At 42.2% G+C, this 143,295-nt stretch overlaps 8 protein-coding genes and 1 long non-coding RNA gene across 17 annotated transcripts; 7 read left to right on the top strand and 2 right to left on the bottom strand.

Annotated features, from left to right (window-relative positions):
- Positions 1-6,623: 6,623 nt before the first annotated feature.
- LOC311599119 (ashwin-like) lies at positions 6,624-7,160 on the bottom strand (the record flags this gene model as incomplete). The annotated part of the gene is made up of 1 exon (XM_084784757.1): positions 6,624-7,160. One exon carries the CDS (start codon positions 7,158-7,160, stop codon positions 6,624-6,626), a length of 537 nt encoding a protein of 178 aa, XP_084640883.1.
- Positions 7,161-9,650: 2,490 nt separating this feature from the next.
- Positions 9,651-10,610, top strand: TAS2R39 (taste 2 receptor member 39; the record flags this gene model as incomplete). The annotated part of the gene is made up of 1 exon (XM_084785009.1): positions 9,651-10,610. One exon carries the CDS (start codon positions 9,651-9,653, stop codon positions 10,608-10,610), a length of 960 nt encoding a protein of 319 aa, XP_084641135.1.
- A 22,057-nt stretch (positions 10,611-32,667) lies between these two features.
- On the top strand, positions 32,668-35,989 carry LOC311599655 (igE-binding protein-like; the record flags this gene model as incomplete). The annotated part of the gene is made up of 3 exons (XM_084785674.1): positions 32,668-32,676; positions 33,727-33,900; positions 34,241-35,989. The coding sequence occupies 3 exons, from the start codon at positions 32,668-32,670 to the stop codon at positions 35,987-35,989; spliced, it is 1,932 nt and encodes a 643-aa protein (XP_084641800.1).
- Positions 35,990-59,917: 23,928 nt separating this feature from the next.
- LOC311599262 lies at positions 59,918-123,759 on the bottom strand. Of its 4 annotated transcripts, none has more exons than XR_014779838.1 (5): positions 105,662-105,723; positions 96,764-96,787; positions 90,931-91,048; positions 89,511-89,656; positions 59,918-60,591 (listed from the first exon to the last, which is right to left on the bottom strand). It is a non-coding gene; the product is annotated as an uncharacterized lncRNA (long non-coding RNA). The 4 variants fall into 4 exon arrangements; XR_014779839.1 differs by lacking the exon at positions 59,918-60,591 and adding an exon at positions 84,320-87,904; XR_014779836.1 differs by lacking the exons at positions 59,918-60,591; positions 96,764-96,787; positions 105,662-105,723 and adding exons at positions 84,320-87,904; positions 123,639-123,759.
- TAS2R40 (taste 2 receptor member 40) lies at positions 64,275-65,240 on the top strand (the record flags this gene model as incomplete). The annotated part of the gene is made up of 1 exon (XM_084784728.1): positions 64,275-65,240. The coding sequence occupies one exon, from the start codon at positions 64,275-64,277 to the stop codon at positions 65,238-65,240; it is 966 nt and encodes a 321-aa protein (XP_084640854.1).
- Positions 96,877-101,881, top strand: LOC311599258 (glutathione S-transferase kappa 1-like). The gene is made up of 8 exons (XM_084785012.1): positions 96,877-97,058; positions 97,550-97,631; positions 97,822-97,950; positions 98,412-98,512; positions 98,660-98,695; positions 100,211-100,327; positions 100,688-100,781; positions 101,061-101,881. Exons 1-8 carry the CDS (start codon positions 96,987-96,989, stop codon positions 101,108-101,110), a joined length of 681 nt encoding a protein of 226 aa, XP_084641138.1. The 5' UTR covers positions 96,877-96,986; the 3' UTR covers positions 101,111-101,881.
- On the top strand, positions 105,781-110,940 carry GSTK1 (glutathione S-transferase kappa 1). 2 transcript variants are annotated; one of them, XM_084785010.1, is made up of 8 exons: positions 105,783-105,958; positions 106,423-106,504; positions 106,698-106,826; positions 107,452-107,552; positions 107,700-107,735; positions 109,252-109,368; positions 109,729-109,822; positions 110,120-110,940. In XM_084785010.1, the coding sequence occupies exons 1-8, from the start codon at positions 105,887-105,889 to the stop codon at positions 110,167-110,169; spliced, it is 681 nt and encodes a 226-aa protein (XP_084641136.1). In that variant the 5' UTR covers positions 105,783-105,886; the 3' UTR covers positions 110,170-110,940. The 2 variants fall into 2 exon arrangements, with proteins under 2 accessions (XP_084641137.1, XP_084641136.1); XM_084785011.1 differs by lacking the exon at positions 107,700-107,735 and having other exon boundaries at positions 105,781-105,958.
- Positions 123,174-125,141, top strand: TMEM139 (transmembrane protein 139). Its single transcript, XM_084785013.1, has 4 exons — positions 123,174-123,300; positions 123,690-123,733; positions 124,236-124,497; positions 124,727-125,141. Exons 3-4 carry the CDS (start codon positions 124,253-124,255, stop codon positions 125,124-125,126), a joined length of 645 nt encoding a protein of 214 aa, XP_084641139.1. The 5' UTR covers positions 123,174-123,300; positions 123,690-123,733; positions 124,236-124,252; the 3' UTR covers positions 125,127-125,141.
- Positions 125,142-126,085: 944 nt separating this feature from the next.
- On the top strand, positions 126,086-142,478 carry CASP2 (caspase 2). 5 transcript variants are annotated; one of them, XM_084785008.1, is made up of 12 exons: positions 126,086-126,247; positions 128,422-128,572; positions 128,838-129,005; positions 129,098-129,179; positions 129,715-129,809; positions 130,119-130,295; positions 134,636-134,764; positions 136,716-136,806; positions 136,891-136,951; positions 139,936-140,096; positions 140,246-140,355; positions 140,510-142,478. In XM_084785008.1, exons 1-12 carry the CDS (start codon positions 126,174-126,176, stop codon positions 140,639-140,641), a joined length of 1,431 nt encoding a protein of 476 aa, XP_084641134.1. In that variant the 5' UTR covers positions 126,086-126,173; the 3' UTR covers positions 140,642-142,478. The 5 variants fall into 5 exon arrangements, 4 of the variants coding, with proteins under 4 accessions (XP_084641134.1, XP_084641133.1, XP_084641132.1 ...); XM_084785006.1 differs by lacking the exon at positions 136,891-136,951 and having other exon boundaries at positions 126,087-126,247; positions 129,736-129,809; positions 139,947-140,096; XM_084785005.1 differs by lacking the exon at positions 136,891-136,951 and having other exon boundaries at positions 126,087-126,247; positions 139,947-140,096.
- Positions 142,479-143,295: the final 817 nt, after the last annotated feature.

Here is a 143,295-nt window from a genome sequence, read left to right as displayed (position 1 = left end):
GATAAATAAAATTTGGTACAGATAATGGAAAGTCATAAAAACTTGACAAAGGTCTAATTAGAAAACAATGGGAAAAGACACAAATAATAAACAATGTCCAAAAATAAAAGATCACATTAGCTATAGTTCTGTTGGTGACTTATTCCAAACTCATGTGAGTAATTTTATTCTAAATAAATCCAAAACACTATAATTTTTTTCTGGGAAATATAAATTACGTAATAGTTGCTCAAGAAAATGGGAAACTAATATAGCAAATAACTACTAAAATTAAATGTATATAAGTATCTCCTGTCTTTTACCAACTATTGCTTATAAAAGGAAAGAACACAAAATTATTTGTGTGAGGTTTACAAAATCTTTAAAAATAATTTTAATTGAGCAATTTTTGAGACTAGCACAAGAAAGGGTGGGCATGGTGGTACACAACTTTACCCTAGCACTCAGGAGACAGAGGTAGGCAGATTATTATGATTTCAAAGTCAGCCTGATCTATATAGTGAGTTCCAGGACTGGCAGGCATATGTAGAGAGTCTGACTCAAAAAATATATAAAGAGAGGTTTATATATTACTTAACTCATCTAAAGCAATCGTGCTAAAAAGCCTTCATTAATTTTTGTAATAGAAGGGCATAGAGAGAAGAAAGAGGGAGGGTAGAACTGGGAGGAGATGAGAGAGGGGGCTACAACTGGGATGTAAAGTGAATAATTTTACATTTTAATTGAAATAAATTGAAATTAAATTTTTAAATAAAAATAAAATTTAAAAAACCTAATCATCAAAAGAAAAAAAAGCTGAGTGGTGGTGGCACATGCCTTTAATCTCAGCACTCAGGAGGCAGAGGCTGGTGGATCACTGTGAGTCCGAGGCCAGCCTGGTCTACAAAGTGAGTCCAGGACAACCAAGGCTACACAGAGAGACCCTGTCTCAAAGAGAGAGAGAGACAGAGACAGAGACAGAGAGAAAGAAAGAAAAAACCACAAAGCCTGAGTAATAAAAAAAAAACAAAGCTAACAATGACTTCTGTCGGCCTATCACCCAGTCAGTAACTTCTCATTTAATTATTTTCTTATCGCTGTTTAGGGTTACATACATTAACACAAAATGAACTCATTTTGAACACAGAATTTGTCAATCACTGTGTGTCTTGTGCTTACATATTAGAATCAAGTACAACTTTTCTGAATTAAAAGCGATTCATTTCTTTTCCATCCATTTTCATTTTAATATCCCAATTTTCTTTTAATTTTTATTCAGTTTATTTAAATAAAGGTACTTAAATGCACATTGCAACGTCAACCTTTTCTATACTGAATTACAAAACTTTACACAAGAATTTCATAAAAGCACACTTGAAAACATGTTGACCAATTAGAATCCTCTCAACAATGCTCACATTGCACAGTAGTAAAGAGAGGAAGCTCTTCCAACCGGGGATGAATGAATCTACTGGCAGTTTTACTTGATGTAAGTTTTTAAAAGGTCATCGCGGTTGAATGAGTCTCTACATCAGTTTTCGAACTTTCTCTCAAATTTAAGTCAACCAAAGCAGAATTTCAAATAGAAACTTCAGTTCTGAAGAATTTTAATGCCAGCAGATACAGCCTTATGGTAGTGGTGATTCACTCTTGCCAGTGTCTGGCCGCTGTCTAGACTAGTAAGGTTACGCTGGAAAATAGGCTGCTGTAACAGCCTTTGGGAAGCCATTTAGTGTCCTGGTGCTGCAGGATCCCAGACTGTAGGATCCACACAGTGGTCTACGATTCCTCAGAAGGAAGCAGATTAGAGTCAGACTATCTTCACCCCTTAGTGAATGGAGTAAGGTCACAGACACAATACAACTTGCTAATCTAAATGTGAAACTTAGACCTAGAGAAAAGAGAAAGGAGAAGGGCAAAGAGAGTAGAACATACAAACAAGGGAAAAAAAACGGTGCTGACTTGTGGATGGTAGATGTGGGGCGTCATGTACCTTACAAGCTACCCAACTGCCTGTAACGCCATCCGCTTGCCCGGCCCAGTGAGGCGAATGGCCGGCCTCATTGGGACGCAGAATCAAAGCAACAGTACTAACGCTGTTTTAGTGAGCAAACTGACTCCAGCACTGTTCACCACTCTCACCGCATCCTTCTAGCCCGAACCACGTCAGAACAAGATGCCAGTGCTGCTGCTCCAGATTCCCAGGGCTCATGGCGCTTCATCACACGGAGGAAGCCAGTTCCACGATCCCTTTAGGAGACACAGTGCTCTGTGACAGAGAGAGTACGTAGTGCACAGTGCACGGATCAATGCTCCGCCACCTCTCAAACTCAAAACAGCTCCGTAATATGGTGCTATGTGAGTGTAGATGCTGAATGTTCATAGCATCCACTTCGCTTTGAAGCAACAATGTCACAGTTCAGCTGTTATTACCAACCTACTCTGTAAGTTATATACAAATTAAAATTTAATTTCACTGCATAACTAAAAATAAATTCTCACTGACTTAAAATTGTCAAATGGTTAACTCTCTCTTCAAAGAGAAATGCCAGTGGAAACAGAAGGGTCAACCGAATAGAAATTATAATGTGTCATCCTACTCTAAAAGCTGCACTTTTAAATTCTCCCTTGACAACTATATATAGGAGCACAGTTCCCTTCAGCAATATTATCAGCCCTGCAGATAACAGTATATGTAAAATGTTACTGTAGCATCGGCAAATCATGCAACACTTAATATGCATCAGTTTTGGTTATGCGTACAAATTTAGTCTGGGAAAAAAATCAAAACACTTAAAAACTACAGGGTTGATGTATAAGAACAGTTTTTACCTGCAAGGATGAGGGTTTTTTTTTTCTGTAAGGCCATTTGATAACTGAACTAAAATGCTTATTTTAACAGATCAAAGAAAGGAGATGACCCTAGGGCATATCAACAAAGCAAACCACTAATTGGAAGATTATATATGGAAAATGAGATGAAGTATCTTTTGCTCTTACTTAGAAATATAAAGGAGGGAGCAGATACCAGAAGTCAAGGACATAAGGGAGACAGAATTTTTTTTTCGTATTATACAAGTTAATAATGCTACTTGCACAAAAATAAAAAGACCAGTAGTTAACGCTGCATGGGACAGCTCTGCAGGAAACAGTATGGCAGCTCAGGAACCGCGTTGAACGAGAAGTCCATTTCTCCTCTGAGGCACTCTACAGTGACTTCCAACCCCAGCAGCTGACGATGACCACTGTTGACGCCCCAGCACACTGGCAAGCACCCCCACCCCCACTGCCACATGTTCTGGACTTTCCTAATGTCTAGGACTCCAGCTCCCATCACTCCTAAACTTCTGCCATCAAGTACTGCCTCTAACATGATCAGCCCGCCCGAAGGCTTTGAAATATGTCCGTTTAAAAAGGATGGAGCTCACAGAAGAAAAAGCTGAACTCATAGTGAGACCTCAAGGCACACAAATAAAAATTAGGCAGGAACCCTGCAAGACAGGAACATTCTAAAGACACAGTAGCAGCTTTTGGCACTGAGAGCGGAGAGAGGCAAGGCCGGACTTCCCTTTTGCTTTCCGTGGGATAAAGTGGCACATGCAGCTGAACAACAGAAAGCTTCATCAACCTTAAAAATGCTCAACTTCTAAAAAACCCACAAACAGTGAAAAGACAGTCTGTTAAGTCCAAGATTTGTAAAAAAAACTATACACAAAACCCACAGTATCTGGGGGAAAGTAAAGATTTATACAAGTAGCAGTTTAAAAATGTAACTGCCCTACTTCCAATTCCACATTAACACACACACACACTGGCTATGTCTATAAAGCAGGCTAGCCTTTCTACCAGGCTGATGAAATGAATGTTACTTCTAAGCACTCACTCCCTTTTATCAGAAGCTAACTTTAACCTCAGTCCACTGTGCTGCATTAACTTGCCTCTTTGTAATAATGTGTAGTCTGTATGACAACTAGCTGTCCAACAGATTGTTCTAGAAAGGTACAAATTTGTTAACTTTTGAAAGTAATTTAGTTTTAGGGCTGGGATTCCAGTGGCATCAGAACTGAAAGAGAACAGGAAGTCCATCTATAGTCCTTTACAGCTGCTAATCACGCCCTAAAGCTAGTTTGTCTTTAATTTTTTATTCATTAAGAAGGTCACACTTGTTAAGCTGTGTGTTTTCTTTTTTAAATTGGAATCAATCCATAAAGGAAACTATCCTAGTTGAAAACAAGGCCATATTAGAATGAGATATGTACTTAGTTTCTGTATCATACATACCACACCATTACAAAAATAAGGTAGAAACATCAGTTGCTGTAGTCCATACACACACACAAGCGTGGATTATCTGTTAAATGAAGGCATGCCATTTCAGAGGTATCTGAGTAATCAGGTCAGTTGTTGGTTTTCATTAGGTAGAAGAGTTCACCCTTATGCTTTGAAATTTAATGGGAAACTACCAGTGTTTGTATGTGATGTGATTAAATATGTCCTTGACTTCTCCTTGACTTCACATGTAAACATTTTTTAATTACTTCAATAATTGGACTTTTGCTTCTGAGAGCTCTTACAATTGAACTACTGTTTTGAGTGAACGCTGTACATTACATACACACCAGTCTTCTGTTTTGTCCTTAGTACACTTTTAGCTTGGACAAAAATTTACTCTAGTTAAGCCATAAGTGTCAATGTGTAAACTTATTTTAATTAAACTTTTTTTCTACCAAAAAAAAAAAAGAACAGAAAGCTTTTCCATCAACATCATCAACACACTTTTCTTGGGGAGCCCTTCAAAAGGGCCTCTACAAAGGTACTATCTGTCCCAAATCAGCCTGAAGAAACCTTAAGAGAACGATACCCTATTTCCTTTAAGGGTATCGAGTAGGCTTTTAGTTGCTTTCTTGAGCAACCAAGAGGGTTATTTTCAGTGAGAGTTGGTTATAAGTTATTATTGGTCTTATTTACAGAGAAAGCAAGGTTGGACTCAGGGATGTCTCTCTTTTCCTTTATCTTCCATTCTTAGGTTTGGAGATAGAGGTTAAAAAAAAGAAAGGGGAATATAGGAATATATAGGGAAGATAGAACAAAAAGTAGATTAGTGAATCTACTCCTCGACTTAATGCTTCAATTGTCACTCACAAGGTTATTTTTAAATCACTGGTATAGAATTTTGTGTATAGATGCAAAATAAGTTTCATTTTAGATACAATGGTATAGAATTCAAATTCAAGATGATTCTTCACACATTATATATATGCATGTATATATATATATACTCTAATATGCAATATTGTACCCATATAACTTAATTATAATACAAGGTTTAGTCCCAATACTTTGAAAGTGTTATTGCAGGCTGTTGAGGATAAATAAGTTATACAAGTTAATGGTTAGTTGATGAAATCATGGTCATATCAATTACTAGTCTATTTTTATTACAAGAATATATATCTCAAGTGTAACAGATAGATATGATCCTATAGAAAGATAAGGTAAAATAGTTAGAGAAGGTATTCAAAAACCTCAGAGACATACAGAATATGGCATTTAAAGGTGTTTTTATTCTTTTACATATTCATTGACAATGAGACAGGTTAACTCCTGGCAACACCCAGCCTACCTCAAAGAGGATGATGAGCATCAAGAACCTCCTTATGGAGATGGCTTCAAATATGGCAAACAAGCCACTGGGTAAAATGTCCTCATTTTTACCACAGACAGACTTCTGCCTAAGAATGGGCAAGCTTGGATGCAGGCAGAGTCGATGGCCAAACTCTGCCAAGACAGAGTAAGCAAGTCCTCAATAGTCCTCGCCTCACAAATATGTCTGTCAGATATACTGAGCCAGAAGGCTGAAAATGATGCTCCAACTTTATAGAGAGTTTTGGGTGACTATTCAAGCAATAAACTGTCTCTGTCATCTTCTCATTAGGGAAGCTGCTAACCTGTACCCGCTGTATACTCACACAATTAATTTTATTCCCTCTCAAGTCTCTGATGGGGTTGAAGACCAGATAGTTTAGTTTTACAATTAAGCTTAGTTGTTTAGGGGCTAAAATGTTTTTAGCTCTAGACAGATGTTTTAAGTTGATAATGATGAAATATGATAGATATTGATTTACATTCAGAATCTTAGACTCACCAAGATAGGAAAGATATTTTTTTCAAGGCTGTCAAATACAAATAACCAAAACACTAAGAATGTAACATTAATATAATTCCTGATTGTTTCATGTTTCTTCTTGCTGTAGGCAGTTTATTGTGTACATGTGAATATATATATATATTGCATACATATAATATATATTTAATAATATAAATGTATATGTCAAATTTTAAAAAATTAATAAGAAAGAAAAGAAAAATTCTTCCCTAATTGGGACATGAAAGTCAAGGCATCGTAAGGAAGAGAGAAAGAAATAGAGGGAGGGAGGGAAGGGAAGGACTTTTATTTTTCCAAAACTATTTTAAACCTCATGAAAATCCACAGTAGTCAGGACCTCTGTGAAAGTTGTGGACTCCTCTGAGAACCACAGCTGCAGTTCTATTCACATTTTGGAAGCTTCCTCTCACGGGCATGTAACTGCTGCATCTTCCTTTTAGCTTCTGGAAGCTTCAGGTGATCTGTGGCCTCTTCCTCCCTATGTTAACTCATGGTTCTGTTTAGTGCCATTACTATTGTGTTCCATTTTATTGCTCATAGGCAGATTGGAAGACAAAATTAGGAGTGAAATCCTCGAAGAGGAACTTGGTAATTTCCATATGGCATCACTGCTGGAGGCTGTCTGGGTGGGAGGCTTGAGTTGGTCATCTGCCCAGTTCTCTGTCTTTTTCACTTCCATGCTTGTGCTTGCTGAGCTCCCATCGAACACAGTGAGGGGTCTTTTCCTTAATCCATCTACAGCACTACTCCTTTTCATCTCATTCTTTACTTCATGATGTTCTACCATCTTTTCCACCATCTTTCCCCATCTATTCTCTGGCAAATCCCTCTGAGGCAATGGTATGGCATGCTGGACATAAAGGTCAGTAAAGTTGTCTTTGTTTGCTCTGGTGTCATTTTCAGCAGCTCTGTTCTTCTGCTCCAGGGTGAGGAGGAGAAGCTCCTGGGACAACAGCTCAGGGAGCAGCAGTAGCTCCGCATGTGTGCAGCTGCGACCACGCACATCCCCTGCCATGGTCTTCACCCAACACCCCAAATTTCAGTGAATATGACTATTCTTTTACACTAAGTTTGTTATCATGCCTGGTAAAGTGGCTGTGGAACTTTCACCTCAAGCCTTGTTTCGCTACTATTTTTTTTTTTTTTTTTGGTTTTTTGAGACAGGGTTTCTCTGTGTTAGCCTTGGCTGTCCTGGACTCACTTTGTAGACCAGGCTGGCCTCGAACTCAGCGATCCACCTGCCTCTGCCTCCCGAGTGCTGGGATTAAAGGCGTGCGCCACCACGCCCAGCTCGCTACTATTTTTTAATGGGAGGTGTGTGTATGTGTGTGATCACCTATGCACAACTGAAGATAAGTTACCACAAGTAATTTATTCCATAAAGAGGCTTCTGCCTTGAGCCTGGAGGGATGGCTCTAAGGTTAAGAGTTATGCTGCTCTCCCAGTGGACTCATTTTTGGCTCCAAGGACACATGTCAAATGGCTCACAACCATCTATTACTATAGTACCAGGACATCTGACCCCTTCTTCTGGCCTCCATGGGCTCTTGCACACATACGGACACACATAGAGAGAAATAAATAGTTTTAAAGTATTGGCTCATTTAGACAGTAGTGTCTTCCTTAAAAAAATGAGAGAAAGTGTTAACCTTAACTCTATAGGAGCAAACTAGTAGCTCTCAAAACTCAAATTTTAATGTACTCCTGCACTCAAATGTGTCTTCTAATTATTCCTTTTATGTGGTTAGAATATCATAAAAGGCTACCAGGAAAATGCCATGGTTGAATCAAATATCTGCTCAACCTCTGACCCACAGAGAAGAATCCACACAGGGAGCAAGAATAGGTTCTGATAGGTGTCAGCCCCAACTGATACATCTACAGCATGGTCTCTATAACTATAGCTCAGGGATCATCTGGGAATATGAGAGACTAAGTCAGAGGTCTCAGATGCTTACTTGCTGTGAGATAGTGTCTTACAAGAAAGTTGCATCCATTAAATCTCAGTATGGCCGCCAGGAGAAGAACAGCATAATGAAGCCGAGTGTGAAGATGCCTTTACTTCTCATACTGGGGATGCAGAGACAAGCTGATCTCTGAGTTCAAGGACAGCCTGGTCTACAGAATCAGTTCCTGGACAGCCCAAGCTACACAGAGAAATCCTGTATCAAAACTCCAAGAAGAAAGAAGAAAATGAATAAGAAAGAGGAGGAGAACAAAGATTAAGAAGAGGAGTAGAAGGAAGAAGAGGAAAGAAAAGGATGGGGAAAGGAGGAGAAGGAAAAGGAGGGAGAGAGGGAGAAAGAAGAAGGAGGAGGAAAGGGAGGAAGGGGAAAAGGAATAGGAAGAAGGGGAAGAAGAAAAAAGTTGAAGGAAGAGGAAGAAGGGGAGGAGGAAGAGGAAGAAAAAGGAGGTGGAGAAAGAAGAAAGGAAGAGGAAGAATGACATCAGCTGACATAGTAGCATGGAAGGTGAAACTTCACAGGTTCCCATCTTTTAAAAAAGAGCTACAGGCAATCAATGGCTTCTTGGAGAATTGGTTTTCTGTAGGCATGAGCCCCTGATGTGTTATCCAGGTTATACACTCTCAACTGGTCAACCATATGCTCAGAAACATAAGAATAACAGTAAATGGGCTCAGTGTGTGTGTGTGTGTGTGTGTGTGTGTGTGTGTGTGTGTGTGTGTTCTCTAATAAAGAAAAGGTCACAAATTTAAGAGGGCGTAGAACACACAGGAGAAGGAATGGGAAATTATGTAAATATTGTAGTCATGTATAAAATTATACACGCTTTTTAAATACAGAATGAGCTGTGGAATCAAGTGACTTGGATTTGAATAACAGATCTCTCAGTCTTAAGCTGTGTGCTTTAAACAGGTTTTTAAATCTCTATACAACTTAATTTCCGTATCCACAAAATAGACATTAGAAGTGTGTGTGTGTGTGTGTGTGTGTGTGTGTGTGTGTGTGTGTGTGTGTGTGTGTGTGTTTTGGACATTACCTAGCACAAAATTAAAATAGTGTATTCAAAATAGTATGACCATATATACATATATCTTGAATTTTAAAATTCAATCAATTCAAACTGCTCTCTGTATATTCACATAGAGATCTTTAATTTATGTCAACTCCATGATTTTGTTAGTAAAAAGCTCACTAAATAATGTTAGGGTTTACTATATTAAATACTTAAACTTATGCTACCAAAAGCATGGTTCTGAATGCCATGTTAGTGGTTTAAATGTGGACTCCATAAAGTGCTTCCATGGGAGTCTTGAGCAAACTAACATAAACATGTCCAACTCTAGGGAGAGGACTTGAAACCAAATAATTCCATCATTTGCATCTCCACAAGATGCAAATATAGAGATAAGAATTCTGGGATAAACAAATTGGTATGTTTGGGAATAGTATATGAACTTCTTCCTCCCATGACGTAAGTTTATAGGAATTGTCAGGGACCTGCTTGTTGAATGTCTCTAGGCTCCAAAAAGGAACCACCCAGGATGGCTCAACCCAGAAACTACTGGAAACAAGATGCACTACCACTCTCCATCTTAATATTTACAGTTGTGGCCACTGAATGCACTGTCGGTATCATTGCAAACGGGATCATCATGACTGTGAATGCAGTCTCATGGGTTCAGAAAAAGGCGGTTTCCATAAATGCTAGGATCCTGCTTCTTCTGAGCGTAACCAGAATAGGTCTCCAAAGCATCGCCTTGATAGAAATGACCTTCTACATATTCAGCGTTTCTTTTTACAACAGTGTTTTATATGGTATCTCCAAAGTAATTTTTGTATTCTTAAATTATTGTACCCTCTGGTTTGCTGCTTTGCTTAGTTTCTTCCACCTTGTGAAGATTGCCAATTTCTCTTACCCCCTGTTCCTCAAGCTAAAGTGGAGAATTTCTGGACTGATGCCCTGGCTTCTGCGGCTGTCGGTGTTTATTTCTTTCACTTTCAGCATGTTCTTCTGCAAGGACACCTACACTGTCTATTCCAACCGTTCCCAAAGCTTCACCATCTACAATTTCACAATGAAATTCTACTACGTTGAGACCAGTGTGGTCAGCATGGCTTTTTTATTCAGTTTGGGAATCCTCCCTCCTCTGATCCTGTTCACTACAGCGGCCACTCTGCTGATTGTCTCCCTCAAGAGACACACCCTGCACATGAGAAACTGTGCCACTGGCTCTGGAAGCCCCAGCAGAGAGGCTCACATGCAGGCCATCAGAGAAACCAGCTGCTTTCTCTTTCTCTATATTTCAAATGCAGCTGCTCTGTTTCTGTCCATATCCAACATAATCAATGTTAGTCTCCTCTGGAGTATTGTGATCAGAATTGTCCTGCCTGCCTACCCAGCTGGCCATTCGGTTTTACTGATTCTTAACAACCCTGGATTAAGAAGAACACGGAAGCAGTTTCAGTCCCAAATCCATCGGTACTTACAAAGTAGATTCTGATATCAGCATCCAACATGGGGGACAAAAGAACATGAGAAGTCAGCCCCACGTTGCTTTTACCTAGGTCTCTCTTTTCTGCCCACCTTTCTCTACAAAACCCAACCTGATCCCTTCAGTGCATGCAAACTATCTGTAAAGGATTAACCTTCATTAGTGCTTTGTGGTCACGATTTTAGTGATATTTAACATATTCTTGTCCTTAGCACTCTGTTTACCTCCCCTACCTCTGCCTTAAGCAGAGACTTGACCCAAACTACACACAGGTTATACCTAGGGATAACCTGAAACCACCATCTAGCCCAGCTTTTCACTTCACAATAATCAAGTTAGAATTCCTGGTGTTCTAACGTAGAAGCTTTTCTTGGAACTCTAGGTGGTTCTGATGTACAGTCGGGGTTGGTATAGACACCCAAGCAGAGGCTTCTAAAACTTAAGTTCCTATTAACTCCTCTCTTTCTCTCTTCAAGTGCCTTTTAACCATGTGGGACTTTTCTAAGCAATATTTGGAAATGCATTTGTGCCCACCCTCAAAGATACAAGCTAAATAATCTGGAAAGAGCTTTCAAGGTTAACAATACAAAAAGCATCCTTCAAACTAAAATCTGTCCTATAACTTTTCTCTAGATGTGTGGTTTTATGAATTTATAGAAATGAAGATGTGCATGCAAGAAGAATCCCACTGTGATGTTGCTTTTAATAAAATAAAACCTACATATCCAAACTACAATATTATTGTGGCATTTAAATTTCGTATTTATTTATTGCCTGTGGGTGGGTGCATGCCCACGTACCAGAACATGCATGTGGAAGTCAGAGGACGGCTTGCAGGAATCATGCATCCCCTTCTACCAAGTGGATCCTGGAGATCAAATTCAAGTCATCAGGCCAAGCGGCAGGTGGTGAGCCATGCCAACAGCCCTACGTTTACATTTTTAAAGGGAGATAGGTGCATGTATATAAATTATAAGATTTCTATAAGAAGTACACATAGATAATGTTTTTGTTACTCCATTTATAGTTCTGCTTCCACAGAATAGATATTTGGTGTTTATTTACATTCCTATGGAAAATTCTAAGAATTGCGACAAAAATTATTAGCAAATGACTTCTGTATCAGATTGGGTATCTGAAATGCATGGAACAGTTATACTCTGCTTTATGCCTTTCCGCCATTATTTGACCTTCAACCCATTTTAGAAACCAGGACCACAAAGATGGTTTTCATATCTACTCAGAAATTAGTATAAGATATTCAGCAGTGCTTCTCTGTGTGCTCCCATGTGCTAACTTGAATTATGTGAATTGTGTCTCTTCAGTGAACACGACACAGGCTGTTAAGGCCCAGTACCATAGTCCTTCTGACTGTGAGGGTTATGATGAAGAGAAACATTTGACTCAGGGTCTCCAGCTTAGAAATTTCAAAGAGATAATGTGACATTACAGTTGTGTGTTGTCACACTCATCTTTTTACATAGGCACTAAGGATCCAAACCCCAGGGCCTCACACTTATACAATATATACTGAGCCACCACTTCAGCCCCCTGTTGCAGTGAGGAAGCCATTTTCAACATATGAAGTTTGGGGTCCACAGTCAAAACAGCACCCAGTAATACATTTCTTATTAACCTGTCTGTAGAACCTTTACTTTGCCAATCCATAGACATTCTTGGAAGTTGTAAAATTAATTCCTACTTTTCACTTTTACTACAATAGTGTACTCTGGACTATACAGGTGGGACACAGTTTGCAGTGACTCCCATAACATTTCTTCGGCTTTCCGACAGTTCACAAGGATATGAGATGCATTTTGAGCTTCCAATACCTTGCCTTATAATGAATTCACCAGTGTGTAACATCAATGCAGGCAGAAAAGCACTTCCATCAGGTGTTTTGTTTTGTTTTGTTTTGTTTTGTTTTGTTTTGTTTTGTTTTGTTTTTTACCAAACAATCCTCTATGTTTCTGTTTCTGTTTGGTTTTCATTATTTAATAGTTTAATATGTGTACAGAGTGAGTTATAGTCACGTTCACCCCCATTAACCTTTTACTCCTCCTCTTTGCTTGCTGAAACTTTCCCAATAAGGCACCCCAGTCCTACTTTGATGAGACTTGTGTGTGTGCGTGTGCATGTGTGTGTGCATGTGCGTGTGTGTGTGCGTGTGCGTGTGTGTGTGCATGTGCGTGTGTGTGTGCGTGTGCGTGTGTGTGTGTGTGTGTGTGTGTGTGTGTGTGTGTGTGTGTGTGTGACCTTCATGAGAGTTTCATGCTTGAGGGCAAATGGTCATATGGTCAAACTGTCTTCTAAACACTCATGTGTATCATGATCAATAATATTTCCAGCCTTCTCCACGAAGTTTCTTACCACATTGTGTGACAACGCAGAGCTGCCCCTTTTCCTTTGAACTTTCTGGTCCCCCACTTCCATGTACTTGCTTTTGTAAATTGGCTTAAGCTTTCTTTGAGGGTTTGTTTTGTTGTTGTTATCCTGTCTTTCTAAACTTGTGGCACTTCTGAAGAGTGCGCACTGAAGTTTCTGACAAGAACAAATCTGTTTACAGCTACTTGCATGTAAATCTAAATGCCAAGGACTATCTCTCAGGTTGAGTCCTTTGCCTTCTGCATACTAATGATATTCCTAACTTACGTTCGCCATCAGTGTGTCTTAGCAATCAGTTTCTTTCACTTCTACCATGTGAAAAATAAAATGATATCCCTATACATAAGCAGGTCAGTAGCTAAAAGAAATCTGTTACTTTGTTTTAAAGCAAAAGCTGTGTGGCATTTTGAAAGTCACACTGAAAGACAATACAGTGGGACATCCTCAACCCTCCCCAGGCTATGTGCAGCAGGAATAAGCAAGTAGGTGGTAGAGATGGAAGGGGAGGAAAAGCTGAGCCGTTTGTGTGCTTTGAAGAGAGGTGGGAATGGAGGTGCAAAGGCCATTGCTGTTCTTGTTCTTTTGGAAGTGGCGTATTACACTGTCCATCAGTAGAGCTAGTAACAAACACAATTGTCAGTGAGCCTATGTTTTTTTTGGCGGAGGGGGGGGGGAACCAACCACTGTGTGAGGTGATGTGACTCCTACAGCTGCATCCCAGCCCAGGAAGATGAGCAGTGCCTACAGAATAGAGACCCACAACTGACTCAACATATACTGCTGTTTACTTATCCTTGGCCTATTTGCTAATCTCTCTAGTTGGTTGTGGTACTGATTCAAGCACGAGAATGACAACTTTATGTTGAATTATAGTTTTTCTGTGTGGTTCTCTACTTTGGCCAAGTATTTAGTTCCTTTGGAATCTTAGCGTTGGACAAACATTTAGTCATCCTACCTTTCAAAAGAAGATATCATTGCTGATGCAGCACACGCGGGCACCACTACAGTAAGCAAGCACGTGATGGAGAGATGGGAGCGAAAGAGAAGTAGAACAGTTTGTGTCCTATAAATAAAGGCAGAATTGTAGATGTGAGGGTGGTGAGGAACAACCTGATGTGAGCAACCTGGACTGCCACCTAAGGCCATGGTGAATTCCTGCTCCTTCTGTCACTGGGGCCATGTCTAGGTCTATGGCACTACAACAGCAGGAGAGCTGGCCCTGATGACATGGGTGTGGGAGAGCCAATCTGGTCCCTTGACAGCTGCCATGGCCTGGAGAGCTATCCTCACCAGTCTCCTGGGCAGAGCAAGAGAGCTTGCCCTGTTGGCAAAAGTGCAGGAGTGCTGGCAGGCTGACAAACCCAGCTACCACCAAGTCCCAGATCTAGGACCTTGAATTAGCTCACTCCAACATTTACCTCATCTATGAACTTCTGGAGTACCTGTAGGGGCCAGTCCTGCAGATCCAAAGCTGAAGGATCTCCATGAGACAGGGCAACAACAGGATATCCCCAATATGAGTACCAGTGAGAGACCTGTATTGAAAATGTGGCAAAAGCCAGAGGCCTCAAACCAGAGCAATTACTCATTGCAATGAGCATTTACAAGTGAAGCTCTTTGAACAAGGATATACTGTGAGAAGTACCTCAACAAACTGCAGTAAGATGGACTTTTTTGTTGCTGTTATTGGTCATTTGGTTTGGGTTGGTTTGGTTTGGTTTGGTTTGGTTTGGTATGGTTTGGTTTGGTTTGGTATGGTTTGGTTTGGTTTGGTTTGGTTTGGTTTGGTTTGGTTTGGTATGGTTTGGTTTGGTTTGGTATGGTTTAGTTTGGTTTGGTTTGGTTTGGTTTGGTATGGTATGGTTTGGTTTGGTTTGGTTTGGTTTGGTTTGGTTTGGTTTGGTTTGGTTTGGTTTGGTTTGGTTTAGTATGGTATGGTTTGGTTTGGCTTGGTTTGGTTTGGTTTGGTTTGGTTTGGTATGGTTTGGTATGACTTGGTTTGGTTTGGTATGGTCTAGTTTGGTTTGGTTTGGTATGGTTTAGTTTGGTTTAGTTTGGTTTGGTTTGGTTTGGTTTGGTTTGCTTTGCTTTGCTTTGCTTTGGTATGGTATGGTATGGTTTGGTATGACTTGGTTTGGTTTAGTTTGGTTTGGTTTGGTTTGGTATGGTTTGGTTTGGTTTGGTATGGTTTGGTTTGGTTTGGTATGATTTGGTTTGGTTTGGTTTGGTTTGGTTTGGTTTGGTATGATTTGGTTTGGTTTGGTTTGGTTTGGTATGGTTTGGTTTGGTGGTTTTTCTGTTTGAAGTACATAACAAGAGTGGAGGGTGGACATGGAGGGATGCGGAGATGATTGGCGTTGAGGCACATGATGTGAAATTCACAAGGAATCAATTTTTTTAAGTTTTTAAAAAGTCACATGGAGATGAGTGTGAGAAGAAACTGGATTGACTGTTAAAGAAATCAAATAATAAAATACAACAGGAAAATAACAATAGAAGTAAAGAATACACAGCTTGTGGGGGAAGTAATAATAATATTGATAAAGTAGTCAAGTTCAAGTCAAAAGCCTTGTGTATCTTTTTTTTTTTTTTTTTTTTTTTTTTTTAGTTTTTCGAGACAATGTTTCTCTGTGTAGCCTTGGCTGTACTGGACTCACTTTGTAGACCAGGCTGGCCTCGAACTCACAGCGATCCACCTGCCTCTGCCTCCCAAGTGCTGGGATTAAAGGCGTGCACCACCACGCCCGGCAAGCCTTGTGTTTCTATGTGCTCACTTCAGCAAATGCTAACTGTCCCCTCTTAAAATTTAGTTCCCTTGACTATAACATAACAGGGTTAATATACAAATCTCACAGAAAAGGCTATAATAGTAACTGAGATAATATGTACATGGCAAGTGGTTGGCACAAGGTAACCATATTGATCGTTATGTATCAGGAGCAGCAAATGATACTGAGTAACAATCTCCAGACCCTGACCCAAAACAAGTTCTGCAGACAAAAACTGCGGCAGTGTCTATTTGTCCCTGCAAAGAGCTTCAGAAAACTCCGGCTGAAATGAAGACACCACTGCTTTCTCCTTTCGGTGCAGTGCCATGGGTCTTCCTATAACCCTCATTTTATGAACTTCAGTGTTTCTGGGCTTCTAAATGCAGACTAAACAAAAGAAAAGAGGGACCCAGGGACTCTTCAGTAAGCACAGATGCTACAGATGACTTTTTTCAAGACAGGTCCTAGAGGCCAGGCTCATGACTTGGAGTAGAAAACACTGTAGGAAATCAGTCACTCAAGAAGGAAAAATGTGAAGTGCTTTGTCTGTCTCCTATATCAATCTATAGGATAATTAATAACCACAAACACTACTAAATGAGAGATCCCCAAGCTGTGTCAGCCAGTGTTCCTGACAGGCACCATTCTTAACAGCTATCAAGAAATAATGGGACTTTTTCATTCACTCTTTGAGATTTCCAGGAAGGAAGTGAGCTTTCTAAGAAAATGTTGATAGAAACTGTTGTGGGTCATTTGATTCCCACTGGGGATTTCTTTTTTTTTTTTTTTTTAATATTTATTTATTTATTTTTTAATACATTTTTATTAATTTATACATATTACATCCCAGTTGTTAGCCCATCCCATGTATCCTCCCATTCCTCCCTTCCTCCCACTTCCCCCCTACTCCCCTCCCTTCCCCTAAGTCTGTGTCTGAGGGGGACCTCCTCCCCCTGAATATGCTCATACGGTATCAAGTCTCTCCTTGGTGACCTATTATCTTTCCTTTGAGTGCCACCAGGCATCTCCGTCCAAGGGACATGTTCAAATATGGGGCACCAGAGTTTGTGTGAAAGTTAGATCTCCTTCTCCACTCAACAGTGGAGAATGTCCATCGGCTAGTCCGGGTAGGGGTTCAAGGTTTTTACTGCCTATTTTTTCCTTGGCTGTTGCCACAGTTTGCGGAGGACCCCAGGGCCCAGACTCGCCTGTAGTTTTCCAGGACCCACTGGATCCTTCCATTTACTCTTTCTCCCAGGCTTCTCACACCTAAAGTTTCAATAGGATGTCCTCCCCTCTTACCCACTATTCTGGTAGGTACAGTTTTTCATGGGGACGTACACCTTGGACTAGTGTCTCGATATAAGTGAGTATATACCATTTAGCTCTTTTTGCTTCTGTGTGAACTCACTCATTATGACAATTTCTAGTTCAATCCATTTGTCCACAAATTTTGGAAATTCCTTGTTTTTAATAGCTGAGTAGTATTCCATAGTGTAAATGTACCACAGTTTCTTTATCCATTCTTCTATAGAGGGACACGTAGGTTGTTTCCAAGTTCTGGCTATTATGAATAAGGCAGCTATGAACATGGTTGAGCATATGTCCCTGTTGTGTAGTAGTACATCTTCTGGGTATATTCCAAGGAGTGGAATAGCTGGGTCTTGAGGAAGCCCTATTCCCATTTTTCTGAGAAAGCACCAGATAGCTTTCCAAAGTGGTTGTACTAGTTTGCATTCCCACCAGCAATGCAGGAGTGTTCCTCTTTCTCCACACCCTCGCCAGCATGAGGTGTCAGTTGAGTTATTGATCTTAGCCATTCTGATGGGTGTAAGATGGAATCTCAGTGTCGTTTTGATTTGCATTTCTCTGATGACTAAGGAGGTCGAGCATTTCTTTAAGTGTTTCTCAGCCATTTGATATTCCTCTGTTGAGAATTCTCTGTTTAGCTCTGCGCCCCATTTCTCTATTGGGTTATTTGGTTTGGTGGTGTTTAATTTCTTAAGTTCTTTATATATTTTGGATATTAGACCTTTGTCAGATGAAGAGTCGGTGAAGATCTTTTCCCAGTCTGTAGGCTGTCGCTTTGTTCTCTTGACAGTGTCACCTGCCTTACAGAAGCTTCTCAGCCTCATGAGGTCCCATTTATTAATTGTTGATGTTAAGGCCTAGTATTTGTTTTTCAAAATGAGTATATGCAGGCTGGAGAGATGGATCAGTGGTTTAGAGCACAGCCTGCTCTTCCAGAGGTCCTGAGTTCAATTCCCAGCAACCACATGGTGGCTCACAACCATCTATAATGCAATCTGATGCCCTCTTCTGCAGATAAAGTGCTCATATACAATAAATAATAAATAAATGATTACATGCTTCCTTATATCTTTTTTTTATTTTCTTTTTTTTCTTTATTAATTTATTCTTGTTACATCTCAATGGTTATCCCATCCCTTGTATCCTCCCATTCTTCCCTCCCTCCTCTTTTCCCCTTATTCCCCTCCCCTATGACTGTTCCTGAGGGGGATTACCTCCCTCTGTATATGCTCATAGGGTATCAATAAAACAGATTTTGAATAGTTAGTCTGCTGGATGTTGAGAAAGTTTGCAGATGTTCTTCCCAGCGCCTTTTCTGAGGCCATCATTCTCAGACAGACATCAGCAGCACCTAACACAGACATGGGAAGCTGATCACAGAGCAATAAACCCAAACAAAGATGCCTGAGACTCATCGCTCATCTGTCACATATGACAATGTGTGTTATCTCAGAAAACTGTCTCTGAGATAAAAAATCAAATGCATTTTCATAGTTTCGGTATACAAAATTTCCAGCTCATTGGTCAAATTTATCCTGAAGTATTTCATTATGTTTGATCCAATTGTGGATATATCTATTTTTTTTTAATTTTCTTTTCAGGTTATTTATTGATTGTGTAAATAGACACTATTGATTCTTGTATGTTGGACTTGCTTATTAGTTCTGACACATGTCATAGCATCTTCTGGGCTTCTGCCAGGCCATTCACAAGTAGAGATAATTTTGCTTCATCCTTATATGGGGAATTCCCCTTCTTCACTTTTGGTGCGAGCTTGTTTATATTTGTTTAAAGATATTTTTGATTTCTCTTTTGATTTTTTTCTTTGGAACTCTGATGAAATAATTTTTTTAAAGATACAAACAAGGAAAAAGACACTTGTGCTTTTGTATTGAAAGAAATAATTCTTTCCAGATGCCCACACTACTCAAAGTAAACCATAGATTCAATAGCATTTATATCAAAATCCAAATAGCAATTTTTTTTACAGAAATAGAAAGGAAAGCTGGAAATGGTGGTACACTCCTGTAATCTTAGCATTTAGAAGCTAAAACAGATGGTTTATGAGTTCCCAGCCAGCCTGGACTACAGAATAAGATCTGCCCAAAAAAGGGGGCAGAGAGAAAAAGAAATAAAAGAAAAGAATCCTAAACTTATATGGTACCATGAGAGATCTGCAAGGTTCAAAACAATATTAACAACAACAAAATAGAAAATAGCATATTTCATCATGTCAAGAAATTATTGCAAAGTCACAGCAAGCAAAAGAGAATTATATTAAGATCACAACAAACAATGAAAAATAAAATGAGCTGGAAATCCCTGAAGTCTACCCACTATTTAGAGTAAACTGACCTTTGACTACAAGGACAAAAATATACAACAAACAAAGGATATTCTCTTCAGTAAATGGTGTTCAGACTCTAAATGGCCCCTGGGAATTAATGAAACTTGACCTTTATTTTACAGCATTCAAAAAAATTAGCTCAGAATTGATTGAAGACAAACGTGAAAAATTAAAGCCTCACACATTCTACAATGCAACATGGAAAAATCTTAATAGCGGTAATGTCAATGGTTTCTGAAATGTCACATCAAAACTACAGCCAACAAAAATGAAAAAGGCAAATGGTACTACACCAACTAGAACCTTCACCAACTAGGGGGAAAAAATCGAAGAAAAAAAACACCCGTGTAAACAGGGGAAAATATTTACCAACCATATGTCTGATAAGTAATTTACATCTAAAACATACAAAGAATTTGTGCAACTCAGTAGCAAAAACAAAACATAAAATAAAAAATATTTAAATACAGATTTTTCCAAAGAAGACACACAGGCAGCATCAGGCATATGAGAAAGTGTTCATGGCTACAGATTATTATGAAATATTAATAAAAATTTTAGTAAGATTTTAGTTCTTTTTTATTACTTTTGTTTCTCATTTCTTTTTTTTTTTAATTTATACATTAACTTTGCATCCTAATCCTGGCCTCCTCCCTCCTCCTTCTGGCCTCTCCTTCCCACCCTCTTCCCCCTACACCCCTCTCCATGTACTCAGAAAAATGGAAGCCCCCCCTTCCAACCCACCCCAGCTCATCAACTTGCTTTAGGACTAAGATACTCCTCATCCATGGAAGCCACGCAAGGCAGCCCTGTTTGCACAGTTATCAAAAGCAGGCAATAATGTCCATGTCATAGACAGCATCTATTCAACTTGCTTGGGACCCACATGAACATCATACTTCTCATTGGTTACACATGTGTAGGGGGCCTAGGTCCAGTCCACACACACTCTCTGGTTTGTGTTTCTGTCTCTGTAAGCCCCTATGGGTCTGTGTTACTTGACTCTGTTGGCCTTCTGGAGCATTCTTGTCCCCTCTGGGTTCTTCTATTCTTCCTTCTCACTCTTCCACGGGACTCCCTGAGCCCCATCTAATGCTTAGCTGTGAGTCTCAGCATATGATTGGTTGGTCAGTCCCTCAGTCTCTATCTTTATCTCTGCACAACTGTAGGTAGAGTGCATTTTGGTTTGAAGGATTTGTAGGTGGACTGACACTCCCTTCTGCCTGGCTAGAAGGTGGTCTCCTCGGGTTCATGTGCCCTACTGCTGGGAGGCCCACCTACAGATGTTCCCATACCCTCCCTGTAGCCTACTGTGTTGCAGATGTTCAGCTTATCTCAGTGATGCCCTTGCCTTCAGCTTCCATTTTCTCTCCAGGCCCTCAAACTTCTCCTCCCTGCTCTCCTCACATCTGATCCCCCTCCTCGTTTCCCTCCACACACCCTTTCCTATCCAGTACCCTCTCTACTTCCATGTCCGCTGTCTATTCCATTTCCCCATCAGAGTGAGATTCCAGGAGGGTCTCCCTTGGGCCCTCCCTGTTACTTAACATCTTTGGGTCCATGATTTGTAGTATAGTCATCCTGTAATAATTGGCTAATATCCACTTATAAGTGAACACATATCATCGGTGAATTTCTTGGTCTAGGTTATCTAGCTCAGGATGATCCTTTCTAGTTCCATCCATTTGCCAGCAAATTTCATGATGTCATTTTTTTAATGCTCAATAGTATTCCATTGTGTATATGTACCATATTTCCTTTATACATTCTTTGGTTAAGGGACATCTAAGCTGATTCCAGTTTCTGGCTATTATGAATAAAGCTCCTATGAACATAGTTGAGCAAGTGTCCATCTGGTATGCTGAAGCATTTTTTTTTATATATTCCCAGGAGCAGTATCACTGGGTATTGAGGTACTACTATTCCCAGTTTTTTGTTGTTGTTTTTTTTTTTTTGAGAAAGCAGCAGATTGATATCCAAGGTAGTTGTACAAGATTGCACTCCCACAAGCAATGGAAGAATGTTCCCCCTTACCTCATACCCTCTCCAGCATATGCTGTCATTTGAGGGTTTGCCCCTAGCCATTCTGTCAAGTGTGAAATGCAATCTCAGAGTCATTTTGGTTTGCATTTCCATGATGACTAATGTTGTTGAGCATTTCTTTTTTTGACATAAACATTTATATTATTACACATATATACAATAAACTACCTAAAGCAAGAGGAACCCTGAAACAATCAATAGTTAGGTAAATGTTACATTCATAGTGTTTTGTCTATTTGTATTGGGCAGCCTTGAAGAAAACATCTTTCCTATCTTAGTGTGTCTAAAATTCTGAATGTAAATCAATATCTATCATTTTGTCATCATTTTTAATGATTTATTAAGCTGAGCATGGTGGCTTAATTCGAACAATCAGAAGACAGAGCCGGGTGGATCTCTGTGAGTTTGAGGCTAGCCTGGTCTACAAAGAGAGTTCCAGGACAGCCAGAGATATTACATAGAGAAAACCCATATATAATACCAAAAAGGGGAAAAAAAGATTTATTTATTATGTATACAGTGTTGTACCTGCATGTATGCCTAAACACCAGAAGAGGACACCAGAAGAAGCACCAGATCTCATCACAGATTTTTGTGAACCACATGTGGTTGGTGGGAATTGAATTCAGACATTTGAAAGAGCAGCCAGGGCTCTTAACCTCTAAGTCACCTCTCCAGCCTCAATACTGAGCATTTCTTTATGCGCTTCTCAGCCACTCACAATTCCTCTGTTGAGAATTCTCTGTATAGCTCTATATCTCATTTTTATTTGGATTATTTGGTTTGTTTGTATTTAATTTCTTGAGTTATATGTTTTGGATATGAGACCTTTGTCACTTATATGTTTGTGTAGATGCTTCCCCAATCTGTAGGCTGGCATTTTGTTCTGTTAACAGTATCCTTTGCCTTTCATGAGGAGTCCCATTCATTAACTGTTGATCTTAGAGCCAAAGATGGTGGTGTTCCAGTTAGGGAGCTGTCTCCAGTGTACTCAAGGCCGGTTCTCACTTTCCCTTCTAATAGTTGCAGTGTTTCTGGTTGTAAATGGAAGTCTTTGAGCACTGGCTGCTGTTTCAAAGGTCCCAACGCATTTCCCACCAACCACACGGTGGCTCACAAGCATCTGTAGAGAGATCTGGTGCCCTCTTCCGGTGTGCGGGCGCACATGCTTCCCTCTGTTCTAGAACTTTTGGGTGTGCTTTTAAATTGCTAGTATGAGAACTCTCCAATTTCTTTGCGAAGGTGCTTAGTGCTACAAACTTTCCCGTTAGCACTGTTTTCATTGTATTCCATAAGTTTGAGTATGTTGTACCTTCATTTCCATTGAACTTGAAAGTCTTTAATTTTCGTCTTTATTTCTTCCCTGACTCAGCAGTCATTGAGTAGAGAGTTATCCAGTTTCCATGAATTTGTAGGATTTCTCTTGTTTCTCTTGTTGTTGTTGTTGTTGCTGCTGCTATTGTTGTTGTTGTTGAAATCTATCTTTAATCCATGATAGCCTGAAAAGATACAAGAGGTTATCTGAATTTTCTTGTAACTGTTGAGGGTGGCTTTGTGACCAAGTATGCAGTCAATTTTGGAGCAGGTTTTGAGAAAAATGTATATTCCTTCATGTTTGGGTGAAGGATATCTGCAGGCGCATTTGATTCATGTCATCTGTTAGTATAATTATTTATTTGTTCAGTCTCTATCTTGATGACTTGTCCTTTGGTGACAGTGGGGTATTGAAGTCTCCCACTATTAAGGTGTGATTTAAGCTTTAGTAATGTTTCTGTTACACATGTGGGTTCCCTTGTGTTTGGGGCATAGATGTTCAGAATTTAGATGTCATCTTGCTGGATTTTCCCTTCAATAAGTTTGAATTGTCTCTCCTTATTTCTTTTGATTAATTTTGGTTTAAAGTCTATTTTATTAGATATTAGAATGGCTACTTCAGCTTGTTTCATGGCTACATTAACTTGAAACACCCTTTTCCAGCCCTTTACTCTGAGGTAAGGTTTATCTTTGTAGCTGAGGTGTGTTTCTTTATGCAGCAGAATGATAGGTCATGTTTATGAATCTATTCTATTAGCCTGTGCCTTTATTGGGGAGTTAAGTCCATTGATGTTGAGAGATATTCATAAACAAAGATTGCTAGCTACTGTTATTTTGGTGTTGGTGGTTGTAGTGTGTTTGTGTATTTCTCTTCTTTTGGTTTTGCTGCAGTGGAGTTACTTATTTTCTCTGTTTTCTTGGGTGTAGTTTACTTCCATCAGGTGTAGTTTTCCTTGGAGGATCTTCTGTAGGTCTGAGTTTGTGTGTATATACTGTTTAAATTTGGTTTTGTCATGGAATATCTTATTTTCTCCCTTTATGGTGATTGAAAGTTTTTCTGGGTATAGAAATCTAGGCTTACATCTGTGGTCTGTTAGCATCTGCAATACATATATCTAGGACCTTCCTGCATTTAGAGTCTCTATTGGAAAGTCAGAGGTGAATCTGATAGGTTTGCTTTTATATGGTTTTGTAGCTTTTAATCTTTTTTGACTATTATGTGGCTGGAAGATTTTCTTTTCTGATCTAGTCTATTTTGTGTTCCATGAGCCTCTTGTATGTTTATAAACATTTCTTTCTTTAGGTTGAGGAAACTTTTATATGATTTTGTTGAAAATATTTTCTAGTTCTTGGAGCTGGGAACCTTCTCTTTCATCTATTCCTATTATTCTCAGGTTTCATCTTTTCATAATCTCCTTGACTTCATGAATGTTTAGTGTCAGGAATTTTTATATTTAACATTTTCTTTGACAAATGTATTGATTTCTTTGATTGTGTCTTCTACACCTGAGATTCTTTCCTTCATCTCTTGTATTCTGTTGATGATGCTTACTTCTGTAGTTCCTGCTTTCTTCCCTAGGTTTTCTATCTCCAGGATTTCCTCAGTTTGTGTTTTCTTTGTTATTTATATTTCCACTTTCAGGTCTTGAACAGTTTTACTCATTTCCTTTACTTGTTTTTATTTTCCTATATTTCTTTAGGTGATTTATTCCTTTCCTCTTTATGGGCCTCTATCTGTTTAATTATATTTTCCTGTATTTCTTTAAGAGATTTATTTGTTTCTTCTTTAAAAGTCTCTATCATCTTTAGAAGCATAGATTTAAAGTTATTTTCTTGTTTTTCAGTTGTATTGGTATATCTAAGGCTGCTTGTAGTGGGATAATTAGGTTCTAAATGTGTCATATTGCCCTGAGTTTTGTTGAATGTGTTCTTATGCTGGCCTTTAGCCATCTGGTTGTCCCTGACACTGGCTGATTGGTCCTAGTTCCCACTGGATCTCTTGAGTGTGTAGTAATAGTTCTGGGCAGGAGGCTTGATGATTCTGGAGCATCCCTTCTCAGAATGGTGGGTATGGTTGGGGACTGGCTGTTGGATCTTAGGATATAGCCTCCCTTTATTCTCAGGTGGCTGTGTCCCAGATAGACTCACATGCAGGGGATTGGAGTGTGGGTGTCTAACCTATATGATCCTGACAACAAAAGGTCTCCTCAAGTATCTAGGAGCCCTCCTCTCTCTGGGAGAACTCCTGGAGTTATTAGCCATGCTACTCAGTCATGCAGTCACTAGTCTCTGAGCTCAAGCTGCCCAGACACCATATTACCATCTTGGTGTGAGATGCTGTATGTGCGTAAGGTCTAGTCAGTCTCCTCAGGAGAGATGTATGGAGTTATGGACCAGAGGCTGGGATTTTTTTTTTTATCCCAGGGGTCAGGTAGCCAGAAGCTAGATCCATGCACCCTGGAACTTGGGAGCCTTTTCTGGCATGGTAGGAATATCCGATGGCAGAAGTTGGCTATGTTTTTTAAGAAAATAAATGTTAGTAGGGTATATAAAAACTATTACTATATAATTCTTATAAAATGTACATGGCCTGAGGAGACACTGTCAACAGAATGAAGCAACAGCCTACAGACTGGGAAAAGACCTTCACCAACCCTACATCTGACAAAGGTCTAATATCCAAAATATATAAAGAACTCAAGAAATTAAACACCACCAAACCAAATAACCCAATTGAGAAATGGGGCTCAGAACTAAACAGAGAATTCTCAACAGAGGAATATATAATGGCTGAGATACACTTAAAGAAATGTTAAACATCTTTAGTCATCAGAAAAATGCAAATCAAAATGACTCTGAGATTCCATCTTACACCAATCAGTGTGGCTAAGATCAAAAACTCAAGTGATACCACATGCTGGGGAGGATGTGCAGAAAGAGAAACACTCCTTCATTGCTGGTGGGAGTGCAAACTTGTACAATCATTTTGGAAATCTAGCTGTCACTATGTCAGAAAAGTGGGTATAGGGCTTCCTCAAGACCCAGCTATTCCACTCCTTGGAATATACCCACAACAAGGACATATGCTCAACCATGATCATAGCAGCTTTATTTATGATAGCTGGAATGTGAAAACAGTCTAAATGTCCCTCAGTTAAAGAATGGATAAAAAAAACTGTGGTACATATTTACTATGGAATACTAGTCAGCCATTAAAAACAAGGAAATCCAGCGGGAAGGGACCTCCCTCAGTCACAGTCATAGGGGAGGGGAATAGGATGAAAGTGGGAGGGAGGGAGGAATGGGAGGATACAAGGGATGGGATAACAATTGAGATGTAATATGAATGAATTAATAAGCAAATAAACTTTTTAAAAAATAAGGAAATCCCAAAATTTGTGGACAAATGGATGGAACTAGAAACGACCATACTGAGTGAGCTAACCCAGAAGCAGGACTCAAATGGTATATACTCACTTATATCTGGACACTGGCCCAAGAGGCATGTCCCATGAAAATCTTCCCCTACCAGGAGATTGATATAGATGTGAATATATCCTATTGGGACTCTAGATGAGAGAAGTACAGGAGAATGGAGAAATAGAAGGATCCAGGGGGTCCTAGAAACCTACAGGAAGAAAATCAGGACAGGCAGAATTGGACCCCAGGATTCTGCTCAAACTACTGCACCAACCATGGACAATACATGCAATAAACAGCAAACACCTACTCAGATCTAGCCTATGGACAAGACATTCTCCACACTTGAGTGGAGAGCAGGAACTTTCTATGACACAAACTCTCATGCCCCATATTTGCCCACTTTCCCTTGATGGGGAGGCCTGGTGTCATTCAGAGAAAGGATAGACATGCTGCCAAGATGAGACTTAATAGCCTTATGATCATATATAATGGGGGAGGAGGCCCCCCCTAGGTCACTGACATAGGGGAGGGGAATAGGGTGAAAGCAGGAGGGAGGGAAAAATGGATGAATACAAGGGATGGGAAAAAGCTCCAGCACACAACAGGGACATATGCTCAACCACGTTCATAGCAGCCTTATTCATAATAGCCAGAATATGGAAACAGCCTAAATGTCTTTCAGTAGAAGAGTGGATAAAGAAACTGTGGTACATTTACTCTATGGAATACTACTCAGCTATTAAAAACAAGGAATTCCAAAAATTTGTGGACAAATGGGTTGAACTACAAATGATTATAATGAGTGAGTTAACCCAGAAGCAGAAAGAATCAAATGGTATATACTCACTTATATCTGGACACTAGCCCAATAGGCATGTCCCATGAAAGTCTTCTCCTACCAGGAGATTGGTATAGATGTGAGTACATCCTATTGGGATTCTAGATGAGAGAATTACAGGAGAATGGGGCCAATGTCCCAGTCTTATTCCCACATCTGTAATAGACTGCTTACTTGAGACTCTATTCTCTATCCCAATTTTCAGGGGGCTAAGTAGTTCCTAGTGGGACACCCTGCTTTCCTTCCTTATGTGGATCTCCTCAGTACTCCCCAGTCCATCCCCAAGTATCAGCCCCCATACCTAGACACACATTTTACTTGGAACTCCTAGTAGCCACACATATCAGGATTCCAGAAGAATTTCCTACCAGACAACACATAGTCACCACACTATCCTGAGAACCAGAGAGAGCAACAGAAACCAAGAAACAAAACAAAGACAAGCCGAGAGATATCAGCACCTAGAATTACAATCTTCCCAAACCCAAATGCTTAGACTTTCAAATAAAAAACATAATAACATCCAGGACAATATGTCTCCACTAGATCCCAGCAATCCCATAATAGCAAGCTCTGAAAGATGAAAGATATATAAAGCACAAGAAAAAGATCTGACAATGTCCTTTATGAATATGATAAAGGTCCTTAAAGAGAAAATAAATAAATCCCTTAAAGAAATCTATGAAAGCCAAATGGAAGAAGATGAATGAAACTGTTCAAGAGATGAAAGTGAAAGTAAAATCAATAAAATCCAAGCTGAGGGGAAACCTGGAAATGAAAATTTTAAGAACTCAAACAAGAACCTTGGAAGCAAGCCTCTCCAACAGATTCAATAAATGGAATTTTAAAAATCTCAGCTTTTAAGATATGATTTAGAAAATGGATACTTTGGATAAGGAAATTTTTTCTAAGAAATCTCTCTCTCTCTCTCTCTCTCTCTCTCTCTCTCTCTCTCTCTCTCTCTCTCTCTCTCTCTCACACACACACACACACACACACACACACACACACACACACACACAATGGGGACACATACTACTCTATGAAAACACCAAATCTAAGAATAATGGAAAGAGAGGAAAGAGAAGAAACCCAAGTAAAAGGAACAAAAAATATTTTAAGCAAATTCATAGATGAAAATTTCCCTAATCTAAAGAAAGAGATGACAATGAAGGTACAAGAAGAATACCAAATAGCAAATAGACTGGACCTGAACATGTATCCTCAACACATAATAAAACACTAACATAGAGAGCAAAGAAAGAATATTAAAAGCTACAAGGGAAAATATCAGGTATAAAGTAAAAGACAAACATGTCAGAATAAAACCTGACTTCACAGTGGAGACTATAAAAGCCAAAAGTGCCTAGAGACTCTAAGAAACCACAGATGCCAACCCAGATTACTATACCCAACAAAATGTTCAATAACTATAGATGAAGAAAATAAGACATTCCATAACAAACCTAAATTTAAGCAACATCTATCCACAAATCTAGCCTAGAGAAGGTAATAAAAAGAAAGTTTCAACCTAAATAGGTTAATCACACCTAAGAAAACACAAGCAATAAAATAACCCAAGACCAGCAAATCAGAGAGAGAGAGAGAGAGAGAGAGAGAGAGAGAGAGAGAGAGAGAGAGAGAGAGCCATCACCACAACCACAAAAATAACAACAAAAGCAAAGTAACAAGAAGCAACAAGCGCTGGTCAATGATATCTTTCAACATCAACGGTCTCAATTTCCCAATAGAAAGACAAAAATGAACACAACGGATATGAAAACAAGATTTATCCTTCTGCTGCATCCAGAAACACACCTTAATATCAAGTACAGAAATCACCTCAGGATAAAAGGATGGAAAAATATTTTGAGCAAATGGGCATAGGGAGCAAGCTAGTGTAGCCATTTTAATATCTTATAAAACTGGCTTCAAACTGTAACTGATCAGAAGAGATGAAGAAGAATATTACAGACTCATCATGCATCATAATGGTGTGTGCTGCTTTGCTGTATGCTTAAAATTTTGTTAAACTGATTAATATTATATAAGTGCTCTTATTACTAAAACAGAAGGAACTGAAAAATGTACAGAGAAAATGGTTCTGATTACGGCAAAGTATATGTTGATCATTTTGCAGATATATATTTATCTTTAAAATGATCAAGATTTGGACATTAAATATATAAAATAAATTTTTTTAATTATGCAATAAAAAAAGAATCAAATCCAATTATTTTCTTACAGTCTTATCACTTATTTACTACTAGTATTTGGGAGTATATTTTCAACTTTTCTCAAATTCAGTTAACAGGTGGATACAATTTATTTTTCCTCTCCAACCAGCAACTTTCTCAGAGCCTTCCATTTTATCATTCCTTTGCCAAAAAGTGAGTCCTAACTGTAGTGAATGTAAACATGTTTTTGTTTTGATCCCAAGTATGGGATGGGGAACAGTCTTTTGAGAGAACAGGTGATGTTTATCCACTTAGAAGTCAAACCTCCTCATTGCAGTGGGGGCAGGGGGAGGTTTTGCCAGCTGAAACACAACCTAGTACAGACTCAGAGAGAAGATATATCTAAAACAGGAGGCTGGGTCTTTTTGGGTCTTGGTATTGTTTGGCTGTTTATTGCTCCACTTTGAGATGCTCCTAAAGAGAACCACTCCAGGAAAGGCTTCGAGGCTCCGGGCTCCGGCTGTTCCAGATTCCAGCAGCAACTTTGGTAGAATTGTCGGTCTGCTGAAATCCAGGCAACTACATCACACCCAGGAGAGTCACTCCCAGGAACTGAATTCAGCAATGTCCACTTCCCGTTAACCTCTTTTCTCTCCCATCTAGGGAAAGTGGGTTGGAAGGGAGGTATACACATTAAACCCCCCCCCCCCAAAAAAAATAGGTTTGGAAAAGGTGAAACCTACACATAACCCTCATTCACATTTATTGTTCCTGGACATTCCTGAACTGAATGTCTTATTTATATTTTAGCTTTTTCCTAGATATCATGTTTTGCTGATATTTTCATGTAATATTCAATTAAAAGGCTGTAGAAAGTACTCCAGAAAGTCATTTGGGACTAAGCAATCTTTTGATGTCCTGCCCTGTGCATAATTCTAAACACACACACACACACACTGGTATTCCAGAAAAAACTGGGCCACATGGACATTTTTTTAAAGCCTACAAGATTTGAAGCCTGAAAAAGAAGAGTGTGTCTTGTTCACTAGAATAAATACCCCACTCTAAAATTCATGAGACCAGTTTCAAAGATTTTACTTTTCCTCAGCACTGAATATTTTCTTCTGCTTTCACAAAATAATTCCTCTTTCTCTTCTTCATCTAGTGTTACCATTTGAACTTCTTTTCCTCTGATTTTTGTCTTTCATCTTTTATCTTAACCTTTTCATCATTAACTTTGCTCTGTATAAAAATTAATCATCTCACTGGGCATGGTAGCACACGCCTTTAATTCCAGCACTTGGAGGCAGAGGCAGGCAGATCGCTGTGAGTTCGAGGCCAGCCTGTTCTACAAAGCGAGTCTGGGACAGCCAAGGCTAACACAGAGAGACCCTATTTCAAAAAAAAATTTTTTTCATTTCAAATTCCTTACACACTTATTGTCAGCACACACGAATTTAATGTAATTTTAGATAGTGTTTTTACATTTATTTATTTCTTCTTTACTTTAAATAATTTTTCTAAAATATTATGTACTTCTATAATCAGTTCAAATAATATTTTTCTCTTAATTTTTTATTTCTATTATAATTTATTTAGATTACATCCCAATTGTTATCCTCTCCCTTGTATCTTCCTGTTCCCACGCTCCCTCCCTCTTTCGCCCTGTTCCCCTCCCCTAGACCTCTGACAGAAGGGAACCTCCTCCCCCACTACATGACCACAACATCTCAGGTCTCATCTAGATAGCTTCCCCTTCAGCTGGGCCTCTCCAGCAACAGGAAGTGATCAAACTGGGGGCACCAGAGTTCATTTCAGAGACAATCCCTGCTCAAATCACAACCATGGAGAATGAGCTGTCCATTAGCTAGATCTGAACAGGGGGTCTAAGGTTACTGCATGCATTGTCCTTGCTTAGTACAAGAGTTTGTGCATGCTCCCCTGGGACCAGATCTGCCAGCCTTGATAGTCTCTTTGTGGGGCTACTGAACCCTCTGAGACCTTCTACACCTCCATTCTTCCATACCACTCTCACCCAGAGACCAACATCAAATCCCAGCATCTATCTGTCTCAAACTCCCACTGAGTGGAGACTCTCAAAGGATGTCTATGTTGGGCTAATATCCACTTATAAGTGAGTACATACAATGTTTGTCTATCTGGGTCTTGGTTACCTCACTCAGGATGATCATTTCTAGTTCCATCCATTTGCCTGCAAATTCCAGGATTTCCTTGTTTTTAATAGCTGAGTAGTATTCCATTCTGTAAATGTACCACAGTTATTTTATCCATTCTTCTGCTGAGGAATATCTATGTTGTTTCCAGATTCTAGCTCTTATGAATAAGGCTGCTATGAACACAGTTGAGCAAATGTCCTTGTGTGGTAGCGCATCTTTCCTCTATGTGGCGCGGTACCGAGTCGAGGGCAAGGGGCTGCGGATTTAACTCATGCACACACACATGCACACACAATAACACAGTGGGTCCTTCGTGCTAAGAGAGCAGCAGCCACAGCAGCAGCCGTGGCAGTGGTTTATTATCCTCCAGAATTCCAAAGAGCCTTCTTATAGGCAGCCAAAGAGGAATCCTCCTCCCAGGTGAAATCCCTCAAGAGGTAATCGCACACAGGAGGAAAAGTCTCGAGGAAGGGAGGGGCACGTTCTCAGAGCAGTAAACATGACTAGCTAACCAAGATAAACACAGATGTGGAAGCTGCTAGAAACAGGACATGAAACAGCAAGACAGGCAGGCAGCCCAGTCGGGCCTGGTTCCTACACCTCTATATGCTAAGGAATGGAATAGCTGGGTCTTGAGGTAGCCCTATTCTCAATTGTCTGAGAAAGCATCAGATTGACTTCCAAAGTGGTTGTACAATTTTGCATTCCCACCAGCAATGGAGAAGAGTTCCCCTTTCTTCACATCCATTACCCAACAAAACAGTAAATCAACAAATGTGACTTACAACCGCAGCTGCTGGAACCCGGAGCAGGAGCTGGAACCCAGAACCTTGAGGCGTTTGCTGGAGCAGTTCTCTCCAGGAGAGTCTCAAAGTGGAGTGATGAACAGCCAAGACCAAAAAAAGCCTCACCTCTTGTTGGGGTGGTAGTTTCTTGTGTCCTTCACTGGTCGTTGAGAGCAGCTCGCAGGTGAGTGGCTATAAGTTGAGACTCCTCCTCTGTCGACATCAGGGAACCCTTCTGTGGTGCAGGCGGGTGACCTGGGTTCAGATCCAGAAACCTTCCATGGATTCGCCGGGTGGCCTGAGGTCAGATCCACTTGTGCTATACACCATGGGGTCTCCTCTGGGACCAGACACTGTCACTTTGTGGCCCGCAGTTTGAAACACAGGGCACGGGTGCTGCTCACTAGCTTGTGGCTAGCTAAGCTTTGAAGCTTGTGCCTGCGTTTGTGCTTGCTTGGACACATCAACTCTCTGTGGACTATATCAGGGAACTCTTCCATGGATCAGGTAAGTGACCTGGGTTCAGATCCACGAACTTTCCATGGATTGGGCCGGTGGCCTAAGATAAGATCCACCCCATGCTCCACACCATGGGGCCTCCTCTGGGCTAGAAGCCCAAGATCTTGATATGCTGCAGTGCACACTTCAGCCTGAGACAGAGTGATGGTGCTGCTGGGCTCTGGGGACTTCTGTGGATTGGCAGGGTGGAGCTGAAGAAAGATCTACCCACGCTCCACACCCTGGGGTCTCCCCTGGGCTGGCAGACCCAGATGCTAGTGCTCTGCAGCCCACAGTTCAGTCGAAGATGTAGAGCACACCAGACTTACCCCTTATATATCCACTGCTATTTTCTCAGCCTCTGATTATTGTGTTTTAGTCCAATTAATCCCCAGAATCTATTACCAATCCTCCCCAACATTTGAAACCAGTTATGAAACAAACTCAGTACCGCAGAGAACCCATCTCCCTAACTCTTGCAGTCTTATTAGGATTAGGGGTTGCCGGAGCAGGAACCGGGACTGCAGCTCTTATATATGGGACCCAGCAGTTTGGACAGCTTAGAGATGCCATAAATGATGACCTTCGGGCCATAGAACAGTCCATCTCTCAGCTAGAAGAATCTCTTACCTCATTATCGGAAGTAGTGCTCCAAAATAGACAAGGGCTTGACTTACTATTTCTAAAAGAAGGAGGGCTATGTGCTGCTCTTAAAGAACAATGTTGCTTTTATGTTGATCACTCAGGAGTCATCAAAGATTCAAGGATACAACTCAGAGAGCACTTAGACAAGAGACGAAGGGACCGAGATGTGGAGAGCCGCGCTCTGAGTTGGCGCCAATTTCCTATCTCCTTTGTCTGGGATGAGCCTAATAAAAGAGTCAATGCGCATGCGACAGCTGTACAGCCAGGCTTGATCACCGCCCAGCCCGGGGCGTCATAGTTGGTGAAGACCTAATAGCCAATCCGTTTCGCACACGCTGCCCCGTGGCCGCGGGACCTACTTAAGCAGGGCACCCTTTGTGCTCTGCGTCTTCCTCCTTCATTGTTCAATAAAAGTTGTCTGCAGAAGGATCCTGGCTCCCGCGTCTTTCTTGCTGGCAAGGAGGCTGCGCGGGACATTTGGTGCCGAAACCCGGGACGCCGGGAGAGCCTTGTTATCGCTGGCACCGAGGAGACCCTCCAGTAACGGAGCAGGATTCAGAACTGCAGATCCACGGAAGGTTCCGAGAGGTATGTTCTATCATCTCTTTGGGGTTGATATTTCAAAGCTGTCTCCATCTACAGTCGGGGCTATAGAGGCTTTTGGTTTCTTTTTTGTGGCAATTGTGCTATTTTTCCTCCTTATGTGCTGCTGCCCATCCCTTCGGCGGGGGTTTTGGTTTTATGAAGCCGTAATTAGCTGGGGTCGTAAATAAGCCCTGGCCAGCTCCCTCCTCCCTAGCTAGTCCTGTGAAGCCATAATCAACCTAATATGGGTGCATCACACTCGGTGGCACTGTCGTTACAGACACTCCTGAGAGAGCGAGATTTAAAACTCTCTACGCGCGTATTATGAAACTTCTGTAAGGAGGTAGATCGCATCGCTCCTTGGTACTCTATATCAGGCTCCCTGACGGTCCCATCATGGGAAAAGTTGGGGAAAGAGATTGAAGCAGCTGCCAGGGAGGGCCGAGTAGCCGGCCCCACAGAAAGTGTCTGGCAACTTATCCATTCTTGCCTAACGGACAAGCCTCATACTCGACTGGTAAAAGCTAGTCAACATGCCCTCAGGGAGTTACAGGATAGTCTATCAGAAACGGAACCAGAGAGGCGCCAGGATGAAAAAGGTAAAAAAGACATGTCAAAAAAGAAGGTCTCCTTGAGATTTCAAAAATCTCAAGAAGACTTAGGAGAGGGAAAGAACGCCCTGGGTGAGATGGGAGCAGGACAGTCATCTAGCAAATCTAAGCCTCTGTATCCTCCCTTAAAGGAGTTAGAGGCTCTTGAGCTGGATAGTTCCAGTTCAGACGAACACCTCAGCTCATCAGAAGAGGTGGGCTTAGAGGAAGAGGCAGCTCGGTACGAAAGTGAACGGTACCGCCCTGACGACACGCCTACCGTTAAGTCTGTGGGCGTCGCAAGTAGGAAGCGCAATCTTACATTTTCTGGGGTGGGGACTCGCCCTAGTGCCCCAACACATCTCGGGGACCATAATGCACCACCGCCCTATGCGGCCCCCCCTCATAGATCCTTCTTTTCAAAACAGGATCAAAAGTTGCTGGCACAAGCCTTCCCTGTTTTTCAACAAGAAGGGGAAGGTGGCGGCCGAATTCACGCACCTGTCGAATTTAAAGATATTAAAGAGCTTGCAGAATCGGTGAATAAATATGGGGTTGATGCTAATTTTACAATTATGCAACTTGAGAGGCTTGCCACCTCTCACATGACTCCTGCTGATTGGGAGAATGTTGTAAAATCTGTACTCCCCTCAATGGGACAATATATGGAATGGAAAGCCTTATGGCATGATGCTTCCATGGTTCAGGCCAGGGCCAATGCGAATGCACAAGGCAATCAAAGGGAATGGAACTTTAATCTGTTGACTGGTCAAGGTCCTTATGCAGATGATCAAATAAATTTCGATTGGGGAGTTTACGATCAAATATCGAGGGCGGCTATCCGTGCATGGAAGTTGCTATCCAAAAAGGGGGAAGCAGGAGGAAATCTTACAAAGGTTATACAAGGTCCTCAGGAAACATTTTCAGACTTTGTTGCCAGAATGACAGAAGTCGCCAGCAGAATTTTTGGAGACCCTGAAAGGGTTAAGCCACTGATTGAGCAGTTAGTCTTTGAGAATGCTAGCCCCGAATGTAAAGCAATTATAACGCCCAGAAGAAATAAGGGATTGACTGATTGGATCAAAATTTGTAGAGGAACCGGAGGCCCACTTACAAACGCCGGTCTTGCTGCTGCCATCCTACAAGGGCAGGGCCGTCCCCGTATGGGCTCACGGCCTACATGCTTTAATTGTGGAAAGCCCGGCCATTTAAAAAAAGACTGCCGAGTTACTTCTGAAAAAAGAATTCCAGGCCTCTGTACAAAATGCAAAAAAGGGTATCATTGGGCTAATGAGTGTCGCTCTGTTAGAGACATTCAGGGCAGACTCATTCAGCATGATAGGACTACTGATAAAGCGGAGGTCAATTCAAAAAACGGCTATCAGGGCCCCAGATCCCAGGGCCCCAAGAAGTATGGGACACAACGCAACACGGAAATGCTCGCCGAGCAACGCGAGGCTCCGCAGGATTGGACCTCTGTGCCACCTCCTCATTCTTACTAATACCATCTATGGGCATCCAGCCGGTCCCAGTGAACTTCCGGGGTCCATTGCCACCTAATAGTGTAGGACTCATTCTGGGCCACCCCTCACTTGCCTTAAAAGGGCTGATTGTCCATCCAGGAGTGGTGAACCAAAATAGCTCAACAGAACTTCAAGTTCTTTGCTCTAGTCCCCTAGGTGTTTTTTCCATCTCCCCAGGGGATCGCATAGCACAACTATTATTACTACCAAGTCTTCATGACACCCTCCCCTCTACCGGATCGCCTGGAGGAGAAGGTTCCTTTGGCACTTCAGGTACTGACTCAGCCTATCTGGTCATGAACCTGAAGAGTAGACCTACCCTGCAGTTGCAGGTTGAAGGCAAGCAATTTACAGGAATCCTGGATACTGGGGCAGATAGGAGTATTATCTCTTCAGAATGGTGGCCCACAGCATGGCCCACCACAAAGTCTAGTCACTCATTACAGGGCCTTGGATATGAATCCTGCCCTGCCATTAGCTCCAAATCTCTGTCTTGGCAATCAGAGGAGGGAATAAAAGGCAGTTTTATTCCCTACGTCCTCCCTCTGCCAGTTAACTTATGGGGGAGAGACATCCTACAGGATCTAGGCCTAACCCTTACAAATGAATATTCAACACAAGCTATTGACATGATGCACAGAATGGGCTACATGGAGGGTAAAGGACTAGGGAAGCAAGAGCAAGGGAGATTGAGCCCTATCCCACAAAAAGGGAAGATTAACAGACAAGGCCTGGGTTTTCCCTAGCCGCCATTGAGGGTTCCATACCCATACCCTGGCTTACGGAGGAAAGCATATGGGTTCCTCAATGGCCTTTATCCTCCGAAAAACTTAGGGCAGCTAATGTATTAATCAAAGAACAAATAGATTTGGGTCATTTAGAATCTTCCACCTCGCCATGGAACACTCCAATTTTTGTCATTAGGAAAAAATCAGGCAAATGGCGACTGCTTCATGACCTGCGTGCCATTAATGCTCAGATGCGCCTCTTTGGATCAGTGCAGAGGGGCCTCCCTTTACTTTCGGCCTTGCCAAAAGACTGGAAAATGATTATTATAGATATTAAGGATTGTTTTTTCTCTATTCCCTTGTGCCCTCAAGATAGACAAAGATTCGCTTTCACCCTTCCCGCTGTTAACCACTCAGAACCAGACAGGCGATACCAATGGAAGGTGCTACCCCAAGGCATGGCCAACAGCCCCACTATGTGTCAACTTTTTGTACAACAAGCGCTAGAGCCTGTTAAAAGTCTCTTTCCATCCTTACTCCTGTTACATTATATGGATGACATTCTCATGTGCCATCAAACCCTGACCGTTTTACAGGCTTCCTACCCTGTGTTGGTCCGGACTCTAAGACAGTATGGACTGTTTCTAGCCTCTGAAAAGGTGCAAATCTCAGAGATAGGGTCATTCTTGGGGTCTACTATCCACCCTGACAAGATTGTACCACAGAAGTTAGAAATACGCAAAAACCATTTACATACCTTGCATGATTTTCAGAAACTCATAGGAGACATTAACTGGCTTCGACCATTTCTAAAAATTCCGTCCATAGATTTAAAACCTCTATTTGATATCTTGGAAGGTGACCCACACATCTCCTCTCCCAGAAGTTTGACAGCAACAGCCAATAAGGCTCTCACCCTGGTGGAAAAGGCACTGCAAGATGCACAACTGCAACGTATAGATGTCACTAAGACATTTGACCTGTGCATATTTAAAACTCAACAACTTCCTACTGCAGTTCTATGGCAGGAGGGACCACTTTTATGGATCCACCCTGGTATTTCTCCTGCAAAGATCATTGATTGGTATCCTGATGCTATAGCGCAGCTTGCTCTCAGGGGATTAAAAGCTGCTCTAACACATTTTGGCAGGGAGCCTTCCACATTAGTTGTGCCCTACACAGCTCAGCAAGTCCAGGTTTTGGCTGGTACTTCAGACTCCTGGGCAATCCTTCTTACTTCCTTTCATGGGTCCATAGACAATCACTATCCGAAGCACCCAATCTTACAGTTTCTCTCGAACCAAGCCATAATCTTTCCAAAAGTTACCTCCGTATCACCCTTACCTAATGGAATTGACGTCTATACAGATGGCTCCAAAACAGGCATAGGAGCCTATGTGGTACAGGGCAAGGTTACCACCATTCATTACCCTGAGACATCACCTCAAATTGTGGAATGTCTGATTGTTGTGAAGGTATTAGAAACCTTTCACCAACCATTAAATATAATTTCAGATTCAGCCTATGTGGTTAATGCTGTTAAAATTCTAGAAACGGCTGGAATGATTAGACAAACCAGTCGGTTAGCTCAACTTTTTGCCAGAATAGAGCGACTCCTTGTTTCCAGGCACAATCCCATTTATATCACTCATATCAGGGCACACTCGGCCTTACCAGGACCGATGTCTCATTTTAATGATTTGGCGGATCGAGCGACAAAGCTAATAGCAGCTGCACTACGCCCTCCGGTGGAAGCAGCAAGAGACTTCCACAGAACCTTTCATGTGACAGCTGAAACCTTACGACAACGGTTTGGCATCACGAGGAAGGAAGCCAGAGAGATTGTCACCCAATGCCAGAACTGCTATCAATTCCTACCTGTGCCTCATGTGGGCATAAATCCTCGTGGGATAAGACCCTTACAAATCTGGCAAATGGACGTTACTCACGTCCATTCCTTTGGCAGGCAACAGTTTCTACACGTCTCTGTAGACACATGTTCAGGTATATTAGTTGCTACCCCATTAACTGGTGAGAAGGCCACACACGTGATCCAACACTGCTTAGAGGCATGGAGTTCCTGGGGTAAGCCAAAAATTCTAAAAACAGACAATGGGCCTGCATATACTTCTCAAAAATTTGGCCAATTCTGCCGCCAAATGGAAATTACACATTTGACTGGCCTGCCTTACAATCCACAAGGCCAAGGCATTATAGAACGTGCCCACCGCACACTCAAGTCTTATCTTCTTAAACAGAAAGGGGGTATAGAGGAAGCTCTGCCCTCAGTGCCACGCGTGGTAGTATCCATGGCACTCTTTACTTTAAACTTCCTGAATATGGACGATCATGGGCTCACAGCAGCCGAACGTCACTATGAGGAACCAACTAGGCCAAAAGAGCTTGTTAAATGGAAGGACGTCCTGACAGGACAATGGAAAGGCCCGGATCCTATTTTAATAAGATCCAGGGGAGCTGTTTGTGTTTTCCCGCAGGAAGAAAGCGCCCCATTCTGGCTGCCGGAGAGATTGACGAGGAAGATCCTGTTGGATGACTCGACCCATCACCATGAGGAAGCTCCAGATGGCTCGCTGGGTTCCCCTCCTGACCCTGATGATGGTGACGGGGGAGCCTCGCTGGGGAATCATGACCACATTCCCGCTGCCCATGCCTGTGATGCATGATGCAAAAGTTTTCCCCCGGTTTTTCACCACAAATAAAACCTTGGGATTAGCATTCCTGCCCATGGATGACCAGATTCATCATGTAAATAACAACAGGACTTTTTCCCTACTGGGAAGTCTGTGCTTTGTCATTGTTCAATCCCTCAATGACAGTACTAGCTGCATCCCACTTTACAATCAGTCTGCAGCCTGGCTCCAGGCACCCTCTTGGGGAGATAAACATGATATAGTGAGTAATGCCACAGTTCTATCCGGATGGTGGCCGGCTGGGACAAAACGGACTGTACCCCTCTCTCAGCCAAAATTGGCCCCCTTTTGCAGAGGAACAATGACAGATGACCTTCTTTTGCCCTGGACAGGCTGCCAGGCTCGGGAAGCCTCATGGACCGTCACAAATTACTTTTCCTTTTCCCCTAACATCAATACGTATTTTAACAGCACCTTTGCAGGATATAATTTTACATATATGGATCCTGCACGAAGCAATATTAACCCCTTTGATCAATGGCTCCTCTGTGGAGTAAATGGGAGCTGCACTGACTTATCTCCTGTAGTCATGTCAAAAGGAGGTTTTGCAGCCAAGGGCCAATTGCAGTTTGATTGGACAGGGAAAGTCTCTGGCGCAGGTAGGTTCTTCTGGACCTCCAGTGTAAAATCCTATAAGGACTTTAAAAGGACAAATTTTGTGCCTACCCCAATATGTGTGTGGCCCCCATTTGTTTGGATTATAAGTAACAGTAGTACTATTCATTCAAACACCCTGAGTTGTACCCCCTCTACTTGCTTTTATGCCTTATGTTGGAATGCCTCTGCTCATTCCTTTGCTATGGTAGCTCGTTTACCCAGATTTGTTCCAGTACCTGTGGAGGCACCCAACAGTCTCAGCTTGTTTAGAGTAAAGAGAGATTTTGGAATTTCAGCAGTTATTGTGGGCATTATTGCAGCCTCAGCAGTGGCCGCCTCTGTCACTGCTTCTGCTCTTGCGTTGTCTACTTCTGTACAGACAGCAGAAACCATTAATGATTTGTCTGCCGCAGTAACCTCAGCTCTTGACGAGCAGGTCTCAGCCAATTCACAGATTTTGGGAGGCCTAATGTTGGTTAACCAACGTATTGATCTAGTCCAAGAACAACTAGATATTTTATGGCAAATGGCCCAACTGGGTTGTGAACAAAAGTTGTCTGGCCTCTGCATTACTTCCATACAGTATGAAAATTTTACTCGAGCAGCTAACCTCTCGAAGGCCCTTTCTCAATTCCTGTTGCAGAATTGGACAGCCGAATTTGAGGAGACCCTCCGGAAGCTAAGATTCGCCATTGTCCAAGTGAACTCGACCCGCCTGGACCTATCCCTCACGGAGGGGCTCTCTTCCTGGATTTCCTCTGCTTTCTCTTACTTCAAAGAGTGGGCGGGGGTGGCTTTTTGGGGTTTTGCCCTTACTGTGGGAGCGGTGCTCTTATTTTGGATGGTCTACAAGGTCAAAGCCCAACAAAACCGTGACAAGATGGTGATTGCACAGGCACTCATGGCATTGGATCAGGGGTCCCCCCCAGACTTTTGGCTCGCCTTGCTCAAAAAATAAACCTCTGGTACGACCACTTAACAGCCCATGCACCCTTAGGACTATGTCCATTGCACAAGGTTGGGTGTTTCCTGGTCCTGCTTGCCAGATTTGGATTTGGGGTTTACCCCTGTGATGATGGCCCTTCCCCATCAGTTTAGCCATGGGATCAGCTCTTGCACCCCAACGGGTTTTCACCCATTGCACTTGGGAGAGTGATCAATTTGGCTGACCTCAGCTCTTGCACCTCAGCGGGGCTCGTTCCCCATTGCACCTGAGAGAGTGGTGGTCATATTTGGCTCGGGAATATGTGCCTTGATCAGCAAACTCAGAATAATGAGCTTGCCTTGATTGGACATCTTAGCCCCAGTCTTTTTTGGGAGGCCTCATCCTAGGGTGGCCCATTTCTCTGAATCTGCCTTCTTCATTTAGTAATTAAGAGGGGGAGATGTGGAGAGCCGCGCTCTGAGTTGGCGCCAATTTCCTATCTCCTTTGTCTGGGATGAGCCTAATAAAAGAGTCAATGCGCATGCGACAGCTGTACAGCCAGGCTTGATCACCGCCCAGCCCGGGGCGTCATAGTTGGTGAAGACCTAATAGCCAATCCGTTTCGCACACGCTGCCCCGTGGCCGCGGGACCTACTTAAGCAGGGCACCCTTTGTGCTCTGCGTCTTCCTCCTTCATTGTTCAATAAAAGTTGTCTGCAGAAGGATCCTGGCTCCCGCGTCTTTCTTGCTGGCAAGGAGGCTGCGCGGGACACCGAGAGGCCCAACAGGGATGGTTCGAGGGATGGTTTAATACCTCCCCCTGGTTGACCACCCTCATATCCACCCTCCTTGGCCCCCTTCTGATCCTTTTCTTACTTTTAACTTTTGGGTCCTGTATCCTTAACCGACTTCTTGCCTTTATTCGAGATCGTCTCAATATAACTCAGGCCCTGATCCTAACCCAACAGTACCAAGCCCTCAAAAATGGGGACACGCCTTAAGATTAAGGCCAGTTAAAAACTCAAGGGGGGATTGTCTGTCTATCTGCTGCCATGCTTCCCACCATGATGATAGTGGACTAGACCTCTGAAACTGTAAGCCAGCTCCAATGAAATGTTTTCCTTTATACGAGTTGCTGTGGTCATGGTGTGTCTCTTCACAGCAATGGAAACCCTAAGATAGAACCCTACATCCAAGATGCTCCATGCATCCGCAGGCAGGTGCAGGCCTCCACAACCCAGACTCTCTTCTCTATTCTGTTCACACAAGGCGTTCTCTGGTAATCCACAGTCAAGGCACGGAATTCACTTTGTAGTCCATTTTTTTGCTATCGCCACTCCCTTCTTTTCATGATTGTGAAACATTTTTTTTTTTTTGTCTCCAGTAGAATTTCAGAGGAAATGTCAAGAAAAACGTTACAGATTTCTGTTAAGAATATAACTTCTTAGTTCTTTTCAGAGTCATTCTCTTTGCTCTATGAAATGTTTCATTGTGCGTAATCTTATATTACACAAATCTTCATTTTGTGTCAGCTAAGCTGGTGTTCTTGAGAGGATCTGTGAACTATAATATAAAGCCCATGGGTAACAAGCTATTTTGCTTTCATTTGATGTGCTTTCTCGCCTGTTAAGAAAACTGCTGGTTCCATTATGTTTCCCTTTGGAAAAGGTTATCAACTTTTCAAGTTGGTTATTCACTGATAGCTCCCAATTTCCCATGCTCATAGGCAAAATTCTTTTCACAGAAAATTTCCAGAAAGCTGAAGATGGTGGGAGCGGATTGTTGGTCTGGAAATGCGAGATTCTCGTGATTCCAGATTTTAATCTGCGACTTCATTAGATTGTCAAATGCCTTCCCGCTGCACAGGGACCAATTATGAAAAGTGGGCTAGGATTTCGGATAAAATTGCCTGAAGTGAAGAGCCGGAGAACAAATAAGTGATGAGAAAGATGAGATACTAGATACCGACCCAATGATACTAGATTTGAGGAAGACTTAAAATGAAATAGTTTGGGACAGATTTGCAAGATGATGAACATGCATCATGTAAGGCCATGAGCCCTTTTCCGTTCTCTGACACCTCCCCCCTCCTCTCTTTCTCCCCTCCCTCCCTCTGAGGAATCTTTTCCATTCTAAATGCTCATGAGCTCTCAAGCCAGTGCCTTCCAAATGTGTGTCTACCATACCTTACTCCTGATCTTTAATCACTCCCTACTTCCCAGACACCCTCTTACTATGAGCCTTTTATTTTGAACCAAAAAAAAATGGTAAATTAATTATTGCATCTCTAATTGTTCTCTGCTTTGAAAGTATAAGCTCTTTGAGTTCTAAAAAAGCTATTATGGGTTGGCATCTATGGTTGAGATGAAAAATGGTCCCATTAAGCTTCCTATAAACTGTATTTTCCTAAGGACATGCAGACTTCAAGAATGCAAACCAGAAACTGATCCAACTGCTACCAGCACAGCAGAGGAAAATGCCATTTGCATCTGCACTTCAGATCCCAAATATCTGCAAATAAATCAGTGTCTCATCGAAACCAGAAGCCAGGAACAAGCAGGGAGTGTAAATGGAGGAAGATCTGGAAAGGGAGATAGAGAGAACACAGCTCTGAAAATTGGAGTAAATGAATCTACATCACCATTCAAACAGAAAGTTGGGCGATGTGTTCACGCATGCCTATCCCACACTGGTTCCTAAGTTTATCAGTAGCAACTTTTTAATTTTAATCAAAAGTTAAAAATTCAGAGAACTGCACAACCAGATTTCTGGAATATCCTTGCCTCTGACTAATATTTCCTCAAGTTCTCATTTCTGCTAAAGTAAAAATTCTTTCCTTCAAATGGGTAGAGAAGAAGAGAGACTTGTGCTTGCTTTGTCCTATTTCTTCAGACCAGATACCCAGCTCTCCTACAGGATAGGGAGTTTTGGTTGACTGTTCAGGCAGTACACCATCTCTGTCATTTTTTCATTTTGGAAGCTGCTGATCTGCACTTCTGATTCACTCAAATAATTAAGTTTTGTTCCTTCTCAAGTATCTGATGCAGTTAAAGACCAGATAGTTTAATCTTACAACTAAGCTTAGTTGGTTAGCGCTTAAGAAGTTTTTAGATCTAGACAGATGTTTTAAGGTAATTGAGACGAGATATGATAGGTATTGATTTTCATTCTGAATTTTAGACTCAACAAGATAGGAAAGGTGTTTACTTCAAGTTTGACAAATACGGATAGCCTAATCACTATGAATGTAACATATATGATACCTGATTGTTTTGTGGTTCTTCTTGCTGTATGTAGTTTCTTTTATGTGTAATAATATAATTTATATGTTAAAAAAGAAACATAATTTAAAACGAGAAAACTCAAGTTCACCTTAATTAGAGGTAAATGTAATCATGTCCAGCACTAGAATATTTTATTCTGATTTTGGCTGCATGTTTGGAAGGAATGATGTGGTTAAAAACTGTTTCTTTACAAACTCTGAGTTTTATTTACTATTTATTTCTTTTAAGGTTGACACAAGTGATTCCATTTTGGTTCTGACAATTTTCATATTTTATAAATGAAAATCAAATCATTAAAATATTTTTAAATATTTTAAATCCATAAATATTTGTATAACACAAGTGACAGGAGATAGATAGATAGATAGATAGATAGATAGATAGATAGATAGATGATAAATAGATGACAGACTCTTTGCATTTTAGTGTGTATGACAGTTGTTCATGTTAAAGTGCCTTATTTATGAAGGACATGTTTACAGTATCATGCGAGTCATTTATAGAGAACAAAAACAGTCACTTCTAAGAATCACACATCAGAAACCACATCATTCCTTCCAAACATGCAATTAGGAGCAAAAAGTTAAAGCATCAAACATGAGCTGAGAAGGAGACCTCACCTCTCAAAGAGAGATAGGAAAAGAGGTCTCAGGGCAGAAAGGACATAGAAAAGACAACACACAGGGAAAACATACTGGTAGATTTGGGGGTGGGGAGAATCTACATTACAGGGGTCTTGAACTGAATAGTGGTCAAGAGTACTGGTACCTCCACTTGTTGGGCTCCGGCACCACAACCCTGAAAGGTACCTAGCCCCAAAGGAGCTTCTCTGCTTTCTCAGTCACAAACCAGAGCTTGAGAGTCTTCTCATGGACGCAACCTCCCTCTTCACTTCCTCTCTTCTCTCTCTCTTAACTTGCCTTCTTCGTCCCTCACACTCTTTTCTCTTTCCCTCCTTCACTCATTTCATTAAATACCGGTAATTACATCTTAATTTTAAAAAACAAAATGATCTTAAAGTGGAAGTAGGGGTCCACGAGATGGCTCTAGTGGGTAAATGTAAATACATTCACACTGTATTAAGGTGCGTCTCTATATATTCCATTGTTAAATGTTGAACCAGCAGTGAGCTAAATGCTAACAGGTTCTGGTATTGCCACTGCTATTGAGGAATCACCTGTCTCACTGTTGTGTGAAAATTACTCCCAAATTATCTCTGATTGGTTAATAAAGAAACTAAATATCCTATGACCGGACAGAGAAGACAGTAGATGGAACTTCCCCAGTCTGGGGGTCACAGATGGAGAGGGGCAGGGGGAGCGGAGGGGAAGACGGTGGCCAGGCCATGAGGAGTCACCATGAGGACAAAGGTGGAGCAGAGGCAGCCAGGGTGAGACTAGAGGACAGGTTACAGGGCACGAGGCTGACAAGTAGGCCAGGCTAGCATAGACAAGTCAGAATAGATGAGAACCTGCCCAGCTGAGTGCTTTAAGGCTTATTTGTATTATTACAAATGTAACAGGTCTCCATCTCATTATGTGGGAACCGGAGTGGGCATAGGAAAGAAAACCACTAATTCAACAGGTAAATGTGCTGAGGTCGGTCACTAGAAACCTCACAGTGGGAATCAAACCCTACAAATTGCCTTCTCACCTTCACATACTATGGCACATGGAAGCTCACACCTCACGTTCATCTGGATAAATACATTCAATTAATGTTTAAAGTAAAAGTAACTCTTCCAAAGTAGTGATGAATAAGTGCACTAAGCAAGGCCGACTGTAACTTCAGCGAGTACTTCTGTGCACCTGAACAAGCTATTTCTACCCATGCCCTTTCCTTGAACAAATAATCGGTGTAAGACTTGGAAATAAATTCAGCATGTGGCCACAGAGGTAAGCACAGAAACACAGCCATAATTCCAACAGCCTCAGTGCACCTGCGTTGGTACTTTAAAGGTCTGTTGCTATTTCTGAACTAGAATCAGGTTAATCCTATTTAACTCTCTTTGCTCTGCCGAAAAACCTTGTCTCACTATATTTTTCAGGTAAGAACTGTTAATAGAGTACTGCTAATAACAATAATCACTGTTTGATCATGTCATTTTGACATTCCTAAAATCATACCCAGATATGTCACATATAATAAGAACCACAGGGAAGTTGGTTTTAGTCTGATGATTGCCATACTTCAGCTATTGTAGGTAAAATCCCCTACTGTGTCCCTGGGTCCCAAAATGGAGGCTCATTTACCAATGAGGAGACAATATTAGGATTGTATATGATTGGTGTCCTCGGGAAACCCACAAAAGTTTTCTATTTATAGTCTGAGAGTCTAAGCAAGCCATCTCTTTATGCACTGGGAGGCATTTGGAAGCTCGGTCCTAAGCTGCAGGGATGCAGGCTGTACAGAGCCCCGAACCCCCAGTTGCCATATGCCCCGGCGTTTGCTGCCAGCAAAGATTTAAATATCGTCTCCTTGTTCTTCCTTCTTGAGCAGCTGGTGTCGTTAGTCCAGGCTTCCCATCCTTCTCCCACTTTCACTTCTTTCCTCTTCCCTCGTTTCTCAAATATCCAAACTGTAGAAACATACCCAGTATTTCTGGGAAAATCAGGAAGGCCAGGAGCCTCCAAGATTCCCCGGCAATCTCCTTCTCTGTAGGAGGAAACACTTTCCAGTCTGTTCAATAGAACATAGAAATCTCCTTTGTCTCCTCTAATTGCACCATGGCTACTCAGTATGACTGTGATAAGCACAATAATTCTCCCAAAGATGACAACCTTCTAGTTTGTGATACATGTAACTGTGTCCCCAGATATAGTGAAAAGGGATTTGAAGATGTGGCTAAGTGTGGAACTGCACAATAGAAAAATGATTTGGGATCTTGGACAGGAGCCTAATATTACCCAAAGTATTTTTTAAACTGAGGAGAGTCAGAAGGGTCAGCATCTAAGAGGAAATAGGACAATATAATCAAAGGTTAGAGTAATGTCATTGCTGGCTGGAAGCTAATCTAAGGAGTGAGAGCAGTCTGGGGATGTCACAAAGGGCAAGCAATCAGTCTCTAGACAGACTTCCAAGGGAGAGCAGCCCTACCAGCAACCTGACTTCCAAAATGATATGAAGTAATACATTAGAAATGCTTAATGCTGCCAAAATCTCTGTTAGTTTATTATAAGTGCTGAAGCAAACTAATGCACTTATTCCCTTGTGGGATACCTGATGGATTTTTCCAGACCCCCATAGCAAGACTTTCTTGCTTTCTTAAAAGCAGCTTCTCAAGTGTAGGCACTGTTTGTCCTCAATACAGCATTTCTAATGTCTGAAGACATTCAAAGTAAGCATGATTAGGGGAAGCATCTAGCATCGATTGGATGCATTCCAAGCTTCTGCTGAACTCGCTGCAGTGCTTAGGAAGCCCCAGAGCAAGGAACTATCTGCTCCAAGACTGCAAGGTGGCCAACATTGAAATACCTTAACTGGAGCAAGAAATAAACCCTTTGCCTTCTTATAAATCTCCCTTTCTTTTCATCATGAAGTTCCATTAAAGTCTGTCACAACATAACCTGAACCTATTTTAGGATGTAGCTGTTGGTAGAGTGCTTGTCTATATGAGTGAAGAAGCTCTGGATTCAACCCCCAGCACTATGTAAAACTGGGCTTGATGAAACATGTATAATTGTAGAATTAGGACATAAAGGCATCAAGAAGGTCAGAAATTCAAAATAAGCTGGATATGGTTAACATCTACAGTGGGTCCCCGGAGGAGAAAGCATTACCCATACCTTCCAGAACAGTAGAAGTTCAGGAAGTGCTGTTTCCCCCTCCCCCCTCTCTCTGTTTATATGGAAATTAGATTCTCACAGGTGCTGGAGAGACTGTTCAGTGGTTAAGAACACTTAATGCACTTACAGAGGGCCAGAATTCAGTGTCCAGCAGCCATGTCATCAGATGGCTCCCAACTGCCTGTAACTCCAACTCAAGGAGATCTAACACTCTCTTCCATAGGCACTTGATTGCACACACACACACATACACACACACAAAAATAAAAAATAAAAAATAAAATGAATATTTCTTAAGACTTTGATTCTCTATTTCAAAATTTGGAGTTCTGGATATTATTGTGTTGTTGTATTTTGGGAACACTCTATGGTGTGAACTCCTTGCAATTTACAAAGCACTGCTTATCACAAGAAATGATGAGTATTGAAAAGGAAATTCTCACAGCTGATTGATATGTATATCACCACGTGCACATGTGTCGGGATGCCACACTTGATTCTGTTATCATTACAGGCAGCTGAGGACCATCTCCCTTCAAGATTCACCAGACTACTAAGGCATCAGTGAATATACGGATATCACTCTCCAAAAACCAAGGTGCTTGGCTCTCCAATAGATATCTGGCACTCTCTGAAAACATTTTGGCTTTTTATAATTTTCCCAGGAAAAGTTATCTCGATGAGATCTGGTGAAGACGAAACTCTGAATTTAAAAAAAAATAGATTCATATTTTTCTGATGAAGGAAGAAGGAGAGTTTCAGAAAGTCACAAAGCTATGAAAGGATAGCTTTAAAGTGTGCAGGAGAAAGGATAGGTAACATACCTATAAGAAGTAAGTCGAACACAGTTCTGGGCATGAGGCTCTTTGGTTGGGATGGAGCTGAATCCAAAAGGTGAGTGGGAAAGAGAAAACAAACCCTCATAAGCTTCAAGTCCAGTGTCTGGGTGTGATGAGAGAAAGCACTTCCTTCAGTACATGGATGGGATTTGTCATCTCCACTATCCCAAGGGTAGCAGCACCATCTTAAGAGAGAGCCTATTAGCTAGGTGTGGCATCACATACCAATAACCACGGCACGCTTGTGAGGTAGAGATAGGAGAAGTGAGAGTTCAAGGTTGTCCTTGGTTCCATAGTGAATTTGAGGCTATGTAAGTAAGACACTCAAGAGGGAGAGAGGGTGTCCTGTTGCCTGGGACATTAAGACAAAGAACAACCACAGATCAGGGTACCTCAGTTTAGCTCACCACAGCCCCCAAGGAAGCAAAGGCCTACGAAAGCAGCTGTGGAGAACAGGAGGACCATAGACTAATAAGCCAAACTACAGGTGGCAGGAAGCTTGGCTCCGGCAAGGATCTGCATAGAGACAAATAGGTCCATAACCCGTGGCCAGGAGCAGTTCTCATTATCTGAGAATGGCCTGGAGTTTGATAGCTCTGAGGCTGAGGAAAGGGTGTGGATTTATCCTTGGAGCCACCTGTCTGTCCTTCACAGCTACAAATCCAGAGAACACATAAATAACAATAGTGTACTTGATATTCATGGCTGCAACATGATTAAATGCTCAGGAGGTCTTGAAAAGTGAAGACATGTCCTCCGCCTCTACAGATTTCATTTCACACATGCCCAGCATCCTTTGGGAGATACTCTAAGCTAGAATGGAAGGCCACTCAGGGAAGACGAGAGAAGTGCCCAGTGCACTAACTGCAATGCCAAGTGTGGCCAGCAGAGGCTCCCAGTGCACAAGGAAGGAACGTTACAACAGGGAGATAACTGACCGCATCAGACATGTGTACCAACCTTGGTCCTGAGAAAGACAAGAGTCTGTGAGCTTGGCTCATCAGTCGTCACATATAAATTGATACTATCTCTTCTCCAAGGACCAAGGAAGGAAGCACTCTGACATATCATCTCATGCTTTCTGACCTCTGAGCTTCCTTTTCTCCTTTTTACTGTACTTTAGCAACATTCTTACTGTATTGTATTTGGGGAAATGCTGTGCTTCCACTTTCTCATTTACTATTCAGTGCCCTGATAGTGTTTATATATGTATTTTCACTGTTCTTCTCATGAAGTTTTTTTCTTCTTTCTTGCTTTAGCACTGTGTGTGTGTGTGTGTGTGTGTGTGTGTGTGTGTGTGTGTGTGTGTTTCTTTTGGTTTTTAGAGACAGGGTTACTCTGTGTGGCCTTGGCTGTCCTGGACTCACTTTGTAGACCAGGCTGGACTTTAACTCACAGAGATCTGTCTGCCTCTGCCTCTCTGAGTGCTGGGATTACAGGTGTGTGCTACAGTGCCCAGATCTTCTCTATATATTTTAAATGCACCTATATAATACTTTTATTTCCTTTACTGTAACTATCTAAAACTGTTTTTGAACTTGTTCATTTTTTGGAAGTTTTTCTACTGTCTTGCTTTTTGCTCTCCACTACCATAACAATTCATTTCCACTCCTCTTCTGTTTACTTTCTTTTCTTTAACCTTGCTCTCTTTCTCCCTCTCCTTTTTTTTATTCATCTCTTTCATAAATCATTTATTTATAAATAATTTATAACGTAGAGCACATTCTGCAGCAGTGTTTTCATTTTCTGTTTTTGTAATTAGTGATGGTAGGGGATGTTTATGATCAGCATACCCTATGGCCTTATTAATCAGCAGCAATTCTCCATCCACAAACCTGGCTGACCCCAACTGCCAGGCACACTTTCAAGGTTAGCTAGAACTTATTGTTAGCAAAATAATTCGCGTCAAAACTGACCACCCTGATCCACCATCCACCTCCTTGTATGAGCTAATTGCAGTTTTCACCTTTAAATATGCTATACGACTTCCCTCAGGGACGCAGTTCAGATCCCAAACTGACCGCATGCCTGAGGTCAGAAAGTAAGACTTTCCTTTTAATCTTCTCCATCTGAAGTGAATATCTTGACTTCCACCCCAAACCCAACAGTACATTTACACAACGGAATACTACTCAGTTATTTTAAATAAATAAATAAATAAATAAAATAAAAAAATAAAAAAAAAAGGAAATCATGAAAGTTGCAGGCAAATGAATAGAACTAGAAGGAACATCATCATGAATGAGGTAACCCAGACGCAGAAAGACACACATGACAGGAGCCTAGCATACCTTTCCCCTGAGAGGCTCCACCCAGCAACACAGCCATCAAAACAGATGCTGAGACTCACAGCCAAAGATTGAGCGGATTGTGGAATAGTGACGGGGAAGGATAGAAAGAGGGTGTGGGAACAGGAACTCCACAAAAAGGCCAACAGAGCCAACTAATCTGGGCCCAGAGGGGATGATGGAGACTGAAGCACCAACCAAGGACCATGCATGGACTGGGCATAGGCCTGGCCCCCTACAGAGATGTAGCCAGTGAGCAGCTTGATCTTCATGTGGGTCCCCTAGTAAAGAGAGCAGGGGCTGCCTCTGACATAGAATCTTTTGCATGCTTTTTGATCTCTTCCCCCTGTTGGGCTGCCTTGCCAGGGTACCTCAGGCCTGGTGCAACTTGAGCTGCTGGGGTGGATTGGGGGGCTCCCTTTTTCTCATGGGTAAGGTAGGGGTGATAGGGGTAAGAGGGAGGGAGGATGGGACCATAGAAAAGAAAGGAAGGGCTATGATTGGAATGTAAAATGAATAACTAAATATATTTTTTAATTAAAAAAAATTAAAAAGAAAAGGAAAATCCCTGGCAGGTATACCCAGCTGCTGAGTTTGAGCTAATTGCGGGAGTAGTCAAGTTGACATACAGGAATAGTGGCCACAGTGATCTACCAGGGTCCAATGGAGGGTTGCCATCCAATACTCACACAGATAGATGATCACAAAAGAAACCAGAAGTTGTGACTCTGGAAAGGGACAGGTAGGGAGAAAGAAGAAAATGATAGGGGTGGGAAGAGATAAGTGAGGGTGGGAGATAGAGTAATCAGAAGGTACTATAGAGACATGGGAAATTATAAAATAGTAAAATTTAAAACAACAGAAATAAATACAAAGCAAGTAAGAATATGTGATGTCAGGAGAAAATGCCAACTCACCTACAAAGGCAGGCACAAAGACTAACAGTAGAATTCATGCCAGTAATAATAAAAGCAAGGGGGAAAAGAAAGGACATGTTTATTTCAAACCCAGAAAGTAAATAATCTAGATCTATATCTCTCCTCCTGAACAAAACTCAATTTAAAATGACCTTAATGGAAGACCTCGAGTTTTGAGACTTCTCAAGGAAAAGACAGGGAAAATATCTCAATATAGGTTAGGTGTGAATAATGACCTTTTGGAAATAGCTCCAATATCTCAAGAAACAATTCCCAAAATTGACAAATGAAATTAAAAGATTCATAGACAGCAAAGGATATTATCAAGATACATCGGCTATATCTGTGAAATTTTCAAAGAATACATCTAAAATATCATTTAAATGAAATTATGTTTCTGCTGTTTATGTGTGTATATACATCTGTGTTTCTGTGAACATCATGAAATCGGAAATAAGGTTATGAGAGAGGGTGAAGATGTCTTAATAAGAGGAAGAAGGGTAAATCATGTCATATGAAAGCAGAATGAGAGAGTGACTATATTACTGAAGGAAAGGAACCAACAACAGCAGCACAGGGAAATACGATTGGGAAAGGGGGACAAATTAGAACAGAGTGAGATAGCATGTGTCTGTAGTTGCAACGAAATCCTTTACTCTATGTGCTAACTTAAAAATCAGTAACAGCAAATAACAGCAATACTGAAGACTTTGGCTACCAACACTTAAAACATAGTGGCTCTACTTAAAGGAAGGGTACATAAAAAGCCCTATGAAAGTCTACGAAAGTATGACCCAACTTAAAAATATATAAGTAAAAGCATGGTAGAACGCATGTAATGAAAAAAGAGGGAGGATGCTGATGGGTAAGAGATCAACTGGGGGTGAGGACAGTGGGGAGGAGTAGTGGGGGGCAGTTACCCAAAACTAAGGATGTATGAAAAACGCCTAGGGAAGTCCCACTGATTGGCATGTTGCTCTCCTCTTATTGCAAAATGCCCTTGAAAAGTCTTCTCAGTTTGGAGGTGAGAGACAACTGCAGGACCATCTCTTTTGTTATCTGTTCACATGTCATCATTGGTTCCCACCTGGAGACCTCAGAAGACGTTCAGAACGCCCTAATTCACAAACTGTTGCATACCTTCCCTGTTGAGTATTGAAGATTTCCCTATTAACTTTCAGGAAAACAGTGATAGCCAAAGTTTTCCATTTAATGCATCTTTCACAGAAATATGCAATACTAGAGTAGGAAGGACACACTCTGGTGCATACACCAGACCAAGGACAAGAATGGAATGTGAGAAAGCAGAAAATATACCAGGACACTAAGTACCAAGTGTTGCCTTCTTGCCAAAACTTTTCTTCACTACAAGATTTTAAAGAATGCCACCACCAGAAACCATTTTGAAGTGTTCATACAGTCTAGCAAAAGGACCCAGTATCTGTTTCCTCCCTCTTACCCTTTACCTTCTTTTTCTTTTCTTTTCTTTTTTCAGAAACTACTAAGTTCTTTCACAAAGTGGGTGCATCACTCACTTCTACCAGCAGTGGACACGGGTTTCCATTTCTAAACATTGCTGCCAACACTTGAAATCGTCTTTTTATTTTACCACCCTAAGAGGTGTGGGGTAATAGCTGTGTGTGTTTTAATGTACATTTCCCAATGGTTAGTAAGACCAGCTGGGTTTTTTTTTTTTTTATTCACATGATTTTTAACTATTTTTCTGTCTTTGGGGGAAAATATCTAAATCCTTTGCTCATTTTTAATTGAGTTTTTCTTATATTAGTAAGAGCTTGGATATAGTATCTTTATATAATAACCACTTATATAAAGATAATACATGGTTTGCAAATATTTTCTTTCATTCTATGGAGTATACTTTGTTTTCACTAACCTTTGAAGCATAAAAGTAATTTTTAAACAAAATTTATTTTTTGTTGATTATTTGTGTTTTGGGTCTCTCTTCTTCAAGAAGCCATTGTCATTAGCAAAACTCAAAGTCAAGACAATTTATATCTGTGTCTCTTGTATTTAATTCTTCAATCCATTTCTGTTAATTTTTCATGAAAAAGACTTGACACGGATATTTGGTTGTTCCGTCCACATTAATGGACACTATTCTTTCTCCTGTTACATAACTGTCACACAATTGCAGAAAAAATCAATATTTTGATTGACACGAATTGCCAACTGAAATTATATCACTTATTTACCTATCATGTGTCCTTTCCAAACTCCCTTATTCTTCTCCCTCTCACCCTGTTCCCACCCACACACAAAATGAATGGTTTTCTTTTTAACATAGTTACATCTCACTTACTATTCATCTCCAATGAAATGGTGGATATTCCCCTCATGCCAGAAATGAGAAAGAGAGATTGCTCACCAGTAGGTGAGCTAAGGAAGTGTTCCACTTAGAGCTTCATTCACCAGCTCCATCTCGTGGTGAAAGATGCTGAGTGTTACATAACTCCGTGAAGGTGCCAGACTTGCAGTGATGAGGTCGCTGAAGACTTCGGAATCTGCAGAAACCAAAGACATAAAGATCTATGGCTGATGCAAGAATATTCAAACTAGCAACCTGGAAAATGACCAGCTCATCTTACCAAACTCTGTATAAATGTGCACATACAATGCTTGTCGTAAGTTCAGTGCTAACAGAAAGCTAAAAGTAGAAACATTTATTTTTAACATTTCTCGCACAATTCATTACCTTTTATTTTGGACATTTTTTTTAACTTTCCTCTGATGCCAAATGTGTAATATGTGTCACATTGCAACATAAAAACAGAAATCAGCTTTGGTTAGAAAATATTTACCAGGGCCAATATTTAGCTCTAGGTAGTTTAATGATGGAAAAGAAGTATTCACAAAGCCAGCTATTGGACCTTAATTTTAAGGATATGTTTTGAAAAGCTGCCTGTCCTCACTCTTAGGTGAGGGGTGATTGACAGTTGACTGGAGAGAGAGAGAGTCATTTTTCCTTTAGATTCCAGCCATTGATATATTGCCCATGCTCCACTGGATGGTCCTCACATGCATGCACATATGAGCAGCACTAACTAGACTCCGTGGGGAAAAATGAATAAATCTGAACTTGCAAGGCAAAGGTCATGCATGGGACTAAGGGAGTCAGAGAATAGAAGTTGGATGCAATCAGCATATGTCGTACACATGTATGAAAGTTTCAAAGAATACATAAACCATTATTCAAAAAGATAATTTTTACCAAGTTAAGTATTTTCATATTAGTTATTTTTCTCACTGCTATAACAAACTACCTGACAAGACCAGCCTAAGGTAGGTAAGTTTTATTTCAGCTTTGATGTGAAGGAAATACAATCCACTGAAGCAAGAAAGTCAGGGCAGTGAGGACATGAGGTGACTGGTCACGTTGGGTCCACAGTCAGGAAGCAGAGAGAGTGAATGCTGGTACTCAGCTCTTTTTCTCTTCTTTCTTCATTCCAGAACCTCCTCACACAGGTAAAGTGAGGCTTCCCACCTCAAGTAATCCAATCTAGAACCCCCTTACAGACAAGCGAAGAAGTTTGCTTCCTAGAAAATTCCCAGTCGTGTCAAGTTGACAATCATCAATTAACCATTACAGCTTTCTAAAGTGAGCCTTTCCACAAGAGGAAGGATAGCAGGCTACCAAGAAGAGACTTGATACCCTATGAGCATATACAGGGGAAGGAGGTCCCCCTCAGTCACAGTCATAGGGGAGGAGAGTAAGGAGAAAAAGGGAGGGAGGGAGGAATGGGAGGATACAAGGGATGGGATAACCATTGAGATGTAATATGAATAAATTAATAAAATATATTTTTAAAAGAAAATAAAGTTAAACAAAAACCAACAACAACAACAACAATGTTTGTACAAGCCTAGCCTACAATCAACACTGCACTAAGTTTTCCTTCAACTATCCCACCAGGGGTGCGCCTTCACTGTACAAGCGAGACTCTGTTGCTCGCTGGACCACAGGGGAATGCCTCCACGCATCAGAGACATTCATTGTCAGAACGTCATGGTTTCCTGGTGCCCTCGACAACATTTCTGAGAACTCACACAGAAAAAAAAAAAAACTAAGAAATGAACTGTGAGATTCCTCACCACATAGTATCTCATAACCACTGTTAGTTGCCTTTCAGGAGAACATTCCCAAGGCCGGTCCACTCAAAAGACCAATTGTATGTTGACTGCTAAGCATAAGCACATTTCCCCCCTCAGATGATGCAAGTTTATTTCTTTCAACAGACCAACAACACTCCTTTTGTTCTGCTGTGAGCGAGCCTCCTGCCTGATGTGAAGTGAGCGATCCATGAGCTATGTATCTGATTGCCAGCTAGCTCTCTGTGTCTTGAGCTTGGACAGGAGAGCAAGTGCAGGCAGCGAGCAGTGTCTGTGGCATCTTCCATTTTTAACTTCTAGAAAAAAATCAAAGCCCACTGAATAATGTAAATGAGCACATGCAAAGCCTGTGGCCTCACATAGCTTGCCATATAAAACTCAAGTTTCATTGCAGGTCCAGTATTAACTCCATACATTCCAGAAATGGCATCTCAGAGATACACAAATCTATATTGAACTGTTCAACACTTCCCCTTTTCACAAAAGCTAATTTCTGAATTACTTTCCAGTGGCATGTCTGTGATGAGCACACTCCTCAAAATATTTCCAATCCTAAAAATTTGCAACCCATCGTCAAAAAATAAAGCTAATTATTACATTATCAAATTTGAAATATGCAGGTGGATAATACGCAAAAGGAACCTTTTTTACATAATTTATCTTGCAATTTCTTAGTCCTGGCTCTGTGGCTACAGCAACATCATTCCGCATGTTAGCAACAGTGCTTTTGGTCATTTGCACATGTTAATAAAACTACAATTTCCACTATATCCAATAGACACTTCCACATCATGCTATCTATAATGCACGTCATGCTCTGGTCAGATATTTTACTTAAATATATAACTGCTTAGTCTATAAACAACCAAGATAAAATCTTGTTGACATTTCAATTGTCTTCTCACATCCTTAGATTTGGATTGCACATTTTTTATATGTCTTTGGTCTTTGTGCCTGTAGTAGCTTCTTTCATAATGGCTTCCAGACTATCTTCTTTCCTTATAGACTTCGCCAAACATGCACATAAAATAGTGGTTGATGAACAAAGTGGAGCATATGCCCGCCTAGGGTCTACTTTTCTTTCCCTGCTTTTATGTGCCCAAGAATTATGCTGCTTTCTAAGTCTGTATTGTGGATGTGACCCCACAAACCAAATATTTTGTTTTGGAAAACATTATAATTATTCCCTATACCTCAGCTGCTCATTTGTATGTCTTTATACCTGATAGAAGAATATATATATATATATATATATATATATATATATATATATATATATATATATATATTTGTCTTCTGCAAAAAATTCGCTGAGCTATTTCTGGGTGACATTGTTACATTCTCTCAGAACTGACCCTAGAACCCATACAGCAAAATGAAGGGTAAGACCTCTTAATGGATGATGGATCTTAACATATTCCCATCCCTCAGACGCCCTACTAAAACAAAAATAGAGAGATTTACAATGCTATTTTCAGTTATTCTCCAGAATAAATATCCAGAGTTCCATTAAAGTAGGATGAGGACATGGATGGGAGGTTTTTTTTTCATTCTTTTGCGAAATTCAGGTAATGTCAACATACAAACAGACCTGAGGAACATAGCCAATGACTAAAGCCAAATGCCAGTTATGAAGCTTATTAAGAGGCTGCAGTACCAGCTGTTCTGCAACCAGCCCAGATCCCAGTAACAGAAAAGAAAGAAAGGAAAAGAAAAGGAAAGGAAAAAAGCAGTAAGGTAAATCTATTTACATAAAAGGGAAGGTTATAGTCAGCAGACTGGAATCTGCTGCAAACCCGCATTAAGAAGTCCACACACACTATTACATGACAGCCAACACATGGATGCCTGACATTCAGAAGGCTTAGATGGCCAGATGGTGATAGCCAAGGAAGCAACAATCCCAGGAAATTTAAAGGATAAGAGCAGCCAATGAAATAAAGAGACACTGTTTCCTGTCTCTCACACCAGCTGGAAGTTGAAGAGGAAAAGATGGATGTCTCAGAGCTCACCCCATGCCTAGCCAATCTAGCCTGCCAGTGTCTTAGCTACAACTCGATAAAAGGAAGGAAAAAAAGGTAAGATTTAAACAAACATGAAAATAAACTGAACCATTAGTGTTTAATTTTAAAATGTAAAAACTGATCAATATATCACTGTGGATGACAAAGGAGGATTAAAAGGAAATTATATTTTAACGTCCTCATGGTTGTACCAGCCTTATTATACATGTCCTTGCTGAATTTCCTCAGGATTTATCCTTCCTGTTCTCTCTAAAATGAAACCCACGTTCCTTAGGTGTCATACTCACATGGCATGGTAGAGAGGAATGGAGTCCATCCCATGGCTTTACATTGACCTTAACTGAATGGTTGACATTTTATCAGAACCATTTATTATGTGTCTCAGGTATGGCCACTTGCTCTCTTTGGGATTCACCAATTTCTTCAATAGGTTTCCAACTCTTTCTGTGGGTATTATGAAGGTTTAGCAGCTTTTCTAAGGGGTGGACTCAAGGACTGTTTTGCAGCCCTGCCTGCCCTTGATGCTCCATGAGGAGTTGAAGGGGAGGACCAGGACAGGGCTCTCCATCACAGAGCCCATCCATCCTCTTTCTCCTCCTTTGTTCTTTCCTTTCCAACTTGGAAAGATGTTTTCTATCTATGAATTGATGGAAAGAGGAATATTTCCCCAATTAAATACTATTCCAAATATAAAAAAAATGTTTCAACTTAATGGCCATGGTTCATTATAGAATCTTCTCTGAAGTACAGATGCTTCCTATCTTGGCCTATTACATGCTGTCATAATATAATGCCACAAACAGGGCAATTTATTAAAGTTAGAAATGTATTTCTTAAAGCTCTGGAATCTGAGAATTACAAGACCAGCATGCTGTACCCTTCCATGGAAGAAGGCATAAAAAAATAAAATAAATAAATAAATGCCTGAGCAGAACATGGCTGAACATACTTCTATATAAACTGAAGAGATAATATTTATGAGGGCAGACTTCTATGCCTTATTCACTTCTTAAGTGTCCCTCTGAAGTATTCAGGCTTAGATGTGATGACTGTATCACACTTAAGCCCCACAGGCTCAGGGAACATCTTGGAAGAGGAGGTAGAAAGATGGTAAGAGTCAGCAGTTAAAGAGAAGTGCTGGGAAACAGTGTCTTCTAGTCAAGTTAGCACCATGGCACTCAGATTCCCACAGCATCTGTGGTAGATGCACGAGCCTCGGTCGCACAAAATTCCAGCAGGTGTGAGAGGGGATATCACAAGGCCCCACCCCAACTGAGGAAATACTGATTGCTGGGAAAGGGAACGTCAGTTTTCTTTGTCTGTGTGGGCCCTGATAGGTTGGTTGTCCACATTCCAGAAAATGACCCTAAACCCAAGCGCATAATTTCACACAGCACTGGCTGAACTCTGTGAATCACTTTAAAAGGACATGAAGTTGGGTTAGAAATCTGTTGGAGGGATCTGGAGGGAGTTGGAAAGTATGGACATTGATTGAAGAAGGTCTCTAAGCATAAATAAAAACGTGTTTTTAAAAATCTAGCCTTTCAATTCTGCTGCATTTGGAGATCCAGTTTGCAACACATGGACTTTAGGGGTCCACACTGAAGCCATTCCATCCCCATTCTGGCTTTCCAGACTAAAATAAAATAAAATAAAATAAATGAGTTGGCAATACTACTATTTCCTGTTCCTGCTTCCAATGACAGCTATGAGTTGTCTTGCGTAAGTCTCTGTATTGACATTAGCGTTTCTTTTTCTCTGTAGAATATTTTAGTCATTTTGTAATATCGACTCTTATCTAGTAACACAATACAGTTTGGCTGATTTTCATTTTGCTTGTTTAAGACATGATCTTGCTCAATGTAACTCTTAAGATGTCCTCAGACTTACTGTCTTCTTGCCTCCACATCTTCAATGCTGAAATAATAGACAAAGTCCACCATGCCCAGCTATACAACTGAGTTTTGTAGTGATAAATTTGTAACTTCTTTATTTTGCATCCAATTAATTTGGGGTTGTGAAATCCATGATAAGTCATCTTTTTCATATAATAGGACAAATTTATAAGCAAATGGTAGCTGATAGAAAATCTCAATATCAAAAGTTGTAGCGAGGCAGGAACTATTGAGGACTTGCTTACTCTGTCTTGGCAGAGTTTGGCCATCAACTCTGCTGGCATCCAAGTTTGCCCTTATTTAGGCAGAATTCTGTCTGAGGTAGAAACAAGGACATTTTGCCCATTGGCTTGTTTGCCACATTTGAAGCCATCTTCATAAGGAGGTTCTTCAATGCCCATCATCCTTTTTGTGGTAGGCTGAGTGTTGCCGGGAGTTAACCATCTCATTGTCAGTGAACCTTTAAAATAATAAAAAAAAATTTTTAAATGCTATATTCTGTATGTCTCTGAGGTTTTTAGAAGACCTTATCTAACTATTTTACATTATCTTCCTATAGAATCATATCTGTCTTTTGCACCTAAGATGAATATTCTTGTAATAAAAATAGACTAGTAACTGATATGACCATGATTTTATTAACTTGTATAACTTATTTATCCTAGACAGCCTACAATAGCACTTTTAAAGTACTGAAGTAAACCTTGTACTATAATTGAGTTATATGGGAACAATACCTCATATTAAGGTAGAAATATATATAATGTGTGAAGAATAACCTTAAATTTGAATTCTATACCACTGTATCTGAAATGAAACTTATTTTGCATCTATACAAAAAATTATATAGAAGTGAATTAAAAATAACCTTGAGAGTGACAACTGAGGTGTTCACTTGAGGAATAGATTCATTAATCTACTTTTTGTTCTATCTTCCCTATATATTTCTATATTCCCCCTTCTTTCTTTTTAACCCCTATATCCAAACCTAAGAATAGAAGATAAAGGAAAAAAGAGACATCCCTGAGTCCAACCTTGTTTTCTCTCTAAATAAGACCAGTAATAACTTATAACAACTCCCATTGAAAATACTCCTTTATAGCCCAAGAAAGCAACCGAAAACCTACCCAACCCCACTTACAGGAAATGGGAAATGGGTATCATCCTCTTAAGGTTTCTTCAGGCTGATTTGGCCCTTTGTAGGGCCCAAGTAAAATTGGGGAAATGGTTAAACAAGCTAGGAATAGCATTTGTGGTCCAGTTTCTTGGAGAAATTCCAGGTTTAATTAAAGTCCTGTGTGAGGCAGACTGAAATGCTGGACCAATTGGGATTGGAAGCTTTCTTCAAAGGTGTCCTAGGAGCTGTCCTGTTCTGATGAGGAACAGCAACTGAAATACTTGGTGATGGAACATGAAGGATGCAGGATGTCAGTGTCCAGCATGCTGAGAAGAATGAATCCTGTCAGGTCTGACCCAATGTCAGTGTCCAGTTCTTTTGTTCTGAAAACATATAATTTCTCACAAGCATTATACGGTCCTAACATTATAAATGTATAAGGTGTGCGTGATGCACAGAACAATTAAGCCTGGTTTTCTGCTCTTTGGATGAGCAGAAAAAAAAAGGACATCTGCAAAATTTCCTTCATGCCATATGAAGAATGGCAATTAATAGTAATTCATAGGGGTTCTGTTGCCAACAAGAAGCATTGTCTATGCCTAGACATTCAGGTCTTAGCCAGTCTCAGAGCTATTGCCATGCAGTGGGATTAGCAGTATAAGTTACCTGCTTGTTTTGCAGTTTAAATTCTTCACATTCTGATTGCATCCTCCTCCCTCATCCCCTCTCCATCCCTCCCCTAGTCCTCAGAAAGGGGAGCCCTCTTCCCATAACATCTTATCTCAGCCTATCAAGTCTCATCTGTACTACCTGTAACCTCTTCCTCTCTAGCCTGGCAAGGCCGTCCTGCCAGGGGGAAGTGATCAAAGTTTGGTGGCTAGAGTGCATGTCCAAAGTAGTCCCTATTGTCCACATTGTGGGACCCACAAGGAGACTGTGTTACTACATCTAAGCAGAGGGTCTAGGTCCACATCATACATGGTCCTTGGTTGATGTATCAGTCCCCTTTTTGTAGTGTAGTTATCCTGTATTATGTGGCTAATATATACTTATGAGTACCCATGCATGAGTACCATATTCGCATGAGTATATACCATGCCTGTCTTTCTGTATCTGGGTTACCTCACTCAGCATGATCTTTCCTACTTCCACTCATTTGCATGCAAATTTCAAGATTTCCTTGTTTTTAATAGCTGAGCAGTATTCCATTGTGTAATTAGACCAGAAGTCTGAAGATGATGCTTCAACATTATAGAGAGTTTTGGGTGACTGTCCAGGTAGCAAACTGTCTCTGTCATCTTCTTATTTGGAAAGCTACTAAACTGCATTTGTGGTATACTCCAGGAATCAATTTTATTCCTTTTCAAATCTCTGATGGGGCTGAAGACCAGATAGTTTAGTTTTATAATTAAGCTTAGTTGTTTAGGGGTTAAGCTGTTTTTAGGTCTAGATAGGTGTTTTAGGTTGATATTGACGAGATATGGTAGATATTAATTTGCATTCATAATTTTAGATGCACCAAGATAGGAAAGATGATTTCTTCAAGGCTGCCAAATACAAATAGACAAAATACTAAGAATGTAACATTTTTATAATTCCTGATTGTGCCATGGTTCTTCTTGCTGTAGATAGTTTATAGTATATATGTGTAATAATATAAGTATATATGTAAAAAATAAAAAATACTTAAAATATATCTATAATAGAGTTACACAAATATGCAAAACACCTGCTTATGTCACCACAGAGTTGCATAATATATTCAGTTATACTTCCCCAAATCATTTCAAGAACTAAGATTAAACCGTTAATTTTTAAAACACACACACACAAAAAGGTTGCTATGAACTGGACTATATACTGTTCAAATGAAAGGTATATTCCTTGTTTAAGACAAGCAAGCTGTCCTAAGATTACTCTTGCTATGCTGAAGCACCATGACCAATAGCAACATGAGGAGGAAAGGGTTCATTTTGGTTGCAGTTCCATATAACTGTGATCTTCAAAAGCAGTGAAGACAGGAATACAAGCAGGGCTGGAACCTGGAGGCAGGAGCTTATGGAGAGGCCATGGAGGAGGTGTGCTGCTTACTAGCTTGCTCCTCATGGCTTGCTTGGGCTATGCCCTCCCCTATCAATCACTAATTAAGAAAATGCTCTACCAGCTTGACTACAATGTGAGACACACACACACACACACACACACACACACACACACACACACACATTCTGGCTGCATGGGAGATGTTGGTGCTGCTAGGAGGACCAGGAGACCAAAAACATAGACCTACACCATGCAGCTCTCTTGTCTCCACAGGACAGCCTGGATCATCCATGCTCATACATCTGTATAGTGCCCAGAGGTAGAAAAGGCTATCCTCTTGGAGGAGGACTGTGCCATCATCCCACTTTGTCTTTTCTGTGCACTGTTTAATTGAAATATGTTCATATAAGAGCTAAAATGAATTTGTAATTGGCTTACATGGTAACCGTAAAACTAAATCTTAGAAAATAAGGTCAATAAAAAAGAAAGCAAGAAGACTGAGCACAATGGTGCATGCCTATAATCCCTTCTATTTAGGTAGCAATGGTAAGAGAACCATAAGCTAGCCTAAGCAACATAAAAGGAAACATGAACAGGCAGTAGTGGGCTTTTATAAGTAGTAGCCAGTAGCGTAAGCTTGATATAAGCTTTTTTAAAAAATCATGGGACACTGAGAGTCCTAACTTGGGATTCTCCTCCTATCAGTGAATATGAGCTGAAATAATAACATGAGAAGATTCTGTACTGTACATTCATTGCAAATTCTGCCCATCATGTTTTTGAAAGCCCTCAAACAAATGCGTGTTTATGGAAAATGGAGTCAGAACCAGTAACCAAATCCCTTCATAATTTGCATGGCAAGCCTCTTACTTGTGGTCATGTGACAAGCAAATAAAAAATAATAGGAAATAACTTTCAACTAAGAGAGGAAGTATTGCAGGAACACTGACTGGTGAGGAACCCGAGGGTCACAGTCAAACAGAATGAAGACAACAACAACAGCAGATGCTACTGACAATTATGCTTCCAGGTACAAAATCGTCATCATTTTTGTGGTCTTTGCAATATACTGTACCGTTGGCGTCATTGGCAATGGCTTCATCACAGTCATCTATGGGACTGAGTGGATCAGGAGCAAAAGGCTTCCCACTGGTGACCACCTTATGCTGATGCTGAGTGTTTCTAGGTTCTCACTACAGATCTGGATAATGGGAGAGGTTACTTGTAGTTTATTCTTCCGGATCATTTATAACCAAAATACCGTGTATAAACTCTTCAAATCCACCACTGTGTTTCTGAGCTACTGTAACCTCTGGTTTGCCGCCTGGCTCAATGTCTTCTATTGCCTTAAAATTGCGAACTTCGCTCACCCTTTCTTCCTTAAGATAAAGCGGAAAATCATAGTGCGGATGCCTCGGCTCATGAGTCTGTCAGTATCGGCTTCCTTCATCTTGAGCTGCTTCTTCGCTAAAGACATCTTCAACGTGTACGTGAACACTTCCGTTCCCATCCCTTTCTCCAACTCGACAGAGAGGAAGTACTTCTCCGAGATCAATGTGCTCAGCCTGGCCTTTTTATATTACACGGGGATCCTGGTTCCTTTGCTCATGTTCATTATGGCCGCCACTCTGCTGATCGCCTCACTCAAGAGGCACACTTTGCACATGGAGAATAGTGCCACGGGCTCCAGGGACTCCAGCATGGAGGCTCACTTGGGCGCCATCAAATCAACCAACTACTCCCTCCTTCTTTACGTTATCAATGCACTGGCTCTATTTCTTTCCATGGCAGGCATCTTTTCTTCCTACAGTGTCTGGAATAGTGTGTGCAATTTTATCATGCTTGCCTACCCAGCTGGCCAGTCAGTGCATCTGATCTTGAGAAACCCAGGGCTGAGAAGAGCCTGGAGGCGGTTTCAGCACCACATCCACCTTTGCTTTAAAAGGTAGATCCAGTGCCTGGAACCAGAGACTATTATAAGACCAGGTCCAACCAGGTCTGCCGTTTCCTCACAGATCTGTTCATTCACTTTCCCCACAAACACACACACACACACACACACACACACACACACACACACACACACACACACACACACACACACACACACCCTGCTCCAATACTAACTGTTTTTAGGGTAACTGGATTCTTACATGAATGTGAAGTTGGATTAGCTTGAGAATCTAAGCAGAAGTAGTGAAGCAACTTCAAGATAGACTCAAAAAGAAGTCTTTTGTCACAGATTTTTCATATCTGGCCCCATACACTTCTCTGCCCTTGACAACCTCCCCCCGAGGCTTAGGAGATCTCAGTCCAGGTAGGAGAAGCTCCGATAGCTGCCTGTTACTACTGAATAGCCTTTGATTCTTGAAGATTTCTTAGACTAGACAGAAAATCATCTGGCCAGTCTACTGTTGGCACCCTGATAACCCCAGAGAGTGAAAAAGGCCTGCTATCAGGCACAGCATTCAGAGTGATAGGAGAAGCCAGAATTCCTACAGAGAAAGGGATAGGGGGTGCGGGGAGAAGCTGACATGGCTATTAAGATGCATGGTATTAGGTCTTCCTAAAAAGGTGAAATATGAAGAAAGAGGCTTTGAATTTGACTGACGCAGAGGCTGTATTTACTACTAATGAAGTGAGAGGGTGGCATCCAGCTTCCAGATGTCTCCAGAGAGGGCGATGCAAAGGTGAGAGAGTGTGTAAAGAGAAAGTCTGTAAAGACAAATAAGTAACCCAAGGAGTTTCTCTGGAATAAATGATGAAATAGAAGGCAGAAGAAGGAAACGTTTGTGGTCAATTGAATTCTTTATTTTTCCAAATTTGGTAGGGAAGGAATGAAGCAAGAAGAGCGAAAAATAAAAATGGAAGGGAAAGTGTCCAGTAAACAGAGTGGTCAGACAAAATGTCTATTTTGCTACAAACCAACTCATGGCAACGTGGGGTCACCCACTGGCTTTATCTGTTCCAGCATATGCTGAAGAGACTAATGGGACAAGGGTTACATGGGAGAGCTTGTGAAGAAAGAAAACATTCTCCGCTTCGGTTGGCATTGGAAACATTGTTTCAAAGGATTGTTTACAAAATGGGAACTTGAATATTGCTTCTGTTGTGTACTTTGTAAATTAAAATTTCTGAAGAAAACAGAAAAACAATGCTTCTGCTCATAGGAAGCTTGAGAGGCTCCAAAATAAAACCTGGGGTTGACAGCAAAGAAAAGGAGTAATTCTGTGCCCCTTGCCTCGCAGATTCATGCAATTGAGTCCATTATCCCTACAAACTGCAAATGAGGAAAATAAGTTACACACACGCAAACGTATGCCCACAGACACTCAGATACGTTACCTTGGAATTGTAAAAACATATTCTTTTAAGTAACACCATATTTATTCGAGTGACTATTACCTTCTTGTAGTTGTTACAGTAAAGATAAATTAGATTGCAAGTCCCGTTCCAGTGCCTATGAAATAGAGGAGAAAACCCATTTCCAAGTAACAGAAGCCAGTAAAGCATCCATGCCCACTGTAGATAGGCTAATACATCACAGGAAAAAAAAAACAGGAAGTTGATTTGGAGTTCAAATCCCATTAACATGGATCCTGAGAAGATACCAATGTAGATAATCCCTCTCTAGGCTTGTCCTAAAGAAATGGCATCTCCCTGTTCTCAGGCAGGAAACTGAGTAGCTTCTTGATGCTATTTGCTGTCCTGCCTTCAACCAGATGAGACTCATTCCAGCTCACTATCTTCCTTTATGTAGAGCTTACTGCACATCCATAAAAAACCAGAAGGTTTGGTCTTCAAGTAGATTTGTATTAGACAGAAATCAGAAGTCCTAAATAAAGACAAAACTTGACTCTGCTGATGAAGGACATAACTAATTTTTCAAAGCCTAGCTTGCTATTGTCCTGGGATCCTTACTGGAAGCACTAGAAACTTTGTGGGTCTCCTTTTTATCACCCTCAGGGACATGCAGGATACTTTTTCCTGCTCTGGATATTTGTAAACTGTGTGGGAAAGGTAAAGGGCTTTTGGTGACTGAAAGACTTTAGTCTGGAAGGTTTAGTACTAAGACAGAGGGTCTAGGGTTTTCCCTTAGATCTGGCTGAGTTCCCATAAATGAAGGGTACATGGCAGCCAAGGTCAATCTAAACTCTGAGACTTGAGGAATGCTGGGCTACGCCATAAGCATCTCTCTGGGTGTCTGCTAAACCTCCACTGTGGTTTCTGTGTGCTTTGGGCTTGTGGGTAACTTTGTTTTCATCCCCTCCTGTGTCCCTTGGTTTGGGCTACTGTACAAGAGGTTCTCTGTCTCTTCTTCTAAATAGGCCAGGAGCTGCCTGCTGAAAGAGAGGCACCGGATTCAAGGAAATGCTCATCTTGTGTGTCATCTGGGAAGAGGTAACAGAAGTCTCTATTGATTAAAAAAAAAGAAGAAGATGGAAATATTCAGGAACCTGTGGCTGAGAGTTGGCAGGTCTAGGCAGGAATGATATGGGAAGAGGAGCTGGAGGAGGAGGAAACTGTGAAATGGAGGGTGAGAGGCTCCAAGAGCTGATGTTGGCCTTGGACAGCCTCAGTTTGAGAGATGCTTTCTTCTGACATTGCTGGCTCAGTACTCCACTCCCAGTCAAACAAAAGCTCTTCCATGAGTACTCAGAAGCAATGTTTCTAAGTAGGATGCTTCCTGGTTAAGAGTGGGTGTCATCTACCAACAACTTTTATTGAGAAAATGCAATATTCTGGTTCATCTTTCCTATATACAGATGTCGTGTATATGTATGCGTGTATACTTGTGTTTATATATGATGTATGTATATACTATATACATACATACACAATGTTTTATGAATGTTCACTCTCTCAAGTTGCAATGGGAGAAAATAGTGGGGTTTTCTTCAATTAATTTATTTATTTAGTCACTTTACATCCTGATTGCAGACCCCCTCCTCTTCTCTCCTCTCAATCTTTTCCTTATTCAACCCTCTCACCTATTCTCCCCTCTCTTTCTACACAATCCTCTAGGCCAGTCTCCCCTCTCCTTCTCTTCAGAGAAGGGCAAAGTCACCCATGAGTACCAACCCACACCGGCTCATCAAGTCACTGCAGGACTAGGCACATTCTCTCCCACTGAAGCCAGACAAAGCAGCCCACTTAGGGGAACAGGATCCAAAGGCAGGCAGCAGAGTCAAGGAGGACCGTCACTCCTCCTTGTTTGGAGACCCACATGAAGATCAAGCTGAGCATCTGCTACATATGTGCAGGGAGCCTCGAACCAGTCAATGCATGTTCTTTGGTTGGTGGTTCAGTCTCTGTGAGGCCCCATGGGCCCAGGTGAGTTGACTCTGTAGGTCTTCTTGTGGAGTCCTTGACCTATCCAGCTCACTCAATCATTTCCCCAAACTCTTCCATAGGCCTCCCTGTGCTCTACCTAGTGTTTGTCTGTGGGTCTCTGCATATGTTTCCATCAGCTGCTGGGTGAAGCCTATCAGTGGAGTTATACTAGGCTCCTGTCTGCTAGCATAGCAGAGTCACATTAATAGTGTCAGGGATTGGGTCTCTCCCATGGGATGGGTCTCAAGAAGGGCCAGTCTGGGGTGGATCAATCCCACAATGTTTGCTTCCTCTTTGCCTCTGCACATCTTCTAGGCAGGACAAATTTTGGGCTGAAGGTTTTATGGGCAAGTTGGTGTCCCTCCACTGGAAGTTCTGCCTGGCTACAGGAGGTGGTCGCTCCAGGCTCCATATCCCCTGAAGCTAGGAGTCTCAGCTAGGGTAACTCCCTTAGATTTCCTGGGGCCTCCCCTATCCTAAGTCTTGGGCAAGTCCCAGAGATGCCCCTGACCTCTGATTTCCATTGTCCCCTGCTTTCTCTACCCCTAATCCCCACCCTTTTCCCCCTCCCAATCCTCTCTTCTGCCCAGTTCCTCCCTTCCATCCACCTCCAATGCCTGTTTTATTTCCCTTCTATATGAGATTCAATCATCCTCCTTTGTGTTTTCCTTGTGCTTTAGCTTCTTTGGGTGTGTGCACTGTATCATGATTAACTTTTCCTGTATGGCTGACATCCACTTATAAGATAGTACATACCATAGGTGTCTTTCTGGGTCTGGGTTACCTCGCTTAGGATGGTATTTTTGAGTTTCATCCATTTTCCTACAAATTTCAAGGTGTCCTTGTTTTTAATAGCTGAGTAGTATTCCATTGTATAATTGTACCACAGCTTCCTTATCCATTTTTCAGTTGAAGAACATCTAAGATGTTCCTAGTTTCTGAGGGTTTTACAGTGATACAAGGGAGAGGGCTGGAGAGAGGTGGTCCAGTAGTAAAGAGCACTTACTGCTCATGCAGAGTACCCAAGCTCAGTTCTCAGAACCCACATGGTGTCTCCCAACCCTCCACAACTATAGTCCCAGGGGATCTGAAACCCTCTTCTGGCTTTTGTGGACATACAGTACCCATACATTCATGCAAGCAAACATTCAAACATGTAAAAATAATAAATCTTTGCCTAAAAAGTGATATAAAGAGAAAGGAATCTGTGTTCCCACGGGCTTTGGTATGACTCAGCAGTAAACAAGGATGCAGAGAAGAACCCCAAATTGGAAAGTTAATAGGAAAGCCTGCTATGCATCTTAGACAATAACACCTCAACTCCATGAATTCCCTATGGGCTGGAAACTATACCTGAGTCCTGGATGTGCTCTTGACTTGTGTGCTTGAGACTGCATCTCTGAGCCTCTGCTTCTACATCTGTAGATCATAACATCTACTTCTAGACTCAAAGTGGCCAGAGCCTACTCAGACCCAGCTGGGTACATAGAGCATTGAGACTTTCCAGTACTTAGACTTGAGGTAGCGTGAGACCATGAGATCAGTAGCATTTTGTTCTACTTGAGAAGAAGGTGAAAAATGAAAGGCAGATGCCCTGAAGTCTTCAGCCCCTGCATCTCCATTGGGCAAGAAGAGAAGTGGTTGCCAGGCAGCAAGCATTCCAGTTTTAGCTGCCAGGGAACTGTTCCAGTGGATTTGAGCAAAATAGGGCACTAGGTCAAGGGTCAGCAAGTTTTTCTGCCAAAAGCCAGATGGTAGACACTTTAGGTTTTGCGAGGCACAAAAAGGTCTCTGTCCCAGGGACTTGTCTCTTGTGTGACAGCACAAAACTGCCAGAGACATTTAAATGAATGGATGTGGCTATGCTCCAAAACACTTTTCTTTATGGACACTAAAATTTGAATTTTATAACCTTTTCAAATGTCATGAAATACTATCCTGCTCTTAAGTTTGTTTAACCATTAAGAATATAAAAAATTTTAAATGAATGGATAAATAAATGCATAAATAAATAAATAAAAAGTGTAATGGCATATACCTTTAAACCCAGTGCTGGGGAGGCAGAGACAGGCAAATCTCTGACTATGAGTCTAGCCTGGTCTACTCTAGGACAGCTAGGGCTACACAAAGAAATACTGGTTCTGGGTGGGGGAAAAATGTTAAAAAAAAAAAAAGGGAGAGAAGGAGGTGGGGAAGAGGAGGTTTAAATGTCCCTCAAGCCACAGTTGTAGACCCTGGGTGGCACTTATGTTTCACCGTAAATCACCAACGCACAAACAACCTTTGTCATTCAGCTTTTACAATCTTTTATCACTTGATATTTCTCCAGCTGTTTTATACTCCCTTGCAAACTTTTCTAACACAGCTCCGCAGAGAGAACCAACTCCCACAGATTGTCCTCTGACCTCCACACATGCCCTATACTTACATTTGAGAACACGTTTATGCATGGAAGCGCACACACAAATACACACTAGATGATGGATGGGTAGATGGGTGGGTGGAAGAACTAAAAATAGGGCCAGGGAGACAGTTCAGCAGGTAAAGAATGAACTAAACTCAATTCCTGGGACCCACATGGTCCCAGCAAGTCATCCCAATACTCTAGCATGCATAAACCAGGCATATGCCCCTGCTTATAGCCTCATCACATGAGAGGGACAGTTAGGAGGACCAGAAGTCCAAGGTCATCCTCAGCTACATAGCAAATATGAAGCCTAAAGAGCACACATAAGAGTGTATTTTTAAAGCAGCATAACTCTTCTATTCCTTGTTAAAATAAATAAATAAAACATCTAGGTTCATAGTTTCCCCTGTGAAGGGCATTAAGAGAGTACATAGGACCTAGTGCTTTGAAAGATGCTCTGAAGCCAGTCACTCACTGGGAAAAAGTAAAGAGGTTCCGAGCTTCAGTCTTTCTGAGAGTGCTCAAAGGCATCATCTGCAGCTTTCAAATAGACGCGTCCTTCGCAAGCATCTCTGCTGGGCTGAACCTCAGACCAGACCATTTCCCTTCCTGTGTTTGACTCTGCACGACAAAGCTGTTGTTTTGTGTTCTTTTCATGAATAACAAACAGGCTGGCTTATTATGATGATGATGTCCTTGTGGTCTGTGAGAAAAACATACTCTTTGAGGCCAAAAGTCTAGATTTGGATGTCTGCCATGATGATCATGGATGCCACCCTGAGTCTATCTCCCAACCTGGAAAACAGAGATAATCGTAACCTCCATTTCCAAGGCTGCTGTGAGGCTCAAAGGTAATGCTATGTGTGCAAAACACTAGAAAGCACTGTGTGAAGAGTGATGCCTGTATTCATTCAAATGAATATATATTCGGCAATTCAAAGATTAAGCTCACCAAGTTTTCTCCCTAGAAGAGTAAACTGTCTGAGAAGGAATGACTAACTAAACTGTATTTGGGAAACATGCTGTGTGCAGGGTGGGGGAGGGGCCTGTGTACTATAATTGGAATCGGGGACATAAGTCAGTCCTCAAATGGGCACACTCAAAACATCTAGTCTACAAAATAAATGTTTTCTAAATCCTGGCCTTCCTACCCTTTGCTTTTTTGCCGGGGGAAGTGGAGACCTCGGAGAAAATCTCTTGATGTCAGTAAGCCATTTAGAAGAGATTAGGACAGAAGGAAATGGGACTTTTCCACTGACTGTCTTCAGAGAGACACATCAGACCAGGCTGCAAATCAGAACAGGGGTTCTATTACACCACACCCTCCCTAGGGAAAGTTGCTGTTTGCATCTCCTGTGGAGAGCCTAAAGACTGCAAATGAATCTTTGGTTTATTCAAACTGTTTAGTGGATGATGCATTGACATCCAGGTTGCAGCTGGGATATGAGTGACAGAAGTATTCATCAGGAACAAGGGGACAATATGACTCTTTGGAAAGATCATGCACCACACAAGGCCCTCCCTCCCTCACCATGCTCCACACTGCAGTGTCACCACACTCGCCATACTCAAACATACAGTGAACAAAGAAGTGACCTTGGCAATCAACAAGTAAGACAGTGTCCAAGGTAAGCGCGGACTAAAAAGTGTTGAGGCACAGGAAAGGACAAGTCAGATGATGTTTCAGGTCTCTGAAGTGTCTGTAAGAAAACAGGGCAACACTCTAGAGTCTAGAGACAATCAGTCCCCATATCACAATAAATAAGCATCAATGTCCAAGCTGAAAACATGGGGGAGATTAGAGTCTAGATCTGCTTTCTATGCCACTTCATGCAGCCTCTGACCAACGGAAACTACTGACTTTCCTCTTGGACGACTAACTCATCATGCATTCACTCAGCATTAACCCAGGCCTCACTTCTGTCCTAGCCAAATCAAGTAAGCTGGTCACCCTAGCGCCACACAATCCACTGAAGTACAGCTTTCAATAATGACCTTCCAACTCCAGCTTTGTTACCTCTAACACCCCTCCTTTATGAGCAGGAGACACACATACCCGTAACAGGTGCACTTGCACGCACACAGCTTATGTACACTCACACCACTTACCTGAAAGTCTCCTGAGACTTCTGATTGCCATAGGTGTGTCCACAGGCACATCTATGCTTGGGGGGAAAAAAGCCCTCTGCAACATCTCAGATCAATCTTTTCTTGACATCTCCTGAAGTTTCTTCTTCATACACCCCAACAAATATAATCGCTTAAAGAGCTTGATAGAGGGGCTGGAGTGATGGCTCAGTGGTTAAGAATTGGCCGCTCTTCCAGAGGACCCAGGTTCAATTCCCAGCACCTACATGGCAGCTCACACCTGTCTGTAACTCCAGCTCTGGGAGATTCAACACCCGCACACAGACGTACATGCAGAAAACCACAAATTCACATAAAATAAGAATAAATATTTTTTTTAAAAGTGCTTGATGGATTGGCTTTTTTGTGAAATTTTCAGTCATGAATAAAAGTAGAAGGGGTGCCACGCTCGCCCCATGCATCTACTACTCAGCCTTGGTAAGTGTCTTTTTGGGGGGTCGGAACTGAAGTGTACCCTAAAAGGCTTAGGTGTTAACTAGCCACTTTATTCCAGGGTGGCACCAATACAGAGGGGTTATTGTATCACAGGGGCTTAATCAATGGATGAATACACTGCTGAGTTCATAGGTGAACAGATCAGAAGGGTTCTGGTTGGAAAAAGTATATCCCTAGGTGGAGGAGTTGTTTCCTTGAAAGGTGTTTGGAACCCTGGCCTTTTCACACTTTATCCACCCTCTAACTCTTCATTCCTTCTAAGCACACTGAAATGAGTGCTGCACATGTCCTTCTCGACCATGACACTCTGCCACACCACAGGCCTACAGTGATAGGGTCAAGTGACCTCTGACACAAGCTTCTGAAATTGTACACCAAAAATAATTCCCCTTCCTTCAAGTCGTTAGTCTTGGGTATTTTGTTATAGCTCCCAGTAACCTTTTACTAGAACTGATCAGTGAAGGCTTTGCGGGAGGTTACAAATAGATTTCAAGTATTTCTTTTCAGGTAGGTTATTACACTCTTCAAATATTTCAACATTTCTTGCATATGTCAAGTTAAAGCTATATTTCTACTTCCTATAAAATAACCTGGGCCTGAAAATTAGTCTTTGAAGTGTAGGCTGAAATGCACTGAAATGTGTATCCACTCCTTTGAAAACATCTGAACATTTCCTCTAATACAACCTTGGTTATTCTTTGGGGTGGGTGGGTTGCAAGAAGACAGGCCCTCGCTACATAGTCGAGGCTGGACTAGAGCTTGCTGTGACACCAGACTGGCTTCAGCTTCGCAGGGATCCTCCTGTCTCTGTGTTCTGTGTGCTGGGATTGAATATCTGATCACCAGGCAGGCGTGATGGCTCATGCCTTTAATCTCAGCACTCCGGAGGCAGAGGCAGGTGGATCACTGTGAGTTCAAGGCCAGCCCGATCTACAAAGCAAGTCCCAGGACAGTCGAGGCTACACAGAGAAACACTGTCTCAGAAAAAAAAAAAAAGTGTGTGCTACCATGCTGTGCCATGAAACACGGTTCCAGTATTTGCAGGAAGCATGACTAAGCATCATGAAAACTAAGCTGTGAGGAATCCCTTTCTTCCCTAACAGCAGCCTCCTAGCTTCTCCATGCCCGTCTCCATAAACTGTCTGGATGAACAACTCCTTCTCCTAACCATTTCTGTACACATCAGGTCCTTGCCCCAAAGCACATTACACATTAAAATGATGCCCATTAGTCTGGGATCCTCTTGTGGGTTAAGCTTTGACTTTAGACAGTGACCACTGCACAGTTTTATGATTGTGTAAAGACTCTCACCATGGCAAGATTCAAATGAACAGCAGGATGGTATTCATTGGGTTTTGGAGCTAGCTCCACTCCAAACATAGCAAGAGAAAGCCGTTCTGGAGATAGTTTTCTTCAGTACAGCATTATATCTGTGGTGCTAGCAAGCCACTCAGCTACTCCAAGACTTGATTACCTCATCTTTACACAGTGATAATTGTTTCTAAACATTTTTACACAGATCCTAACATGGTAACTTTTAGATGTACGGCCACTAGAGGGCAACCAAGTCATTTCCTTAGCACAAAACTTTTCTGTAACTGTTTCCAATTTGACATTGAGCAAACCACCATCTGAATTAAATTGATGAAGTTTATTTCCCTCTCTGTAAACGTTTTGTTATGAAAATTCTCATGTTTTCCTTTGAAATTATCCGGGAAACACCAGATTTCAGCCCTTGTGTACAGTCAGCTCTCAAAGCCTTGTGTAGAAGTTGTTCTCCACTGGGAATAATTAGACCCCAGTGAACTGTGGAAAGAGCTATATCCAAAGTCACACCTGTCCCTGAAGGGATTACCTTCATGGCCTTTGCTGGTCTCCCTTGAGAGAAGACAGGGTGGCTTTAATTCTGACCTCTGTTATCACATTTCCCAACTAATCAGGGAAAGGTGGACATGAATCGATTCAAATCATTGTATGGACACTGATCGAGCAATGCTGTGAACCAGATCCAGTATCAAACATAGTCCAGTCATCCCGCAGAAAGAGGAGGCAAGAGCAAGCAGTGTTCACATCAGGAAGTTCACATCAACGAACCCTCCCTCAGTGCTCAGAGGGGATGTGGATGTGAGCTTCCACTCCTAACCAAGAGGCTATCCCCAAACGACAACCTTTTACAGAGGAAGTTACTTTTCCCAAAGCAGTCTCACTGGGAATACAAACTACACAAGAACAGACCTATGTTCATCAATAATTGACCATTACAAAATGAATGCAATTTTTGTAGATTTTATTTGGTCTCATATTTCTTTGTTTAGGCTTTTTTTTTGTCTTACTGGCCTTTTGCTTATGTATTATTATATATTATGGTTTCTTATTCTGTGTTCTTATGGATTATTTTTTCCCATTGTTTTAAGTAGGATTTATTTGTTTTGTTTGTTTCTTTGTGTGCTGTCTAAAGAGAAAGAGTGTGGAGTTGGATGAGTGGGGAGGATCTGAGAGCCGTCGCCAGAGGGGAATTGATCAGAATATAGGATATGAAAAATGCATTTCAATTTTTTAACAAACAAAGTATTTGAGACCAGTCTTGTCTACAATGCAAACTCAGGACAGTGAAGGCTACACAGAGAAACCCTGTCTCAATAAACAAACAAGCAAGCAAGCAAGCCAGCAATCCAAATTAAAACTAAAAATTGAGGTAAAGGAAGAAAGAAAGGAATAGCTATATCAGACACTGAAGCAAACTGAGCTGCACATTGAGCATAAGAAATCACGAAGGCTCAGCTAGAGGCATCCCAGCATCCTCCCGTAGCCTACTCTGTCCCAGGTCTCCAGCCTGGCTCATTGATGCTTTTTCCCTTTTGTCTCCAGGCCTTCAAATCTCCCCTCGCCACTCTCCCCACATCTGATCCCCCTTCTCCCTCCCCTATCCACTTCCCTCTCTACTTCCTCTTTTACAACCTATTCTATTTCCCCGTCTGAGTGAGATTCAAGGAGGGCCTCCCTTGGGCCCTCCTGGTTACTTAGCTTCTTTGGGTCCATGATTTGTAGTATAGTCATCCTGTAAGAGATGGCTAATATCCACTTGTAAGTGAGTACACACCATGCGTGTCTTTCTGAGTCTGGATCTTGCTTCCCTGTCAGGATGATCCTTTCTAGTTCTATCCCCAGTAAGTTGAGCAGGTGCTGTCTATGGTAATGGACTGTTGCCTGCTTTCAATCATTGCCCTTACAGGGCTGCCTTGCCTGGCCTCAGTAGATGAGGAGGAGCTCAGTCCTATTGCGATTTGATATGCTGGGGTGGGCTGGTGGAGAGGAGAAGCTCCCCTTTTCCAACGACAAAGGGAGGGAAAAGAGGGGGAAGAGGATGGACGGGAGGGAGCAGTAGGAGAGGAGGGAGGGGACTACGATCATGATGTAAAGTGAATATGTAAATAAAAATAAAATTTTTAAAAAGAAAACTGAAATTATGGAGTCAGAGACAGTCCCTTCCCTTCCTGTTAGAGGTCCCACATGAGGACCAAGCTGTATATCTGATATATATTGGGGTGGGGGACCTAGATACATCCCATGGAAGCTCTCTGGTTGGTGGTTCAGTCTCTCTGAGCCCCTATGGATCCAGGTTAGTTGATTTTATAAGTTTTCTTGTGGTATCCTTGGCCTCTCTGGCTCTTTCAAACTTTCCTTCCCCTCTTCTATAAGATTGCCCAAGCTCCGCCTAAGGTTTGGCTGTGGGTCTCTGCATTTGTTTGCATAAGCAGCTGGGTGAAGCCACTCAGATGACTGTTATGCTAGCTTCCTATCTGCAAGTACAGCAGGCTATTATTAATACTTTTAGTGGTGGGCTCTCTCTCATGGCATGCAAATCAAGTTAAGCCAGTCGTTGATTGGCTGGGTCAAAGGTATTGTGTGTGGGTTGGTATCTCCCTCCCTCCACTAGAAGTCCCACCTGGATTACAGGAGGTAGTCACTTCAGGCTCCATTTTCCTCCTCTGCTAGGAGCTCAGCTAGGGTCCCGCCACAGATCCCTGGCGTCTCCCCCCACCCACCTGCCACACACACACACACACACACACACACACACACACACACGGGGGGGGGGGGGATATTCCTTTCTCCTAACTGGACTGCCTTGGCTAGCCTCAACAGTCCTAGTTGATACGCCAAGGTGGGTTGTATCCATGGGAGGTCTTCCCTTCCCTGAGGAGAAAGGGGATAGGGAAGGGGGGACAGAGGGAAGGGAAAGGACTGGTAGGAGAGGAAAGAGGGGAAGTTCTGACTGGGATGTAAAATAAATAACTTAATGAATGAAGGGGGGGGGAAGTCACTTGGCAAAAATGTAAACTCCCACAAGGTCAGCACTTCTTGAATCAAAATATGTGCTCAAGGTTGCACGGTGTTCTCAAAAGTTGCGCTTTGCTCATCAGCCGCACCGTTTTGAATTAGCCACCTGTAGATGACTGTGAGGCCAAGCTCGGACCACTCAGAATGAGATACAAAATACTTCTGCATTAGAAATAAAAGCCCAAGGGGACCCACTACTTTGTGTGCTTGCTTGCTTGATTTGACATGGCTACGTATGCTTCTGCAAAAGTAAAACTAATGCCTTACCAGAAGAGAGACAGACAGACAGACATAAATTAGATTAAAAGCAGATTCATTTATTCATGGAAGCCTATGACAAGTATAAATGATGTTGAAGTGGAAAGACAGTGCATTATTTACTCTACATGAGAGTCACAGTTTGCAGAGAGACAAAGTTGGGTCCCATGCTTTTATTTATACAAAGCCAAATGCAAATGGATAGAAAACCCTAATGAAAGTGTTTAAGCTATAAAACAAAACTGAGGACATAGCTCCGTTAGTAGAGTGTTTGCCAAGCATGAATTAGGCCCTGGAGTTAGCCCCACGCACTGCATAAAACCAGGTGTGGAGGTGGATACCTGTAAGGCCAGTAGCTGTGAAGCAGAGGCAGGAGGATCATCTTCAGCTATATAGTAAGTTTAAAGGCAGCCAATGAAACCCTGCCTCAAAAAATAAAATAATAAAGAAGGTACAAAACAAGCAGATAATAACAATAACTCATAGCCAAAGAGTTGGGTGGATTATTAAAGAACGTTTCAAAAGCTCTAGTCATGAGGCAAAGACTGACTGGATTTCCATTGAGTAAATGAGTGACAATGGGGTTCACGGGCTATATCTTAAGAAACAATAAACAACTAGCTAGATTATAGAAAGGACTGTACACACAATACCAAAAAAAAAAAAAACAGTGGTAATCTTGTGGGCCAGGAAGCCATGCTTACTAATAACCAGAAATATGAATATTAAAACAACAATAATATTTAGCTGCCTTTTATGGATTCAGGCCTTCAGTTTCTGCAGCTTCCTTTACCCACAGTCAACCAGAAGAAAGTGCTGTGTCGTAAGATTTTTGAGGGGGGTGAGTTGGGAGACTACTGTAACACTCAACACACCCAAAAAAAAAATCAAGAAAAAATTACCAAACACTGATGAGAAGGTCAAAATGGGGGGATTCTTCCTGCTGCGGGCTAGAGTGCCAGACTGCACTGTCATTCTGGGTACACTTTACACACATGGTGAAATAAAGTACTCACATGCCCTTTGCCTCAGAGATCCACCCCTGGAGAGGTTTCTAGGAGAAGTTCTGGCACCAGTTCATCAAGGGACACAGATAAAGTGTCCTTGTGTCATTGACGTAATGAGTCCAAGTCTCCCCAATAGGGAGAATGGGTCAACAAGGTGTGGTAGATAGCCAGTCAGGAGCAATTAACATGGTGTGCTGATAACAGGGTTGACAGTATTGCATGACGGACATAAAAGAAAAAAGCAGACCTGCAGTACAATGGCAATTATGGTTATGAAAAACACATCACATGCAAAATGACTCCTTACATTAAAGAAGATAATACTTTGGCCCAAGGTTAACATCAGCCACAACAGCATGTGAATCTAGGAGACACACACCCCAGCACTCAGGACATAGAGTAACACAGAACTTAAAGGCATGGCTTCTAGGACAGAAGAACACTTGAGTTCAAGTCCTGACTCTGCCAACAACTTTTTTTGTCACTCTAGGGGGGGAAAATCTCTTTAACTTTTTCCTAAATCTATTTCTTTAACTTAAAACCAAGAGCTTATCATTGTAACTGTTCTCTGGGACTGTTTTAAGGATCAGTTGACTTACTTACTAAAAAGTCTGGCCACTGTGGAGCTCTTGGCAACTGTTAGATGATGGAAGAAGGAGAGACAGTTTTCTCTAAGAAAGTATTGTAGCCACTAATACGTTGACCATGAATGAAAAAAGACCATACAGCCAAGAATATTGGGGCAGCAGAAATTGGTCTTGAAAGGTTTTTTTTTGTTTGTTTGATTGATTGGTTTTTGTTTTGTTTTGTTTTCTGAGGACACAAAGTTGGGTGGAGAATGAAGGGGCCATAGATGGGGGGAAAGTTAGGGGAGGGTGAATATGATCAAAACATATGGAATGCTGGGGTGTAAAGTGCCAAGTTTTATTACCATAATAATATAACCTAGGGATCAAGAATAAAGAGAAGGGGCTGGAGAGATGGCTCAGAGGTTAAGAGCACTGACTGTTCTTCTAAAGGTCCTGAGTTCAATTCCCAGAAACCACACGGTAGCTCACAACTGTCTATACTGGGATCTGATGCCCTCTTCTGGCAGGCAGGTGGACATGCAGATAGAGCACTCATCTACATAAAATAAATAAGGAAATCTTTTCTAAATGAATAAAGAGGAAAACTAGGTTCTTTATTTTTAAAAAGGTGGGGGGGGGGTGGCAAGATATGATAGTACACCCTGTAACCCCAGAATTTACCCAAGATCATCGAAGAATTCATTTGAAGCCAAGCTAGGCTACAGAGTCTGGGATAAGCCAGTCTTGTATTATAATATAGTAAGGCCTGTGAAAAGAGAATACACTGATAACACAAAGCAGCAAAGAAGCATTGTACCTACTCAGGAGTGTCACAAAGGTATTCTAGAAAAACAACCATCTTGGGCCTAAGATTTGGGGTACAAGTTAGAATCAGTTTTGTCTATATTTGTAGCAAATTATATATCCAGGGCAGCATCACCTAGAAGATAACCGGGCCCTGTGAATACAGTACTAGAACTCAGACAATCCTGTAAAGCCTTCGCACAGCCCTCAGCTCTGATCAGCCTAAAGGTAGTACTAAGCGCCGTGCCCAGTGGGCCTTCAGTCAATCATGTGTGTTCACCTAGAGTCCTGACAACACTTTTCCTTCCTGCTCTGTTCAAAATGCGGAGAAGGGAGCTCTCTAAGGTTTTGGTTTGGTTTGGATTGGCTTTTGTTTTGTTTTGTTTTGTTTTGTTTTTGAACAGGGTTTTTCTGTGCAGCCTTGACTGTCCTGGACTTGCTTTGAAAACCAGGCTGGCCTCAAACTCACCGCAATCCACCTACCTCTGCCTGCCTGAGTGATGGGATTACAGGCATGCACCACAGCACCCTGCTTTCTAAACTCTTTTTTAATCCTCAGCAAAGTAAGAATGCACAGCATTGTGGTCATACCAAGTCTTGAAAGCAGTAGAGGCCAATGAAGATGGCAACCTTTAAAATCAGAGGGAAGCAGTTAACAGCCAGAGGCAAAGGGGCCTTTGAGCAATTGGCTCTTGAGCTCCTTGGCAGCCCATACTCCGCCATTGGCATATGTATTGCAGGCTACCAGCTGCTGTGTTAGAAAGAAATCCAGCAGGCACATAGACTAAATCAGTAGCTGTGATGATATTTCACCCTAAGAAGATGGATCTTGGTCCAAGATTGGGAGATTTATTCACTAGAGGGCTTACAACTCCCAGCTAAAAACACTACCAGGACTTTTTCACATTTCGCGTGGAAGAAGCACACAAAAATGAAAACTGCTTCAGCACCTTGAAATTTACTTAAGGATTTACCTTACAAGCAAAGATGAAAGATAACCTCACAGGGATTCTGTGCACTCCCTAAGGATAGAACTGTATGCCACATTCTCTAAAACTCTTGAGCTAAGTTCAGGCAGAGTGTGTAGGCAAAGTTTATTCTAGAAAACTGCAAACACTTTCAGAGGCAGTCGTGACCAATTTTCTGCTCAATAGCAAAGCTTTAGGTGCCATCTCCAACACATACAGGATATATGATCATGTACAAATTTCTCCATCAGTACAACAGTAATGATGGTGGTCATAGTACACACCTGTATTAGTTTATTTTTTTTTCTGTTACTGTGATAAACACCATGATCAAAGCAATCCATAGAAGAAAGGGATTATTTGGAGCTCATGGTTCTAGAGAACACCATCATGGCAGGGAGCAGAGTAGTGGGCAGGCAGATATGGTGCTGTAGCAACAAGTGGGAGCTCACATCTTGAACACAAACAGGAAGCAGATAAATCACAAAGGGGAGGGTAGGAGCTTTTGGAAACCCTATGAACAAGTCTCCTTTAAAAAGCCACACCTCTTAATTGTTCCCAGAAAGTTCCAGCAACTGGAGCCCAAGTATTTAAACACACAAGCTTATAAAGACCATTCCCATTCAAACCACCACAACTTCTGAACAGCCGCTTCAGAAGTTTGTTGGTTTCTTTGAAAGTTAAATACACTTATAATACAACCTGCTGATTCTACTTCTAAATATCTACTTAGAAGAAATGCAAATGTACCCCCACTCAGGGTAGAGGGGGCAATATTCATGTCAGCATTGTTCCTGATGTCCAGTGTCTGGAAACAACCCACTATCCACCACTGATAATAAGTGAACTAGAATACATCTGCACAACAGTTTTTGATGATAGACAGTAAAACACTACTGATGAGTGCTATAATATGGATGTTCCTCAACAGCCTGCCACCTAAGCAAAAGAAGCTGGGTGCAAAGGACTATATATGATAAAACATCTATATGCAATGTCACAAAAGGCAAATCTATACTGACAGAAAGCAGAGAGTGGCTTGGTAAGGCTGGACCAAAAGTGAGACTGAACGCAAACTAACACAGGGTAAGCTGTCAGGATAGTAGCAATGTTCTACAATTGGATCAGGGTGGTGGTTGTCAGCCAGTCCCTCTCACCATCAGACTTAAAAAGGACCATTGCTCTATCCCTCATATTTCTTTTTGGTTTTGTTTTTCATTTTGGTTTTGGATTTTTTCTTTTTTTTTTTCTTTTTTTTTCTTTTTTTCTACATTTACTGACTTATTGAGAGAAGGGGTCGTATGTGCATCTTGCCACATGTATGTCAGAGGAAAATGTACAAGAGTTGTTTCTTTCCCTCCACTATTCGATTTTCAAGAATGGACCTCAGGGTTTCAAGTTTAGTAGTGTCATTAGCTGCTGAGCCATCTTAGTGGCCCTATGCTCTGTTCCTTGTAGAATGTTCATGTAAAATAAGCAATATGTAGTCTGTTCTCAATTAGAATGGTATTTGATTAATATAAGTGGCATTCTGAGAGTTGCTAGGTACAAGTTAATGAGCAGAGACCAGACGTGTTACAAAATATCCTGCAATAACATAAATAGCCTCCTACAACCAAGGTTTATCTCATCCTTTGTGTCTAATGTGGAGGCAAAGAAAGTCTACACTAGAGAGATAAATGAAGGTATTTATTAATAGATGACTCTTTTTTCAAACTTGAATTAACAGATTATTCTTATCCTTAAAAGGTCTCTAAAAAGATTTCCATCTAGCTTCTCATATTTATTAATCAGATTTGTGTTATCTCAATAAAATAGCTGGGACAACCAAATCCTAATAGGAAAACAAAAGTATTTAACTTACTATTCTGGACCACTTCACTTTGCTTCTCTAGTATTATAAACAAAGGACGCTTTAGGGCCATATAAATAAGATTAGTAAGTGAATAACATTGAGAGATTCTGAACACATTCCCTCCAACATATGCCAGAGCCAGTAGGAGGCTGGCAGCTCCTAACTTTCCATCTTAAGCTAAAGAATTGCCTCAATCAAAGTCGTGTCTCCCACCCAAGTCAACCCATATTCTGTGACTGATTCACCAAGTGCTACAAAAACCAAGCCAATGCATTTAGATTCTGGAGAAGGCAGACGGGGCATCCATCCCAGGGGTCATTGCAGGCTTTGCTGGGGCCTTAAATAAGATATCACACAGGGCTTAGGATGTAGCTCAATGATAGGACATGAGCCTAGAATACAAAGGCTCACTCTCAACCTCTACTAAGATGGGTTCCTTCCCTGCCCTTCTTTCCTCCTGCTTCACCTCCCCTTCCCTCCCTTACTCCATGTCCCCCTCCTCTCCCTTTGCCTTCTCATCACATCCATTCTTTCCCAGAGACCATGGTCATAAAATCAATCCCCACTTCAACCTCTGAGACTCTACTGTTGGATTTGGACAATATGAAACAAAGACTCTGCCTTCCAAAAGTTATTTTGGGCCATGGAGATTTTTAACGCATAGAAATGTATTTGCGGAGTAATCCATCATATACAAAAAGACCTGTGTGGAGACAGAAGGCAGGAACAGGTGGAGATCATGCTGGCAAAGGATCATAAGAGAAGTTTGGGAGAGGGTGTAAATGGCCACCGTCCTGGTAGCAATGAGAGTTTCATGGATGTAGACACATGCTGAAACTTAGAAGGTACATTCTTTTTCATTTTAATTTATTATAATTTATTCAGATTACATCCCAATTGTTACCCCCTCACTTGTATCTTCCCATTTCCACCCTCCTTTTTTCCCTCTTATGTCCCATTCCCCTCCACTAGACCTCTGACAAAAGGGGACCTCCTCCCCCACCAGGATAACCTGCTTCCCCTCCCTCTGTGTGCCCCTTGGTCTCCCCACCAAGGGGAAGTGATCAAACTGGAGGAACCAGAGTTAATGTCAGAAGCAGTTGCTTCTCTCCCCACAAACATGAAGAATGAGCTGTCCCTTGGCTAGATCTGAACATGGGGTCTAGGTATACTGCATGCATTGTCCTTGGTTGGTACAACAGTTTGTGCAGCACCCCGTGGGTCCATATCCACCATCCTTGATGGTCTCCTTGTGGGGCTACTGAACCTTCTGGGTCCTTCCATCTCCCCATTCTTCTATATTACTCAGAGTTCATCAATGAGTCTCAGCATCTGTCCTTTCCAACGCTGGATGGAGTCTGTTAGAGGACATAAATGTTGGGCTAATATCCTCTTATAAATGAGTACATACCACGCGAGGCCTGGGTTACCTCACTAAGGATGATATTTTCTAGAACCATGCATTTTCCTGAAAATTTCATGATTTCCTTGTTTTTAATGGCAAAGTGGTATTCCACTGCGTAAATGTACCACAGTTTCTTTTGGACATCTATTATGAATTAAAGCTGCTATGAACATAGTTGAGCAAATGTCCTTGCTGTATGGTGGAGCATCTTTTGGGTAAATGCCCAGGAGTGTCTAGAGGTAGCACTATTCCTAATTTTCTAGGAAAGTGCCATATTGATTTCCATATTGGTTGTACAAGTTTACACTCCCAACAGCAATGGATGAGTGTTCACTTTTCTCCATATCCTCCCCAATTTGTGCTGTCACTTGAATTTTTTACCTTAGCCATTCTGATTCATGCAAGATGAAATCTTAGAGTACTTTTGATTTGCATTTCCCTGATGACTAAGTACATTGAGCATTCTTTAAGTGTTTCTCAGCTATTAGATATTCCTCTGTTGAGAATTCTTTGTGTAGCTCTGTACCCTGTTTTTTTTAATTGGGGTATTTGGTTTGGTGCTATTTAATTTCATGAGTTCTTTATATACTTTTTATATTAGCCTCTTGTTGGATGTAGTGTTTGTGTAGATCTTTCCCCAATCTGTAGACTCTCATTTTGTTCTGTTGACACTGTCCTTTGCCTTGCAGAAGCTTTTTAGTGTCATGAGGTCCCATTTCTTAATTGTTGATCTTAGAGCCTGAGTTATTGGTGTTCTGTTCAGGAAATTGTTTGCTGTGCCAGTGAGTTCAAGGCTCTTTCCCACCTTTTCTACTAACATATTTAGTATGTCTGGTTTTATGTTGAAGTCTTTAATCCACTTGGACTTTAGTTTTGTGCAGGGTGATAAATGAGGGTCTATTTGCATTTTTCTACATGTAGACATCCAATTAGACCAGAACCATTTGATAAAGATGCTATCTTTTTTCCATTGTATGGTTTTGGCTTCTTTGTCAAGTGTCCATAGGTGTGTGGGTTTATTTCTGGGTTACCATTGATCAATCAACCTATTTCTATGCCAGTAGCATGCTGTTTTTATTACTGTTGCTCTATAGTACAACTTGAGATCAAGAATGGAGATTCCTCCAGAAGATCTTTTACTGTACAGGATTGTTTTACCTGTTCTGGGTTTTTTGTTCTTCCATACAAAGTTGAGAATTGATCTTTCAAGGTCTGTAAAGAAGTGTGTAGGTATTTTTTATAGGGATTGCATTGAGTCTGTAGATTGCTTTTGGTAAGATGGTCATTTTTACTATGTTGATCCTCCTGATCCATAAGCATGGTAGATCTTTACATCTTCTGATATCTTCTTCAATATCTTTCTTTAGAGACTTGAAGTTTTTCAGACAATTCTTCTACTTGCTTGGTTAGAGTTACCACAGACACTTTATATTATTTGTGGCTATTGTGAAGGGTGTAGTTTCCCTAATTTCTTTCTCAGCCAGTTTGTTATTTGTATACAGGAGGGCTACTGATTTTTAAAAATTAATCCTTGTATCCAGCCACTTTGCTGAAGTGGTTTATAAGCTGTAGGAGTTCTCTGGTGGAATTTTGGGGGTCACTTACGTATACTGTTATATCATCTGCAAATAGTGATACTTTGGCTTCTTCCTTTCTGATGTGGATCCCCTTTATCTCCTCTTGTTGTCTTATTGCTCTAACTAGAATTTCAAGGAACATTTCAAGAGAGTGAGGAGCCTTGTCTAGTCCCTGATTTTAGTGGACTTTCTTTGAGTTTCTCTCCATTTAATTTGATGTTGGTTCTCTGCTTGCTGTATGTAGCCTTTATTATATTTAAGTATGTGCCTTGTATCCCTGATCTCTCTAAGACTTTAAACATGAGTGGATGTTAGATTTTGTCAAATGCTTTTTCAGCATCTAATGAGATGACCATGTGTTTTTTTCCTTTGTTTATGTGATGGAAAACATTGATGGATTTCCATATATTAAACCATCCCTGCATGCCTGGATAAAGCCTACCTGGTCATGGTGAATGATATTTTTCATGTGTTCTTGGATTTGGTTTGTGAGTATATTACTGAGTATTTTTTGTGCCAATGTTTATAAGAGAAATTGGTCCAAATTTCTCTTTCTTTGTTGGGTCTTTGTGAGGTTTAGGTATCAAGGTGACTGTGGTCTCATAGAATGAGTTTGGTAATGTTCCTTCTATTTTTATTTTGTGGCGTAGTTTGAAGAGTATCAGTATTAGCCCTTCTTTGAAGGTTTAGTAGAATTCTGTGCTGAATCTATCCATCCTGGGCTTTTTTTGGGGGGGGGGAGACTTTTGATGACTGCTTCAATTTCTGTAGGAGAAATGTGACTATTTAATTTGTTAACCTGATCTTGATTCAACTTTGGCAAGTGTAATCAATGAAGAAAATCATTCATTTCCCTTAGATTTCAAATTTTGTGGCATATAGGCTTTTGAAGTAAGACCTAATGATATTTTTTTCTTCAGTGTCTTGTTATGTCTCTCTTTTCATTTCTGATTTTGTTGGTTTGGATAGTGTCTCTCTGCCTTTTAGTTAGTTTGGCTAAGGGTTTGTCTATATTGTTGGTTTTCTCAAAGAATATTGTTGATTCTTTAAATTGTTCCCTTTGTTTATTGATTTCAGCCCTGAGTTTGATTATTTCCAGCCATCTACTCCTCTTGAGTGTTTCTGGTTCTTTTTTTTCTAAGGCTTCCAGACATGTTATTAAGTTGCCTGTTTGAGATGTTTCCAATCTCTTTATAAAGACACTTAGTGCTATGAACTTTCCTCTTCACAGTGCTTTCAATGTGTCCCATAAATTCATTTTCATTAAATTTTGGGAAGTCCCTAATTTCTTTCTTTATTTCTTCCCCAACTCAGTTGTCATTTAGTGAGAGTTGTTCAGTTTCCATGTGTGTGTAGGCTTTTTGTTATTTCTGTTGTTGTTGAGGTCCAGCTTTAGTCCATGTTGGTCTGGTAGCATACAAGGTATATTTCAATCTTTTTTTATTTGTTGATGCTTGCTTTTTGACCTATTATATGGACAGTTTTGGAGAAGGTTCCATGAGGTCCTGAAAAGAAGATATAATCTTATTGTTTGGGTGAAAAATTCTGTAGATATGTTAGGTCTATTTGTTTCATGACATTGGTTAGTGTCATTATTTTTTTTGTTGTTGTTTAGCTTGTTTCATTGACCTTTCCTTTGGTGAAAGGGGGATGTGAAGTCTCCCACTATTAATGTGTGGGTATCTATATAAGGGTTAAGCTTTGTTAGTGTTTATTTCACAAATGTGGGTCCCCTTGTATTTGGGGCATAGAAATTCAGACTTGTGATGTCATCTTGGTTGAATTTTCTTTTGATGAGTATGAACTGTCCTTCCTTATCTCCTTTGATTAATTTTGGCTGAAAGTCTATATTATTAGATATTATAATGGCTACTCCAGCTTGCTTCTTGTGTGCATTTTTTGGAAGACCTTTTTCTAGCTTTTTACCCTAATATAATGTTTATCTTTGTGGCTAAGATATGTTTTTGAATGCAGCAGAATGTTGGGTCTTGTTTGTGCATCCATGCTGTTAGTTTGTGTCTTTTTTATTGGAGAAGTGAGAACATTGATGTTGAGAGAGATTAATACAACTTACTGTTAGGTCCTTTCATTTTTATGTTGGTTGTGGTAATGTGTTTGTTTATCTGTCTGGTTTTTTGTTTTGTTCAAGTAAAGTTATCTATTTCCTGTGTTTTCCTGGGTGTAGTGAGCCTCTTTGGATTGGGGTTTTCAGAAGGTACTATTTATATCTTACTATATGTCCACTATAATGAAATAAAACTATTTAACAAAAGAGAAAAGGGAGAAATGGAGGGAGGGTTGAAAAGAGATAAAATGTAAGAGAGAAAAAATAGGGAGAGGACAAGAAAGAGAAAAGAAGGTATTTCACAAGCCTTATCTTTAAAAAGTGTATGAAAATTTAAAAAAATGTGCATGGTCCCTAATACAACTACTTTTAAATTTTTCTTTTTAGCATGTGAATTCATGTTTTACAAAGGCATGTCAGCATAAACTTGCTATTCTTAGTTTCAGTGATATCACATTGGTTTGTCCCGATAAGCTCTAAGATGGGCGCTACATGTTATTAGTAATATCCGTCATACTTTACATTGATACAGTTCCTGTCCTTGAATGCACAGTATGGTGTGTGCAGGATCAGAGCTGTAACAACACTGTCTCACATTCTGGTGTGGCTGCGAAGTGAGAAAGCCAGCACATGGAATATTGCGGCCCCCTCCCTAAGTCCCTAGGAAAATGTCAGGCTTCAAGAACCTGTGATGTAAATACTCCGTTGTATCTTGGCAAACATTACATCCCAGCGCCGTTTCACACATGTCATTGCACAGCTTTCATAAGTGGAATTCTCCTAAAATTAAAGTAAAATATACAAGCTGTGCTATGTCACATAAATGATAACTGTCTCCCGCTCCCTGGGCTCTTCATATGAGTTCCTAAGGACAGGCAGTCCTTTATTCATTTTTTCCTGTCTTTCTTCTTATTTCAGACTTCTTTTTGTTAAAGCCCCACTCCTCCTTGTCCTTCCTTCACATCTCTCTGGGTATATTACACGCTCATTTTTTTTCCTAAGCCCACAAGCACTAAGTAACAGGAACAGCAAAGGCTCTCTCCTACCAGTCAGTGTTGAAGAACAAGTGATTTTTCTGAGTTTTCTGTGTCTCAACTCAGCAGCATGAAGAAGCATGTGATTGAAGAGATGGCGTACGGACCTGCCAATCCCTGAAGGTAGTCACGGATGTCTCCATGTTGCTGAGCAATTCCTGGCCGTGAGAGAAAAATGAAAGCATCTACAGCTGGGCCTGATGCTGCATACTTGGAAATACAGTGCTTGAGTGGTTGAGGCCGGGGGGGGGGGGGGGAAGCATCTACAGCTGGGCCTGATGCTGCATACTTGGAAATACAGTGCTTGAGTGGTTGAGGCCGGGGGGGATCATGAGTCCAAGGCTACCCTGAGCTATGTAGCCACTTTGAGGCTATAATAGCACTTACGTGTATGTGTCTGTTCAGACAGACTATGTCAATACTTAAAAATTATGATATATAGTGTTTCATACTTTAATATGTCACCTTTTGTTTGTATGACTCAATCTAAAATCTATATAGAAAAGATTTTTTTTTGAGGAGCTGGAAAGATAAATCAATGGTTAAGAGTATTCGCTGTCTTTGAAGGGAACCTGTGTTCAGCTCCCAGCACCCACATGATGGCTCTAACCATCCGTAACTCTACCTTCAGGGCCCCTATTGGCCTCTTCTGATCCCTTAGGGCACCAGGCGTGCATGTGGTGCACATCCAGATATGCAGGCAAACATTCACACACACAAAATGTGTTCTTTTTAAAAAATCATTCAAAAGAGCTTCTAAATTATTTTCAAACTTTCAAAATATTTTAAATATTGATCACTCAATTGAAATTATGGTAATGAGCATTTTGACAGTTGACAATATGCTCCTATTACAAATGCTGCTATAATAAATAACCTTATAGGGGCAATGAGCTTATGTCCCCACACACCTCTTTAGATCAAAGATTCGAGCTGCATACCCACCTAGTGGACAAGCACTGACTCTTCCCAGCTCCAGAGTCTAACCTGAGGTCCTTTCCATGCTGGACAGAGGCCAGACCACAGCTGTGGATGTCTGTGGAGCACTCTCTTTGATCTGGCCAATCACAAGTGGCCAAAATGCAATCTAGCAAACATCAATCAGCCTTACAAGCCAGCCTATAGCCTTGGACTACATACATCTCATAGATTCTAAATAGCAGATCCAACCACCCAGGAAATACAGTTTACAGTCCTGTCCAATCAGAGCCAACCAACTCAGCAGCCCCACCTAACCTCAAAATATAGTCAGCAATGCTGCCAGAGAGAAATTCATATTCAACATACACCTGAACACCACGGTCAGCATCCTCAGAGATAAAAACTATGCACAACACAACACAAAATGGATGCCGGTTATGTAAAAACTCACAGATAACAGCATCATACTCAAGGACAAAAAGCTGACAACCCTTCCTCCAAAATCACTCACTGGCTGTTCTTCCAGAGGTCCTGAGTTCAATTCCCAGTAGCCACATGGTGTCTCACAACCATCAACAATGTGATATGACACCCTCTTCTGGTGCACAGGTGTACATGCAGGCAGAGCACTGTAAATATAATAAACAAATCTTGAAAAATAAAATAAAATCACATGCTAGGCAATAATGCCCACTCTCCCATTTCTTTTCAACATAGGTGTAAAAATCATAGCCAGAGAAATTAACCAAGAGAAATAAATAGATATAAAAAACAAAAGAGAAGAAATGGGAAAATGGAGAGGTAGCTCAGTCAATAAGAACACAAGTGGCTTTCCCAGAGTTCAATTCCCAGCATCCAGACAGCGGCTTACAACTGCCTGTAACTGTATGGGATCTGAGTCCCACTTCTGGTCTGCAGCTATACATGCAAACAAAACATTTGTATAAATAAAACAAATAAATCTTTTTTTAAGAAAAGGAAAAAGAAATTGAATTATTTCTGTTTCTAATGACATACTCTTTTATAGAGGGGGGAAAGAAAACCAAATCAAAGACAATACCCACCCACCTAAAACTAGAATTAATATACAAATTCAGAAATAATGAAAGATATAAAATTAACCAAAATGTGTATATTGTTTTTACTCATTTGATGATAATCTGTCTTTTTTAAAACAAAATGACAATAACAAAAACAAAGAAAAATGTAGGTATTATTGATTAACTTAGTTTGGGGAGGGGATTACTCTCCAGTGAGCAAATAAGAACACTACTTAAAAAAGTTGGAGATTCAAATAAATAAAATATGTCCATATTCAAAGACTGGAAAACTAAGATCATGTAATGTCCTTTCTACTCAAAGTGGTATACAAATTCAGTTTTTACATAAGTAGGAAAAATAAAGCTGAGGTGTTTAAAAAGCTAGGTGGGCTGGAGAGATGGCTCAGCAGTTAAGAGCACTCGCTGTTCTTCCAGAGGGCCCAGATTCAATTCCCAGCACCCACATAGCAGCTCACAACTGTCTGTAATTCCAGTTCCAGGGGATCTGACACCCTCACACCTATGTACATAAATAATAAATAATTTTTTAAAAAAATAATAAAAAAGCTAGGTGAAGATAGTGAATGTGTTATTTTGTTTGTAGAATCATTCCATATCACATGCATACTTCCAAATTTCCATCATATCTCATAAAGGCACTTTATATTATTATGAAGAATAACTTTTTTCTTCAATTAAAAAATGCAGTGCCAGAGAGGTGCCTCAACAGTTAAGAGCCCTTGCTGCTCTTCTAGAGGGCTCAAATTCCGTTCCCAGCATCCACATCAAGCAGTATCCAAACACCTGTAATTCTAGGGGATGCCATGCACTCTTCTGGCCTTGGAGGGCACACATACGAGTGGTATACATAGATACAAAAAGAAAAGGGAAATATTTTTGTTTTGTTGTTGTTGCTATTGTTTTGCTTTGTTTTTGTTTTGTTTAAACAGAGTTTCTCTGTGTACCCCTGGCAGTCTTGGAACTTTCTCAGTAAACCAGCCTGAACTTGAACTCAGAGATAGATTCACCTGCCTCTGTTTCTCCAGTGTGGGGATAAAAGGCATGCATACATAAATAACCTATGTCACATTAGATTGTGTGTACAGGGTCATGTTTTATCATAAATTCTCAAAACAACTGAAGTCAAGTGGCCTGTGCATTTGTAATTCAGAAAGATGGCACTATGATGCCCTCCAAAAAGCCTTGCCAAACTGCAATCTCCCTTATTACATAAGAAAATGCCTTTTCATGAGTCCCTGCCAACAGTGAGTCATCAAACATCTTGGGCTTTGCCAGCTACATAGCAAAAAAATATTGCAGTATAACTTTAACTGGAAATTTTTGTAAGTACGTATAAACAGTTTGTTTTATATGAGAGCCATCTAATGTCCAGCTCTATGAATACTTTATTCTTTTGACTTGTGTATTTTCTACTAAGCTTCCTTTGGTTTACTATGTTGAGCTTCAGTTCTTTCCACAGTAGGATAACTAAAATCAGCTTTGAATATGAAACAAATACAGACTATGTTTAGCCATTTTTACCACCCTCTAGATTTTTCCAGACATAATTGTATGCAGCTGAATGTGTTTAAGGTTTCTTCATTGGTATTACAATTAGCCATGCTGTCTTGCTAGTGCAGATATTTATCAAGTATTTGTCTGTAACTATCTCAGCTACTTCACTGATTTCTCTTAAACAGATAAATATTTGACACTCCAACTTTAACTGTGGAATATGTATCCAACTATATTTTACTAAAATCTCTCAGGTTAGTATCATTTATTGAATAATGAACCTTTTAGTAAATTGAAAAGCTTATTCAAAGCTTCTCTGGGATTAATTTATGGCTTTTTTATTGAGGTTTCAAATATGAGCAGTGTCTCTGAGTGTTAAATACAGAAGATATACACATATTTATATAAGTTTTATATATAAATCTGGTTTATAAGCACTACCCTTTCCTTCCCTCCTCCAATGTCTAGTAATTATTATTATATTTGGTGCTTTTCCTGTGTCCTTTGGCTACTTTGCATAATTTTCTTTTAAGACCATAGTTATAATTGCTGTAAGCAAATGGCAGATGCTAAAATTGGTAGCAAAAGTTTAATGAGCCATGAGGTAGTTGCCTGGGTTCAGTGCATATCCTAAATAGATCTACTCACTGAAGTAAGTGATTTTAATGCAAGACCTCAAATTCTCATTCTTCCACTGTGGCGTGGACTTAATGATGCAACCTCTCCTCAAGAGTAAGTGACACTAAGTGATTGCTTCCCAAACTAACAGGCATGGAGTATGGAACAGGGAGGGGCATGATTTTACCGCACAGAAACTTGATAGCAGTGGAACCACTGTAACCAAATGATCACAGTTCGCATCTAGGATCTTACAAAAGGAAAGTTTCCACTTTGCTGTAACTTATCAATGGCAGCTGTGGAGAGAGCACAGTTAGTAGAGAGTTTGCTGCTCCTGATCCACAGTGCCCTCAGAAAAGCTGGGTGCAGTAGTTCACACATGGTTAGTCCCAGTTCTGGGTAGACAGAGTCAGAAGATCCGTGGAGCTTGCTGGCCAGGCAGTCCAGTCCATATCAGTGAGAGGCAGTTCACTGAAAGACTCTGTCTCAAAATAAATAAATAAATAAATAAATAAATAAATAAATTCAAGAGGGTCCAGAAAGGTGACCCAGAAGTTAATAGCATGCACTGCTTTTCTGGAAGCTCCAAGTTCAGATCCCAGCACCAAGACTAGGTGGTTGGAGACTGACTGTAACTCCAGCTCCATGAAGAACCAATGCTTCTGACCGCAGAGGGCATTTGCATGCATGTGCACAAACACACATATGTACACACAAGTAAAAAATAAATGAAAACAAATTTTAAAGGTGGAGAAATAATTAAGGAAGGCACCTGATGCTCACCAATGCCTTCCACAAATATATAGTACACATACACGTGCACATAAATAAAGAGTAAATATGTGAATGTATGGCTTTCTTAATTCTGCTATTATAAAAATTTATGTAACATCTTCTACAGTAGAGCATATCATTTAGAGAAACCTAAATCTATGTTTCTAGGCCATGGTAACTCATATTGAACTCAGGACAAACATCCCTAAATCCCTTTTGAACAAGAGTTGCACTTCATTTAAAAAGTGGTAGTCTCAGTTGAATTCAGGATCGAAAGTAATAGTGATCAACTGGCTTAATGTGCCTATGGGTGTAAATTACATCATTTCTCGTTTTACTTTGTACATTACTTTTTATGTTAGTCAACTTCCCACCAATGTAACAAATACCTAAGACAATCCACTCATAAAACGAAGAGGTTTCTTTTGGCTCATGTTTGATTGACCCATTACTTTTGGACCTAGACAGAAGCAATGAGTACACCATGGAAGTAGCCTTAGGTAGATAAGCTATTCACCTCACTGTCAAGACTCACAAGATGGAGAAAAAAGGAAGAGACTGGCTGTCCTAAAATCTCCATGGCCTAGAAACATGGATTAAGATTTGCCTCAAGAACAGCCTGATGAAGATTGGCCAGATGGCTCAACTGGTAAAGGTTCGTACTGTCATACTGTGCAAGCCTGGGCACCCATGTAAATATTCTGATGCCCTATATTTACCCTGAGACATGCACACATTATACAAACACCCAATAATAATGACAGTGGAGTCAGGCATGGTGTAGCACACCTTTAATCCTATCATTTCAGAGACAGACTCAAAAAGATCTTTGTGAGTTGGAGGCCAGCCTGGTCTACATAGGCAGTTCCAGGATAGACAAAGCTACAGCAAGAGACTCTTTCCCAAAATAAATAAATAAATAAATAAATAAACAAACAAATGATAAGAGTAACTGACGGTGCCCTGTGCTTTCCCTCCTGGGATGGGATGTAAGCCGCCCGTTTGTTCAGTGTGTCCACACTGTATACACTACCCACCTCCTTTTCAGTGGTCACCTCCGTTATCGGATCAAGTGCCGTAGTACTGAAATATTTATGTTCAAGTAACATTTTTATTACAATAAGGCTCAAAATTTTAGAGCGGTATGCTCTGGTTACTCTAGTATTCATCAATAGCGTGCTTAATTTATATGTTACATTCAATAGATATCTATTTATAGGGGGAAAGCACTATGGTAGAGCCTGATGTTATCTGCAATTTCAGGCATCCCCCAGGTGTGCTGTAATGTATGGGATAGAGATAAGGAAAGACCACTATGTGGACTGTCACATTCGTTCCAACCATTATGCTAACCTGAGAAAGTGAACACAAGAAAAGATGTAGTTTAGAACTCCCACCATGCCTCAATCCTTTTTCCCCATACTTTTAATTTCAGAACACAGTAAGAAGGAAGGAAGGAAGGAACGAACGAACGAAGGAACGAAGGAAAAAAAGGAAGAGCCACAATACACAATCCTGCTATTCGATGAGAGGGGATTTGCCTGCCCATAAGGACAGGATAGACAAGATTCTTCTTGACATGAGCAGAGAGCCAGGTGGGTCACGGCTGCTGGGGAGCCACAGGGAAACTATACAGAGGGCATGGGCTTCCTGGAGGAGGGGACATTAATCTACTTATTCCATGCGAGGAGGCATCCTAGTCACACTCAAATGGGGGGTGGGGTGGGTGGGGGCGAATCTCATCAGGAACAGCAGCACTGGGCTCCTCTGCAGGCACTTCATCTTCTTCGATGCCCAGGCCGAAGTTAATCTTGCGGTAGATGCCCTTGGAGTGGGTTTGGGGATCCTCAAGTGAGAAACCAGAGGAGAGCAGAGCAGTTTCAAACAGCAGCAGCACCAGGACCTTGACAGCTATGTCGTTTTTGTCCGCTTCAGCCTTCCAGAGGATGAGGAAGGGAAAAAGAAAACGGAGGAGAACAAGGCAAAGTGTGAGAATCTCTGCAAGCTCATGAAGGAGATCTTGGACAAGAAGGTTGAAATGGTGCAAATCTCCAATAACCTCATCTCCCCCGCCTCCCCCGCACTGCATTGTGACAAGCACCTATAGCTGGACAGCCATCATGGAGTGGATCATGAAGGCCCAGGCACTACGAGACAACTCTACAATGGGCTACAGGATGACCAAAAACACTAGAGATCCATCTAGACGTCCCATTGTGAAGACCCTGAGGGCAGAAGGCTGAGGCAGACAAAAAACGACAAAACGGCCTTAGTCTTTAAACCTCATGCAGCAGCGAGGAAATAACAATTGCGTTTATTAGAGCCCCTTCATTTCTCCGAATTCGGAGCCTTGCCCGCTGAGGGATAAAGTTCTACAGCTCTCTGAAGGCTGCATACCTGAGAGGCTCATTTTTCTCAGACCTTCACCTTTCCGCCCAGCAACGCGCCCTTATTCATCTACCCTGCTACACCCCTGGGCGGGGTCTCTCCCGGAGGCTGCGCACTAGCGACCTTAGCGGCCCCACCTACTGTTCGCGGGCTGGAATTGGCTGCTTGCTTCTGACTCAGTGCCTCCTCCGTGGACCACGGCTTCACGTTCGCTTTCTCCCTTCATTGCAGTATGGGGCCGCCGCCACGCATTCTGAAGCTGTTCTACGACGTGCTGTCCCCCTACTCGTGGCTGGGCTTTGAGGTGACACGGGGGGGGGCGCTTCCTGCGCTGCGGCCTGCTGTGCGAGTGCACACGGAGGCACTGAGCACCCAGCAAAAGACATTTCTAGCCATGCCCTCAGAGATAGGACAAGCACAGAGCATTCCGAGCTGAAGTTCACTTTATGCCTTTAACCGGACTGTGCTCCTCCAAGTAGGGTCCTGATTTCCTGCGGTTAAAAATCTTTCCACGGGCCCAGAAAGAACAAAGGCTACTCCAATGAAGCTAGGTCAGGTCTGAGAGGGGCTCAGGGCACTAGGATGCTTTACAGAGTGGAAACCATACACTGGAGTAAGGATTCTGGTGTCTTTCTCAAAGAGCTGAGAGTTTTGTCCTTTGGAAACAAGCAGTTCAGTGTGGAGGGGCCATCCCTGCTCTGCACTTAGAGCCAGGACACAGACCTGTAGGCCACTTATGCCTTCTGTCCTCTCCAAATGCCACACAAGCTCCCCTTCTTATCTCTGCACGGGTAGGTCCTATGCAGATACCAGCACATCTGGAATATCAAGCTGCAGTTGCGGCCAGCTCTAATCGCTGGGATCATGAAAGACAGCGGTAAGCAGGGACAAGCCCTCCCAGCTGTGCCAGGAGGGTTGTTTTCTGTTGCCTGAGGGGCCTGACCACACTGAGTAAGCAGACCTCAGACCTCTCACCTCCTAAGCTAGTAGTTTGCCCTGTAGGGGAGGGAGTCTCCCAGACTGAGACCCTCAAGTTCTCTCTCACCAATTGTCTAACTCTCCACCAGGGAACAAACCACCAGCTACGCTGCCCCGCAAAGAGGAGTACATGTACAAAGAGATTCCACTCCTGGAGCAGCACTTCCAGATTCCCATCAGAATGCCCAAGGATTTCTTTGGTGTGATTCTTAAGAAAGGTGAGAAGGAGGCTGGAGAGATGGCTCAGTGGTTAAGAGACCTGGCTGCTCTTTTGGAGGTCCTGAGTTCAATTCCCAGCAACCACATGGTGACTCACAGCCATCTATAATTACAGCTTCAGAGGAAATAGAAAATAGACAGACAGATAGATAGATAGATAGATAGAGTGAAGCAAGTCAGAAACAGTTAGAGGATCTAGTGGAGAAAAGAATAAAAAGCCTGGGCTTTCTTACAAGTAAAACCTGCCTGTGAGGGGAGCCCAGCATCAGCTAGCCAAAAATGGGGTGGGGAGCAGAAACAAGAGCGAAGTATGGACGTCCATTATGAGAAACATGTATTTAAGACTGCAGGTAATTGAGCCAGGGTGGGGGACGGGGTGGGGGTGGGGGCGTCTCAGAACCTGGTTCTTCAGCCAGACCCAAGCAATAAGAATCTTAGCTCTACATGCCTTGCCTCACAGGAAGTATAAATGCCATGCGCTTCCTCACCACTGTGAGCATGGAGCAACCAGAGATGTTGGAGAAGGTGTCCAGAGAGCTGTGGATGCGCATCTGGTCTCGGGTAAGGGCTGGACCCTGAATCCTGGAGGGAAGGGACGGGAGCTGGATGACACTTTGACTCTCCCCAGGCCAATGCCCAGAAACAGGCTCCTGCTGTCAGGCCCATCTCTCGCTACTTCCTTCCTGCTAAGTGTCCTCTTCTTCTTAGGATGAAGACATCACCGAGTCCCAGAGCATCCTTGCTGTGAGTGTCTGGACTGGACCCCCTGCCCCGCCCTACTGTTGTCTCATGGAATCTGAGAACAGGAAAGGTTCCTAATGATTTAGGAAGAAAGTCTGTGTCTGAAGGGATAAGTTACTGTAAAGCTGGAGCTAAGAAGATTCTCTGAAGAGTCTTCTGTGAGCTAGGGCTGTAGCTCAGGTGTAGACTTAAGCTCAGCACGTGCTTAAGGTGCTCGAGTCCATGAGTTCAATCCCCAGCCTCGGCAACAAGATGAGTTTGATGAAAGAAGTGAAATAAGTCAGTGGGAGAGAGAAGACCAGTGTGGGAACCCTAGATGGTGAAGGATATTGCCTTCCATCTGCAAGCCTCCGGGGATTCCCAACACAAATGTCACTAATATGCTTAGTACAAAGCAGGAGACTTTACACAGACAAGGAGATAACTGACAAGTGAGAGTTAAACAGATGCTCAGTAAGAAACAAATGGAAAGTGCTCAGCACATGGAAGCGCACGCCAGACAGGGTGGAGCTTTCAAAGTTACATGTTCCTTGGGATTAAGTCAAGACACTACAAATCATCTTTTTCTCCTGTATCCACATGATATTTCACACATACACTCGTATAATACATGAGACATCAAATCACTCCTAAACTAGAGATGCAAACAAGGGTTAGTCAATCCTTTAGTGCCTCAAGGCTTGTGTGTATATATGCATAATTTTCATCTGCTTTTATTTAATATTTAGCAAGTGTTTATAACAAGCCACTTCTCTCAGAGGCTTATCCACTCCGCTCTGCACAAGAGTCTTCTCATTTAACTATCAGAAACATTGGCTCACAGGAGGTCAGCTTAGAGCTGCTCACCCTGGGCTGCACACTGACATCCTCAGGAGTGCCCAGTGTCACCCCCAGAAAGGCTGATGTCATCACCTAGAAAATGACCTTCACATTGGGACTTTGTAAAGTTGCTCAGGAGATGCCAGGTTGAAAAGCCACTACTTCTAAACTTTACCAAGCATCAGAATCTGAACCCCCTCATTGTCTGGAAGCTAAGCAGGGAGCTGGAGCCATGACTACGCCCCACAAATACTCAGGAAACTATACAGGACTCAGAACCCAGCCTGAGACTGTCAGGACGTCAGAGGCAGAGGGAAGATCACACTCTGGATGTGAAGCTAGGAACATGGCAGTCAGTTCTGCTACTGACAAACTGGGCACCTCTGCGCAAGTGAGAAATGGCTGTTGACTGCTGTGCCCTCACTGTGAAATGGAAACGTGAGGCCAGCTGCTCTGTGTGGTCCCCTCTTGTGCTGTTTCTGTGACTATGACTTTTTGCACCCTCTGCCTTTCCCACTGACCTCAAAACAATGGAAAAGGAGACAATTTATCTTGACTAGGATAGATAAGCTGTTATTTAAGGTTGGGCAAAGGTCTTTCCAGTAAAATGTGAAAGCAGAGAAGGAACAGAATAGCATTGCCTCTCGCCCCCACACACACCACACGGCCCTACCTGCCTGCTCTTCCTTGTCTCCTCAGGCAGCAGAGAAGGCAGGAATGTCTGTCCAGCAAGCACAAAGCTTCCTGGAGAAGATGCCTTCAGAACAGGTGAAGAACAAGCTCAAGGAGACCACAGAGGCAGCTTGCAATTATGGGGTGGGTAAGGACGCGTGTGTTCCCAGCCCCTGTCTAACGGTAGAGAAGTAATGCCACCAAGGGTACTCATGCTCCTGTTAGCTGACTCCTCCCCATCATGAGTGCTCCCTGGCTTTCCTAAACTGTGTCATTTGCTCCCTTCCTCCCCCAAAGCAGAGTCAAGAAAGGCAAAGAGGTAGAGGGTGGTTTTTAAAGAAAGCAGCTATGTGCCACATAGGTAGAGCTAAGTAGATGCCTACAGCCAGCTAGCCCCTTAGCAGACATTTTATTGGCTTTGTTCTCTATCTCCTGAACACACTGGATCTCCATCTAATGGGCACCTGCTCTACCACCTTCCTTCGTATACTCTGTTTTCTCAAGGCCTTTGGGCTGCCCGTCACTGTTGCCCATGTGGATGGTAAAAGCTACATGCTATTTGGGTCTGACCGCATGGAGTTGCTAGCTTACCTGCTAGGTAAGTTTAGGTTTCCATTCTCTTGACCTTTGACCCCAGTGCAACACTCATTATATCACATGACCGGAGCAGCAACAGCAAGGGTCCTTGCTATTTCTGGCAAACAAGCCTTAATATAGTTGCTGCTGATCAATGTTGAATGGGGCCGGGAGGTCTTCCCCACATGGCATTGAGGGAGAGGGGGGAGGAAGCCTTCTAGACCTTGAAGCCAAGCATGTCTCCCTGGGATCATGTCCCCCTGCTAACCATGTCTAGACATCTGTCATTTTCTCTATCTAGGAGAGAAGTGGATGGGACCTGTGCCCCCAACCTCGAATTCTAGACTTTAAGATTGCCTTAGAGAGGAAAATTTGAGTTTCCCATCTGGAAATAAAAAGCTGCTTTCTGCGGCCTGGGAGCTGGAGCAGGAGTCCAGCCTTAGGTGTAGCTGCTTCGACTTCTGTGCCTCACAAGTGCCTTGTGAAAACCCTTCCGGTCTGTATTCCCATAAAATAAACCTGATGCCACTACACAAAACCTTTCTGGGTCTGTGTCTGCCTAGCTGATGTTGGTGCACCTTGGTCCTGTGTTCACATGCTGCCCACTCCAGAGGTTGGGCAAGAAGAGCTCTTTCTGGCTTTGTAGCTCCCCTTGCTCCCAGGAGCCCTCTGGGGCAATGGTGGGGTAGGTACACGAGACAGTCCCCCTTTCCTCTTGTCTACCAAAGACAGAAAATATAGCTCATCAGACCTAGCAGCAAAAAAAAAATCAGCTTGACATTTGCTGTCTCTGTCCAGCCTGGGAGACCCTGAAACTCTGAGCGGTGGAGAAAACCAGCAAAAAGTCTGGCTTAGCTCAGATGTTTCTTCTGAGTCTAGCTACACAGACCAGCAGAACCAATACAAGGCAGCCTCTGGCCTCACTGTGACCTGGAGAAGTGCTTTTAATCTTTCATATCCCTGAGCTCCTGAGAGCACAGTGAGCCTCTGTGCCCAGCCTGCTCTGTGCCTGTTCCCTCCTAAGTGTCTTCAGCTTTTCCATGCTGCCCTCCGCCACCTACTCACCTAAATGCCTACTTCTGTCTTTTGCCTACTGCTCAATAAACAGAGACTTCTGCGTTTTGATATTGTACTCTCTGTTCTGAACCTGAGCCCACACTTGGACCCCTGGTGGGAGCCAAGGACAGAGCTTTCAATCAGGCTACACCTGTGCTGGTTTCTCTTTGCTCTCTCCCTCTGACTTTCTCATCCTATTTCCCCCACCACTTACCCACATACCCTTTTACTTTCTATCACATTCTCTTCTCTTCTGTGATCTGTACATCTTCCGGGGTCTAAAATCATCTTTACCCAGGTTCACTGTGGTATAAAGCAAAAAGGACATCTTAGATGAAGTATTTCCTTCTACAAAGGAGTCTTATAGTATGGACAGCTCACATAGAATAAAAACAGAAAAAATTATGAAGACTTCCAGTGCTTACAAGCATAAGGCCAGAGAAAATCAGTGAGCAGCTTTGTGTATGCTAGAGCTACCCAGACAAGAGTGAGTGTAGAGTGTTAGGAATAGTGATGCGTGCTTCTGCACTGTTTCCTCATTCAAACACTGTGGCTGGGCCCAGTGGGAGGGCCCAGTGGTACAAGTCCCAACAGCCAAGCCTGATGATCTGAGCTGAGTATCTGGAACCTTTATAGTAAACACAGAAAATGGAGTCTTAAAAGTTGTTCTCTGAAGCATTTGATAAAATCCAACACCCATTCATGTTTAAAGTTTTGGAGAGATCAGGGATACAAGGCACATACCTCAACTTAAATAAAGCCTATATACAGCAAGCCAATAGCCAAAATCAAGTTAAATGATGAGACACTTAATAAAATTCCTCTAAAATCGGGAACATGGCAAGGCTGCCCACTCTCTCCATATCTCTTCAATATAGTACTGGAAGTTCTAGCCAGAGCAATAAGACAACAAAAGGAGATCAAGGCGATCCAAATGGGAAAGGAAGAAGTCAAATTATCCCTATTTGCAAGATGTTATGATAGTGTACATAAGTGACCCCCAAAATTCCACCAGAGAACTACAGCTGATAAACACCTTCAGCAAATTGGCTGGATACAACATTAACTCAAAAAACTCAGTAGCCTTCCTATATATAAATGACAATCATGCAGAGGAAGAAATTAGGAAAAACTACACCCTTCACGTTAGCCACAAGCAATATAAAATATTTAGGAGCTACTCAAACCACGTAAGTGAAGGACTTGTTTGAAAAAATTTTCAAAACTCTGAAGAAAGAGATTGAAGATGACCAGAAGATGGAGTGATCTTTCTTGCTCATGCATTGGGAGAATTAACATAGTAAAAATGGTCATCTTACCAAAAGCAATTTATAGATTCAATGCAATCCCTATCAAAATACATACACAATTTTTTAAAGACATTGAAAGTTCAAGTCTGAACTTCATATGGAAAAAAAAACAGAATAGCTAAAACAATCTTGTACAATAAAAGATCCTCCAGAGGAATCTCCATACCTGATCTCAAGCTGTACTATAAAGCAACAGTAACTAAAACAGCATGGTACTGGCACAGCAAAAGGCTGGTTGATCAGTGGGATCGAATCGAAGACCCAGATATGAATCCACACACATATGGTCACTTGGTTTTTAACAAAGAAGCCAAATCTATTCAATGGAAAAAGGATGGCATCTTCAGCAAATGGTGCTGGTCTAACTGAAGGTCTGTGTGTAAAAAAATGCAATTGGACCCATATTTGTCATCATGCACAAAACTCAAATCCAAGTGGATCAAAGATCTCAACATAAAACAGGAGACACTAAGTCAGTTAGAAGAAAAAGTGGGGAAGAGCCTGGAACATATTGGCACAGGAGACAACTTCCTGAACAGAACACCAACAGCCCAGGCCTTAAGGTCAACAATTAATAAATGGGACCTCATGAGGCTGAGAAGCTTCTGTAAGCCAAGAGACACTACCAACAGAACAAAGCAATAGCCTACAGACTGGGAAAAAATCTTCACCAACCCTACATCTGACAAAGATCTAATATCCAAAATATATAAAGAACTCAAGAAATTAAACACCATCAAACCAAATAACCCAATTGAGAAATGGGGCTCAGAACTAAACAGAGAATTCTCAACAGAGGAATATCAAATGCCTGAGAAACATTTAAAGAAATGCTCAACCCCCTTAGTCATCAGGGAAATGCAAATCAAAACCACTCTGAGATTCCATCTTACATCCATCAGAATGGCTAAGATAAAAAATTCAAGTGACATCACATGCTGGTGAGGATGTGGGGAGAGAGGAACACTCCTTCATTGCTGGTGGGAATGCAAACTAGTACAGCCACTTTGGAAATCTATCTGGTGCTATCTCAGAAAAATGGGAATAAGGCTTCCTCAAGACCCAGCTATTCCACTCCTTGGAATATACCCAGAAGATGCTGCAGCACACAATGAGAACATTTGCTCAACCATGTTCATAGCAGCCTTATTCATAATAGCCAGAACATGGAAACAGCCTCAGTAGAAGAATGGATAAAGAAACTGTGGTACATATACACTATGGAATACTCCTCAGCTATTAAAAACAAGGAATTCCTGAAATGTGTGAATAAATGGATTGAGCTAAAAATGATCATAATGAGTGAGTTAACCCAGAAGCAGAAAGAGTCAAATGGTATATACTCACTTGTATCTGCACACTAGCCCAAGGGGCATGTCCCATGAATGTCTTCACTTATCAGGAAAGTGGGACAGAGGGGAGGACATCCTATTGGGACTCTAGGTGAGAGAAGCATGAGAGAATGGGGAAATAGAAGGATCCAGAGGGTCCTAGAAACCTACAAGAAGAACATTATGATGTGCGTATCTAGGCCTAGGGGTCTTGCTCAAACTATGGCACCAGCCAAGGACAATACATACAGTAAACTTCAAACCCCTACCCAGATCTAGCCAATGGACAGGACATTCTTCCCAGTTGAGTGGACAGTGGGGACTGACTTTTACACGAACTCTGCTGCCCCATATTTGACCATGTCCCCTGGATGGGGAGACCTGGTGGCACTCAGAGGAAGGATAGCTAGCAGGCTACCAAGAAGAGACTTGATACCCTATGAGCATATACAGGGGGAGGTAATCCCCCTCAGGAACAGTCACAGGGGAGGGGAATAAGGGGGAAATGGGAGGGAGGGAAGAATGGGAGGATACAAGGGATGAGATAACAATTGAGATGTAATATGAATAAATTTTTAAAAAATATATTTTTTTAAAGAAAGGTTTTTCTCAGGGTCTAGAGAGATGGCTCAGAGGTTAAGAGCTCCTTCTTCTCTTCCAGGGGTCCTGAGCTCAATTCCCAGCAACTACAAGGTGGCTCATAACCATCTATGATGAGATCTGGTTCCCTCTTCCGGCCTCCAAGCATACATGTAGGTAGGACACTGTATACATAATAAATAAATCTTTAAAAACGAAGGAAAAAAGTTGCTCTCTGAGCCACTCTACACACACACACACACACACACACAGAGAGAGAGAGAGAGAGAGAGAGAGAGAGAGAGAGAGAGAGAGAGAGAGAGAGAGAGAGAGAGAGAGAGAGACGCAACATGCACTTTGGCATGCACATGCCTACTCACAAACACAAGTAAATAAATGAAACTTTTATTTTTAAAACATGCATTGTGAAGACCTTGAGGCAGAAAGCTGAAGCAGACAAAAAAGACAAAGCTGCTAGGTCTTTAACCCTCATGCAGCTGCAAAGAAATAACAATTGCGTTTATTAGAGCCTCTTCACTCCTCCGAATTCGGATCCCTGCGCACTGAATATAAGGTTCTACAGCTTTCTGAAGGCTGCATACCTGAGAGGCTCATTTTTCTCTGACCTGCAGATTTACCTCAGACTCTGCCCTCGTCGCCCTTCCGCCCAGCAACGCGCCCTTATTCGTCCACCCGCTACACCCCTGGGCGGGTTCTCTCCCGGAGGCTGCGCACTAGCGACCTTAGCGGCCCCACCTACTGTTCGCGGGCTGGAATTGGCTGCTTGCTTCGGACTCTGTGCCTCATCCTTGGACCTGGGCCTCCCGTTCGCTTTCTACCTTCACTGAAGTATGGGGCCGCCGCCACGCAACCTGGAGCTGTTCTACGACGTGCTGTCCCCCTACTCCTGGCTGGGCTTTGAGGTGACACGGGGGGCGCTTCCTGCGCTGCGACCTGCGGGACAAGTGCACACGTAGGCACTGGGCACCCTGCTAAAGACATTTCTGGCGATGCCCTAAGGGTTAGGACAAGCACAGAGCATTCCGAGCTGAAATTCACTTAATGCCTTTAACCGGACTGTGCTCCTCCAAGTAGGGTCCTGATTTACGGCGGTTAAATATCTTTCCACGGGCCCAGAAAGAACAAAGGCTACTCCAATGAAGCTAGGTCAAGGATGCTCTACAGAGTGGAAACCATACACTGGAGTAAGGATTCTGGTGTCTATCTCAAAGAGCTGAAAGTTTTGTCCTTTGGAAACAAGCAGTTCAGTGTGGAGTGGCCATCCCTGCTCTGCACTTAGAGCCAGCACACAGACCTGTAGGCCACTTATGCCTTCTGTCCTCTCCAAATGCCACACAAGCTCCCCTTCTTATCTCTGCACGGGTAGGTCCTATGCAGATACCAGCACATCTGGAATATCAAGCTGCAGTTGCGGCCAGCTCTAATCGCTGGGATCATGAAAGACAGCGGTAAGCAGGGACAAGCCCTCCCAGCTGTGCCAGGAGGGTTGTTTTCTGTTGCCTGAGGGGCCTGACCACACTGAGTAAGCAGACCTCAGACCTCTCACCTCCTAAGCTAGTAGTTTGCCCTGTAGGGGAGGGAGTCTCCCAGACTGAGACCCTCAAGTTCTCTCTCACCAATTGTCTAACTCTCCACCACCAGGGAACAAACCGCCTGCGATGGTGCCCCGCAAAGGTCAGTACATGCACAAAGAGATTCCTCTTCTGGAGCAGCACTTCCAGGTTCCCGTCAGAATGACCAAGGATTTCTTTGGTGTGATTCTTAAGAAAGGTGAGGAGGAGGCTGGAGAGATGGCTCAGTGGTTAAGAGACCTGGCTGCTCTTTTGGAGGTCCTGAGTTCAATTCCCAGCAACCACATGGTGGCTCACAGCCATGTATAATTACAGTTTCAGAGGAAATAGAAAATACATATAGAAAGAAAACATAGATAGATAGATAGATAGATAGATAGATAGAGTAGGAAACAGTTGGAGAATCTTAAGAGGAAATAGAAGATAGATAGATAGATAGATACATAGATACATAGACAGACAGACAGACAGACAGTCAGATAGATAGACAGAGTGAAACAGGTCAGAAACAGTTTGAGGATCTAGTGGAGAAAAGAATAAAAAGCCTGGGCTTTCTTACAAGATCAACAAATAAAGCATGCCTGTGCAGAGAGCCCAGCATCTGCTAACCATAATGGCGGGGGAGGGGGGGGGGGAGCGGGGGGGGGCAGGGCAGAAAAAAGGGATAAGTGTGGAAGTCCATTATGAGAAACTGGGATTTAAGACTGCAGGTAGTTGAGCAGGTAGTTGAGCTGGGGGGTGGAGTGACGGGGGTGGGGGGGTCTCAGAAGCAGGTCCTCCATCGAGAAACAAGGAATCTTAGCTCTACATGCCTTGCCCCACAGGAAGTATAAATGCCATGCGCTTCCTCACCGCTGTGAGCATGGAGCAACCAGAGATGCTGGAGAAGGTGTCCAGAGAGCTGTGGATGCGCATCTGGTCTCGGGTAAGGGCTGGACCCTGAATCCTGGAGGGAAGGGACGGGAGCTGGATGACACTTTGACTCTCCCCAGGCCAATGCCCAGAAACAGGCTCCTGCTGTCAGGCCCATCTCTCGCTACTTCCTTCCTGCTAAGTGTCCTCTTCTTCTTAGGATGAAGACATCACCGAGTCCCAGAGCATCCTTGCTGTGAGTGTTTGGACTGTACCCCCTGCCCCGCCCTACTGTTGTCTCATGGAATCTGAGAACAGGAAAGGTTCCTAATGATTTAGGAAGAAAGTCTGTGTCTGAGGGGATAAGTTACTGTAAAGCTGGAGCTAAGAAGATTCTCTGAAGAGTCTTGTGTGAGCTAGGGCTGTAGCTCAGGTGTAGGCTTAAGCTCAGCACGTGTTTAAGGTGCTCGAGTCCATGAGTTCAATCCCCAGCCTCGGCAACAAGATGAGTTTGATGAAAGAAGTGAAATAAGTCAGTGGGAGAGAGAAGACCAGTGTGGGAGCCATAGATGGTGAAGGATAGCGCCTTCCATCTGCAAGCCTCCGGGGATTCCCATCACAAATGTCGCTAATATATGCTTATTACAAAGCAGGAGACTTTACACAGACAAGGAGATAACTGACAAGTGAGAGTTAAACAGATGCTCAGTAAGAAACAAATGGAAAGTGCTCAGCACATGGAAGCACACGCCAGACAGGGTGGAGCTTTCAAAGTTACATGTTCCTTGCGATTAAGTCAAGACACAGAAAGTTGTACTTTTCTCCTGTACCCAGACAATATTTCACACATACATTCGTGTATTACATAAGACAACCTTTTACTCCTAAACTAGAGAAGCAGATTAGGAGTAATCAATCCTTTAGTTCTTAAGCGCTTCTGTGTATATATGCATAATTTCACTGGATTTATTTAATATTTAGCGAGTATTTTTAACAAGCCACTTCTCTCAGTAGCTTATCCACTCCCCTCTGCACAAGAGTCTTCTCATTTAAATATTGAGAGACAGTGGCTCACAGGAGGTCAACTTAGAGCTGCTCACCCTGGGCTGCACACTGACATCCTCAGGAGTGCCCAGTGTCACCCCCAGAAAGGCTGATGTCATCACCTAGGGAATGGCCTTCACATTGGGACTTTGAAAAGTTGCTCAGGAGATGCCAGGTTGAAAAGCCACTACTTCTAAACTTTACCAAGCATCAGAATCTGAACCCCCTCATTGTCTGGAAGCTAAGCAGGGAGCTGGAGCCATGACTACGCTCCACAAATACTCAGGAAACTGTACAGGACTCAGAACCCAGCCTAAGGTTGTCAGGACGTTGGAGGCAGAGGGAAGATCACACTCTGGATATGAAGCTAGGAACATGGCAGTCAGTGCTGCTACTGACAAACTGGGCACCTCTGCGCAAGTGAGAAATGGCTGTTGACTGCTGTGCCCTCACTGTGAAATGGAAACGTGAGGCCAGCTGCTCTGTGTGGTCCCCTCTTGTGCTGTCTCTGTGACTATGACTTTTTGCACCCTCTGCCTTTCCCACTGACCTCAAGACAATGGGATAGGAGACAATTTATCTTGACTAGGATAGATAAGCTGTTATTTAAGGTTGGGCAAAGGTCTTTCCAGTAAAATGTGAAAGCAGAGAAGGAACAGAATAGCATTGCCTCTCGCCCCCACACACACCACACGGCCCTACCTGCCTGCTCTTCCTTGTCTCCCCAGGCAGCAGAGAAGGCAGGAATGTCTGCCCAGCAAGCCCAAAACGTCCTGGAGAAGATGCACTCAGAACAGGTGAAGAACAAGCTCAAGGAGACCACAGAGGCAGCCTGCAAATACGGGGTGGGTAAGGACGCGTGTGTTCCCAGCCCCTGTCTAACGGTAGAGAAGTAATGCCACCATGGGTGCTGATGCTCCTGTTAGCTGAATCCTCCCCATCATGAGTGCTCCCTGGCTTTCCTAAACTGTGTCATGTGCTCCCTTCCTCCCCCAAAGCAGAGTCAAGAAAGGCAAAGAGGTAGAGGGTGGATTTTAAAGAAAGCAGCTATGTGCCACATAGGTAGAGCTGAGTAGATGCCTTCAGCCAACAGGCCCCTTAGCAGACATTTTATTGGCTCTCTTCTTTATCTCCTGAAAACACTGGACCTCCATCTAATGGGCACCTGTTCTCCTACCTTCCTTCGTATACTCTGTTTTCTCTAGGCCTTTGGGCTGCCCGTCACTGTTGCCCATGTGGATGGTAAAAGCTACATGCTATTTGGGTCTGACCGCATGGAGTTGCTAGCTTACCTGCTAGGTAAGTTTAGGTTTCCATTCTCTTGACCTTTTGACCCCAGTCCAACACTCATTATATCACATGACCCGAGCAGCAGCATCAAGAGTCCCTGCTATTTCTGGCAAACAAGCCTTAATATAGTTGCTGCTGATCAATGTTGAATGGGGCCGGGAGGTCTTCCCCACATGGCATTGAGGGAGACGGGGGAGGAAGCCTTCTAGACCTTGAAGCCAAGCATGTCCTGGAAGATCCTGCGTCTCCCTGGGATCATGTCCCCCTGCTAACCATGTCTAGACATCTGTCATTTTCTCTATCTAGAAGAGAAGTGGATGGGACCTGTGCCCCCAACCTTGAATGCCAGACTTTAAGATTGCCTTAGAGAGGAAAATTTGAGTTTCCCATCTGGAAATAAAAAGCTGCTTTCTGCGGCCTGGGAGCTGGAGCAGGAGTCCAGCCTTAGGTGTAGCTGCTTCGACTTCTGTGCCTCACAAGTGCCTTGTGAAAACCCTTCCGGTCTGTATTCCCATAAAATAAACCTGATGCCACTACACAAAACCTTTCTGGGTCTGTGTCTGCCTAGCTGATGTTGGTGTACCTTGGTCCTGTGGTCACATGCTGCCCACTCCAGAGGTTGGACAAGAAGAGCTCTTTCTGGCTTCACAGCTCTCCTTACTCCCAGGAGCCCTCTGGGGCAATGGTGGGGTAGGTACACGAGACAGTCCCCCTTTCCTCTTGTCTACCAAAGACAGAAAATATAGCTCATCAGACCTAGCAGCAAAAAAAAATCAGCTTGACATTTGCTGTCTCTGTCCAGCCTGGGAGACCCTGAAACTCTGAGCGGTGGAGAAAGCCAGCAAAAAGTCTGGCTTTGCTCAGATGTTTCTTCTGAGTCTAGCTACACAGACCAGCAGAACCAATACAAGGCAGCCTCTGGCCTTGCTGTGACCTGGAGAAGTGCTTTTAATCTTTCATATCCCTGAGCTCCTAAGAGTACATTGGGCCTCTGTGCCCAGCCTGCTCTGGTGCCTGTTCCCTCCTAAGTGTCTTCAGCTTTTCCATGCTGCCCTCCGCCACCTACTCACCTAAATGCCTACTTCTGTCTTTTGCCTACTGCTCAATAAACAGAGACTTCTGCGTTTTGATATTGTACTCTCTGTTCTGAACCTGAGCCCACACTTGGACCCCTGGTGGGAGCCAAGGACAGAGCTTTCAATCAGGCTACACCTGTGCTGGTTTCTCCTCGTTCTCTCCCTCTGACTTTCTCATCCTATTTCCCCCACCGCCTACCCCCACACCCTTTTACTTTCTATCACATTCTCTTCTCTTCTGTGATCTGTACATCTTCCGAGGTCTAAAATCATCTTTACCCAGGTTCACTGTGGTATAAAACCAGAAGTACATCTTAGATGAAATATTTCCTTCTACAAAGGAGTCTTATAGTATGGACAGCTCACATAGAATTAAAAAAAAAAAAACTATGAAGACACCCAGTGCTTACAAGCATAAGGCCAGAGAAAATCAGTGAGCAGTTTTGTGTATGTTAAGGCTACCCAGACAAGGGTGAGTGTGCAGTTTTAGGAATAGTGATGCATGCCTCTGCACTGTTTCCTCATTCAAACACTGTAGCTAGGGCCAGTGGGATGGTCCAGTGGGTACAAGTCCCAACTGCCAAGCCTGATGATCTGAGCTGAATACCTGGAACCTTCTTAGTGAACACAGAAAATCGACTCTTAAAAGTTGTTCTCTGGGTCTAGAGAGATGGCTCAGAGGTTAAGAGCTCCTTCTTCTCTTCCAAAGGTCCTGAGCTCAATTCCCAGCAACCACAAGGTGGCTCATAACCATATATGATGAGATCTGGTGCCCACTGCTGGCCTACAGGCATACATACAGGTAGGGGACTGTATACATACAAACACAAGTAAATAAATGAAATTTTTATTTTTAAAACACACTGTATGCATAGCAATAATTTACATATCAAATACCACAATAGAATAATCTTTTTAAAGATTTATTTTTTATGTGTATAAGTGCTTTGTTTGTATGACATCCACATGCCAGAAGAGCTCATCTGATCCCATTATAGGTAGTTGTGGTGCTGGGAATTGAACTTAGGACCTCTAGTAGAGCAGTCAGTGTTCTTAACCACTGAGCCATCTTTCCAGCCCACAAAAGGATAATTTAATATAGTCTTAAACAGATGAAAAAATGAAGAAATTTCAGTTTAGAAGTGCCATGCTTACCTACAGGCCCAAGGTTACCTGATATAGCCAATGAGAAATTAAACCAGGCTCGGGCTAGAGAGATCACACCAAGACCAAGGCTGTGATGATATTTATTGAGAGCAATCAGACTTTATACTCTTATCAGAAACAAAATACAGTGGCAACTGCCAGGATCAATACAGTTGTAATTGCCAGGATATAGGGACATTTGCAAGCTATGCAGGGTACACAGATTTAATGTCTAAGACCAATTTTCTTGTCAAACTTCCATGCTTTCTTGACTTCTAAGGGAACATACATAGAAACACAAAGTGGCCTAAACTTTTTACTGCCTGAGGGAGTGCCTTGGTTTCTCAGGAACTGAAAGCGCATATTGGCCTGGTGCCATGGCCTCTAACCTAAAAACCTGTTGATGTGATACAATACCCTGAGAAAATAACTGAAGAAAGAAAGGTTTATTTTGGCTCGTGATTTGAGGTGCAGTCCAACATGATGGAAAAGTCAGAGCAGCTGGAGCCTGAAATAGCTAGTTACTTTTTGCCTATACTCAGGAAGATGAGAGAAACATTTTCAGCTCACATTTTCCTTCTGATTCAATCAGGGATCCCAGCTTAGTGAATTGTACCACCCACAGTGGGCACATCTTCCCATCTCAACCTAAACAAAATAATCTCCCAATAGGCATGCCTGGAGGCCAGTCTCTCCAGGTGATTCTAGCTCTCAACCAGTTGACAATTGAAATTAATTAGCATAGCTGCTGAAAAGTGTGTAGACATCTGTGACTCCCTCTATCCAAGAGCAAAGTGAACATGTGCTGTACAACAGACTTTAAGGTTGTCCTGGAAACTGCTAGGATATACAAGTAGGCCATCTACTTAAGACCTCCTTCCCCTGAAGACAATGGAACTTGGATTTTTCTATCTGGTCTTTCTCTCTTCCCAGCCTTCCCCCAGGTTTGCCAGAAAGAGTAGCTACCATTAGGACAGCCACTTGAAAAACAGTATGACTATTTCTCAAACAAAAGTAGAGCTACTATATAATCCAGCAGTAACACTCCTAGATATATGCACAAAAGCATTGAAGTCAGTATGTCAAAGAGATGTGTGCGTCCACATTCATTGGGGCATTATCCACAGCCATGAGGATATGAAATCAATGTCCACTCATAGTTGCATAAATAAAATGTACTGTATTATAATACAATACTACTTACCGTTAAAATAGAAAGAACTTCTAAAATAGAAAGAACTTGGAAAGCTGGCTGAGTCTGGAAGACAAGATTCTCTTTCAAATGAGCCAGGTTCAAAAGGACAAAAATGTGCTGCATGGTCTCACAGAGACAGTCTAAAAGTCGAGCTAGGTGTTGGGGTACACAACTGTAATTACAGCACCTGAGAGTTAGGGGCAACAAAATTGTGAGTTTGAGGCCTCCCTGGCCTATAGAGTATGAAACTGATGGATGAAAGAAAGGAAGAGAGGATGGATGGGTTGGAAGGTGGGTGGGAGGATGGATAGATGGATGGATGGATAAGGAAGACAATAAGAAGTATATAGAAGATTCTCAATGTCAGTCTTAAGTGAGGTACAACAGGACAGGACAGAGATGAGGGGGATGCTGGGAAGATATTGGCTAAATGCTACAAGGCTTATGTTCAACAGAAAGAATGAATTTTCAAGACTTTTTGCATAACATGCAAATGGCTAGATTTATTTCCAAGTTGCAAACAAAATTTATATAAAATCCTTTCTTTGCATGGAAAGATAGGTGATGTTAATAAATTCACTGCAACCTTTCCACGGTGTCTACATATATCAAAACATTGTACCCTACAAATATATATTCGTATGTCAAAACTTTAAAATACATGTAGGGAGATTACAGTTCCAAATACTCCACATCTCTCCCTGCTCAACAATGCAAGGCTAGTTTCAAAGGATTGCAAATAAGTATTCACATGGCCTAGAAGTGGCTTATTGCTTGCTATCATCATATTGAAATGCTTCATAATTTTTTGAGGAAAATGTTGAGGCAGCATCTCACTACCCATCCCAAGCTAACCTGGAATGTAAGATCCTCTTGCCTCGGCCTCAAGACTCCTGAGAGCAAAGGCATACATCCTAGCTACTGGATTTCCATATTTTTAAAATTCATTGACCTACATTTTCATTTTGCAAAGGACTCCCACTCCACACATACATATTATGTTCCCAGTCCTGGAAGCATATAATACATACTGAGTACATCATCTCAGTAAAGTGAAGCAAAGCTGTTGAAAGGGAAGAAAATGAGAGAGAAAAGATGGAGCTGACGTAGCAATAACTAGGAGGGATCCAGGTCAAAGGAGAAGGAGAAGTCAGTAAGTACAGAATTCAAGTGCAGATTGCAGGAACTGGAGCATCAGGGGAGGCCAGAAGACTGAGAAATGGGAGTCTGTGGATGACTAGAGTTTGGAGCCCAATATCCTTTTCCTTCTCAAAGGATATACAGCCTTTCTCCATTCACCTGTTATTCCTAAGCACACACAATAGTAATGGCAGAAGCAATGACCCTTCAGACCCCAGAGTAGGAGGTCAGGGGAATTCCTATTTCCTCATGCTAGGCCTCTCAAACAGGGGTACAGTCTCTTCAATGGATTTAGGAAAGACTAAAACCATTGGCTTGGATCTGATCAACTCTTTTATTTACTTGGATTGTATAAAGGACATGGAAATTATGTGATGAAACATTTGGTGTGATGCCATTTCAGTCGTGATTGATGCCTACTGTTAAAAAAAGAAATGTCTTTACTCATTTAAATGTTTATTTGTTGAGTCTAAGTTTGAAATTGGTCACTAACATCTAAGTCCACATGTTTCCAGAGTGTTACCATCGCTCAAGAAATAACTGGGCAGCCATGGTGACACACATCTTTAAATCCAAGCACTTGGGAGACAGAGGCAGAAGGATCTCAGTATTTGAGGGCAGCCTGGACTATATAGCAAGTTCCATGATAGCTGGGACTACATAGAGAGACCTTGTGTCAAACAAACAAAAACAAAAACAAAAAACAAAATAAAATAAAATAAAATAAACCAGGCGGTGATGGTGCACACCTGTAATCCCAGCAATATGGGAGGCATTGGCAGGTAGATCTCTGTGATGGTCTACAAAGTGAGTACAGGACAGCCAAGGCTACACAGCGAAAACTTGACTTGAAAATCCAAAAAGAAAAAAAAGTCAAGAAAGAGAGGGGGGGAGGGAGAGAGAGAGAGGGAGAGAGAGGAAGAAGAAGAAGAAGAAGGAGAAGGAGAAGGAGAAGGAGAAGGAGAAAAGTAGAAGGCAGAGAAGGAGAAAGAATTATAACTCCTTTTCTCAGCCATGTTCTGAGGTATAGTTAGCTCCACCTGATGTCAGACTTGAAGAAGAGGAGGAAGAGGATGGAGGGGGGTTCTTGAGGGAAAAAATCAAGAGATGAGAAGATCATGAGTTATTTAATCAATATCTATGCATCCAATGGCAAGACAATTGTTTATTTCCGTTTCCAGGTTAATGACTGAGACACCCATAAAAGGAATGTGAATCAGCTTTCTGGCATATTCCCAATCTCCACCCTTCCCAGGACTCAGTCCCTTCTCTGAACCACAGTAGCACTTTGTACCTTCCCTCCAGCACTTCTCGTTTCATCTCCTGCTGTACAGCTTCCCATCTTTCCATGACGGATGCTAAGCTCCCTGCCAGTGAGTTTCAACATTAAGCTGTTACCTGTACCTTACAGCGTAGGCATAGCAAGTGTAAGAGAAAAAAAAGTTTGTTAAATCTAAGTTTGCTAACACGTTCTTGAGGTATGAAGGAGCAGGTACTTCTCTGAATCAAAGGTACTCTTAGACTACAAAGTGCTCAAGTGGGTGGAGGGTGATTTGTCTATACCAACTAAAAATTTCATTTTCAAAGCTCCTACCTGGAAGGTCAGCTGTTGGAAAGCTGAGGCAAGATGCTCAAGACAGAGCTGTTATGTACTACATAGACACCCTGTGTCCAAAATTTTAATATGGATATATTACAAAGAAAAAACGAGCTTATCTACACATACAAAGACAGATATAAAAAGATATTGATTGTAAAATCCTAAATGCATTCTAAACGGTTATCATTTGGAAAGTCATTGACCAAATGAATAGTTCCCTTAAAAGAGAATAAAATTATACACTTGTGGCTTATGCTATATATAGTATGTCAATATTTTAAAAGATGGGAAGCAAATAATGTACACCTTTATAATTGACTGGGAAGGGCCTGGAAGATGCTTTCTAGGATAGCATAGTGCTTTGCACTTGAATTAACACTTGGTCTTACAGGTGGATGTCTGTCAAAAAGTCAGGAAGTGACCTCCTTAAAATTTTTGTGTTTCATGGGAGAAGGAAAAGTTTACAAACACTGAACTCTACTTTTTGTTCGTGCTGAGGTATTTAGTCAGAAATGTATTAACGTCTGCAGATCCCTTTGAAATGTACCAAAAACCAAGATGCATTGAAAAATGGATAAAATAATAAACCAACGTATATTTGTGTAACAAATCCAGCACAATATAGTGTTGATAGTAAAAACATGTGGTGAGTATATGTATTTGCTATAAAATTATTTTTTCTGTTTCCAATATTTAATAATAAAATGGTGTGTTCACACTGATAAAGAATAATCTCTAATGTATAGTTTACATGGAAAAGCAAAAAAAAATCAATATTAATAGCATCCTTCTGAATACATTCCGGGAGGTTGTATCAATTTTTACCTGTCCATGGGCTTTGGTTGGGCAAATTGATGGCCTTTAGGGAGAGATACTGAAGTTGAGGGAAATTTGGAGGTAGAAAGAATTTCTTTTTACTATAATTCTCTTACCTACGAATAGTATACCATAAATACACTTTGGTGAAAGAGATTTTTGATTTGTTAACATACAGATTGATGCTTTCTCAGACCATCATTTATCATTATTTAAATCCTACGAGTGTCTTATCATTCCGCACGCTTCACAAAACCCTGGAGACCAAAATCAAACAGCTTACTTCTCTAGGTAGTTCCTCTGGGAGGTTAGCCCGGCCTTGCTCTGCACTGTGTAAACAAGTGCTCCTCAATGAAGTCAGGCTCCACTGACAAGATGGTGCCCTCTGCTGGCCACACACAGACACACCCATTACACTCCAACCTCGATTTAGCCACAGCTCAGCAAACCAGTGGGAGGCTCTGGGTGGGAAAGCACTAATAAGCAAAGGCTTATTTTCAAAGGTTTATAGATTAGAAACCGATGGTCAGAAACCCAACCCAGAGTCCTGACAGCATCTGTAAGAGAGAGCTTTGAGATTTGAAACCAGGTTTGTCAGACTCTAAACTGCATCCTTAATCCTGAGGCCTTCTGCTTGCCGGCATTTAGGGATGCATGGATATGCAACTCCCTCGTCTATTTATTTGTTTGTTTACTTATTTATTTTTTTCAATACAATGTCTTAATGAGTCACCCAGGCTGGCCTGGATGTCATGAGTTTCCTCCTTCGGCCTGTGGAGTGCTGGAGATTGCAGGCCTGTGCCCTCCACTCCTGGCTACTTAGTGGGTCTCTCTCCATCTCTGTTGAATTTGCAGTAAACACAATGCTAACATTAGACTAAGACCTCTGGGCAACAACCGTGATCAAGTTCTCAACTGCCATTAAAGCTTTGGGTGGCTTAGTGAATACCTGAGTTAGACTGGCTGCCTACACCCCACTGCCCATGCCATTCCTTCCTAGGGAACGTCGTGCAATATTAAGCCTTGTTCTGGAGGGTGAGACCATGCATTCACCCTTCCACACTGGAGGATTTACAGCTCTGAGGAAGTAGTAAGGGATTATCGAAGAAGAACCATGGTTGAACTCACAGGTCAAAGCGCATTTGGTTCTAACTCATTCACTTTATCCTAACTGGCTGGATCCTCAGGAGGATGAAAATGAAAACGAGCCTTACCTAACAGGCTTGTGACCTGACCAAACAAGACCCTTTTTTAAAGCGGGGTCTCCTGTCAGCCCAATCAATTATTTCTATTCAAATATATATATATATATATATATATATATATATATATATATATATATATATATATATATGATGTGTGAGTCAGCCTTCTCACCCTGTAACAAAACATGCGAAGAGAAATTACCTTAGAAGGTGTCGGAAGGTTCAGGTCAGCTGTGCCCATTGGCTTAGGCTGAGGAAAAGTGGCCAAAGCATGAGGCTGCTCACCTCGTGGCCAAAAAGCAAAAAGAAAGAGAAAGGCATGGTCCCGACACCTACTTCCTTCAATGAGGCCCTCCCTCAGAATGTATTCAGCTATGAAGGCATCAACGGAGCAATCTCTTAATGCAGTCAGCGTTCTCCTGGCCCAATCACCCTTCAATGAGCATTCTGTCCAAACTGCAGTATGCTTTAAAAGGAACCCTTAGCTTTGAATCCATGCCTATCCAGTAGGAATTAGGTGATGGAAGGGTAGCATCTTGATGTACTACTGCACTCATCACTTCCTCACTCTGCCTCACACATTAGCACTCTTATTTTATCTTCTGGTAATATCCTTTCCTGTCTTGCTGTCTGAGTGCCAGCCTTTGCTCATGATGCCAAACAGGAGGAACTATTTCAGCTAACAATTCCTCAGGGAAAAGCAGAATAATAATTGCAGAATGTCAGAGGCTCTTTTATGAAGTCATTGTAAGTGTCACCCAAATCATCTGGTGGGGGTATACAGTGATTAAACATTGGGTTGTCGTCAACCCCACCTCTGCCTTTTGTGTTCCCTGTTTTATTTGAGACAGAGTCTCATTTAGCCCAAACCAGTGGTCTTAAATTTTCCATATTTGAAAATTACTTTGAATTTCTGATTCTCCTGCTTCTATCCTGAGTGCTGTAATTACAGACATGCACCATTACATCCAGTTCAAGCCCTACTGGGGAATCAACCTAGGGCCCTACACACACACACACACACACACACACACACACACACACACTGACCTACCAACTGAACTACATCCCCAGCCGCTATAATCATTAAATTTCTGACCTCATCCATAAAGTGGAAATAAGCACAGTAATTATTTCATGTTATACATATTGTAAATTTCTTATTTTATGTTTTCAACACAGTGAGAAGTGCACAACAAACACCTTACACATTAGCCACAATTATAAAGGAGATCCAGATTGAAAACCAGAACGCTGAAGAACTAAGAGGCCACAGAAATAGCCACAAAGCAGAGGACAGCTGCATCACACTACCTGGCAATCGCATCAAGAATCTATTATCTCATCTGCTTACCACTCCATTATCCCTGTCTTGGTTACTTTTTCATTTGTTTGGTTGGCTGATGCTGTTGTTTTTGCTTTATTTTGTCAACTTGACACAATTTAGCATCATCTGGAAAAAGGAAACCTCAGTGAGAAAATGCCTCCTTCCCATCGGCCTGCAGGCAAGCCTATGGGAACATTTTTCTCGATTAATGATTGTTATGACTAATAATTAAGGCAGTAAGATGTGAGGTAATAAGGTGTAGTAAGGTAGTAAGGTACCAGATGCCAGATATGTTGCAGAGGAGCTTCTTAAATGAGCATGGGGGGAGAGGAGGGGTACCCCAAATGAGAGAGGAGGGGGAGGGAGGGAGGGAGGAAGAGAGAGAGAGAGAGAGAGAGACAGAAGGAGAGGGAGAAGGAAAGAAAGTAAGAGGATAGAGCAGGTAGAGGGGGAAGAGAGAGAGAGAGACACCCACCATGTGGAGGGTCTGTCCTTTATATGGCCCTGGCAGGGTCACGCCCCCGTGGCAGGTAAGCAACGACATCACAGGAAGGCGGACTGAAGCAGAATGCTAAAAATGACGGATATAGGAAGGTCCAGCGCACTGTGGGCAGTGCCAACCTTGGACAGGGGTTTCTGATTGTATACAGAAGTAAGACAAGCAATCTGCAAGGAGTGAGCCTGTAAGCAGCACTCCTACATGGTTCAGCATCCAGGTTCCTGCCTTGAATTCCTGCCCTGACTTTCTTCATTGGTGGAGTATGACCTGAGGGTTGTAGGATAAAATAAACCCTTTTCTCCCCAAATTGCTTTTGATCACGGTGTGTAAGACAGCAGTAGAAACCCTAACTAAGACAGTTCCCTAAGATGATGTGGGACTGGGCTGGAGAGATGGCTCAGAGGTTAAGAGCACTGTCTGCTCTTCCAGAGGTCCTGAGTTCAATTCCCAGCAACTACATGGTGGCTCACAACCATCTATAATGTGATCTGATGCCTTCTTCTGGCCTGTAGGCATACTTACAAATAGAGTGTTTATATACGTAATATAAATAAATCTTTAAAAAAACAAAGATGATGTGGGACTAATGGACACAGGGAGTAAGTGGGACTCAGCTGGATCAATCAAAGGCTAAATAAGATCCTGTGGTGGTGAATTTTACTTGGTTTTGTTTTAAAACTCTTAGGAGTTAATGGGGCACACTTCAGGAGTTAGTGGGACACACTTCAGGTGTGTCTACGGGTGTTTCCAGAGAGGACTAACTGGGAGGGAAGACCTGCCCTGACTCTAGGCAGCCCCAGCAACGAGCTGGGGTTTCAGACAGAATAAAAAATTGGAGGGTAAACAGAAAGCTAGATGAACAGAGGCATTCCCCTGTCCCTGCTTCCTGATCCACCCAGATATGAGCAACCCTCTGCAGCCATATCTTTCCCATCATAAAAGACCTTGTACCCTTAAGCCCTTAGTCAAAATAATTTTTTCCTCCCTTAAATTGCCTTAGCCGATATCTCATCACAGCCACAGGGAAGTATAAAAAGAAAGGTAAAATGTTAGAGAACATTTTGGCCACTTGTATTCAAGGCAATAAAAGCTTTCATATCTATTTGCTCTTCAGTAAAAAAAAAAAACTTACATTAGATTTCATTCATTTCTCAGAGTTCATCATTCAAACCATATAAACTAGGGGGAAGTACATATAAGAAGTTGTTCAGTGCACTGAGTAGTCTTTGAAATACACAATTCACCACCACTGTCTAACACCAGAAAGTGTCATGGCACTGCACAAAAAATAAATAAATGTATAAAAAAAAAACAAAAAAAACAAACCGGTCTGTGGTGGCACATGCCTTTAATCCAAACATTTAGGAGGCAGAGGCATGTGGATCTCTGTGAGTTAAAGGCCAGCCTCGTCTACAGAGTGAGTTCCAGGACATCCAGGGCTACACAAAGACACCCTGTCTCAGAACAATAAAAAAATAAAAAACAAAAACAAAATTAAAAAAAAACCCATACAATAATAATTGCTCATTAGCTCCTCCCTCTGTTACTCTGGCCCTGGCAATCACTAGCCTCCTTGCTATCTCTTCTGGAATCATTTTTAAAGACAGAGGTGAATAAAATAGGAGGGTTTAAGTAACCCTTCAGAGAGATATGTTAACAGAATTACAGCATAGCCATTCACTAAAATGTTTCATAGATGTTAGAAATAACCTAGTTGGTCTGAGGATGCATAGGTCAGTGTGTTTGCATAGTAGATGCAAGGTCCTGAGTTTGATCCCTAACTAGAAATTACAATAGTAAAGACTTTATCATCAAATGAAATATATGCTACCTAATTTCCAAAAGAGTTTAAAGTTGAAAAGCCATGAATGTACACTAGTACGAGCCAGAGTACAGTCTGTCTTGTGAACCGCCTAGAATTATAAAACTTTGAAATGATATCAAGATTAATAATCATTTTCCTTTATCTTTTAAATATTTTATAACTTTTTGAAACTAATGCTGTTGGTTTCAGATTATTGGGTTAGAGAACTAAGGGACACAGATTGCGGAGTCCGGACTCTGATTTACTTATAGTGCTCATCACAGTTAGCAGCTCTCAAGGCTACAGCCTCCCCCTGGCAACCAAGGGCTTTGAGTTAAGAGGTTCCAGCTCTCCCACTCGGAGCACAGCCAGGACGTCATGCCATGGACACTCCTACCCACACCCATAGCCTCTGGCCCTTTGCCTCTTACCCCATTCCTCTCCCTCACACTTTAAGATAACTTACAATTTTTATACCGAGGCCTCCTCAACAACTTCCTTCCCCTGGAGTATTAACTGAGGGCTTCAGCCTGACTTCCAGCTATACTTTCTCCATATGAGCTGAATAGTAAGGAAACTGGACAAACAAGCAACCTAACTACAAGTTGTCCTTCCTGCTCCCATTCCTACGTTATATAGAGATACACCTCACACGGGTACTAACTGTAGCCTGCCATGCCCCAACCTTTCCTCCAGAGCAATCTTGGGCAGCCGCTCGCTAGCAAGTCCCACCACTACCCACATATACTACTACTCAGATATGTTCATTTTTCATATCCATATTTACTCTCTTCTTCTTCGTTTCTCTCTCTCTCTCTCTCTCTCTCTCTCTCTCTCTCTCTCTCTCTCTCACACACACACACACACACACACACACACACACACACACACACACACGTTCTCACAACCCAGACCCGCCACTAGAGCGCTACCACAGCTGTAGGATCCATGCGGTGTGATGAAGCTCTTTGTGGGGACAGCTCCTGATCAAAGCATAAACTCAACGGTGTGGCGCTACCCAGAGCCAAGAATCCACTTACTTTCAAGGACTCAACCAACACCGAAAAGAGTCACTTTTCTTGTAAAGCTCAAAGGAGAACAGTAAAGAAACAGGGGGAAAAAACCCACTATATAACCAGGTAAAAGCTAGGGCAGAGAAAGGGAGGGTGTGGTGACACAGTGCAGACTCCAAAAGCAGGCTGGGAACCTGCTGGGAAGCAACAGCACACCTCTGACGCTTCCTGAGATAAAGAACCCACAGATTTAGCGACAGAGGTATGGTGTAGCTACTCCAGTTTCGACCGCGGCTCCCTCTGTGCACAGCAGTGTCAACATACCAAGGCCTGTCCCATTCTTTCAGGAGAGATAATCAAAAGGCTCTTTGTGCTTAGCATTGTGATTAGCACTCAAGACGCTTGAGTAGGACGAGGGAAAGACTAACTCCAACTCGAGTCCTAAGTACGAAGACCATTGGGAGTGGGAGGAGATAGGGTTTACTGGTAGGTTAAGTGGAAATTAAGGTGGAGCAGTAGCCGGAGGTCAGTCTTGGGAGACAGAGGTGGAGAAAGACAGGGCTTGAGGAAAGGATTAGGGCAGAAGAGTGGGTGGGGCAAGTGGGCTCCGCCTTCTGCCCCAGCATTCTAGGTCCGCAACAGGTTTTCAGCGTCCCCGGGAGACAGGTGAGCCCGAGCTCCTGGGGCCTCTACAAGGGGCGGGGCGCACGCCGCGGTAGTTGGGCTGCTGTGGGCGGAGAGGGTCTGCGAGCTCTTGAGCTCTCGCTGCTGCTAGTTTATGAAGCTGGCAGGGTGTTTGCCTGGTGTGAGCTCTTGCTATTTTCTCAGAGAAAAGGTGTCCCCCTTACCACCCGCCTCCCAGCCTCTGTGCTTGCAGGGAACTTGAAATCTGAGTTTAGTGGCTTAGGGGAGGAGGCTTGGGTCGAGCCAATGGTAGTGTGTAGAAGAGTCATTAGGATTTCTGGTGGCTGCCTTAGGCCTTTCTAAGATTCTTTCTCACTTACTTGGTGTCCCGTGGCCTTGTTGTATCTGGATTCACATTGTCCTCCATCCAGAGCATGGGCTGACTCAACGGTGACAGCAAAAGTCAGGCTGACAGGTGAGTGATTTGTTGTCCATTTCCTCTGTCCAGCAGGGTCACAACTGGGGCCCCTCTGGCGGGGAAGAAAAGGATGGAAGTCTGCCCAGATCAGAAAAAGGGCAAAGCGTGACCCATCAGCAGGATTCCAGAGATGCCTGTGTGCACTGGAAGCCACAGGAGACTAGCCCTAGATCCTGCATGGTGGAGTCGGAAGCCAGAAGGGAGGGTGCAGGAAAGAGGGGCAGGGCAGATGGGGGAGGGGGAGGGAGAATGCAGGTAGTGCAGTGGCAAAATAAAGTCCCATGAGAGCTGAGAATCAGAATTGAACTAGTTTCCCAGCTTTTCACACCAATAACCTACAGAACATGATGGAACGAACCAGAAGAGGCTCTGAAGATCATTTGTTTCAGACTGAAAAACCGGGACCCAAATAGAGGAGCATAATCTTTTTACTTTGGGGTTCCGGACTGCTGTGGGCCAATCACTGGCTAACACACAACTACTACGTGTCTTTCTGCAGGTGCCCTGAGAGGGGCCATGGTGCCAAGGCAGGTGTGGGGGAAACTGAAGCAACCGTTTCTCTTCCTGAGCAGTGCCTCACTCCTCCTGGGTCTGGCCTTACTGGTCTTACAGCCCAATGTTGCCCCTGTTGCTTATTTCTTCCTCTGCTTGGCTGGCTTCTGCTTTTTTGCCTGCCTCCTAGCCTGTGCTATGGAGCGGTGCCTCCAATCAACGCAGAGCTCAAGGCAGACTGAGAATCCAGGGACTGCAGGCAATGCACGGTGAGTCAATCTGAGAAGAATGGGATGACAGGAAGACACCCCCTAGGTCCTTGTGCCCTCTATGCCCATAGTGTAAGCATAGACTGCTTTCCTCTGTCACTGGTATCATTAAGAGAAACAGCAGATAAGAGAGGAGTGTTTTGCAAGAGTGGAAAAGAAAAAAAGAAGTGGGGGGGGGGCGGAGGCTCCTTTCAGGTGATCAGTAATGAGCATATTTCTCCTCCCACAGGGACAATGAAGCGTTTGAGGTGCCATCCTATGAACAGGCTGTGGTGGTGATGGACTCGCAATCACAGCACCACCACCTCCAAGAGCCGGAGCAACCACCGCCTTACAGCAGTGTCATAAACCCAGGCGTTGAGGAGGCGCAGCCTAGCCCACCAGAGAGGCCTAGCACAGGCAGGCTGAAAAGACGAGTGGGATCAGAGGGAACAATGACTCGCAGAGGAAATCCTGGAAGAGCTCTTCGACTTAGGGGTCCACGGGTTGTGTCCACTGCCCCTGATCTGCAAAGCTTGAGGGTGACCCCCAAAGTGGAGCCCAGTACTCCACCCCCTGCCTATGAAGTCTGTTTTGCTCACCCTGATGACGACGATGTTTTCTATGAAGATAAATGGATCCTTCCCTAAGTGATGTTCTCAGAACCCATCATCTCTCTGCTCATTTGCCTGCCATTCCCTAATATCTACTAAATCAGAAACTGGTTTTTGTCGTCCGGACATCACAAACGGGGGCGGGGGGGCGGGGGGGCGGGAGGGTCCTTGAAATCAGCGGGGAGTCGAGCTATGGCAAGCCCTTCCCAGTTGAGATACAGGCACACTTGGATTCTCTTCGAATATCTGGAGCCCACCAGCATTTCCAGAGAAAAGTGGAAGATGAGAGAGATAAGTGATCAACAGAATCTGAAGCGGTACCTCTGAGTAACAACTGTGTGTTATCTATCCCAGACACCAAGCCTCGCTAAGATTTCTGGTGGGTTATTACCTACCAGGATAGTGAGAGATCCAAAGGGTGAGGAGGAGCCGAACAGTTCGCACAAGAGCAGGATGCTAGTAAAAACATGAAAATAACTCTTATATCAAATACTAATTCCAGTGCCTACTGTTTTCAGTACAAGCTAGGCAATCACATTGCTTTATAGCTTTGTCTTGGGACAACTAGCAGATAAGGAACAAAATGGGTGGCCACTTAGGGTAGGAGACGTGTGACCGGAGCGCCCCCAAGCCTGGGAGAAGAGCGCCTTCTAGTGCTTTCCATCTTCTCTACACCCTGGCCCTGGAAGTTCAAGACTAACAATGAAACCAAGCGAAGCCCAGCCCCTTCGGGCTCTTAGTAGTTACTGCAGAGCGGCGGGAGGTACTAGAGGAGGGGGCTGAGGTTTCCGCGGGAATCGTTAGCCAATCAGGTCCCCGGGTAGGAGAGGCCTCGTTCTTTTCCCGCCCCTTCCCGTTCCTCCCAGACCCTCTTCTCTTCCCATTGGATTGTGCGGACCCCGGCGAGCAGTGTGCGCTTGCGCATGCCCAGCGGAGGCGTGGCCTGCTGGCGTCGGGGCGGGGCCGTGCGCAGGCGCGGTGCGGCGCGGGTGGGAGGAGGGGGGAGGGATGCGGGGGCTGGCGTGGCCAAGCATTTGTTTGTTTTGTGGGTGGTCCGTGTGAATCCCGGGGAAAGGGCTGGAAATGGCGGCGCCGAGCGGGAGGTCGCAGTCCACTCTGCACAGGAAGGGGCTGATGGCGGCTGACAGAAGGAGCAGGTGAGGAGAGCAGGGCGCGGGAGGCCACCGGGCGAGTGGCTCGGCTTCTTGGCCTGGTCCCGCGTGGGCAGAGCCTGCGGTAGCCTCTCTTTGTCCAGCGCCGGGGAGTCAGTACCAGAGTGGGGTCTTGTCAACTCCGCTGGACCTCGCCTGCAGCGTCCCTGCAAAAAGATGCTCAGATTTTTCCTTCCAGTTCTCGTCTGAGGACTTAACACTCTTCTCTCTAAAAAACAAGGAAGACCGTCTGCAGATTTCGCGGCTCGGCCTGGAGCGCTTTGATTTGGATTGAATTTTATCTCGTGCCCTGCACTGCTTTACATGTAATAGATGTTTGCCAGAGAATTCTACACAGGTTTGGGGGATTTGAATCCTTGAGAGGACTAGATGGTTCCCCTTTCTCCGCCTCATCCTCAGTCAGTATCAACGCAAACATTGCACAGGAGGACGCAATTTAACGTTTCCTGTCCAAACCTGTAGCATTAACTTAGAAACGGGAAGCTTCAAAGGACACAGAATCAAAGTGTTAGAGCCCTCTTAGTGTTTTCCTCCATTCCCACTTACATGGTGTCCTAAAAATCCCAGGTAACTGGAAACTTTGGGAAAGTTCATATTTAAGCCTCTTCTGGTACTTTGAAATGAAGCAGCAGGTATGTGGAGCGGGTGGTGCTTTGGATAAAAACTGGTGACTGGTTCGGAACTTGAGGCTGTAATCCTGGCACCCTGGTGCCTGAGGCAAGAGGATGGGAAACTCAAGACCAGTTTGGTCTATGACACTGGGTGAGACCTAGTCCTATCAAAGGGGTGGGGGTGGTGGAGGAAAGGTCGAATGCCCTCTATAAAGGAAACCAGAGGCTGGTGAGACCTGGAGAGAGTAGTGTGGAAGTTAAGAGAAGGCGGCCTTTTAAGAAATGAATGCTCATGATGCACCTAAGATATTATACCCAGCCAACAGCTGCAGTATTGATTTTATTTTCACTAGACTTTATATTTAGCCTCTTTACTGTATTGTCTTGTAAGGTGATCCTTAACTGGTTTTACATTCAAGTAAGTGTTATTGTAGCAGGTTCTAGTGAGTTTTGAGATAGCTGGTGCATTCCCAATACTTCCTCTTACCTTAATACCTCTTCTAATGCAATTTTCCTAGACCCTGTTTTTCCATCTGTCAACTTAAAGGACTTATTTTAAACTAGGGACCTTCAACAAGTGTATGATCTTTCATTGATTGAAGATGCTTATTTGTTCCCCTGTATTTTACCCACATTGAAATCAGGATTCATCTAAGTATTTATTTTGATGTATAAAGTGAACCTATTTTCCACTATCACTTCCACTTCCGTCAGACCATAAGCATTGTCTCATACTGAACAAACTGGATATCTGGGTTTATATGCATTGTGCAAATAAAGGGCGTACGTTGGAAATGGAATTCTCTTATTCATGAGTATAAGCAGGTCTCTTTCCAAAGTTGAGATCTAAACTAGGGAATCTTTAAAAAATAAAAATAAAAACAGCTAATGCTGATAAACTAAATTATCAAAATAATTTCACCATTGCTGGCACTATCTTGTGATTACAAGTTACAGTATGTTCACCATTGCTGTCTATCTACTGTGGCTTCTGTTGAGTTTCTACTTACCCATTTCTCGAACATTTTTTAGTATTACGTTATTGAGGAAATGTAAAATATTTTTTGATATAATGATGTGAGGAGTCTAGAGCAATTGTGTGTGTGTGTGTGTGTGTGTGTGTGTTAAAAGCATGGCTGTCAGCTTAGGTTTTTTATTACTTTATTCCTGCCTTAAGATCATTTTCATCATAGGTTAGTTTTTAAAGTACCGTTATATCATGTTTTCCGAACATTAGAGCTTGTCTGTCGGAGGAGTGTTTCTTCTCTTGGTTGTTTGTGCTTTATTATATTGACTTGGCCAAGATAAGTCTTTCCTCTCCTGGTCAGATCATTATCTCACATAGGGTGATATAAACATTCTCTAGAGAATTATACTTTATTTGCTTAGGGTTAGTATGTTACTGCTTAGTATATTTTGATTTAAACAGATTTAACAAAATACACCTTATCTTGCTTCTAAGTCCATTTTGTTCTTACCCACGTCTCTTCCCCTTTTCCGTGTCCAAGCTTATACCTGACAGTCCCTCTGACTGCTTTCTTTCTGTAGGATATTGGCAGTGTGTGGTATGCATCCTGACCATCAGGAAACCCTGAAAAAGAACCGAGTAGTGCTGGCCAAACAGTTGTTGCTGAGCGAACTGTTAGAACATCTCCTAGAAAAGGACATCATCACTTTGGAAATGAGGGAGCTCATCCAGGTATCTGGAGGGGAACGAGGCTCCCAGAAGCAAGGGGGGGGGCGTGGCGGGCAGAGAAAGACTGAGAAGGATGTGCTCCCTGGTTGAGGAGATGGAATTCCCTTCTGAGCTTTGAGAAGTTGACAGAAAGTCTCACCTATGCATTCTCATTCTTAAAAAAGGAATTCTCAAGAGGAATAAGAATACTGCTAAGAAACTCATATGGAAAAATAACATTGTAACTAGATAAGAAAATACAATTTAAATGTTTTATCCCTGTGCATAGGCCAAAGGGGGCAGCTTTAGCCAGAATGTGGAACTCCTCAACCTGCTGCCAAAGAGAGGACCCCAGGCGTTTGATGCCTTCTGTGAGGCCCTGCGGGAGACCAGGCAGGGCCACCTGGAAGACCTGCTGCTCACAACCCTCTCTGATATTCAGCATGCACTCCCACCGGTAAGAAGCCCTACAACTCTACCTTGGGATGGGCTAGTTTGATTAGAAAAGATAAAGAGTGGTCTTTCATGGTGAGTCTTGATTTCTTGCAGTTGAGCTGTGACTATGACACAAGTCTCCCTTTCTCAGTGTGTGAGTCCTGCCCGCCTCAAAAGCAGCTCCGCCTATCCACAGGTGAGAGTTTATAGGACAAAGGGAACATCCCACATTGACTTACCTGCTTTTTGACTGGTATCTGACTTTTCCCTAAAGGTGTGGCATATTTCAGGATAGGAAGAATTCTTTGAAAATTTCTGAAAGGCTAGCAGGACAGGTGAGAAGAGATATAAATTGGACCCATATCCCTCGATCATAGGTAGTATTCTTCATAATTGGATTTTTGTACAGTGTATTCAGGTGGAAAATCAGATTTACTATATATGATTTGAGTTGTCTTCTCTTTCAAGTCAAGTAAGAAAAGGCTACATCCAGGGCTCCTGGCCTGTACTGAGTTGATTAGAAGCAGGCTTGTTTCAGAAGCCCTTTCAATCATTCAGCAGATTGAGTCTCTCCGATTTGAAGCCACGAGTAGGGGGCCCAGTGATAAACAGACGCCAACAGGGTCCGTGCCAGCGTGGAGCTTGCTTGTTGGGGGAATAAGCATGTCAAACCTCGGTTATAGGAGCAGTGCTGAAATATGTACTAGCCTTTGGCATTCTCCTTACCACAGATACTCTGGAACACTCTTTAGATAACGGTGATGGTCCTCCCTGCCTTCAGGTGAAGCCGTGCACTCCTGAGTTTTATCAGGCACACTACCAGCTGGTGAGTTTGCATAATTTCAGGAAGAAAATCGGGGAGTGAGAAACTTGTCCAGTTCTTCTGAACCTAGTTTACATGTTTCCTTGCTGCCTTCTCCCTTGCCAGAAAGTCGTTGCTCACTGATGCCTTCTCTGGCTTTTCCTTTTTGCCAGGTGTGGTAAATCAGAGGGCTTGGTTTGGGGGGTTGCTGTTGTCTGTTTTGCAGATAAGGGTTGATGTTTCGGGGGTGTGTTTTGAAATGCTTGATCTCATAGGGTAACCGCAGTGCCTGTCATCAAGAAGCTCATGGTCTAATTGGCTTCCTCCTTCTAGGCCTATAGGTTGCAGTCTCAGCCTCGTGGCTTGGCACTGGTATTGAGTAATGTGCACTTCACTGGAGAGAAAGACCTGGAATTTCGCTCTGGAGGGGATGTGGACCACAGTACTCTAGTTACCCTCTTCAAGCTTTTGGGCTACAACGTCCATGTTCTACATGACCAGACTGCACAGGTAGCCGAGGCTGGAAACCTGGCATGTAAACCAGGGGTGGGCTGCACGTTTCTCACTTGCTCTGCTGTGCTGCTTCCTGCAATCTAGTAAAAGGAAGGAGGGCCAGCCTGAGCATTGCTGTCCCAGGGTAACTGTGCTTTCATGGAGTTATAATAGTTCAGGGCTGGGTTCCCACATTTATATGTTCAAGAAACTTGACTCTCAGTCACTCAGGAAGTGATGAGACACTAAGATGCATCCAAATAAACTCCGAAAGGCTATTTATAAATCGGGCTACATGGGCATTTACTTCATGGTTGACACCATTGCTTAAGAGCTCAGCAATTGTTTAAATCAGTACTTTTGGGCAAATTCAGTTCTTGCGAGTAGAAGGATATATGTGAATACTATTCAGAGATAGTTTAAGTCGGTGTTGGATCATTTCAGGGTAGGTTGCTTCTGGACAAGTCCCACACGTGAAGCATTTTTTTGTGAGTTGTTCCACACTGACTTGTTTCTGAGCATCGCTGGTGGATCAGGAATTAAAGTTCAAGACCAGCCTACTTTACATAGTAATTTGAAGGGCAGCCAGAGCTACATGAGACCCTGTCTCCAACAACAACAAAAAAGATCCTCTTTAGCCCCTTGAGGTAGAGGATCCATGTTTTGTGTTGAGAGTTTGTTGTGGTCATCTTGGCTGTCCCACTTCTGTGAGAATAATTATATATTTGCTACACTTTGGGTGTGGCCAGTTTCATCAGTACATGCCTCAGTGCCATTCTTGACCTGGTACTCTTGCCAGCTTGCCCATAATTGCCCACTTAAAATAGGTCCATTCTTGCTTCAAAGCCATGGCTGGGGCTTGAGGTTGTGGCTTAGTGGTTAGAACATTTTCCTAGTGTGTGCAAAACCCTGAATTCACTTAACCAGCTTTGTGCTGTTTGTTTTCTATGGGTATGATCTGTCCGTTCCTTGTATTTTTCTAAGAAACTGTTACATCATGGTTTTCTAAATTGTATGTTGTTGACATTGGATCTTAGATGCCCTGGTAAAGGATTCAATTCTATGTCTCGAATATACTTGAAAATGCTGAGCTTTTGTTTTGTTTTAGGTTTGGTTTTATATTGTTTTTGTCTCTTGAGATATTCAGGAGACTGGAAGAGTCCATGTACCTCTACGGACCATTTCTGTATAGGCTGTATCTAAGGTAGATCCAGTGGCTTTTGAATTCCCGTTCCCAAGTTGTTCTGTCACTTGAATTGCAGTAAAGCTAAATTTTAATCACCTTATAATTTGAGGGCTGCTAACACTAACACACACACACACACACACACACACACACACACACACACACACACACCAAATTACTGTGGTTCTGAATTCAGGGATTGATATGGACAGCGCTCTTAGCACCCGTATCACTAATAGAGGTGGAGCTTTTCTTATAGAATGAGAACAGAAACCACCTGAGTAAACGAGGTCAGGAGAGTAAATAGAGCTGGTCGACCTTACAGAGCTCCTAAAGGAGAGACCAGGTAGACAAAGGAAGCATTGCAGGAATGATGTGAACACATCTGAAGGCAGGTGGTTGCTGTAAATACCGTACAGAATGCCCTCTTCCTCTTGGGCTTCTCTGAAGTCTACATTTTTATTATATGGTTATGTGGCCGCAGAGAAACAAACAAGAGACCTAAAATCCTCTTTTGTATCATTACCAATCCTTTTCACTATAATAATTCCCTTTGAATAGAAAATAGTATAATTAATTGTAATCCTTGAAGAGAACACTAATTCATGTTCTTACCCCTCAGTTATGTATTCAGTGTCTGTCATCAAATGTGTGTGATGTCTACCTCAGGATGTAACTTGACTCTTGAATCACAGTTTTGCACATTAGGAAATGGAGGTGTGTTCTAAGGTGGTAAATTTTACTCTCACCACATGCTATTGCTTTGTAATTTGCATTTGGGCTACAGATGACTAGGAGAGTGTAAGAACAGTCCATGGGTTGTCCCTGGAAAATGCAGCTATCTGTACAGCTGTGCATTTATTTATACTCTTCATACTGCCTCCAGCCCCCAGCCATAACATACTCAAGAGCTACAAACTCTATTTATAGTAATACTTTTATAAAAAATAAATAAATAAATACAGATCCTATTTTAAGTTATGTTGCTTGTGGAAAAATCTACACAAATAATTATTCTACATTTGTTATGATTTATTTTATATTCAGTTACCAAGTATGTATGTTCTTAGCTTTATTGTCCACCTATTTACTGATATAATAATCAGGACATTAAATAACATCTTACATATAAAATTGTGTGTGTGTGTGTATAGTTTTTATTTCATTCTTAAGCAAAATTAGCTTTTAACTGGCATCTAGAACATTTACTCATTCTCTTGAAATTATATATTTTATAAACAAATACTATGTTATGGCTTATTTCTGCTTGCCTAGAAAATATCTCTGCTTTTTCACCAAAACCAATTTCACCATCTCTGGTTATATTACAGAGTATACCAGCAGAAGTACCCAGATAGGCCAGGTATGATGATAAGTATTTGTCCCCTCTGTACTAGCTTAGACTAAGGCAGGAAGTCTAAGAGTTCCAGGAGACCATGGGCTGCCTGGTAAGTTCTGGGTTAGCGTTAGCTACATAGTAAGACCCTGTCTTTGAAAAAACAAACCCAGATATTTCTAAGCAAGTCCTAAATTTTTAAATGCCAGAATTAGAGGTTTTATTAAAACAATTTGTTGAAGCTCAGACATTCATATTTTGCACAAATTCTGAGTGCTGCTGCAGTTGATACTTTGGGAAACTCTACACCTTTAGAAGCTCCAACACATGCACCAATGAGCTGCTTTTTGAGAGTGGAAAGGATGGTAAATGTGAGGCTTGTGTGCTATGACATTTCTGCCTAGAGCAAGTTCATCTTCATTACATTTCCTTCAAATTTGTAGTAAATGAATGGACATAATGATTTATTTTCTCTCTGTCCATTGCAAGTAAGAAAGAAGGCTCCTACTGGACCTCAAACTAGTGGAGATAAAATTAAGTTGGAACCCAAGTTGAGCAGTAATAGGTTTCTCTGAACAAATGTTGACATTATTACTCCATCAGATATGTTTACTATAATAATGGAGGATCATTGGAGCACATGTGAGAGACAGTAAGTTCTTTCTTTGCGATATTCCGTTTAGCCTTCACAAACTAAGAGAAAATTTACTTGTAATGATTTTCTTATAAAGTGAAAGTTAGAAGTTGGAGAGACCAAATAGCTTGTTTTAATACGTTGAGTCAGGTTTCCCAACTAAATGGATATGACCAGAGCCATATATGAAGTCCCCTTCTCCTAAGAAAGGGGCTTTATGCAAGCATCATTCTGGAACATTTGAATCCAGACAGACACTAGACAAGTCCTGCTGCTCTCCACAGTCTTGAGCCTTTTTTTTTTTTAATTCATGTATGTATTGTGTATACAACATCCTGCCTGCATGTATGCCTGTCCACCAGAAGAGGGCACCAGATTTCATCATTATAGATGGTTATGAGCCAACAAACATGTGATTGCTAGGAATTGAACTCAGGACCTCTTGAAACCAGTGCTCTTAACCTCTGAGCCAACTCTCCAAACCCCAATCTTGAGACTTTTAATTCGGTGTCACAGAGCAGTTTATGCTTTTGTAGCTGAGAAAGAACTGTCTCCCTTGGGCCACTAATGTATAAGGCTGAAGGTCTGGTAATGAGTCAGAGTTGATACACTCAGGGTAACTTTTTTTAATGCGTGTGTATGTGTGTTCTGGTATGTGTGTGTGTGTGTAGGGTTGACATCAGGAGTTCTAATAGCTTGCTACCTTACTTGCTGAAGCAAGGTACCTCAGTTGAACCAGGAGCCTGCTAGTATGACGTGTAGCTAGCCAGCTTATTCTAGGAATTACTCTATCTCTGCCTTTTAGGTGTTAGAATTACAGGCAAGCCCATATGCTCATCCAGTATTATTCATGTTCTGGGATCCTAACGCTGAGCCTCAGACTGTAATGGCAAGCACTGTACCTACTGAGTTATCCACACACACCATGTAGCTGCCTTAGTAATTCAGTCTAATACGTGAGTTCTTACCTAAATCCACATTCAGAGTTTGATGTCTAAAGTCATGTGCATTTTTCTTGTGAGTGCATACATAGTATTTTTCAGCCTTTCAGAAAGTTTGTGCCCTATCAGTGATCACAGGAATATATAGGAAAACATTTTTATCTTCCAGTAGCTAGGATTTCCTTCAAACAAGCCAGAGGTTAATGTTTACGTAGATAATAACTGCTGTGGACAATACTAACAGATGTCTCTGTCTTCTAGGAAATGCAAGAGAAACTTCAGAATTTTGCACAGTTGCCTGCACACCGGGTCACAGACTCCTGCATTGTGGCACTCCTCTCCCATGGTGTGGAAGGCGGCATCTACGGTGTGGATGGCAAACTGCTCCAGGTGTGTATAATTTTATAGAAACTGAGCATTGAAAATAGACCATTCTATATCCTGCTGTCCGTCTGTATCAGCAAGTTTTTCCTTGATGTGACCAAATACCTGACAAGATGCTTCTTAAAAGGAGGCGTTACTTTGGCTCATGGTTTGAAGGGATACAGTCCACTGTGGCAGTGTGGATGTAAAGTGCTTTGTTAAATCATGTCAACTGAATATTTAATACTGCTGGACATACAGTATCTTCAGTGTTTTTCAGAGTTGGCCAGTTTTTTTTATTTTATAATCAGTGCTAAGAACACTGCTTCACATGAGTGTGTAACATAAAATGGCAGCACGCCTTTAATCCCAGCACTTGGGAGGCAGAGGCAAGTGGATCACTGAGAGTTCAAGGCCAGCCTGGTCTACAAAGCGAATTCAGGATAGCCAAGATAACACAGAGAAACCCTATCTCAAAAAATAAAAACAAATAAAACAACAAAAACAAAATGGCAGATAGACGTTTTTGGCTATTACAGAAATTGTTGGAAAAGCTGTCCCAGTCCCAAACCAAAATTCATTTAATAGTTTTTTTAATGAACCTCAACCCAGCAATTCAAAAATAATTTTTAAAAAATCAAACATTCTAACAGTACAGTCTAAAAATTACCAGTCTTACATGTCTGTGCTGAAGAATACTCATAGAAAAATATTAGAAGTCTGTTTCCTATAATTAGATATTAGCTAAACCTTGGAAAATACTTCGCTGGGAAACCTTTATCCAGCAGGGTACACCTAAGGATTGTTTTGTTTTCCAGGTACACTGTTCTGTATGAATTTGTACCCTCAACCCTGGAACTCTTGGTTGGGATCTTTCCTCCAAACACCTTTCCTGTGATCAAGTGCAGAGTTCTAACTTTGCCCTAATGGCTCTAATAGAACTCTCTCCCATGATGTCTATTACTGGATTCCAGTCATCCTTGAGGACATGTACCCCAGGACCTTTGACACCTGAGAGTCTGAGGGGTTCTGGTTAAAAAAAAAAAAAAAGAACTTCCACCCTGCCCTTAATTTTAACCAAGCTCAAGAGTTTTCTTCATGAAATTGCATTTTTATATGTTTATGCTGTACATTTGACTCACAGTAAATGTGGGTAAATTTAGTGAGCAATAACCATGTCACACAGACTGAACATTATGCTAAAATATCTGCGGCTAAACAAAGTAAGTCATTATTTAAATTCAACCTCAAGTTTTCAGAGTACAGGCAGATTGTATCCATGTTCCTCAGCAGAGTGGAACACAAGCCGAGTTCTCCTTTGAGTCTTTGTTCCATTCTGTGCTCTCTTGAGCCTTGCCTATGTTCTCATCTCTCTTAACACATCAGTCTCTTACAATCTCACTAAAATGGCCCTTGAAGGCCAGCTCACAGCGCTTTAGGGCTTTCTGATTCTTCTGCATTCCTCCAACAAACTACTTTTCAACTGCCTCTGAACACATGGGAAGGTTTATCACTGTAGTAACCCCACGCTGGCACTGGTTTTCACTATTCGTTTTCTTGGGCTAAGACCAAATACTTAATAAGCAGCGTAAGGAGGGAACAGTTTGTTTTGGCTCCTGTTGAGGGTATAATCGATTGTAGCAAGGAAGCGAGCTCTGCTGTGGAGACAGGAGCTCAAGGCTGCGCACCTGCATTTGTGTACATCATGCAGCGTAAAAGAAGAGATGCTGGCATATGTGGCTTTCTGTGCCCCAGCCCCTTCTTTACGTCTCAGCTCCACGTGTTTCCTACTCAGTCAGTTCTTTCTGGAAATCGCATGCCCTCACAGGCATACCACAGTGTGTCTCCTAAGGAATTGTGAGCTAGTCAGGATTAGCCGTCACCCCACCTTTCAGATGATGGCTGCCTGTGTATGCGTTAGGCCTCCAGGGGGCTCACTGGCTACCTAACTCCCCTCTCCCTTATTTGTTTCTGGTAGCTCCAAGAGGTTTTTCGACTTTTTGACAATGCTAACTGTCCAAGTCTACAGAACAAGCCGAAAATGTTCTTCATCCAAGCATGTCGTGGAGGTGAGTGCCCTGGCAAACCAGCCTCTGGGTGGTGGCTCCTGGGCAGCCTCCACCAGCTCTCACTTTCCTGTTTGCTCCTCTCAGGTGCTATTGGATCCCTTGGGCACCTCCTTCTGTTCACTGCTGCCACCGCCTCTCTTGCTCTGTAAGTGTCTCCCAATGCATGGGGTGTGCTAGGACTTGGGCAGCCCATGGCTCTCAGTCTGATAGCTCCTTACACCTCCATACCCTGCTCTCAGGGATCTCTTTATCAGTGTCTGCCCTTTCCTAAGAACTTGGGCTCTTCTCTGCTTATTAACTGCAATGAATTTTTTAATTCTTTCTCATTCCAGTTAAGGACTTCTGCTTATCTCTTCCAAATCTTCCTTCTCTGACTCACCTAACATTTTCGCTTTTTGCCGTGTTCACGCTCCCATGCGCTTGCCTCCTTTCTCTACCATTCTTGGAGCTTGCAGGAGAGCAGCACCGAACTCGTGTCTCCTCGGACTTTCCTGCGCTACTTCATGCTCCTCTTTCTTGCATGCAGTCTCTTCTACCCCTTTAAGAGCCACGCCTGTGTAACATATGGCTCCGAAGACACACAGGCCTCCTTCTCATCTAGAGGAAAACACTAGTAATTACGAGTCTAAATTTGGGACCAGATTGTGACTCCACTGCTTAATAATTATGTGAAGTTAGAAAAGTTGTTTTATGTCCCTCTACTTCGTTTTCTTCTTATAAACTGTGGGTTGTCATTATATAAAACTTTTTAAAGCTGTTATGATGACTAATGGAATGTGCACCTAAGAGCTTTCATGGTAAATCTAGAAAGAAAACCAGCCATGGCTGCTACAGTATGGTCAGCTTCTTCCAAGGCCTTGCAGTTTGTGTTAAAGTTCCTGTTATCCAAACATGCAGATGCTTGTGTTTCCCTCTGTGCCACCACAGAGTGTATTTTACGACCCTGCAGGGACAGTAAATGCTATCACAGGGGCAGAAGAAAATCTATAAGTATGTCTAAGTAGTGTATGGATTACTCAGGAAATAAAAGCATGTATATATGGACCAACTTGAGGTTAGTTCACATGCAGAGGTCAAGTTTGTGTCCCAGCAACTGTACAAGTAACAGGAACACGGTAATAATAGATCATTTTATCTGAAGGTCATTTGAAGAGATTTTTATGGATAGGGAAAGGCTTAACCTGGACTGTGGATACATGCTTTATACAGGTATGGAGAAAATTCTTTCCCAGAAAAGGGATGGTGCACATGACAAACACAGGATTAAAAAATACACTGTAGCTATACACTGTGCCACAGTGTTGTGTGTATGTGTGTCTGTCTGTCCATGTGCCCCCAGTGTATCACAGATTTACACTGCTCAGATGGAAATTGCTAACCATCTCTATAAGTGATGGAATTAGAAGTGGTTGATCACAGGCTGTTGATCCAGCTAATTAAAAACCCTTAGTCATAGCTGAGATTTTTGAGCTTCAACAGATGTTTGGGGAGTTTAATCTATGAAATAAAGATGGCACATTTTACCAGGAAAGTTACCCTGGAAGGTAGCTGCACTAAGAAAAGAGCATGTGAGGGCAAGCATTTTTCATTCATAGATGTTTCCCCAAGCACTGTTTTATACACAGTAGCACTTAAAATTTTTGAGTCAATAGATGAACTTTGTGTCTAAGACTTATAATAATGTAGAAAGCAACTGTGAAGAAAAGGTAGATAATATTTATTGAATAATATGCCTGAAACTTGAAGGCAAGAGGTAAGCTTTTCATCCTGTGAAGGACTTGACCTAGATCCTTTAGAAGGTAGTAACAAAAAAACAGATCAGTAATGGTCATTTTCTTCCTACCTCAGAAATATATGTAGTGCTGAGGCTGAATGAAGACATTGCGAGCGCGAGTAATGTCAATTTTTAGATTTCCCTATCCATTGTCTAAAATCCAATCATTAAAGTTTGACCTGAAGCTGAAATTTTTTTTAAATTATTTTATTTGCATTGGCGTTTTGCTTGCATGTATGTCTGTGAGAGGGTATCAGATCCTTTGGAATTGGAGTTACAAACAGTTGTGAACTGCTGTGTGGGTGCCAGGAATTGAACTCAGGACCTCTAAGAAGAGCAGCCAGTGCTCTTAACCTCTGAGCCATCTCTCCAGCCCTGAAGCTGAAATTTTGAGCTTGCCAATCTTCTTGAAATAAAATGATTGACTGCCAAACTAGAGGGTGAGCTTGTTAAGAGCATAGTTTTGGTTTGGCTTTTGATTTTGTTCTGCTTTGTTTTTAACTCACTATGTCCCTACGTCTTAGTAGATGATGCCTGGAAGGTATATGGGTAATGCTTAAGTCTTTTTTCAGTCAATGAATCTTGGTCCTTTTACTCAAAGCTCTTCAAAACTTAGTTCATCTTGAGAATTTCACTCCAGAAGTCCTGTGAAAGGGTGTGCTCTTAAGTCTGCCGTGCTGATCCACACACGTCATTCTATGCCTTTCTTCAGACATGATATTTGCCTAACCTTAAAATAAACAGCAGGCTCTTATTATTTGTACATTTTATAGAAGAACATAATCAGTTTTTCCTTTTTTGAACTTTTCAACGTCTTGGACACCTGCTCTAATTTGTCTTACGGACTTAATAAGCAAGTAGAAAAGGTTTCAGAAATGTGAAAATCATCTTGAAAGCCTCTGATCACATTTAGTCTCATTTTTTTTTAATGGAAAACATAGTTTGAGGTTGTAATTTTAGTGTAGAATATGACTAGTAAGCAGACTTTTGGTTTCTTACAAGACTGAGTATCACTTTGACTGTCTAATACAAAATAAAAAATGTTATTTCCGTACATTACTAATTGAACAAGTTAATGTTAACTCCATTGGCAAGAAGTACTTAATTTGGCACATTTGCCCTTATGTAGAGTAGGCTATGTTCCGACCTCTATAGGTGCATGTGTCTGGTCTTTAGAAGCTACCCCTTGAGCAATGGATGTGTGTTTAAACAGTAATGCCTTTTTTAATTGAAATTTTTTTGATTCATTAGTCATAGGTTGGAAGCTCATCAGTGGAGATTATAGGGAACTTGGGTGTACCTGTGACAGATCAATGAAAGATGGGAGAAGATAACATCTTTATCTCTTCTGTTGGTCATTTTACAGATGAGACAGATCGAGGGGTTGACCAGCAAGATGGAAAGAATCATCCACAATCCCCAGGATGTGAGGAGAGTGATGCTGGCAAGGAGGAATTAATAAAGATGAGACTGCCTACTCGCTCAGACATGATATGTGGCTATGCTTGTCTGAAAGGTATTTTGAGACACAATATGATTGCAGAAGGTTATACTGTCATAGATGTGGGTTTTGTTTTGTCTTCGTACTAAGGTCTACTTCATACTGGGAGGGTAGAAGTCTGGCTTTGTGAGGATTGCCCATGACCTTCACACCTCTGGTTGTAGGCAATGCTGCTATGCGGAACACCAAACGGGGTTCCTGGTACATTGAGGCACTCACTCAGGTATTCTCTGAAAGAGCATGTGACATGCACGTGGCTGACATGCTGGTTAAGGTAAGTCAGCCCTAGCTGGCTATTCAAACCTTTGCGTCTCCAGTGTTCTCCTTTCTTCTTGCCTTGCAAGCTTTATTCATCTACCCATCGGTTGGTCTGTGTAATGGAGGCCAAAGTAATCTCAGACTTTGGACCATTGGTTCTGCCTTCCCAGGTGAATGCCCTTATCAAGGAGCGGGAAGGCTACGCCCCTGGCACAGAATTCCACCGATGCAAGGAGATGTCTGAGTACTGTAGTACTCTGTGCCAGCAGCTCTACCTGTTCCCAGGCCACCCACCCACGTGATGCCGTCTGCCGTTCATGCTGTTGGAGGCCACTGGATCACTGAGGGCACAAAGGAGCCTTCTCTTCAGGATGGTTTTTGTTTTACTAACCCCCTCAGGGACATGAGACTCTCCCAGGCTTGTTTCCTTTTGGCCATCTCCATCTTAAGGAGACTTAAGGAAAGCTCCTCCAGTGTGGAACTCTCTCCCTGTAGAGCCAGCTCTGAATGGATTTGTTGCCAGAGGCATTTGCCTACAGCAGAAGAGCCTGGAAAATGACATTGTGAACACAGTATTATTGTAGAGAAGAGGGCATGTGGGTTTCTCAATGTTTGTGGTATTTCTGTTCCCAGGGCTCTTAGGGGCACTTCGGTCATTGCTTTTTTATATCAGTTAAGGCGTCTCAGAGATCATCTCCTACCCTTTACCGTCCCACAGCTTTACCCTTTGTTGCTTTGTACTATGTGCACTCTGCCTTTGAACAGAGCCTAGGGCCTGACTGCCATGACATTAGAAGTCACAGAAATTTTCCTGGCCATACTATATTTGAATTGTCACTGATATAAACCTTGTAGAGCATATCAACATAAAAATGCAATGACAGGTGAGTGTACTATGTCTCACACTGTCACCTGTCACCAGGAAGTCTCTCCTTCCTTACTGTGGTTTCTGCTGTGCAATTAAACTATATTTCATGTGTGCCCTCAAGGAAGTTTCTTGCTTTGTATCGATTTTCCCCTTCTTTACTTTCATCCCATCTGCCAAGTCAGTGAAACCTTCCTTTGCAGTGTCTTCTGGCCACTTAAGCTATAGTGCGGTACTTCGCTCCTGCCTCTGCTTCAGCATCAGTCTCTGTTGTTTTCAGGAGGCAGTGTCTCCCCTTCTCATTGTTTCTCTGTGCTTTAGTGAGAATAATGCCGTACATGATATTCCACCAACTTAGAAGCACTTGTCTCTGCTTCTATGAAACGTTCTTATTCTTTAAACCTTCTCTTGCATTTCCATTTTTGCCTTACTTCCAATTTATTCTCCACATAACAAAGTAGTTTTGGTTTTTAAAATACCTGATGATGTCACTCCGCTGCTTAGAACACTAGCTTCCTCTTACACCTCATCTAAAATTCAAATTCTTACCTTTCCTTGGGTCTCATTAAATGATGACTTCTCACTATGCTCTAGCCCCAGTCAGATCCTCAGCTCGGGGTTGCAGGTGTTCTGAGCTCTTCTTTAGTATCTGATTCTTGAGTCTAGTGGAGCCCTCTTGACCATGCTGGCCATGAACAATCTTCTGTAACTCTTCATGACTACTCATGTTGCTGTTCTGTTGTGCTTACTGAAGTTTGTAATGGCACATTTGCTTATTTCACTTGTTGATACCTTCCTTCCTAAGCTGAAAGCTCCCAAGAGAGCAGAAACTGCATTCCTTTCTTATTGTATACCCAATACCTTAAATAGTGAAAGGAGACAAGCAGCTAACTCTAGTTAGATCCTACCTTTTAGCAATTTCTAAATTGCTATTGCAGCTTAATTGGTATTTGTACTTTTTGGATTTTTTTTTAAAATGTGATATTTTTATCCACTGTTTTATTGTTTGTTTTAAGTCATTTGAAGACATCACGTGTGAGACAACGAACTTCCTTTACATCTCCATAGTGCCCAGCAAATTTGAGGCCTATGGTAGCTGAGGTGCTCAATTAATGTTTGTTGTATGAAACAGGTGGTTTGAAGACTTGCTGCCAAATTCTGCCTTTGGGTCAGTATAGGATGCATATATTTGAGTGGTAGAATCTTCACACTTTCCACTGCCAAGATTTTGTATTGCCATCAGGTGCCAAATAAATGTTGATACTTATTACTGACTTGTGCCTGGTGTCTATTTTTGTAGATGCTCAATCTTTGGTCTTGTATATGTCATTTCCTTAGCCCTTTACACTGTGTCTTTTTTTTTTCCCCCTTCTCATAAGGCATGCCTAGATCTGAAATCCCTTATACTTTGCTACCACTGTCTTTCAGTATGGCCAGATGTGGGCCTGTCTTTGTTGACATAATCCTGGATTTTCTCGTGTCCAGATACGATAAAGGAACAAGTGATTAGTTCTAGCTTATTAGGGTAAGGGACAGGGCACTTCCCCCTGTTTTCTTCCTAGAAGAGACAGTAAATAGCAGAAACTTTTAGCTGTCAAAAAGAAAGAAATGCAGCATTGGCGGCATGTCCACTAAGATCACATAAATAGCAGGTCAGGCTAGAGAGGGGGTAGTAGTAGAGAGGATAGTGGGATTCCAGTTTTTATTCAGCCTAAATTAGATTTAAGATTTTTTGAAGAAGACAAAAGTTTATCAAATTCTAGGTTGGCCATGACGAGATGGAAGCAGTGAGTGCTTGGGGTACATGCATGGAGAAGCAGATGTGTGAGTTGTAGGCTAGAGGTTTGATGAGAAGCAGTAAATCTGTTGGAGAATCAGAAAGTAAAAAGGAAAGCTGCTGAGGAGTGACAGGCGGCTGCCAACCAGCAGCGTTTGGAGCATTTCTTCAGATAGAGGGGAGTGCAGGTAGTGAGAACGTTGGGAGCAAAGGAGCATGGGAGCCTGGGAGACTGGCCAGGGTACTACAGAAAAACAACATATAATAGCGCAAGGGAGGGTGGGTATAAAATTGGAGCAGTTAAGTATTCACAG

This window comes from Acomys minous (genome assembly GCF_964271855.1).
Source record: "Acomys minous genome assembly, chromosome: 6".
Taxonomy (NCBI): domain Eukaryota; kingdom Metazoa; phylum Chordata; class Mammalia; order Rodentia; family Muridae; genus Acomys; species Acomys minous.
The sequence above is the reverse complement of the archived record's forward strand: the minus strand, read 5'-3'. Positions and strand labels throughout refer to the sequence as shown.

What these genes read in the sequence shown, in the direction of transcription:
- LOC311599258 (XM_084785012.1), top strand. Translation starts at nt 96,987, where the DNA reads ATGGGGCCGCCGCCACGCATTCTGAAGCTGTTCTACGACGTGCTGTCC. An exon ending in AGTCCCAGAGCATCCTTGCT is followed by an intron (nt 98,696 to 100,210) that starts GTGAGTGTCTGG and finishes TTGTCTCCTCAG; the next exon opens with GCAGCAGAGAAGGCAGGAAT. An exon ending in AGGCAGCTTGCAATTATGGG is followed by an intron (nt 100,328 to 100,687) that starts GTGGGTAAGGAC and finishes TGTTTTCTCAAG; the next exon opens with GCCTTTGGGCTGCCCGTCAC.
- GSTK1 (XM_084785010.1), top strand. Translation starts at nt 105,887, where the DNA reads ATGGGGCCGCCGCCACGCAACCTGGAGCTGTTCTACGACGTGCTGTCC. An exon ending in TGGGATCATGAAAGACAGCG is followed by an intron (nt 106,505 to 106,697) that starts GTAAGCAGGGAC and finishes CTCCACCACCAG; the next exon opens with GGAACAAACCGCCTGCGATG. An exon ending in AGTCCCAGAGCATCCTTGCT is followed by an intron (nt 107,736 to 109,251) that starts GTGAGTGTTTGG and finishes TTGTCTCCCCAG; the next exon opens with GCAGCAGAGAAGGCAGGAAT.
- TMEM139 (XM_084785013.1), top strand. Translation starts at nt 124,253, where the DNA reads ATGGTGCCAAGGCAGGTGTGGGGGAAACTGAAGCAACCGTTTCTCTTC. An exon ending in GGGACTGCAGGCAATGCACG is followed by an intron (nt 124,498 to 124,726) that starts GTGAGTCAATCT and finishes CTCCTCCCACAG; the next exon opens with GGACAATGAAGCGTTTGAGG.
- CASP2 (XM_084785008.1), top strand. Translation starts at nt 126,174, where the DNA reads ATGGCGGCGCCGAGCGGGAGGTCGCAGTCCACTCTGCACAGGAAGGGG. An exon ending in AAATGAGGGAGCTCATCCAG is followed by an intron (nt 128,573 to 128,837) that starts GTATCTGGAGGG and finishes CCCTGTGCATAG; the next exon opens with GCCAAAGGGGGCAGCTTTAG. An exon ending in TTCAGCATGCACTCCCACCG is followed by an intron (nt 129,006 to 129,097) that starts GTAAGAAGCCCT and finishes GATTTCTTGCAG; the next exon opens with TTGAGCTGTGACTATGACAC.